The sequence below is a fragment of the Bos mutus genome, chromosome 5 (assembly GCF_027580195.1).
Source record: "Bos mutus isolate GX-2022 chromosome 5, NWIPB_WYAK_1.1, whole genome shotgun sequence".
Taxonomy (NCBI): domain Eukaryota; kingdom Metazoa; phylum Chordata; class Mammalia; order Artiodactyla; family Bovidae; genus Bos; species Bos mutus.
The window spans coordinates 105,176,079-105,294,276 of NC_091621.1; the positions used below are offsets into that span (position 1 = coordinate 105,176,079).

The 118,198-nt window shown below is 54.4% G+C and overlaps 1 protein-coding gene across 2 annotated transcripts; it reads left to right on the top strand.

Annotated features, from left to right (window-relative positions):
- Positions 1–14,861: 14,861 nt before the first annotated feature.
- Positions 14,862–95,881, top strand: SHISAL1 (shisa like 1). Of its 2 annotated transcripts, none has more exons than XM_070371466.1 (5): positions 14,862–15,011; positions 44,504–44,599; positions 48,239–48,452; positions 58,186–58,503; positions 90,114–95,881. In XM_070371466.1, coding segments are annotated over exons 2-5 (597 nt in total). In that variant the 5' UTR covers positions 14,862–15,011; positions 44,504–44,535; the 3' UTR covers positions 90,115–95,881. The 2 variants fall into 2 exon arrangements, with proteins under 2 accessions (XP_070227567.1, XP_070227566.1); XM_070371465.1 differs by lacking the exon at positions 14,862–15,011 and adding an exon at positions 15,337–15,773.
- The last annotated feature ends 22,317 nt before the right edge of the window (positions 95,882–118,198 follow it).

Consider the following 118,198-nt stretch of genomic DNA (forward strand, 5'->3'; position numbering starts at 1 on the left):
GCATGTGTAACGACAGAGCAAAGGGACACAGCACACACACAGTCAGGAGGCGCTTCGGCCATGGTAGCGGGCAGAGAAAACAGAAACCAGACCGAGAAAGGGAATCTTCAGAGGGGAACAGGTAGTGAGACCCCTGAGGGCTCACTGGAGAGCTGACGTTTCAGGAAGGATTTGAAGGAGGTGAGCAGCGTTGCTGTGTGGTCCCAGGACCAGTGCCCAGCGGGGAAGTTTCTGTGAGCCAGCTTTGCTCTGGGCGCCATGGGGCTGTGGAGGGTGTGCGTCTAATTGTGGTTATTGCTGATTGGCTCTGCTGAGTTCTCAAAGGGACAGGTGGACACGTACGTACCTGCTGCACACCTGTTGGGAGGCAGAGGGCGTAGGGGTGGGGGACCACCTGGTCGCCAGGAACGGATTTCGCTATAAGCAAGGGATGATTTCAGAGGCTCAAATCCTCCTTCCGCTCTGCCTCACTCAAGCCCGTGCCTGAGACACCGGAGGCCAGACTCCGGGCTGGAAAGGGATGCTGCCCCAGCCCAGCCCACCATCTAGAAACCTCCACAGTCAGTTCACATGTCTGCAGGTCAACACAGGCACCTCCGGGTCCTCTGAGACTCAGGCCCAGGCAGGAGAAAGTCCAGGGCCCCACACATCCCACCTCGATGGTCAGGGCAGCGAGCCCCACCAGCCTGGCTACACGGCTTCACGGTCTGGGCCAGAAACCAGGGTTGCTCCGTCTGTGGATGAGAGGGGAGGGGAGCCCCAGACAGTCGGAGCTCTGGGCATTTTTCCTGGAGCGAGGAAGCGAGTCAGCTGAACCGCTGGCTCTTTGGGCCCCTAACGCAACGCCACCCCAGCTGCCACCTGTCTCCCCTCTCTGGTCCTCTGCACACCAGCAAGGCACCTCCGCCACGGAGGCTTCCCAAATGCAATCACTGGCTCTGGGCTGCAGCTGCTCCCCACGCCAGCTCCTGCTTCTCTGATTGTCCACGCCTAGAAGCCTCTCCTCTGGGGTCCCTTGTTCTCCTAGGCAGGCTCTGGGCCCCGGGCCTGGTCCACGGGACTCAAGACAGGCACCTTTGCCAGGACAGCCATGGGGGCACCACCATGTCCAGACCCACCCTCTCTCCTGGTCTCTCCTGGAGGGAACCCCCCGGGCACCGAGGCTCCAATAGCACAGGACAGACCCTCCAACTGGTCCCCCAGGCTGGAGGTGGGGGCAGCAGCCCCTCCCCCTTGGGGACTTGAAGTAGGACAGGAGCTACTTGTCCTTCCAGTCTCCCTCTGCTCTGGTCTGACTGGGGCGCCCGAGAAGGGTCCCTGCTCATTTTCTATGCCTGGGGAACCACCTTACTGATAACCCCGTTGACACGCTGCTGAGAACTTCAGCTTTACTTGTCCATCGCAAGTGCCGGATGGACACCGGTCTGTGACACTAGCTGATGGAGGGGTGATGGGAGAGGCCGACCCCAGGCCGCTGCTGCACTTGTCAATTGTCTAGGCGAGAGGGACAGTGGAGTTTTAGTGGGGTTGTTGTGGCCAGAAGTGGACAGACTCCGCCAATGGTTCGGAGGTGGGATCCACAGAGCCTGGGAGGGGCATCCGACTGGAGGGCAGGAGGGAGCCCAGGGCCACAGAAGCGGGTGGGTTTGGGGCAGCGGGACAGAGTCCCTCCTTGGGCCTGCCTGCAGACCCGGGGCCTGAGCACCTGCTGATGCGGGTTTGGCGTTCAGGAGAGATTTAGGCCCAGACCTGGGACTTGACGGCCCACAGAGGGACGAGAGAGGGAGGAAGTGGCCCAGTTATGAATATAACCAAGAATCGCCCCCTCCCTGACATCTTCTCTCCAGGTGGAGCAGTCCCTGCTTTGCAGCAGTCAGCACAGTAGCCTTGTGGAATGAATGAATGGTGGGAGGGTTTTAAGCTGAGACCCTAATGCAGAAACAGGCTCTCATTATACTGATTGTGTAAAATACCCGAGGCTGCTGGGCGTTGATACCGTCTGGAGGAGGCCGAGGAGCACACAGGTCAGCGGCTTTGGGAAGACGCCCTGAGCTGCAGGGCAAGGACACGGTGGGGGCGGGAAGACACCTGTGCCCTCACCTCCAGCATGTCCACGGGAGGAGGAAGCCGTCTGCTCATCTGCGGCTGCTTGGGGCGGTGCAGCACCAGGGCTGGGAGGTGGGCAGCCCGGAGAGCTACCACTGGAAGCTGCGGGACAGCACCACCTTCTCCCCCGGGCTACACAGTCTGTCTCTACCGGCCCCAGATCCAGAGACATCCCCGTGTCATGGAACCCCAGCGTAGATACTGTCCAGGTACGTGTGAGTTGCTGTTGCAACATCTCTGGGAACCAGACTATACTTGACTGCCTCTCAGAATGGGGAACTCTCTTCTTGAGGGGACAGCCTATTCTCTCTCTTTCATCTCTGAGAGTTGAGGCTGTTCCTCTATCCAAACCTGCTCAAATGGTCTCCCTGCCAGTCCCAGGCACCACCCCCTCCCCTGCCCTCGCTGCCAGAAACACACACAGTGCGTCCATTTCGTCTCCTTCCCAGCTTGGTCTCCAGAGGTCACTTCCTGTGCCAGTCACCACGCCCAGCTCTGCCCACAAAGAAGCACGACACCAGCACCAGCACCTACTATGTGCTCCAGAAGTACCTACTATGTGTCATTTCGCATGCATATCTCCCTCCACAGTGCTGTGGCATGTGATGATGGGTGGGTGGGTCTTCGGCTGGACAATAGCAAGAGTCATAATATTCTACCCAGAGCTAATTTTTATTGAGGTTCCAGGCACTCTTCCAAGCATTCATTCCAAGTATATTTGTTAACTAATGTAGAGGCATGGCAACACACTCCAGTACTCTTGCCTGGAGAGTCCCATGGACAGAGGAGTCTGGCAGGCTACAGTCCATAGGATCACAAAGAGTCGGACACGACTGAAATGACTTAGCACACACACACACATGCATGCACCAACTTAATGCTTGTATCATTAAAGGAGATTGCAAGCTGGATTGGGAGATGAGGGATGTCTGAATGTGTGTTCTGGTGGGTAGACAGATGGGCAGGTGAGATGGCCCATTACCTCCATCTCATGGTGGGGAAAATGGGCTGGGAGAGGTCAGGTGAGCGGTCTGAGGTCACACAGCCTGTGAGTGGCTGGGGTTTGCCGCAGGCTGTTGGGCTCCAGAGTAAGGCTCTGAGCTGCGGAGGCTCCTGACTATTCACATGGACTCAGGGGAAGCCAAGGCAGGAGTGTGCTCTCAGCAAAGCTGGACGGTGGAGGTGGGGCCTGGGACAAGGGCCTCCAAGTCCACCCACAGGTGTAGGATCAGGGTGGGGACTCGAGGTAGCTCCACACCCTAAAGCGAGGCACGACAGTATCCTCACCTTGGAAACAGAGACCAGAGGACAGGTGCTGAAGGTCACCCACGAGTAAGTGGCCAAGCCAGGATTCAAACACCTTCCCAGGCTCCAGGTGGACCCCCGGGACTGCAGCCGTGTGCTGGCTTGTCACTTTCGAAGATGGAAACTGTCCCCTCCCTCTCGTTCCTCTCCTCCCAAACAGCTGGCCGGGCTCAGCTGTGCCCCAAGGATGCCAGCGGCAGCTGGCTTCACCATGGGGGGAGACAGGACGTGCCCGCGCCCCCCCACACCGCACACACATGGAGTGGGAGGGCAGCAGGCTGCTCGGGTTTCCAGGCTATTCTTAGCTGCTCGGGGCCCACAAGCAAGGTCACCCCGTTGTCCCCGAGAGAGAAGTGACTCAGATTCAGACACACAGACAGAGGGCCTGCCCTGCTCTGGAAGGCGAGGGCCACTTCTGGTCCCGAAAACAGGCCAGGGTGAGGGCTAGGTGGGAACCCAGGTTCTGTCTCGTTTAGTGGGCACACGATTCTGTCACTGGTCATCACTCCCCAGAAGGTGCCAAGGCCTCAAGGCCTGGGATGCCCGTAGCCACCGACTACGGTGGTATCATCTCAGCACCCAGACAGTGCCTGGCACACGGGAGAAGCTCCAGCAATATTTGTTGCATGAGCTGACTAGTCCGTGCACCAGCCCCAATCTTATTTTTGAGAAATATGTACTGTCTGGTGGGGGAAGGCAGACACGTTATTAATAATAACTGTAGCTGATTGTTTGCGAGCACAGCGCGGTCAGCTTGGCATAATGAGCACGGCCACATCTCATCAATCCTGGTGACAACCCCACTGGCGAGAATCCTGGTCTTACGCACGAGGAGGCCAGCCCTGGTGAAGCTGGGGGTCACCTCCCACAGGGACCTCTGTGCTGACTTGAAGAGGGGTGGGCAGAGATGGGAGACCCTGGAGAAAAGAGATTTCCCTGGGCCCCGAGGTGGACAGTGGGGTCTGGCCTTCCAGAAGGGGCATCGCGTGAGCAATGGGCCCAGGAGCCTGAAGGCACCTGTGGGAGGAAACCGGGCCCTTTAGTGAGTCTGCAGGTGCTGACAGTGAAAGGCTGGGTGTCCACGGGCACTGGGGGCCAGAGGAGGACTTGGGGCTGTGTTTTGGTGAGATCCTCTTGGCTGCCACGTGGAGGGGACACAGGAGGGCCCAGGACAGCTAAGGGGACTCAGGACCAAATCCAGCCAGGGCTGTCAGGAGTGTAAACAGCTGGAGCTCCGAGAGTTGGTGGGGTGAGGGGTGAGACGGCGGCCAAGGATGATGCCAGGTTCCGGAGGCGGGTATGGAGGGAATGGGGTGGAAACAGATGAAGTATCCAAGCTCTTCCCTTTAACCTTGATCTCTCGTCCACTACTCCCTCTGCCTCATCTTCCTGCCCAGCCAGCACCCCATCCGCTTGACCAAGCACCTGTCCAGCTCTCCATCACAAACACACACCAGCCAGGCACCTGCCCATCTGTGTGCCCACCAAAACACACACCCAGGCATCCATCATCTCCCAATCCAGCGTGCAGTCTCCTCTAATGATGGTTACCAACATTAAATTACTTAATGAATATACTTGGAACAGATGCTTGGAAGAGTGCCTGGACCCCCAACAAAAATTAGCTCTGGGTAGAATATTATTACTGTTGTTATTGTCCATCCAAAGACATGCCCAGCCATCATCACCTGTTAACCCATCTAGCCATACATCTATCCCTCATCCATCCATCATTCTCTCATCCATCTATCCATCAACCCCCCCTTCATTCATTTCTCCATGAAGCTCTCCATCTAGCCAAACATCTTCCTGCATATTCATCTTTCCATGGGCCTGTTCACCCGTCATCCACCCACCTACCCATCCATCCATCATCCATCTATCCACCCACCTCCCACCCATCCATCCATCCATCATCTATCTGTCCATCCACCCACCTACCCACTCATCCCTCCACCCATCCACCCACCTACCCGTTAGATACCCATCTATCAATCTCTCCATTCATCCATCCAGCTTTTGCCCCATTCCCACATTCCCCTACACAGTCACAAGTACTCATCACTGAATGCCCAGTCCTCTGTTCATTTCTCAGGAGGCGAAGACATGGAACCATGAATCCTCCACAAGGACTCTCAGTGTCATTGGGAAGGGCAAGCCCACACAGAGCAATCACCTACCAAAACATGAGTCTTTGCTCTAAAGGCCATAGTGACCCAGAAAAGGCCAATCTGTGTGGACTTATCAGGGGAGTCTTCCTGGAGGAAGGAGAGTTGCCTAGAACTGATTTCTCAGGGCCCTCCCCAATACCAGCTCACCAGCCAGCTTGCACAAATCAGGCTCCAATGTGCTCCACTCCACCCACCGCCCCTCTGGTTGCCTCTCACCTCTGCAAAAATTATCTTGTCATTTTTTTCTTATGACACATCTAAGCTGTTGAGACAGCAAGCTCTTGCATGGCTTTATCATAACAGTAATAAATAAGCATTCCATCCTGAAGGTTTTGAGTCCACCTGCCAGCCCCAGGGAGGGAGGAGCAGAACTGGGAAGCGCCCAGGAGACAGGGAAGAGAGGGTTCTAATTACACCCTGGAATGACTCACGGCACCTTTACAGAAAGGAGCTTCACACATCATTATCTGCCGTGGGAAGAGCAGCTTATTTGGGGTGTGGGGAGAATTAATTAAAGTTGGGGAGGCGCTCGGAGAGCTGAGGATGAAAGGTGCAAGGCAAGTGCCAAATGTGCTTATTAATAAAATATCTGTGCCAAGTTGCCGACGAGGCCAGCTTGAGCACCGGGCGTCCCGGCGGGCGCTGGGAGGGGCGTCAACTGCTCCCGGCTCCTGGGCTGGGCCTATGAGAACCGCTTATGCAAGTTCTCATACCGAGGCCTGCTCCAGGCCGGGCCCGGTGGTGGGCAGTGTGGGCGTCCTGGAGCAAGTCAGACCCAGGCCAGCCCTCGGGGAGCTCCCAGCGGTGACAGGAGCACAGACAGAAGCTCAGCGTGACCAGAGCTGTGACGGACAGAGGGATCCACCTGGCTCAGAGGAGGCTTCCGGGAAGAGGAGACAGATGACCTGGGTCTTCAAGATAAAAAGAAGCCAAGAGGGACAGGCCAGGAAGAGGAAACAGAGAGAGCTGGGATCTGGAGGCCTGAGAGCACCATCGATTCAGGAAAAGAGGAGGGCCAAGCAAGCCTAGGGTGCCTTGAGGCAGGAGATGGAGCTCGCTGGCCAGTGGAAGGCAGACTTCATCCGGAAGGAAGGGGGAAGCCAGCAAAGGGCGTTAAGCAGGAGGGTGCTGCTGTCGGGCCTGAGTTCCGCGTGGATCTCTTTGGCTCCCACTGGAGAGTGGTCCACTAGGTGGGGGAATTGAGTCAGGGCAACTGCTGGCCACTGCACACTGCAGTACTGTCCAGGCAGGAGACAGAGAGGCTGGGGCTGGCAGCGCCGGTGAATACCAGCAGGACCGCCTCAGGGGCTGGAAGCGGAGGGTTCTTGGGGCCCTGCCCGATGAAGCCAAAATGCCTGGTGACTGGCAAAGGCGTGGTCAAGGGCAGAGTGCCCACACAGATGGGTCCCTGTGTCCACGGCACTGACCGCATCCTGCTCTGACTGCCAGGTTCCGGGTCTCAGGGTGGGGCCTTGGCCAAGTGTGTGTGTGGAGCATCAGCCCTGTGGACTCCACCTCTGGGGAGGTATCAGGAGGCTGCAAGCTGCAGCTGTTGTCCACCCACATCCAGCCCCGCTCCCTGCTGCATCTGATGAGGACCCCGAGTCCTCTTTCCTCCCCTAGCCTGCTCAGGGATCCCCTCATCCTTTATGGGTGGAGGAGGTGACCTCAGCTTCTCTGACCAGAGATTCTGGCCTGGGTTTGAGAGCTGGGCTCTGGGATCAGGCAGACCTGGGTTTCAGGAGTCTTGGGTAAGTTATTTCCGACTTCAGTTTATGGGTCTGTGAGATGGGCATGATTTTAGTCTGCATCACATTAGGCCACATGAGGCTCATCAGATGCACAGAACATGACCAGCACGAGGCTCGAAGCCGCTGGTTGTGCTTATTTTTACAGCTGAAGACCCAGAGCCCCCAGTGTCATGAGTAACACACGCCAGGTGCTTAAGGCCTCGTGTCTATTATAATAATCAGTAAATACCAGCCTACAGGTATTAGCTACTAGTGGGGTAGAGGTGAAGAGAGCCAAGTAGAGGCCCTGCTGTGTGCCAGACACCATTTATTAGAGTCCCTGAAAGAAGGCAGGAATTGTTATCCTCATTTCAAAGATGAGGATACTGAGGCTCAGAGAGGGAAGGTGACTTCTTCTGATGCAAGGCAGACCCAAGAGTCTGACTCCAAAGCTGGGGACTTATTTTGTAATTTTCACACATTAAGATAGGATGTTAAGGCAGCAAGAAGGCTTCATATGCTAAGGGACCTTGGGCAAGTCACTGGGTCTTTCTGGGTCTCAGTTTCCTCATCTGCAATTTGGGCTCATGCTGCTGACCTTGGAAGCTTGCTCCAGCAAGCCGTTGTTCTGAGGTTCCATCTCTGCAGGCAGCACCCCAGGATATTCCCATGATGCTCTGGGGGTGGAAAGCAGCCCATATCCTCTTTGGCTGGGCTCCAAAACCAGGCATGGTGCTCTGAGAAGGTCTTAGAGCAATATGTGAGCAAGGCTGACTGCAGAGGGCCTGGCCCCTCACGTGCTCTGGATCTAGGAGGACTGAGACAAAGGCATCTATCTCCTGGACACCAAAACGGGCCACATTTTCTCTGCTCAAGAAAGTGATGCAAATAGTATAAAGCATTCTGAACTTGGTAATCTAACACAGGGCAGGCAGCAGCTGCAACTCACCTGCTGTGTGACCCTGGGCAAGGTACTTAACCTCTCTAATCCTCCCTACCCTCAGTTGAAATGAGGCAAAAATAATAGTGCCTTGCTTTGGGGGGTGCTGGTGCGATGCAGGAGAAAATGTTTGCAAAGCCCCAGGCCTAGCATACGGTGCATGAATCCAGACTCTGAAAGCTGGAGTCTCCTGTCCTTTCCCCTCTTCCAATAGAGCCAGGGTCAGCCAGGGGAGCCCTTGGACAGGGGCTGTGGGCTGCCCTAGTCTGTGGCTGAAGGCACCGCCCCCCAACCTTCATACTCCCCACCAAGGCCCTGAGTAGCTGTTCAGAGGTTCTGATTCATCACAGATGTTGACTGGTGAACAGGCCATGGCTGGCAGGTGGCCAGACAGGCGGGGGCTACCTGGCCAGGGCCATGGGGTCTGCTCTGCGGCCAAGCTGGGGCCAGCATCCCCACGGCCGGGATCCTCACCAGAACAGAGTGCAGACAGATGCTGGAACCCACCACCAAAGGCTCCTTTTTTTCCCTGGGCTCTGTGGAAACATGAGATTTTGCAATAACAAAGGTCCCTCTGTGAGGTGGGGCCAGATCATTTATAACATTGGGAGAGGCCGCTCAGAAGAATCAAAGAAGTTTGAAATTCCGAGCCTGGCTGCCGGGCCTGAGCTGTCAAACCCCGGACAACCTGCCTCCCAACAGCTGGGCTCAAGTACAAGAAGCCAGCCCTGGGCTGACCAGCCAGGGCCTCACCCTCCCTGAGCCCGAGAGGCCTGGCCGGCATCAAGAACAGAGCAGGTGGGGAAACTGAGGCCTGGGAAGCAGAGCCAGGACGTGCTCCCAGTCCAGGGCCCTCTACTCCACTCTTCCTTGCATCGAGGTCATGGCAGGGACAGGGCAGGGAAAGACCCAGGCTCAAATCCCAGCTATGCCGTTTCCTAGTTGTGTGACCCTCTTAACCTCCCTGGGCCTATCTGTCAAAAGGGATGACTAGAAGCAAGTCCTGGGGTGGTCATGAGGGTTCAAGGAGACCACCCGAGTGACAGCGGGGGCCACAGAGCACCCAGAAAGTGGAAGAAAAGGTAGATCCTCGTTCCAGAGAGGTTAGGTGACTCGCCCACGGCTTTACTGCTACAAAATCTATCATGGTCTAAGCTGCCTTGTCCCGCCCTGCGGGATTTAAAATGACTAATCTTTGCTCCTTGGAAGGAAAGCTATGACCAACCTAAACAGCCTATTAAAAAGCAGAGACATTGCTTTGCCAACAAAGGTCTGTCTAGTCAAAGCTATGGTTTTTCCAGTAGTCATGTATGGATGTGAGAGTTGGACTATAAAGAAAGCTGAGCGCCGAAGAATTTATGCTTTTGAACTGTGGTGTTGGAGAAGACTCTTGAGAGTCCCTTGGACTGCAAGGAGATCCAACCAGTCCATCTTAAAGGAGATCCGTCCTGAATATTCATTGGAAGGACTGATGCTGAAGCTGAAACTCCAATACTTTGGCCACCTGATGCAAAGAACTGACACATTTGAAAAGACCCAGATGCTGGGAAAGATTCAAGGCAGGAGGAGAAGGGGACAACAGAGGATGAAATGGTTGGATGGCATCACCAACTCAATGGATGTGAGTTAGAGTAAACTCTGGGAGTTGGTGATGGACAGGGAGGCCTGGCGTGCTGCAGTCCATGGGGTTGCAAAGACTCGGACACGACTGAGCAACTGAACTGAACTGAAGTGAATCTTTAGAACAAAGCCCCCACCCCACCCCCTAGACAGAGGCTCCTGAGAAGGGGCTGCCAGGGCAGTAGAAAGAGCTGGAGACCTCAGATTTCTGTCCCAGGATGGCCTCTCACAAGCTGTGTGACCTCAGGTCTATTACACGACCTACCTGGGCCCCCTCCCTACCTCTCCAAGATGAGGGTGCTCCCTGTCCCACTCCTGCGGTTTTTTGAGGTATAAGTGAGTGTGGAGGAAACGGAACTGAGAGACTCTGCATACGCCAGTTATCTTGATTATCATTGTTGTTGTTATTATTGTTCAGGGGCTGCCCATGGGGAGGGCTGGGCTGTGTGGAAATTGGGCCTCCAGTTCGGTGCTTGGCTCAACCTACCGATTTGCATCACATTAATTCTCATCATTTGCACACTGGGTCTGAGAGGCTGGTGAGACACAGTGAGGCCACGGGAGCCACCAGCTGCAGCAGAACTGAACCCAGGACAGATGCACGGATGGATTCTGTCTCGTTCACACAAGCTAATGCCTCCAAGGGTACGGGTGGGGTGGGGGTGAGGGCCCCGAGGGTTTGGGTGGGAGTCTTTACCTCTTTACCTGTTAATCAAGAAGGTAAAGATCTTTATCCCCTAGAAATTAAAGAATTTTGATACAAGTGGCTGCTGGGTCAGTTGGCTTCTCTGTGGTTGTGTAAAAAAAAATTAGCAGCTTAAAACTGCGCCCCTGTGTTATCTCACAGTTCCATGGGGGCAGAGTCAGGGCGGACTCAGGGAGTTCTCTGCTTAGGGTCTCAGGAGCTGGGCTCTTCGGGGAGAGTCTGGGGAGATTCCAGGCTCCTTCATGGTGCTGGCAGAGTGCAGCTCCTGGCAATTGCAGGACTGAGGCCCCCGTTTCATCCTGGGTGTTGGCTGGGGGCTGCTCTCACCTCCCTGCCGAGACCCCTCCATCTCAGCATGTCAGTCTCCCCTTTTTTTACATCCTCTTCTGCTGACAGCAGAGAAAACTCACTCTTTAAGAGTTCTACTTTTAAAGAGCTCCTGTGACTGGCTTAGGCACACCAGACAATCTCCTTATCTCCTGATCTTCTTAATCAGCCGATTAATAACATTAATTATATCTGCAAATCCCCTTTGGCCATAGCGGAGTAACACCCGGGGGAAGGCGATGAGGCCCTCTTGAAACTGGGTCTGCCAAGTGCTTTTTCAAAGAAAACAGAAGCCCTGTTTCCTCTTGGCTGGGAGGGCGGTGAACGGTTCTGCCAGCCCTCCTGCCAGCGCCAGGGGAGAAGCTGTGTCACACACCCTGTGGCCCAGGAGGGAGGCGGCGGGGAGGCCCCGGCGAGTTTATAACCCCTCGCCTGGCACAACTTGGCATCATTACAGCATGTCTGGCCTTAGGAAGGCCTCTGAACCAGATGACTGACTGTTCTCACAAGTCTCGAGAGGAACACTCAGCCATGGCAGTTATGGTGGGGTCTTGGAAAAGACCCTGATGCTGGGAAGGATTGAGGGCCGGAGGAGAACTGGGCGACAGAGGATGAGATGGTTGGACGGCATCCCCAGCTCCATGGATATGAGTTTGAGCAAGCTCTTGGAGATGGTGAAGGACAGGGAAGCCCGACGTGCTGCAGTCCATGGGGTCACAAGGAGTCAGACACGACTTAGCGACTGAACAATGGCAGTGGCTTCCACACACCGAGCGCCTACTATGTGCCTGGCCTGGAAAAATCAAAACTCACAACATCTTACAGAAGAGCAAACTGATGCTGTGAGCATGACCCAGGCCCTCGGGGGCTCCCAGCTCAGCACCCTGCTCCAGACCTGGTGTTCCTCATCACTGGGATGCCCAGCTGTCCCCGTGACCCCGCCCTGCAGCCACAAGGAGCCTGGGACTTTGCCACCACCCGTGACTCCCAGAGCCAGCTGGGAGAGTGGGAGCAGCAAGGGCATAAAGATGGCAGGGACACAGCCCTGGTGCCTCCAAGGGGCAGGACCAGGCGGCAGGAGAGTGCCCGAGGGCAGGCTCCTCCGGGGGCCTCATCTCCTCCCAGGGAAACAGGCTGTAGTTAGTGCCTTCCCGTGGTAGGCAGGCCCCGGCCTGGGGGCTTCAGCCTCCTTGGATTGAGAAGGAAACAGGCTCAAAGAGTTGAACACCTTGCCCACCACCTCCACCCACTTCCTTGAGGGACCAAGTGGCCCCCAAGCCAGGCCTGCAGTTCGGACCCCAGCTTGGCCGGATGACTTGGTCAGGGAGAGCCCCAGTTCCTTACATCTGGAATTTAGGAAGTGGGGGCTTAGAGGCCTAAGATCTTGAATCAGAGCCTGAGGAGAAGGGAGGCGGAAGGACTCTAGGGTCCTTGGGCCGGCCGGGGGCTGCTTCCTAGGGAGGTGTGGGATGACGGCAGAGCCAGCATGCGGGCTGATCGCGGCTCCTCCCCCCACCCACCCCAGGGGCTCAGCCTCCGCGCGCCTCCCTCCCCCCTTCCCAGAGGGGCTCACCGGGCCGGACCTCGGCCGCGCCCCCCCCCCACGACGCCCCACTTCTAATTAAACAGCAGCAATTTTGACGTGGCAGGTGATCTTCTCGGGAAGCCTGGCTTTAAATTTAGCTCCCTCCCCAGCCAGCCCTTTGAAAAGGCTGCTCTCTCGGTGGAGAGCGAGGAGCGCGTGAGTCATCCGCCAGGCCGCCCGCCTGGGTGAGCAGCGTTTGCGGGGGAGCAGGCCTCCCGAAGACAGAGAAATAGTAAATAGGGCCGGGATTAAAGGCAAGGCGAAGAGTGGAGCACCCGCCCAACTCGACTCACAGTAGGTGCTCAGAAATGTGGGTAGCGGGGTTGGGGTCATTGCCGGCAAAGCCCAGCCCCCTTCATTTCTCCCCCAGCCCCGCCCAGAGTAGAAATACAAAAATAATTGTTGAATGGGTCCACATAGGCCAGTATTCTTATGGGTCTCACCTGATCCCCCCAGAGGTCCCAAGAGTCTGCTCTGTCCTGCTTCTATGCACAGCGTGTGAGAGGGTGAAAATGCTGCCCCTGCCCCCAAAGATAGCCTTCGAAGAATCCCCAGAACCTGAGGACCTTACTGTAGATAGGACAGGAAGAAAGGGGCTTCAGAGATGCGATTAAGGTCAGGATCTTGAGATGGGAGCTTATCCTGGATTATCTGTGGGCCCTAAATGCAATCACAGAGGAGCAGGGGTGGGGGGCTCAGACACACACAGAGGAGCAGCCACATGGAGACGGGGCAGCCAGGTGGGAAGATGCTTGGCTTGACGGGGCCACGAGCCAGGGGTGCCGGCAGCCACTAGGGAGTGGAAGAGCGCTCCGGGGAACCTCCCAGGGGCAGCCCACACTTTCAGCCAGTGACACTGATTTGGAGATTTTCGGCCTCCAGAACTGTGAGAATATAAAGATACGCTGTTTTAAGCCACCAGGTTCATGGATGTTAGTTATCACAGCCTCGGGAAATCAGTGCCCAGGACTGGGGAGAAGTGACCTTGCCTGTGGGCACACAGTTGGTAAGTGGTGAAGCTGAGAGTCAACTCCAAGTCTGACCGGTTCCAAAACCCACACATCTTTCTGGCCACTCTGCCATTTTCTGGAAGGTCAGAAGGGCTGCTGATATAGATGACGGCACTCACTTGTTTGGGATAATCAACGGGACTATTGATGCAGCCTCTCATTTAATCCCATGATGACTCTTTGCAGGGGTAGAATGATTTCCATTTTGTAGGTGAGGAAACTGAGGCTCAGGGAGGTGAAGTGGCTTTGTTAGGGAGCCTGACCTGTAGGGAAATGAAGGTGCAGGGCCCTGGATGCACACCGAAGGCAGCCCAGCCCAGCACAGGGAACAGCTACCTCTCAACCTGAGTCCCCCCGCCACCTGTCCAGCACCGGGCCCTCAGCCAGTTTTGTAACCTCTTTGCTCCTTCGTTTCCATCATCCCATGGGATAATCATGGTCCTCCTCTTTGGGAGGGTTTACAGGAGCTGGGCAAAGTGCGTGAAATATCCTGCCTCATCTAATCTTTAAAATGTTTCGAGGAGATGATGCTGTGACCTGTTTAGAGAAGAAAGCTGTCAAAGGTGTGGAATCTGGGCTTGGAAGTCAGGGGTGGGTGGTGGTGGTGGGGAATCTAGGCTGGAGCCCTGGTCCTGTCCTTTTACAGCTGTGTGGCTCAGGGCAGTTGCCCTAACCTCTCTGAGCCTCAACTGCCTCACTTGTAAAATGGGGAAGCCAAGACCCAGCACTGTGGTGAGGAATAAGTCAAGCAAGGTGAGTGACGGGCTCAGCCTGGTTTTTGGAGAGGTGCACTCAGTGTCTGTAAAAATGGAGCCAGAGCCAGGGACACGGCGGACGTGGGGTTTGCAGGGGTGAGGTCCACCTGCCCCCCCGGGCACTCAAAGCCACTGTCCCTCCCTGATCCACCAGTCAGTGAGCCATCCTCACTCCCAGCCCGCTGCCCGGCCCTGGAAGAGGCTGCAGTGGCCCCTACACGACCAGCTTTACCCCTCAGAGGTCACTGGGCCAGGGCCGGGGGGGGGGAAACTGGGGCTTAGTGAGGTTGGCTCAGTCTGGCCCCGGTCTGCAGGTGAGGGGTGAAACGGGGGAGGGGGTGGCTGCTGGGGAGGAGAAGTGGAGAGAAGGGGGGTTTGGAACAGGGGCGGGGAGCCCACGCCGCACGGAGGCCCGAGGAAGTCGGGGTTTTCCTCATTGGAAACTGGCCAGATCTGGTCTGCTGCGAAGGAGTCTCCGGCCCGAGTCTGACCCTGCCAGGGGCCACCTCAGCCTGACCCCGGCCCTGACCACCTCTGGAGGAGGGGCGGCCTGGAAGGGATGTCTGGCTCAGCACCCGCAGCGGGAGGCGCGCGGCAGGTGGGGCCCTCCAGCGGCCGGCCGCCGGAGGAGGGGAAGCTGGAGGGGCCGCCCGGCCAGCAGCCAGGTGGCCGGAGCGGGGCTGGCGTGCCCCTCGCCCGCCCCTCTACAACAGCTGCGCCGGCCCGAGGGCTGGGGAGCGGCCAGGAAGGAGGCAGGTGAGTGTGGCGGGGCTGGGGAGACGGCGATGGGGTGCCGGAGGAGGAAGGAAGAAAGGAAAGGAACAGAAGGGAAAGAAAGCGGGAGGAGAGCGGTAAGGGGACAGCAGACAGGAAGGGGGGAGGAGGGGAGCAAACAGTGAGAAAGGGGGGAGCAGAAAAGAAAGAGGAGGTCGCGAAAGGGAAGAGACGCAGAGACACACGGCCGGGGCGAGGGCGAGCGCGGGGAGGAAGCGAGATTGCGAAAGGAAAAACGGGGGTAGAGAGAGAGAGAAGGGAGCCGCGGGCGCTGGGCGGGAGCGCGGGGCGCCGCGAGCCGGGAGAGGGGGCAGCAGAGGGCGAGCGGCGAGCGGCAAAGAGTGAAGTGGGCACAGCGGCGGCGGCGGCGGCGAGCGCAGGGCCGGCGAGCATGAGCGCGGCGGCGGCGGCGGCGGCGGGCGCGGCGCGGGGCTCCGGGCCGGCGGGCGGGCGGGCGGCTCGGGCCGCCCAGTAGCCGGCGGGCGGGCGCGCGGCGGGGCATGCGGCCGGCGGCCGGTCCGCGAGCCGGAGCCCCAGCCCGAGCCCGCGCCCGCGCCCCGCGCGCCTAAGAGCTGCCGCCTTCCCGGCGCTGGCCTCGGAGCCCCCCGGAGCCGGGACAACTGTTGCGGCGGCGGCGGGGGCACCGCGGGGGCGTGGGCGGCCCGGCGCCCCGGCAGGCGGCTCAGCCCCGCGGGCGCCGACTCCCCGCGGCGCAGCGAAGAGCGAGCGGGCGGCGGGCAGGAGGTGAGCGGCGCCCCGGGGGCGGGCCGGGCTGGGGCCGCGCGGGGGAGGGGCGCGCTGGGCCGGGGGTCCGAGCGCAGCTGCCGAGAGGGGTCGGAGCGGAGCTTGTGGAGGAGGAGGGTCCCGGCGAGTTGTGCGGGGGGTGGGCGCGGATCTTCGGCTCCCTGGCTCCCCGGCTCCCCGAGAAGGGGGTCGGGCGCCCGAGGCGGGCGGGGAGAGGTGGGCGCCCTGGGAGAGGCAAGTTCGGAGCATCGAGGGATCCGGGGTGCTGTGGAAAGGGGGCCGGGGACGCCCGGGGAAGAGTCTGGGGGTGGGAGACGCGTCGGACAGCCGGCGCCTTGGCATTGGGGTCCGCGCCAGGGCTCACCAAGGTCGGGGTCGCTGAACCTTGGAGAGGACCTGGGCCGGGTCCGAGGAGCAGTCCAGGGCGCACCGTGCAGGGACGTGGCCGCCGGGACCGGCATTCGCGTCCGAGGCGGGGACCGGCGTCCGAGGACCAGTGCGGGAACTGGGCGAACCCGGAGCCCCGTGCGCGCCGGGCAGGGTTCCGGAGGCAGGCTGGGGACCCGACCGGTTCCGAGGGTCCCGGCTGGGCGGCGCGGGCAATCACGAAGGCCTCTCCAAGTGCGTGTCCCTCGCTCGGCACCCGCCGCGTGGTCCCAGTGGAGGAGCCGCCGCCGCCTCCTGGGGCCGAATCAATATTGATTCCGCGCCCGGGGGCCGGGTGGCCTGGCGGCGGCCTCCAAAGCGCCTTAGCGCCAACGGTTGCCATGGCAACGAGACCCCGAGCGTCTTCAGGTTATATTTATTCTAATTATTATTATCATTATCAGTGTTAGTATTTGTTACTCAGCCAGAGGAAACCAGAAAGGAGGAAGAGAAGCCAGTGTGTCCTGGCGCCTCCAACTGTCATCTCTTCAGAGAGAGCCGGTGCTGGCTGGGGGGCCAGGCCCGACCTCGCGGGTCTGGTGCCCTGTGCGGCTTCCCCAGCCAGCACCCCTGGGGCAGTGGGGCTGGGAAGGCGACTTATATAATCTGCCAGCGTGCCTTGTGTCTACTGTGCCTCTCCTGACCTCTCTGATCCCTTGTCTTAGCGCCTGCTGCTCCTGCCCAGGCAAGCCCAGGCCAGGATGGGAAGAGGGAAAGGTGCCTTGCCCCAGGAATCACAGCCGGAGGCCTCCACCCCTCTCTCCCCGCCGCTGTATGACCTTGAACAAGGCGCTTGACCCCTCTGAGCCCCTGTTTCCCCTTCGTGTAAAGTAGCACGGGCACCATGCCCACCTCTGAAGGTTACTGTGAGGTCACACCGAGAAAGCCCTGTGAGTTCTGACTGTGTGACCCTGGGCAGGCGCCTGTCCTGCTCTGGGCCTATTTCTTAGTGTGGAATGAGGGCCTGGACCCCAGCGTGTCTTTAGTCACTGGCATCCCACGAATTTCACTCTGGGCTGCTTATGGAAATACGGGTGAGCCAGTAAGTTGCCTTCAGATCAGGCTAAAGGGAGCTCCTCCTTCACCCCCTGTTCCCTCACCCGCCAGGTGGGCTGAAGGTGGCAGGGAAGCTGGCCGCCCAGCCCTAGTCCTTGGGGCCAGCCAGGAGCGTAACCATGCTGGTCAGTGTTGCCCGGGATTGGGATCCATCCCCCACCACCCCCTAGACCGGTGTCCGCTCAGGGCGGAACACGTCCCTGAGCACGAATCGCCTCCCCCAGAGAGGCTGTGGTCTGTGCCTGTCCAGGCCGGGGGCCGAGTGTGGGGCAGGAGGTGGCTGGAAAGTTCACTGCGGCCAGGCAGCCCCCACCCCTCGAGGCTCAAGCTGAAAGCCCTAGGGAGGGGCTTCCCTTCTGTCACATCACACTGAATTCTCCGCTCCGTCTCAGGCTCTGGGAGGTATGGGACTGGCAGGGGAAGCTGGGAGCGGGGAGATTGGCTCTGAGCCGTGTGGGGGGTGTGTGTGTGTGTGCATGTGTGTGTCCCACCCTGCCGCTCCCAGGCCACCAGCCTGGAGCTTATCGGGGGCAGCTGGGCTGGACAGGCTGAGTGGGGGCAGGGCCAGCGCTGCTCAGACCTTTGTGAGTGAGAGAGAGAGCAAGGTCCCAAGGAAGCTGAGGATGCCACGCATCATTCCTCCTCCCCTCACTCCTCTTCTTCAGCCAAACTCAGCGAGCCCCCACGTCTGCTGCTGGAGGGCAGCAGCTCTGCCCTTGGCGGCTCCAAGGGAAACCCGCCCGGAGAAGCCAGTGGGGAGGGAGGGCGGGCTTCCCCAGAGCCGGGGGAGGCTGAGTAGGGGGGATGCAAGTGGGGAGAATCTGCCCAGAGACCCTGCGGTGGCTTCAGGGCTAGGGGCACCCGGTCTGAAAGGCAGACAGGCATGAATCAGCCAGAAGAGAGGAGGAGTGGTGTTTTCCCGGCAGAGCCCCTCCAGGGGCACAGATGTGGACACACAGCTGGGAGGGAGGCATCCTGTGGACAGGTGGGCGGGGCTCAGAGGTGGGGCGTGGGGGGCGCAGGGAGGGGGCTGCAGGACTAGGGAGCAGGGGGAGATGGTGCAGTTGGAGCAGGGCTAGGTCAGGAGGGCAGGTCACTGCCACCGCCGCCCATTCTGGGTGTGGGTTAGGTAGTGGGAGGAGGGAGGGATGGTCAGGTTCAGCCCTTGGACTAGTCCATGGTCTGTGGGTGGAGCCTGTGATTGGGGTGGGCAGAGGGAGGTTTGGAAGAACAAGAGGGGTCTGCTTCCCGGCCACATGGTGGGAGAGGACCGCTTCCTGGCCTGGCCCTTGGCTGCTGCTGGGACGGGAAGGTAGCAAGTGGCCACCAGATCTGGCAGCTCCAACTGCCTGAGTGAGTCTATGACAGACTTCACTATCACAAGTATAAGGATTTGCCTGAACAGCAATGGGATTGCCTTTGACCATGAAAGCCCAGAGGCCCACTGTGCACTAGGTCCTGTGTTGGGCAGGCGCTGAGCCCATTTAATTCTTTGCACCAACCCTGAGTCAAGCCGCTGTTGATGCAGTTGCACTGCTGAGAAAACGGGCTCAGGGAGGTTAAAAGTAACCCGGCTACTCCCGTGCCCCTAACCACTACGCTCCACCAGCCGGAGTTCAGCCTGTGCCCGATGGTGACCCTGGTGGCTCTTCAGACACTTTGCTGAGTCTCACATCCTCCTAGTCATTGCCCTGCTCACTCTCTTCTGGACTGATGCAGAGTGTGGCCCGTCTTAGGCTCAGAGGAAAACTATCACCTCCCTCCTTGGGGATGCTCTACCTCTATTAATGCAACCTCTTGTTTCAGCTTCTCTCCGGCTGAGTCACACAACAGATTCGTATCAATCTTAGGATGAACTCAGAGCCTATCTCTAGCTCTCCCAGGGTGGTTTTTCCCCAGCCCAGCCACTCTTTCTAGAAGTTGCTGAAGTCAACTCCTGAGCACTGTGGGCCCTTGGTTCCTAAACGCTCTTCTGGCAGGTGGGGTCTTGACTGTCTGGAGCCAGTGAAAGTGGGGAGGGTGACCAGAGGCCCTGCCCACCCTGGCCACAGTCTTCCGGGGGATGCCAGGTGCTACCCACTCTGTTGGTGTCAGCCTCACCCCGCACAGGGCTTGCTGGCAGGGGAGAGGCCCCACCCCCTCCGTCCTCCTTCTCCCTTTCTTTTATCCCTCCCTCCCTCCTCCCTCCAGCACACACATTCCTTGGCCCCCTTCTCCAGGGTCTGACCCCTAAGAAGGTAAAGAAGCAGCCAAGCCCCCTCACACCTGCCCCGAGACGTGACTCAGGGCGCAGGATCTGTTTGACGACTGACTATATGAACAAATACCTCTCGGAGCTGAGACCGTGGCTGTCCCAGCACCTCTGCACCTGGTGGTGCACCCCCCTGTACCCCAGTTTGGCCCACATGTGATGAGCTGCCTTTCCTTTCCGCCTTAGCTGCGAGCAGGTTGAAAATTTTCCAGAGGGTCTTCCCTGGACGTCCTGATGTGACCACTCACTGCCGAAGCTCTTGCTGTCTGAGCCTGGGTTTTCTCGTTCAACAGTGCAGCGACTTAGCGCCTGCCTAACGGGTTTCATGAGGGTTGTGGTGGGGAAAGTCACGGGCAGAGTCTGGGACGTGGGAGCCCCTACCCTCCACATCCTATAGCTGGGGGAGGGGCAGATAAAGTCAGGGACCCCAGCATCTCAGAGGCCCATGTCTTGTACTGTGATGTTGGGATGCTTTAGGGCCTGATAGGGAGCTCGAAGCTTGTCCACTTACCGTGTAAGTGGGGACCCTGGGGCCCAGGGCAGGCTGGTGGCGTGCTCAAGGTCACAGTGAATTGGGCATCCTGGAAAGTCAAGGATGTTCACGATATGATGCCGGCCCTGTCGGCATCATTCAGGGGCATCTGAGGCCGCTGCCTGGCGTGGGGGAGAGGGGTGCAGACGTGAAACCGTCAGGGAAAGTCTTCAGAATCTCGCCCTCCCTGGCCATGCAAGTGGAGAGGCAGAAGCCGTGAGATGAAATGCAGACGCCTCCTGTCACACGTTTCCAGCCACCAGCCATGAATGGAGCGTTTCCTTGGCATGCTGTGGACCTGCTGCCCCCTTTCCTCCCCGGTCTGGGGCACACACTCCCATCCCCGCCCATCTGTCCACACGCACACCTACCCCAGCAGATGAGCGCGCACTCGCCTTCAAGAAATTAAGAAATAATGCATGAGTTTCCCAAATTACACCCATTTAACACTGAATTAAGTAAGTTCTGGAAGCTTTTCACAGAGCTCTGGGAGGAAAAAAAGAATTTTTTTTTTTTTGGTTCACACTTCCCTGGAAAATGAGACAAACCGTGATCTTTTAAAACCCAGCTACATAATCTGATTATTCCTTGCTGGCAAGCATCTGAGAAATGCCCGGCGGAGGGCGGAGACGGCCGCTTTACCGAGGCTGCGAGATTTGCATCGGGAAATTGGGAAAGTTTGCCTCCTGCGCCAGATTGGAAGCTCCCCGGCGCATGATGGGTTGAAAAGAAAGTGCTGCTTTCTTAGATATCGGCACAAATTAAAAATAAAGGCAAATTCCTTCCATAATCCAGCTCAAGAATTTCCTCCACGGCTCCCTGAGCGGGTTACTGAAATGATGGTGATTTGCTTTCACTTCAGGCTCCTCTTCTTTGTCAGGAGAATCGTCCACGCACAGCTGGGTTTATAGACCAACAGAATACGCATTTAAGCTCTGGCTCATTCCACCTTTCCGGGACACCTACCCTGTACCAGACACAGTGCCAGAGCCGGGGAACAAGAGATGGTTAAAACAGGACCCTGCCCTGCTGGGTTTTGTGGTGTGTCTGTTGGAGGCAGAAGAACAGGGAAAAAAAAAAAAAAAAAACCAGACACCTATGAGGTCCCACTATACCTGAGGGGTCAGGGAAGGCTTCCTGGTGGAGGTAACTTTTGGTTTGGGTCTTAAAAGGTGCATAGAAGTGTGCCAGCACAAGGGGGCAGAGGGCATTCAGGAGGCAGAGGAGCGCCTGAAGAAAGTCTTAAAATGGGTCTCAGACATCTTTGGATCTTGGGATTTCAATGTTTGCAGATTCCTTTATTACAAAGCCCTTTTTTGCCCGTTATATTCCAGCACCCTCAGACAACCCCAGGGCTACCTTCCTAGGTTTCTTTTCCCTAAGGAGAACAGAGGCCAGAGAGGAGAGGCAAATGGCCAGGAACCCAGTCCGAGCTCTGAAACCTGAGGCTCTGGGTTAGATGGGCTCTATGGAGAAGGCAGTGGCACCCCACTCCAGTACTCTTGCCTGGAAAATCCCATGGACGGAGGAGCCTGGTGGGCTACGGTCCATGGGGTCACCAAGAGTCAGACACGAATGAGTGAATTCACTTTCACTTTTCACTTTCATGCATTGGAGAAGAAAATGGCAACCCACTCCAGTGTTCTTGCCTGGAGAATCCCAGGGATGGTGGAGCCTGGTGGGCTACTGTCTCTGGGGTCGCAGAGTCGGACACGACTGAGGCGACTTAGCAGCAGCAGCAGCATGGGGCCAGCAGAACATATTGTAACCCGCTAAATGGAAATTCTAAACATTAAGTCAAAGAATAACAGAATTACTAATACCAAAGTCTACAAGATCCTCTTTCTGCTCTTCCTTCTCGGCTACAGCCCAGGCTCGGCTTTAGGACAGGAGTCCCAGGATGTCCATGCCAGACCTATGGGCTCTGAGCCTCAGTCTCTACATCCAGAAAATGGGAAAGATGGAGCCTCTCCCTGCCCATTTGTGGAAAGCCTGGGATCATCACTGAGCCCCAGAGGCCTGGCCAAAGAGGCCTGGTCAGTGGAGTTCAGCCTTCAGCTCAGGAGGAACCCAACCCACCCTCCCATGGGCTTGCCTCTAAAGAGCCCTGTTGTTTAGATTTTTCTGGGAGCAGATGGGGAACACAGCATCATCTGGCTGTCACTGCTCAGAATCTGATCCCTGAGACCTTGAGGCCTTTGGAGGATAAGCAGGGCCTCTGAGCTGAGGCCCATCGTCAGGGCAACAAGCAGAGCTGCAGGGAAGCTCCTGGCTCCGATCCCAGGGGAGCAGCCTGGACCACCGAGGCTGCACTTGGGGCTCCACCATGAACCAGTCTCCTCTCTGCTTGTTCCTAACTCTATGCCCCTGGGCAGGTTATATAACTTGTGAGCCTCAGTTTCCTCATCTGTGAAATGGGTTGTTGCGTGAATCAGATAAGATGGATTTGCAGCTTAGCGCATCGTGTGTATTCAAAGACACGTCAGCTCTCTGTAATCTCACTTTATTACCTGTTACTCTGTGAACACTTCTCCAGTCTTTTGATGAAGCAGCTGGGAGGGACCCAAACCTGATCATCCAGGAACCCCCAGAGCAGGGGATTCCAAGACTGTGGTTGTTGATTAAGTGAAGAAGTGAATATAGTGGCCCCTTAGACTGCCCTGGTGCCTGCCCGGTGCCATGGCAACCACAGAGCAGGATGGCGAGATAGCCAGCTCTTGGGCTCACCTGCCTGGGTTCACATCCCCTACCTGTGGCCAATGCTGGACTGCTTATTTCCCTCTTTGAACCTCAGTGTCCTCATTTTTAAAATAAGCTTGATAATGTTTATGATAGTCATAATAATGCCTTACAAGGGTGGTTTTGAGGATTCAAGGTGAGGACTGTGACATTCCAGGCTCCTGGATCAATTACAGTGATAACTATTATTTATTATCCCCAAACTCTGGAAGGGGCCGTCAAGATTTGAATCCCAGTTTCAACCCCTAATAGCTATGTGACCTTAGGCAAGTTATAAAACCTCTCCAAGCTTCAGTTTCTTCCTCTAAAAACGGAGAAGCACTCACCTAGCAAGAGTTCTGGCAAGAATGAAAAGAGTTGACTCAAGGAGCATATCCGGTACAGAGCCAAGCACATAAGAACTCAGTAAATAATACTGTTAACATTGTCATCAACTACATTTAATAACAGGAACACCCGGAGAGCACAGAAGCAGTGGACTTTCTCTCTGTCCATGAAGGGTAGAGACCACTCATTCCTGATTTAGCTGTGTAGCAGCTTCTAGCTCAGGCATGCTTTGGGTGGGTCTGTGAACGAAGGGATGAACTGCTGGATGGATGTGTTCATTGCTCAGGAGTGTTAAACTCTTTGCAACCCTATGGACGGTAGCCTCTGTTGATGGGATTCTCCAGGCAAGAATACTGGAGTGGGTAGGCATTTCCTTCTCCAGGGGATCTTCCCAACCCAGAGATCAACTCCTAGTCTCCAGCATTGCAGGCAGATTCTTTCCCATCTGAGCCACCAGGAAAGATGAATGGATGGGTAAATGAACAGATGGATGAATGAATGGGTGGATGGATGGATAGATGGCTGGGTGGGTGGGTGGATGGATGAATGTGTGGGTGGATAGATGGATGGAGGGATAGATAATGTATGGGTGGATGGATGGGTAGATGGATGGACAGGTTGATAGGTGGATGGATGAATGAGTGGATGTATGTACATATGTATGGATGGATGGATGGTTGGGTGGGTGGGTGGATGAATGTGTGGGTGGATAGATGGATGAGGGATGGATAATGTATGGGTGGATGGATGGGTGGGTAGATGGATGCACAGTTGATGCATGGGTGGATGGATGAATGGGTAAACGAATGAGTGAGCGATGGCTGTCAGGAAACATGGAAAGCCTAAGATCAGGGAAGCTCGGGAAGGGGCCCAAGGACTGGGGCAGAGTCTTCTCTTTGAGTGCTATGAGTGATGAGATAGAGTGAGTTTTGTAGCCGGATATGATCTCTCTTCTCTGTGTGAACATTTATCCACCTTCCAGGAACTGGGGATGAGGGGCCGAGGCTGAAGACCCAGGTTGCTTGATGTCCCTGACAGTTTGGCTTGGGAGCTGGACAGAGCTGTATTCAGACTGTGGCTTCCCCCTCTTTAGGGCAGAGGAGTCCTGGTGCTTCCTGGAACCTCTGTCTCCTCCTCCACAGTATGGGGGAATGCTGTTTCCTTTGGGGGCGTGGTGATGCACGAAGCTCACACGTTGAGCGTGGTGTGTGGTTTGTGAAGGTGCGTGGCAAGTCGGAGGAAGTGTTTGGACTCCGTGCAGTGGACGGCAGGTTGCGGGAAGGTTCTGAGGCTGGGGGAGGCACGGTGCAGGCAGTGCGGACCGCCAGCCTGTGGGCCACCTGGTTCCTTCCAAAGAGGGCACTAGACATGGGTTCTGAAAAAGAGTGAGGGGCGAGGGCACTGCCAACCTGCTGAGGCCACAGAATGGGCGCTGGGCCCTGGAGCCCTGACCTGCCGGGAGGTCCCCCAACTTTGCCTAGCCCTGTTCTGGGTGCTTTGCAAATACTACCTGATTTAATACTTGTAATACACCTGAACAAGGATGGATCACTTGTGGCTTCCCCAGGGACAGCTAAGCTTCCCCAGGGATAGCTGCTAAGTAGCGAAGCCAGGATTCAGATCTTCCCATGCGGGATGGAGAGAAGGCAGGGCACCCTCTGTGGTCAGGAGAGGTGCTGGCCTGGAGGTGTGGGTCACCACGCTCCTGTGCGCCCCCTTACGTCTGGGTAGCCTTACCCAGCCACCTCCATCCTCTCTACCTCAGTTTCCTCCTCTGCAGAGCAGGGTCCACAGCAGACCCTCCTGCAGTGTGTCTGAAAGAGGGCCATGGAGGCAAAGCACTCCAGGAGGGAGGCCTCCACAGGCCCCACCCATTTGTCACTGTTATTTGCATTCCTTCTCTTTGGCAGAGACGCATGGGGGAGCGAGTCCTTGGGGATGGGTGGGACGTGGCAGGAGCCGGCGAGGGTCTGCCCTGGGGCTGCCTCAGCATCATCTGGGCCTGGAGCTCGAGGCCAGTGGGTCCTTAATGTCTGGAGTCTGGTTTCTGCTGCGCCTGGGACCTTCTCCAAAGGGGCCGGGTGTCCGCCAGGAGCGGGCAAGCGTTTACCTGTGTGTGTGCTGTGTGACTGACTATTCACTCCCAAGACTGTACTCAGGGCTTGTCCTGCTGGGACTCCGGGTCCCCAGAAAGACTGTTCTGCCTGGGTCCAAGTCCCGCATAAGGGACGGCTCTGATGGGGGTGAGACCAGAGGGCAGGGTAGAGACTCTGCCTGGGGGAAAAGGGCCAAACATCAAGGAGGCCTCACCGGAGGATGTGGCGCCAAAGGAAATGGAGGATGAGCTGGCCAGGCGGCTGAGCTAGGGGTCGGGGGATCTTGAGGAAGAGGAAACAGTGCATACAGAGCCCAGAGGACAAAGTCTGGGAAATGTCTGGATGGCATGGCTGTCCTGTGGTATTTTTGGAAAGTTGTTGAGGTGAGCCCATGGAAGTTGGCAGTGGCTTGATCTCCAAGGACTCGGGCTAGTTAAGGAGTTTGGACTTTACTCTGTAGGCGCGGGATGGCAGATGTGTGGCTTGAGCACCGCCACCGGCCACTGCCGCACCCAGGGCAGACATGGCTAATCAATCCATCACAGCATGGAGTCAGGATGTGCTCCGGCCCAGTCCCCTCACCCCCACAGTCCTGACCAGTTGATCCTGTAGGCACACTCGATGACACCTGTTTGCCCTACCGCCATTGTCAACGGGAATCATGACGGTCCTTCACAGCTGCCTATGGTGTGTGGCTCATCCAGCACCCAGAGTCCTTTCCTGATTAGAGGAGGCAGGTGGTAGCCTCTGGTTCCACCCCAGGCCCCCAGGCTCCACTGTCCCACAGTGTAGGGTAAGTTCCATCCTTCCTGCGAAAACAGTCTTTCTGTCCAGTGGGTCCGGGCACAAGCACCCTTTTGGGAGTGCACGCCCACCTATCCTGAGGGGGCCCCTGTCCGTCGCCTGCAGGTCAGGCTAGCAGATAAGCCTAGGCAGCCCCTGGATGTCTGACTGGGATCTGGCCAAGGAGTGGGGTCTCCGGGGGAGGGGGTCGGGGCCTGGCAGAAGTCTGGGGAAGATTAGGAGGCTTTTCTCCTGAAATTCAGACAATTGGACAATCTGTTCTGGATCGATTTAGAAGCAGTGAAGTGAAAAAAAAAAATCAGAAAATATAGTGTGAAAGCTATTTTCTCTCTCAGTGGGGAAGAGGCGACGAGCTGGAGTTTATTTGTGGACTGTCCGAGGCCGTGGCCAGGGCCTCTCACCCCCTCGCTGCCTGTTCCGCCACTGCCCTGGCCCACTCCTACCCCCACACCCCGCCGCCGCCGCCTCCTCCTCCATGCCCAGCGCAGGGCTGGGAAGCCAGGGGTCTCAGAGGGGCCGTCCTCCCTGGCGGCAGCCTCGGGGAGGCAGCGGTCTGCAGGGGACTCACATGGATGCGCGGGACAGGCAGACAAAGCGTCTCCATGCCAAGGGCGGGCTTCGTCCGTCTCCTCACTCCTGTATCCTCAGGGCCTAGATCTGGGATTGGCATCTGGCAGGTTTCCAGCCTGAGTGATGGATGGAAGGGAGGGAGGGAGACAGGAAAGAACAGAGGCTTTGAATGAAGTGACCCGCTCATGGTCTTGTGTTTGTAAGTGGTGGAGGTGGGGTTGGAACCAGAGCTGTGACCCCAAGACCCGGATGTTCCCCTGCCATCCCTGGGGCCAGGAGCAGGTCTGAGACATCACAGGTTTCCCCCAGCACGGGTGCTTTCCTTTCCTGCAGACACAACTCCTGAACGGGGTCTTTCACCACTGGGGCCAAGTGCCCACGGGTCGGTGTGGGGCCAGACCGGAGCGGGCAGAGGGTGCTGTGCAGAGAGGCAGGGAGGCAGGTCCCCCCTCCCCACTCTCCAGTCTATGCCCAGAGGTGGTGGTGCACTAAGTTCTGGGGGATTTCAACCAGGGGCTGGATCACTGGCAAGTCCTGAGTGTGGAGGGTTGGGAAGGACTCCAGCCCAGTAGGAAATGGAATCAGCTGATTCCAGTCCCCAAAGAATGGGCTCTTCTCTTTTCCCCCAGGCATTGGGAGAGGGGGAAATTCTCAGTGGTTCTGTTTGCTGCTGCTGCTGCTAAGTCGCTTCAGTCATGTCCAGCTCTGTGCAACCCCATAGACGGCAGCCCACCAAGCTCCGCCATCCCTGGGATTCTCCAGGCAAGAACACTGGAGTGGGTTGCCATTTCCTTCTCCAATGCATGAAAGCGAGAAGTGAAAGTGAAGTTGCTCAGTCATGTCCGACTCTTCGTGACCCCATGGACTGCAGCCTACCAGGCTCCTCCATCCATGGGCTTTTCCACGCAAGAGTACTGGAGTGGGGTGCCATTGCCTTCTCCGGTTCTGTTTGAGAATGTGGCAACCCCCTCCTCCACCCCCTATTTCCTCCCCAGATACCAAGGCCAAGAGCCAAAGGCCCGTCAAGGAAGAACCTTGACTTGGAAACAAGACCAGCTTGGACCCAAGTCCCAGGAGCTCAGCTGCTGTGTGATCTTGTGTAGGTTCACACTTCTGAGTGTTAGTTTTCTCATCTGCTGACTGTGAGCAGTAGTACCCTTTAAAAAAAAAAACATTAAAAGGAGACGATTTTTGTCAAATGTCCGTCATGTGGGCCAGACAACACATACTAAGTTCTCGAGAATCGTCTCTTCCTCTCGTTTCCACGTGTGGAAGGCAAGTCATGAGACTCAGTTTAACTCTTGTTTGGGTTCTGTCTGCACCCACGTCCTGAGGTCCCAGCTCGGTTGGGTTTCACATATTCTGTCTCGTGTAATCCCACCTGCCCATGGGAGGCTGGGGGTTAGCACCCCACTTTATGGGGAGAGGCCCAGAGAGGCAAAGGGACGTGTCCAGGGTCACAGGGCAACCGTGTCCCCCTCCAACCCCACCTCTCCGCCTCTTGCTGGCTGCCCTCTGCCAGGCGTGGGCCCAGCACCCGCCTCCCCAGGAAGACCCGTCCTCACGCCCCAGTTCTGATCTGGTTTCCTGTCGACGGCTCTCTCATCAATGCTTTTTGATGTTACCTCTCGATTCCCCAGAAATTTCGGAGCAGCGTTTTCCCCACCGCAGTGCACTAATTAGACCTCCATAACACTGTTTACCGGGATGTCAACGTATGCTATAAAATTTTGCAATCTTTTTTTTTTTTCTGCACCGTAAGCAATGCTCAGTTTCAAAAAGGAGGAAGCCTGCCACGATGGTCCCGGAGTCGTGTTCAGCCCCTGGAGGACCCCTGGAGGAAGGCTCATCCTGGCCCCAGGCTCTGCCCAGTGAAGCAGGGACCTCCCCTGGGGGGGCAGGTTGCTGTCAGCCTGAGGGTGGGGTCTTCCATCCAGCCGGGGTCTGTGCTCTGCCCCTTGCTGTCCGGGTCCTTCTTTAGCATCTTCGGTGTCAAGGCCCCGGGGTCAGAGCCCACCTGCGGGATGTCAAGGGGCTCCGGCCACTCTGAACGCCTGCAGACACTTTTATTATGGATTCTTTTGTTTCCAGTGTGCAAACTCAGAATGGGTCACCAGTTGAGGGAGGACAGGTTTAAACAGAGGACGTGCTGGCTGACCCTGGCTTTGCTGGGGAGGCGCCCCCAGGCTGGGAAGGTGTGAGAGCAGACAGGAAGAGATAAATGACAGTGGAGTGGCTCAGAGGGTCTGGTCTGATTCCAGAAGCCAGCTGCTACCCAGACACCTGCCGGCACCCGGACACGATGACCTTGGGCCTGAGCTGGCCTCCCCTCCCGTCTCCTAAGACACGTGACGCTGCCACCCTCCGAGACTCAGGGAATTCACCTGAAGGGGCGTGCCTGAGCGGGGTCTTCCCTCCCTCCTGGCCCCCTACCCCAGTCTGGTGACTGATCGCTTGTTCTTCTGGGGATGGGATGACTGAGGAGCTAAGTTTGGGGTACAGCACATGTGGGGTGCCGGAGGTCCCAGGAATGGAGATGAGCAGGAGGCCACCCAGTCCAGGTCCGGGCCCAGGAGAGCTGGTAGGGGTGAGCAAGTGTTAGCAAGCCATAGGGAGGGTGGCCTCAAGCCACCTCCTGCCACCTTTGGAAGCGTCCTCTTTTATCTCTGCCCAGCCATTGCCACCAGGGAACCCTCCTGGTGTGCAGCCTCCCAGAAGATACCCTGCCTGGCTCACTGAGGGCCAGTGTGGCTGGCCAGGCTGGTGACCTGGTGACCTCCCAGGCCAGTGAGGGCAGCTGAGCTTTTGAGAGAGGGGTCTGGGCCTGGCCTGGCTCTGGGCGGCTGGCTGCATGTTCACCTCCGGCTCTGCTTAGCAGCTTCGGTGCCAATTTACAAAGAGTGTGGGCGGGAGGCTCGTTAACCCCCAGAAGTGAAGCTGCTTCAGGGGAGATGCGTGGATGGGGGGCCCTTTCAGGCCAGGCTGGGTGGGGGAACCAGCTCCGCACCACCCCTGTGGTCGCTGCTGCGGCCCTATTTGCATAATTTTGAAGTTGATTGGCCTGAAGGCAACTTCGCTTAATCACAGCTGACAAGTCTCTGGTTGCAACGGCAGCTGCTTCCAATTAGCCGTGTTGGTGCCGTGGTTTGTTAGACTCTCCCAGCAGCCCCTCTCCCAGCCCCCCACCTCCCAGCCCTCCTTATCAGGCCAAGAAGGAACCCGCGGGGCCTGTAGCTGCCTGGGGAACGTGCCTCCTTCTCCCTGTGTGTGGACAGCCCGGGATGCAGCCGTGGGGCCCTGCCAGCTCCCGGGAGATGCTACCACGCTGGGCTGTGGACTGTGCTTTGGGCACTGAGGCTACAATGTGGGGGTGCAAAAGCTGGGCTGCCCAGTTTTGTTAATAAAGTTTTATTGGCACACAGCCTCTGCCATGCAGCTCATATTGTCTAGGGGTGCTTTCTTGCTCTGAATGCAGCGTTGAGTCATTGTGACCCACAGAGCCCTTCATATGTACTATCTGGCCCTTCACAGAAAAATTTCCCCTCCTCTGACCTAGCCCAGAGGTTCTCACACCTGAGCGGGCGTCAGAATCCCTCGGAAAACTGGCAAAGTACAAATTCCTTGTCTCCACCCTGGTTCTAGTCCAACAGGTCCCAGGGGGCCTGCAGCCAGCATTTCTAACCAGCTCCCAAATGAAGTACAAGCCCACACTCCAGGCCACACTGGTCCAGCCAGCTCCAGGGTCCCTCACGGCAGTTTCCATCACCTCACCCCATTCTGAACACCATCCTCATTAGACAGAAGAGGAAACCAAGGGTCTGAGGGGTCCCCGGCTTCTGCACAGTCCTGAGCTGACAAATTCTGGCTCTTCCCCACCACCTGCTATGCCGTTGACCCAGACACCTCTCCCCAGATACAGCATATCCCAGGGTACCCGAGGCCCCCAGCTGGCTCACCGGGCTTGGTCGGTTCCCTATATCTACACTGGGGTCTGCCATTAGTAACACTAACTCCTCGGCAAGTGAGAATGTCAGTCTTCCTTGGGTTGGGGGAGCGTGCTCGCAGGAAATCAGGGTGTCAAGGGCACCTCGTGGGGACTCAGCTGCCTCCCCTTCCCCTGACGCCTGTACCAGGTTCCACCAGGTTCCCAGCGTCCGATTGGCGTCATCTCCCCGCTGGGACAGAGACCCTGCTGCCACCCCCCGAATCGCCTGCTGTCGCTCTGTGGATGATCGAGGGCGCCTCAACCCAGCACCCTCTTCACCCGTCACCTTCCCGTGACCTGGGGGGGTGGGGAGGCGCAGGACACCCACTTACAGAGGCTGGGCGATCTGTCTGAGGAGGTTGGGCTACATCAGATGGTCCCACCTGGTTTGGGGGCACATTGCTGAGCATAGGAGGATCGGTCATGACCAGTGTCCCCAGTTTATGGATGAGGAGGCCAAGTTACCCGAATTCATGACCAGGAAATTCCTGAAGGGGCAGAGTGTCTGGGACTAGCCCGGGAGGAGGTGGGAATCACACAGAGACAGATCCTTACGGGAATTGGAACATCCCGGCAGCAGGGGATAAACATCCTTGACCCCGCCAGCCAGCATGATGGCCGGAACAGGAGCCCCACGTCCCCTGGGGCCACCCCGTCACCCCCACTCCCCTCTGTGCCCCTGTCACAGCTGCAGGCTTTCTTCAAAAGCACATTTCTCGTAGTCCTTTCGGACCGTGCAGGATGTGACCTAGGGACAGAAGTTCCTCCCTCGGCCCAGAGTTGCTAGAACACCCCGTGACGTTCGTTTGAGCGGCTGCAGGGTGTTTGGTGTTTGGACATCCTGCAATCCTTCTCCGGTCCCTCCAGCTGGACTGTCTCCAGGGTTTCCATCCCATACACAGGGTGGCCGAGAAGGTTCTCGCACCTCGCGCCTGCGGCCAGCAGGGCCTTCGCTGAGCCTGCTCATCACGGCCTCCATGCGCAGGAGGCTGCCCCGAGCTTGCTGTGGGGTCCTGCTCCCTCCAGGGACCCCTGCCAGCCCTCCAGGCAGATGTGCTGTGATTACAGCCTCTTTTAAAGAGGAGCGAAGGAGTTCCTGCCGTGTAGGGTCGTCACCCGCGGTAAATGCCATGATGCCGCTGTACTTTCATATGATGACGTATGTGCCCAGGATCTGGCTGAGGCAGCCCAGCTCAGAGAGGTCAAGGCACTGGCCCAGGGTCACACAGCCGAGCAGCGGCAGAGCCCAAGGTCAGATCCCTTCCTTCTGGTTCTCCACAGCTGTGCTGCACCTCAGACCAGAGGCAGGGGAAGCCGTGTTCCTGGGGTGACTGCCGCCCCCAACCCAGTCCTGTGTTTATTGCACTGAAGGGACCCTCTCTCCTGCGTGTCTTAGTCTCTCTGCCTCCTCTCTTACCCGTCCCCACTGCCGAATGCTCTGGTGTGAGTTGAGTCTCAGCTTCACTCCAGCTAGCGGGGTGACCCAGGGTGAGTTACTTAAACTCTCTGTGCCTCGGTTTCCTCATCTATAAACTGAGGGTAAACTCAATACCTCTTGATCGTGAGGATTAAATTAACACCCACCCTCCATGCAGCCAGGCTGGCTCGGGCACTTCTCCTGGGCTCCCACAGCCCCTGGCTTCACCCTCACAGCGCTGGTCACCCTGGACTGCCCCTGTCCACCTGGATGGTGACCAGATGAGGGGCGCCCGGGCCCATCTGGACCCAGCGCTCTGTCTGCTGTAAGCAGAGCACTTGTGACTTCAGGGTACAAGAAAGGTTTATGTCTGGCCCTGCTCAGGGCAGGCAGGGTCCTGTGATGGGAGGGAGGGAGAGGGAACCGGCCTCCATTCTGGCCTGGCTTTAAAGGCCACTGTGGCACCAGTCACAACAGAAATGCCAGCTACAGATGGGGCAGTGGGACAAGAAACAAAGGGCCCTGGGTGTGGAGATGGTGTCTGGAGCAGGGAGACTCGGCTGTAGAGGCCCACGGGCCCTTTGACTATGTCCAGAGGGTCACGTGATGTGTTTCCAACAGCAGCCGATGCAGGCAGCTCTCCCTGTAAGAGAGGGCTCCTGCTGCCAGCGGGGGAAGTGCTGGGGGGTGGGGTTTGTATGGAAGGGGGCAGCCGGGAAGCCAGCCCAGCTGTGGAGTCAGGTGGACATACCCTCCTCCTTGGGCTCTGTGTGCTGGGGTTCCTTTCCCAGAGCACAGCAGGCTGAACGTATTCACCAGTGTGTCTCGCCGGGGCAGTGCCCGGCACGGAGGACAGCCTCCAGAAGTGACATCACTGGCCAGCATCTGGCTAAGACCTTGGGAGTCTCATCGTGTGATATGTTAGCCCAGATGTGCCTCTGCAGCCCCAGTTCAGCTGCTCCTGAGCCATGAGACATCATGAGACCAGCCTCGGTTTGTTCACCTGTAAAATGGGACTCTTTGTGGGGTGTTGTAAAGACAGAAAGGTGGGGAGATCTGAGCCTTGCCCTGGGGACAGTCTCCAGGCAGCACTCCCAGCCCCGGGCCTGAGCTGGGCCCCCGCCACTGAGGCAGGGCCGAGGCTCTCTCCAGCTGCCCGGCCTCCTCCCGCCCCAGAAGGACCCGCTGAGCTCCCATCCACACTGGCCGGCAGCCATGCTCCTTAGCCTGTACGACGCCTGACCGAGTCGCTCTCGTTTATTGGGGTGTAGGCTTGATCGTGGTTGGGAGTCCGGAAGGCCGGGGCTGTGATGTCCTGGGTGTTCCCAGATCCGCACTGTGTAGGTACGACTTCCTTTGGAGCAAACCCCCCTGAGCCTTGCCAGGAGCCAGGGTCCCTGCCCTGGACAAGCGCCTTGCCTGGGGGAAGAGCCGGGCCAGGCCATGGAGTGACTTTCAGTCCCAGAAGGACATGAGGGGCCCCAGTGAAGGCTGTGTTGGGCAGGTTGTGGGGTGGGGAGCAGGCTCTGGGCAGAGCTAGCAACCCCATATGGGGTACACAGAAGCTGGTCCCGGACCACCAGCTCGGGTCCTCTGCCTGCAGGCTGTGTGACCTCAGGCAAGTTGCAGACCATCTCTGTGCTTTGGTGTGTCCTGTCAAGAGCCTAGCCCAGCTGGCGGGTGAATAGAGGGTCAAATGCCCAGACAGGCTTGAGCTTTGTGGACCAGCGAGGAAGCTGGGATGGGAGGGAATTTAGAGTGGGGGGAAGAAGCATGAGACTCTGACCTAGGGCAGCTCCAGCCCCCTTCCCTAGCCCCCATCCCCTCTTTAAGCTCCTCCCCAAAGCCGGATGCCTTTGGGGCCCTGCCCGGGTGACCCGGTACCCTTTCTCACCTGTCCTTCACACCCAGCTCCCCTGATGGTCTCTTCCTGTGCTTGCGCCCAACTGGCCAGCCTGGCGTGTCCAGGCAGAGGACGGTGTAGGCAGACCCCAAGGCCATGGTTGGCTGCCGCCCCTTCTATGTGAGCGTGGGCCGGCCCTGCCTGCCTTCCCTCACCCATTGGGTTCAGTCTTCATCTCTGCTTCCCGCCCCTTCCTCACCTGAAAGGGCCAAACCCCTGGTTTATGACCCTTGGGGGCAGGCCCCGCAGAGTCCCGTCACACGTACTGTGTGCCAGGGGTGCTCACAGGGCCCTGCCTCCTGCTCCCACTGCAGCCGCCCCCTCCCTAAGCCCGGTCCCACCCCTTGGCCTTTGCAGTCGCCCGGCTCCCTGCTGGCGTGCTCCCTTGCCAGGCCCACCTCATCCGGTCTGGAGGAGCCCGCTGATCTCACCGATCTCATGTTCCTTGGGGACACCCTCGATCCAGACCAGGTCAGGGCCTGCCTCTGTGCGCAGGGGCCCCGAGTCACTGCACATGGAATCTGGCTGGCTCCATGGGGGACGGGATGGGTCTGTTCAGCCCACCACTGTGTCTGCGGTCCCTAGCCCAATGCTGCTGGATGGAGGCCTCCCCCACCTCCGTGGCCGCTCCCAACAGTCCTTCAAGGGGGGCATGTTATCCCCATTTACAGACAAGAAACTGAGGCTGTGCTTACTTCTGTTCTCCTCAGTGAAGAAGGGTCCCTGGAGCCAGAGCCCCCTCCCACAGAAGGAGCTGGAAAGGGGCCCCCAGAGTGGGGAGAGAAATCAGGGTGCCCTCTGACAGTCTGCGGGTCTGTCTTTCTTCTCCCTGGCCTGACACTTTTAAGTGATTCATTCTTCATGTGATATTTTTGTGTTTCTCCACTGGGGAAAAAAATACCGCTGGGATTTCCAGGGGTTGGTTGTTTTATCTCCATGGTGTAGCCAAATAACTCGAGAGAACATAGAGGCAGAGGGCTTCCTGAGCTCTCAGCTAAGCCCTCTCCTTAACCGGGAGGAGGGGACCAACGTGCCTTTGGCCGTGGCCCCAAGCAGGGAGCAGAGCATCCAGGCCTCCAGCCCAGCCTCAGCTGCATGCCCTCGGGTGGATGGCTCCCCTCCCTGGGCCTCAGTTTCCCCACCTGTGAAATGGGGGAGCAGCAGTGCCCGCCTCAAACATTCAAGGAAGGGGCCTGCCTGGAGGGCCTGGTGAGAGCAGGAAGGGTGGGCGGAAACTAGCCAGGCTTAGAACTTGGACCAGAACCGGGTTGGTAGGGGTGGGGAGGAGGCCCTTCCGGGGATCAGCTAGAATGTTCTCTCGAGGGAGGGACTGGGCGAGCAGGTGGTTTCCAAGTTGCTGGTGCCCTGCACGCAGTTCCATGGTCACGCCCGCACCGACACCCCACAGGGCACCTTGCAGAGCTCACCGCTCCCCTCCTGAGTTGACCCTACACTGGCCATGTACAGCAAGCACTGTCAAGCCTGCCTGATACGGGGACGGTGGGTGGGGTCAGGGGATGTAGATCCAGGACTCTGCGCTGTCCCACCTGGGCTCTCTGAGACTCTGGAGTTGGTTTCTTGGCTTGGGTGTGCGGCATCCACCCAGGGCTGACCCCTGAGGTCACTGCTGGTGTCGGCAGTGAAAGTTGCCCTCCTGTCTCAGCGAGAGTCACGCTCAGGCCCCAGACTGCATCTCACGTGTGCCCACGGGAATGCGCTCTTTGCAGTAAAGCCAACCTGGCATTCAGGTCCATGAGTGTTGGCAGAGTTCCTGCTCTTGGGGCAGCAAACATGTATTCAGCACCTACTGTGTGCAGAGCATCCTCTGTGGGGGGTAGAGAGGCACAGAACGCCCCCACCCCACCCCAAGGAGCTGGTGCCGCACAGGGAAGCAATTAACAATCAGACAAAGCGGAAGGAAGTCACACACGCGTGATCAGTCACTCAGTCGAGTCCGGCTCTTTGCGACCGCATGGACCGTTAGCCCGCCAGGCTTCTCTGTCTGTGGGATTTTCCAGGCAAGAAGTACCTTGGGGTGGGTTGCCATTTCCTCCTCCAGGGGATCTTCCCGACTCAGGGATTGGACCCGTGTCTCCTGCGTTGGCAGATGGATTCTTTACCACTCCACCACCTGGGAAGCTGGAAGGAAGTCTGCTAGCTAAGGGCGCTACTCTTGAAAGGAAGAATTCAAACATACTTTGCTTTGCTCAAGGGCACACAGCAACCTCTCAGGGACCGAACCCATCAGCTTTAGAAACAACAGTAGGCGCCAGCAGGTGAGAGCCGTCTCCGGAGCATTTGCTAACTTGCGAGATGTGCTGGCTGCCCTGCTAGCAGCTCTGGTGCTTCCCGTCTTTCTCACCCCAGCAAGCGGCAGGGTCATGGTTCCCATCTTACAGATGAGGAAGCCCAGAAGACTCAGCTACTTAGCAGCAGGACCCAGATTCTAGGCCAGGGGAGACCAGCTCCAAAACCTGTGCCATCTTCCCCGGAACCCACGGTGAGCCCCTGCTTGGGGTCAGACAAACCTGAGTTCGAAACCCAGGCCTGCCACCCTCCAATTCTAAGCAAGCCACTTAGGCTCTCTGAGCTCAATTTATTTGAAAAATAGAAATGATAATATCTGCATTCATTCAACCACTCCAACAAGTGTTTAAAAGGGCTTACTTGTGTGCCATTAATGGAGCATTTGCTAATTGACTAGATGTGCTGGGTGCCCTGCTACCAATTCTGGTCCTTTCCATCTGCCTGCAGTGCAGGAGACCTGGGTTTGAACCCTGGGTTGGGAAGATTCTCTGGAAAAGGGAATGGCAACCCATTCCATTTGGGGTCGCAAAGAGTCGGACACGACTAAACAACTGAACTGAACTGAACCCACTCCAGTATTCTTGCCTGGAGAGTCTCATGGACAGAGGAGCCTGGCGGGCTACGGCCCACGGGGTCACAAAGAGTCAGACACGACTGGGCGACTGACACTGCCATGTGCCGGGCTTTATGCTGCTGCTGCTGCTTCTAAGTTGCTTCAGTAGTGTCTGACTCTGTGTGACCCCATAGATGGCAGCCCACCTGGCTCCTCCGTCCCTGGGATTCTCCAGGCAAGAACACTGGAGTGGGGTGCCATTTCCTTCTCCAATGCATGAAAGTGAAAAGTGAAAGTGAAGTCGCTCAGTCGTATCCGACTCCTAGCGACCCCATGGACTGCAGCCCACCAGGCTCCTCTGTCCATGGGATTTTCCAGGCAAGAGTACTGGAGTGGGGTGCCACTGCCTTCTCAGGGGCTCTATGTTACATCATGGCAAAACCAAGCAGTGTCAGCCGGACCGGCTTCACAGTGTGCAGTCCGTGCTCAGAGGGTCCACACTTGGTTTAATGCTCTGCCTTGGCTGTCTACAAATGCTGGGTGATTCTTGAACGAAGATATTTCTCTGTATTTTTCATTTTGCACTGGGCCCTGCAAACTATGCCACCGGTTCTGGGTCTCAGCCATTCTCCAGTTTACAGTCTGCAGTCTAGGGGAGCAGACAGACATAGCTCAGACAGAGCCACTGTACCCAGCATGCAACTATGAACCACCGTCTGTATGCGGAGAGGTAGACAGGCTGTGAGCGCACACAGCAGGGTTTCTGACCTTATACCTGGGTCGGGGGGACACCTCTTGGTGAACACTGGCTCTGGGGGATTCATCTGAATCTGCCAGGAGAGGGGTGGGCACAGGATTGGGTGGGGGCCGTGGTAAAGGGGCTGCAGGGAGGTCAGTGTGGCTGGAAGGTGGGCCTCCTGGCCAGGGAGGGGTCAGGACCCTGGCAGGAATCTGGCCTTCACCCCAGTGCTGTGGGAGGTGCTTGGAAGGTTTTTTGTGTTTTGTGTGGGGAGTTTTATTCAGCTGCACTGGGTCCTAGTTGCAGCATATGGGATCTAGTTCCCTGACCAGGGATCGAACCCCGGTCCCTGCATCGGGAGTGAATGAAAGTTGCTCAGTCGTGTCCGACTCTTTGCGACCCCATGGACTATATAGATCATGGAATTCTCTGGGCCAGAATACTGGAGTGGGTAGCCTTTCCCTTCTCCAAGGGATCTTCCCAACCCAGGGATTGAACCAAGGTCTCCCGCATTGCAGGTGGATTCTTTACCAGCTGAGCCACCAGGGAAGGCAAAGTCTTAACCACTGGACCACCAAGAAAGCACCCCCTTGGAAGGTTTTAATCAGGGATGGTACAATGGGATTTGCATTTTGAAAGGCAGCTCTCTGACTTTGAGGGGAGGGTGGGTTTCAGGCACAGGGATGCCGGGAGGCCCCATGTGCTTGACTGATTCACGGAGAGAGTGCAGGCCATCAGGGCGGGTGCAGCATGGCCCTCAGGGCCTGTGTGAGGTTGAGAAGATGGGGAAGGGCACCCAACACAGGCCGTGGCCATGACTGCTGGCCTGAGTCCGGCCCACTTCCTGGCTTCCCGCCTGCCCTCCACAGGCCCTCAGGGTCAGGAGGACACGCTCTGATCTTGCTTCACACTGGCGTCTATTCCTGGACTTCACGTTTGGACTGAGATTTCATAACCTCGAAGTGGGCGTTGTCCTTAACACAAAGGTTCACAAACCCAGGATTATGGAAGGGCCTGGACGCTTGAGGACTTGCTGGGGGGTAAACTCGCCGCCGGGGCTGCGTGTGCCGGTCCCCAGTGTGTGTGGGTCGTGGCGGGGAGGGGTGCACGCCTGTGCCTGTGTGTGCAGTTGCAGACGTGTGTGGACACGTGGGCTGCCTGGAGTGTGACACACCCGCCTGCCCATGAGGACCGGGTGCAGGAGCAGAGCGCGGGCTTTGAATCCTGGTTCTTCCCTGCCTGCCTCTCCACCTGCACCCCAGGGACGGCAGGGGAATAGCCCTCAGGGTGTCAAGAAGTAGGTGAGCTTGTCAGAGTCCTCGCCTCCCGGCCCAGGGCGGGCGCCCGGCCGCTGTCTCCAGGGTTAGTTCCGATACCCGTCTGGTGGGCACCTGTTCTGCCCGCAGGACTGTTCATGAGGCCCCAGAGGGCTCTGCCCTTGTTTCATTATTAATTCACAGAGCTCATATTGCTGTTAATAAGAAGAACACCCAGGCGTAGTTACTAGCTCATCATGGGATCACTTGCTTCCTGACTCTCCCCCACAGTCCCCGTGCCATCCCGTGGCAGCCAGACCTGGTCCTTCTTGTATGTGGCTGAACCCCAATGCCACCCAGCCCTGGGTTTGGCCCCTAGCAGAGGCCTGTTCACTGATGGGCATGCAAAAGAGGACCCGTTCCCTGGACAGTAGGGGTCGAGAGGGTAAGCCGCCTCACCAGCTTCCTGGGCCAGGTGGCACTTGAGCCGGGCCTTGTGGTAGGTCCGATGTGGACATTGGAGTCTGGGGAAGGGATGCCCAGGGAAGGGCCAGCCTGAGCAGAGGCCCTGACTCCTGTGCTCTGCCACCTGTGCCTGGCGCCCAGAAGCTGGCATGGGACCTGTCCTCGCCCCGCAGAGCTGCAGCCCTGCAGGGATGGGTCAAGGTGGGACGTGTTTGGGTGACAGGTGCGTAACTAGTCACAGGCCCTTCTTCGTCCTCGATGCTGTGAAATAATATAGGGCTCAGGTGGCGGGGTCTGAAGAGGCCAGGCGCCCCCTCGGCAAGGGGTCTGGGTTCTCCACACCCCCCTGCCTGCCACTTGTTTTTCTCCAACCCATTTGCTCTCAAGTCGGGACACAAACCGAGCAGGCAGCATGCTCTCAACCGTGCCAGCCTTTGGAGCCCACCCAGGGGAGTGAGAGAATTAGAGGGAGGGAAGCTTCACTGAGAGATGGGCACCCCCGCTGAACCTTGAAAGCTGGTTCCAGGCTTACAGGGCGTGGACTTGAACCTGAGGAGGCGGGCGGGTGGTCGGATGGGCACTTTGGGAAGCTGGTCCTAGGCCCGTAGGACCCGGCCTGGTGGGCGAGGCTGGGGCAGAGCCAGCTGGGAGCCGGCAAGGAGCGGCGCTCCCCACGGACACTTTTGAGTTCCAAGCCCCGTTTCCAAGCCCTCAGATGCGTCACTTCGTTCAATCATCCCAAGGACTCTGTGAATTAGCTACTATTTTTATCCTCCTTTTAGGGCCAAGGAGACTTGTCCCAGGACACACAGGGAGTGGTTACAAAAGGTGGAGCCAGGCAGTGTGGCCCAAGTTCAAGGCCTGCCCTTCGAGGCCCACTGGCCTTGACCTGGTCCAGGCAAGAACTGATGCTCTTGGCCACACCTAGGGGAGCTCGTGGTAGGGTGAGCAGGGGTCTGGGAGAAGCTGGGAGAAGAGGAGAGTCTAGGTGTTGTGCCAGTGGTCACCAGGCGTGCAGGGTCCTGGGGGGCGGGGGTCTGGGGCAGCGGCCCCCTGCCCAGCGCCCAAGGCCCAGCGCCCCTCCCCACCGCTGCCCCTGTCCCCAGCCCTGCCTGGCCTGGCTGACTCGAGAACCAATCTGTTGTTGCTGGTGGGGTTTAATTCATCTTCTCCGGCTCTGTTTCTCTTCACATGCCCTCCTTCCCTTACACTCAGGCCTTGCCAAATTCGGTGTTTAAAAATACTCCTCGGATCTGGGAACAGCAGTCCCCGGCTGACCCCAGGGGTGGACGCGGAGATGCGTGCTTGACGCGTGCTTCTGGAGGCCATCCGCTCTGGGAGTCCCGCTCACCCAGAACGTTCTCCCTGCGATGCGAGCTTTTTTACCATTGGCTACCAGCTCCCACAGTGGGCAGTTTACTGGTTCTCAGAGGAATAGAACCAGGGACGATCAATTAGAGGTTCTCTCATAGCCCAGTCGGTAAAGAATCCGCCTATAGTGCAGGAGACCTAGGTTCGATCCCTGAGTCCGGAAGATCCCCTGGAGAAGGAAATGGCAACCCACAGCAGTATTCTTGCTTGGGAAATCCTATGACAGAGGAGCCTGGCGGGCTACAGTCCATGGTGTCTCAAGAGTCGGACACGACTGAGCGACTAAACCACCATGATAAATTGAATTTGTCTGTAGTAGATGTGCCTTCTGGGGGTTGGGGGGCTCCGGAGGCCCTGGAAACTCCTAAGTGCCTGGAGGAACCGCCTGCTTGGAGACTGGGCTTGCTCCCTGGTGGAGCCGGTGGGCAGCTGTGTGACCGCAGGCAAGTCACTTCACCTCTCTGAGCCTCAGTGTCCTTTACCAGATGGGAGTTTGATGGCTGCTTGATTGGGCTGTCGGGGATCATCTGAGAAAACATGGTGAAAAGCCAGCACACAGCACCCATGGAGAAGCCGGCTGGTCTGAGCTAGCCCCGGGGCGCAGCCCCAGAGGCAGGGCCAGCCCTGCGGGGCGGGGCTGGGGGGGCTGCTCACTCTGCCAGCCCCAACTCCTGCCTCTGCTGGGGGGCCTGCCCCCAAATGTCACCAGTGTGACACACCCAGGTCCCCCTCTGCAGGCTCTGGCGAATGTGGGTGCTACAGACAGCGTGAACTCTGGGCTGGCCTTCTCATGGGAACCCCGCAGGGCTGGTATCCAAAGCCGCTTTGTTCTGGCCCGGCCGGGAACAGAGTCGCTGGCTGGCTTCGAGCTTTGCTGTCTTGGGTCGTGACAAATGGAATTTTTATGTAAGTTCCCAGTAACTCTCTGCAGGGTTTTCTTTCCACCACAAATTCAGCCTTCAGTGCTGACACCTCAGCTGCCCGGGGGGGCCTGGGGAGGTGGGCAGCCCCCACCCCAACCCTTGTCCCACCAGCAGGGCTGTGGCATCCGTCACCCATTGACTCATCCTAGGCGGCCACACAGGGGGACATAGTGGAGATTGGAGGCATGAATGGGGGAAGGGGCTGAGCAGATCACAGGAGGGCTCCGCTGGACGGGGGGATGGACACGGCAGGCAAAGCACATCCCCGTGGTGGGTACACCTGTGCTGGGTGGGACCTTCACACCCACAGCAGGCCCTGAGGCCACTGTTGCTTCAGTGCCCCCAAGAAGCCAAGAATCAGAGTCAGCCAGGCTGGGGCTCTCACCCAGGCTATGCCAAGCCCTGACCCGGACTTTCATGGTCTGATAGAACAGGGCGTGAGGACCAGTCCTATAAGATAGAGCTGGTGGGCACCCTCACCCAGCACACCCTGAGTCCCTAGAACCCAGCCAAGGCCTTGGCCCAGAGCGGGGCGGGCTGGGGGTGGGGGGAGGCGGTCAATGAGTGGATGCTGAGAGAATACATAAATGAATCATTGAATTAACACATTAATGAGAGATGAGTTGGAATATGATAAGCCTCAATGGAGGGACAAGCTGCTTCCAGCTGATGGAATCAAGGCAGGCTTCCTGGAGGAGGTGGCATTAGACCAGCTTCTAAGGCAGTACAGGATTTGGTCTCACAGGAAAGAGAGGAGGGCACCCCAGGTGTGAGTGACAGCCCCCCTCCATACGTGCAGGGCTTTGTAGGGAGTAGGGGCAGCATGAGGGAGGGCTGGGCCCATGGTGGAGGAGGACCCCCACCCTAGCATTTGTTCAGTGAACCCACCAGCTCTCAGATTGCAGCCCCGGCTCAAAAAATGGGTGGCCCCACCCTACAGGGGCCAGAGGATCCCAGAGTCTGGAGGCCGTCTTGGCCCTCAGGAAACCCTCAGCTTACCCACCTGCAGATGGGGGCTCAGGACCTGTCACTCCCCACCCCTCACAGGGTCTTTTCCCGGGGTGATCCTTAGGTCTCCCCAGTATGAAATCCTTTCCTAAGCACTTTCAAATGCTTTAATCTCCTTCATCCTCCCAGGAGTGCCCTGAGGGAGGCGGGGAGGAGGCCCAGACTCAGAGCAATTAAGAAGCTGGAAGCCTGTGGGGGCAGGGCTGCTCGTGGTGGGGGGGAGCAGAGAGGCCTGGGTGGAGGGGTGGGCGGGGGCCCTCCCCAGGGGCTGGCACCGACGTCACCGTGAGTGAGCACTGTGTTCAGGCATTTGGGCTGCGTCTCCCGGCCCTGCCACCCTCTTTTCCTATTCTGGCTCACCACACTTCAGAGCCGCCCTGACACGCTGGTGCCTCCCTGCCGCCCCTGCTCCAAGTGAGCTGCCCGGGGAGGGGCCGCAGAGCAGGGGCAGGGATCTGAGGGTACCCCGTGTTTGGTGGTGAATCTGACCCCCTCTCCTGGTCCGACACTTCCAGCCTCTGAGTTGCCCCCCACCCCACCCCCCGGTAGCTTCCTGCCTCCACTCAGGATTCAGAGCTGCCCCAGACCCATGCTGGGGTCCCCGAGCTCTCCCTGGTCGGGAGAGCTGGGAGGGCAGAGGGTGGCGCACAGGACCTCGCTTGACCCAGAACGTGGCACATAGTAGGTGCTCAGCAAATCCATCCCCAGCCACATGCAGCTACAACCCCGGTGGGGCTCTAGCAGTCCACGCCAAGTACACAGGGCACGCTTGGGCCTCCTCCCAGCCTGAGCTCTCAAACCCCTGGGGAGTGGGGGTGATGATAGTCAGGGAACCTGTCTCTCAGGTTTTTCCTGAGGCCTCAACAACCTGATGTAAAGCAGCCAAGGCCCTGCCCTAGGGGGCTTGCGGGTGCCTGCCCCTCCCCCAACCTTCCCTGGCTCCCTGCTGCTCTCACCTCAGGGCCTTTGCACCTGCTGCCCCCTCGGTCTGCAACACTTCCTCCACCCCCACCATCCACCTCCAGAACTCTGTCCTCATCCCAAACGGGAGCTCTGTCCCCAAGGAGCACTCTCTCCACCTCCCCCAGCCCCCCACCCCGCCATCCTACTTCCTGTCTCTGTGAACGTGACTCCTTTAGGGACCTCGGATGACCGACCACCCAGCATGTGTCTTTTTGTGCGTCTGGTTTGTTTCACTGAGCATAGCCGCCTCGGGGCTCATCCGTGTTGCTGCCTGTGGCAGCGTTTCCTCCCTTTTGAAGGCTGAGTGATGCTCCACGGTTAGCACCTGCCGTGTGGTGTTTACCCATCACCCGTCGGTGTGCGCTCAGGCTGTCCCTTCCCTTCACTGCTGTGAACTGTGCTGCTGTGGACGTGGGTGGACACGTATCCGAGTCTCTGCTTTCGGTGTTTGGGGTGTGACCCCAGGGGGCTCATAGCCTGTGGACTCCTCATCCATTTGTCTGTGCCCTGTCAGCTCTGCTGAGTGTGTTTGGCTCGTTGCTGGGTCCCTAATGCCTGGAAGGTGCTGGCTGGATGCATGCTTGCGGTGGGGGTTGGGGGGTGGGGCAGGGAGGGGGTCAGGGCAGGGGCGGTGGAGGGAAGTCCCCGTTAGAACACAGCAGGGAGACCTGGGTCCTGCCGGCCCCTAGCAGCTGCACGAGCTCACTTCTAGTCCCCTTGCTCACCCCCATTCTCATTCCCGTGCCCACCACCCTCAGCCTGCTGGTTATTTCCACCACCTGATCCATCCACACCCCTTTGATGAAGTCTGGTTTTGCCGTGAAAAGAAAGGGAGGTGACAGTTGACTGGTTGGGGAACTCATTCATCCCAGAAAGGAAATTGGATGGCGGCATTGCCCCCATCCGCATCCTGGCCCCTGCTCCGGCACACTCGCGTCCCCGCCCGTGCCTGCTGGCCCCGCCGCGGGCAGCAGAGCCGGTGGTCCGCTCGACAGGCAGGACGGCCCGCAGCTGGCCTCTCTCGGCTCTCATTCTACAGGCAGCGCTCGACGGATCGATGCAAGCCAAACGATGACCAGTTGTGGCCAGCAGCCCTTGAACGTGCTCGCCGTCCTCTCGTTGCTGATTTCTGCAGGTAGTACCCCCCAGGATGCTCGGTGGGAGGTGGGCAGTGGGGGCGGGCGGTAGGCAGGGACAGGAGGTTCCTTTCCGGGGTCACTGCTAGCCCAGCCAGAGTTATGGGTGCTAACGGGAGTCACCCTCGTGAGGAGCTAACATTCGGCGAGGCCCCGTGTGTGTCTGTCTCGGGGAGCTCCGCTGGAAGATTCTCGAGGATGCTGTGGGGGTATCGCAGGCTGCCATCAAGCCCCAGGAGAAGCCCTTAGGTGCAGTGACTTCTCTCCTGGGCCTGGCAAGTCGAAGTCAGGCAATGTTGTAGTCACCTCATTGTGCAGAGGAGGAAACTGAGGCTTGGAGAGGGAACTGGGCAGCCTGAGATGGCACAGCTGGTGTAGGGGCTGGATTCCAACCCAGGCAGCATCATGCCAGGTCCCCGGCCCCCAGCACCCGCCAGTCTCTAAGGTCCGCCCCTCCCCGATCCCAGCAGGAGGGCTCTCATGCACCCCTTCACCAAGATGAACATAAACCGCGTCCTTCATTTGCCTCCGGGTGAAGCTGGCCGCCTGGAGAAGGGGCACCCGCCTCTGCCATCAGGGCTGGCCCTGCTCTCAGCAAGGCGCCTGCTGGCTCTGTGTCTCTCCCTCTGTCTGCGTGCCTGTTTCTTGGTGTCTCCCTCTGCCCTGTCCCTCTCCCCCTCTTGCCCTTGTCTCTGTCTTTCTCAGGCAGGGATGCACATAACCCCTCCTCACCTCTTGCTCTGACAGGGTTGTGGGTGCCAGCCTGCAGCTTCAGGTCCCTTGCCCCTTTGCTGGCCGTTGTGGCTCAGAAAGAGGCCATGAAGGGCCCCTGGGGCAGAGCCCAAGACAGGCCAAGGCCAGGGGTCTGGGAGTGGCCACCATGCACAGAACTCCTTCCCTGCGGTGGCTTTCCTGAGAGTTAGCTCTTCTTATCCCTGGAGAAGAGGGACTCCTCACCCATTTACAGATGAAGAAGCTGAGGCTCAGGCCAGGAAAGAGACCAGTCCCAGGCCACGCAGTCAGAGAACGTAGTCACCTGGCTGTTAAGTGATGGCCCTGCAGACCCTGAACTTGGCAAATAGGGGGAATCATGGTCCCCTCTCGGGGACCCCAGTTCCTGAGAGAGTGGCTGTTCCTTGGTGTTCCGTCTCTGCTTGGGCCCTTTTTCCTGGTGACTCAAGATGCGCTGGCCTCCTAACCACCATCCCTCTGCCGTCAGGCCCCAGGGCCCTGCTGCGCCCGTACCTGAGGCCAGAAGCATGGCCCTTTGTCATCCCCTCTGTTGCTTACCCCCTCCCTGCCCTAAGCGGGACCTGTGTGCTGTTCACAGGTGCTCCTTGGGGCCCCCAGCCCCCGGGAGACTGCTGGTCTCCCATCACCAGGGGCAAGGAGGCGCAGAAAGGCCCTGATGGCTCAGGTGGTCCTGTACATTCCAGGGGTCAGACCAGTGTCCCAGCTCGGGGCCCAGGGCGCCTCGGGCTCCCTCACATTCTTCCTCAGGAGGCAGCAGTGGCCTTCTGGTCTCTGTCGGATGGTCAAAGCAGGTGGCGCCGGCCCTCCAGGGTGGCCAGGGTGAGCCTCCGGGGACTTGTCCGCCTCCCCTCCCCACCTCCATGGCGGCACTTCCGGCTCCTCCAAAGCCGGGCTCAAAGGCCCCTTCCCAGCTCTGCCCCTTCCCTCCCAGGGTCCTGCAGCCACAGCCTCTCAGCCCAGCCTCAGGGCCCCAGCTGATCTTCCTGACTCCCCACCGGGAGTTGCTGACACACTCAGCCCCTGTGCGCTGAGTGTGAGCCGACCCCCACCCCCAGCCGAAGATGGAGCTTTTTCATTGACCGGAACACGGCCCAGAACAGTGGCTAGAATTCACTTCCTGCCTCTGCCCCTCACCTCCAGCCTCTGGTACATTGTTCCTCCAGGCCAGTGGGTCCCAAACCAAGTCTTTGCAACCCCTGCAGGTCTTGCTAAGACTCAGCTTATGCTCCCCCCGACCCCGCTCCCACTCGAGTTTCTGTCTCAGAATGCGGGGCTCGAAGCACTGTGTCTGTGACGAGTCCCTGGGGGTTGAGGATGTGGCAGGTCAGGGACCGCACCTCGAGACCGATGCGCTCAGCCTCGGTTTTCTCCTCTGTACTCGGGAATGCACGAGATCAAGTGAGATGGTGAATTCACCGAAGGCTTCCTTAGTGAGCTCTGTGTCCTTAAGATGGTCTTCTTTTTTTTCCAAGGCTGAGAAGGGGTTCTGGAGAGCTCCCCTGACTCCTGAAAGGCTGGGACCCTTCTCTTGCAGTGGTCCTGCCCATCCCCACAGAGGAGGGTGCTGTACTTTGAGGAAGGGGCCCGGGATTTCACGAGGCCACCCAAGCCAGCCTCGGTATCCCAGTACATGAGACCCACCCGCCCACCGGCCAGCACCACCCAGCTGGGATCCCCTCAGCAGCCCCGGGCGCTGGGAGCTGTGTGGGCTGGAGTCTAATAACCTCTCAGCAGAGACAGAGCTTTCAACTAACTGAGGCGCTTCTGCAGAACCAGAGCCTTTGTGGTTGGAGAAATGTATTCAGCCTACGAAGCCCCTTTTGAGCGATACAAATTAGATACAGCAGTCCCTTTTATGAAGATACTAATTAAGCTGGAGTCAGCGGGCTCCAGGTTTTTTTCCATTGTTATATTTGTTCAGGCTTTCACTCCTGTTTATCACCATCGGCATGACTAGTAAATACTGTTCTGGGCTTAGACGGCGTCACCAGTGGCTGAACACCGATCTCTGGCCTTGAGTCAGGGGAATGAGGGTCCGAGGCCAGGGAAGCTTTGTCACCGACTGAGTTTTTTGATGGTCTTTTGTGTGTCAGAAGATGCAGAGGGAGAAATTGTGTTTAAATTCAATGGTCTAGGGGGCTGAGTTATTTATGATAAGAGCTGGGGCCACTGAGGCAGCCCCGTGAGGGCTTCTGGTTCTAGGGGGTCAGTTTAGTTGAAACTAAGATGCAAGCGGACACTGCTTTCTCCACAAGCAGGACCTGGTTCTCGCATCCCTGTCGCTCACCACCTGGGCCAGCCTGGACTTGTTGGCGAGTCCACCACCAAGTCCGCCCAGTGACGGAGGAGTGGAGAGGGTCCTGGACCTTGGATCCAGGCAGGCCTGGATTGGATTCCCCCTCCACCACCTCTGACTGGCTCAGACAGGTCACTGTAGGCCTCTGAGCCTTGGTTTCTCCCTTTGTAAAGTGGGATCCCAGACCTGCCTCTTAAGATGGCCAAGTGGATTAAATCCGATAGAACCGGTGAAGCACAGAGTAGGTGCTCAATTCGTGTTGTTTCCTGATTGGGTGCCTGCTGTATGCAAAACCCTGGGAAAGGATGTCCTTGAGGCTAAGATCAGCTGGGCCTGCAAGGAGCTCCCGGGGGCTCAGTATATAAGCAGGATGGTAGCCTAGGGGGGCCTAGGAGGGGTCAGGAGCAGGCTTCCTGGAAGAGGGGAGGCTCACCCTGGGCCACAGAAGCCTCCTGGTGAGGGAAGAGGCAGCAAGACCCTAAACTAGACCAACCAGGCTCTGCCCACGATCCTCACGGACTGACGGGTGTCTTGGGCCAGCTGGGCCTGGTGAGGGACCCCCACCAAGCCTGGTGACTCTGTTTTCCAGTCTTGTCCGCGCATTTCCGGGTCTGTGAGCCGTACACAGACCACAAAGGCCGCTACCACTTCGGCTTCCACTGCCCCCGGCTCTCGGACAACAAAACCTTCATCCTCTGCTGTCACCATAACAACACAGTTTTCAAATACTGCTGCAACGAGACAGAGTTCCAGGCGGTGATGCAGGCGAACCTCACGGCCGGCTCTGAGGGCTACATGCACAAGTGAGTACCACGCTGGGGCCCCGGTCAAGCCAGGGTGCTGCCAGGACACCCCAACCTCCCAGCCAGCTGTGGGGTAATCAGTGTGAGGATGGGTGGGCCTGGAAGGTGACAGGTTTTCTGGGCTGCTCTGTCCTTTTCTGGGATGCCTTCTCATCTGAGAAATGGGCACACGACAACACAATACCTGCCTCTCAGGACTGATGGGAAAGCGGAGTGAAGTCAAGGACATGGAAGACTTTCGGTGCTCGGACCTGGAGCCCACGGGACCCAAGTTCCTTTTTCATTCATTGTTTGTTCAACAAATATTGGTTGACATTCCTGACTCAGAAATTGTTCCCACGCAGCCCCTTTCCCTAAGGTGACTGGAACACATGAGACCAGGGCCCTGATAGGCGGGATCTGAATGTACAGAGAGAGGAGGAGTGTGCTGGTAGAAAAGCAGTAAGAATATGCTAAGTAAGGGCACATGTATCAAAACAGTATCCACTTATTCATCTTATGATGAATGAGCAGATTGCACATTTTTAAAAGCCATTGTGTCCTCTGCCTTCACCTATTTAATTTTTGGCCTTTTTCCTATTGAATCATAGGAACTCTTTATATATGAAGGAAATGGGATGCGTTTCATATATTTTCTCAGAGTGTCTTTGAGTTTGTGCTGCTTTTTTCTTCATGCTTAGTTTTAAATTACTATACAGTCAAATTGTACCCATATTTTTGTCGTTTATGCCCGGTGGGGTTTATATCGTCCTGAGATAGGCTTTTCCTACTCTGAGATCATAAAAAGATTCCCTCATGTTTTATTTCTTGTATGTTCATTTTCTTACCTTTAGATATTTGATGTGTCAGGAATTTATTTGGATGTAAGATTTCTTTCTTTAATTTGCCTGCAAGTAGTTTGTGTGGATGTTTATTAGGAATCTAGCTTTACTTTTTTCCTAAATGGGTAGACAGTTATTCCAATAGGAATGATTGAATTGTCCGTCTTCTCCTCACTGATGCAAAATGCCAGCTTCCTGTATACGATAATATACTAAACATGAGTGTCTGGGTAGGTTGGGCGGCTTTCCTCGGCCTGTTTATGTTTGCTGGCACCTCATTGTGTTCACTACTGTTGCTTTTGATATGTTTTAATATCTTCTTAGTCTATTCCCTTAGATTGTTTGTCATATAAACTTTATAATTAGCTTTTCTAGTCTCTCTGCCAAACAAAAATCTAGGTAGTATTTTTTATGGAGATTGTGTTGGATTTGTAGATTAATTCAAGGAGAATGGACTTTTCCTGACGTTGAATATTCCCTTCCAAGAATACAGGGTGTCTTTCTGTTTGTTCAGCTTTTCTTTCATAGTGTTTGAGAGTTTTCTTCACAGAGAGATTATACATACCTTTTCATTTATTCGTATTTATTTCTTTTCATGCTGCTGTTTTATAATGAGGTGTTTTTTTCTACTGGTTGCTCAGCTGGTAAAGCATCTGCCTGCAATGCAGGTGAACTGAGTTCAATCCCCCTGGAGAAGGGAAAGGCTACCCACTCCAGTATTCTGACCTGGAGAATTCCAGGGACTGTATATAGTCCATGGGGTTGCAAAGAGTCAGACACAACTGAGCAACTTTCACTTTCTTCCACTAAATCTTCTAACCAACTGTTGTTTAAATGCTAAAACCTAATGGTTTCTAAATATAAACTTTTTTACTCAGCCACCTTACTGAAATTCCTTATATTTGTAATACTTTTTCAGTGGACTCTCTTACATGTCCAATTATGCTGTTTGCAAATAATGATGATTTCATCTCCTTCTCTCTAACTTTTGTGCCTCACTTCTTTTTCTTGTCCAATCATGTTGGCTAGTACCTCTAAGACCATCTTTGAAATTGTCAGGCACTCTGATCTCCCTCCTGACTTTAATGGGGATGCTTCAGATATTTTCCCAGTAAGCCTGAGGATGACTCCTGAGGTAGATATATTTTTTTCGTGGTAAGGAAAAAAATCTACTTGGAAGGAGTGGGTTTGTTGAGTGACTAGTGGGGGGATCAGTGTCACCGCTGGGAGCGATGGTGGTGGGAAAGGTCTGAGCCTCAGTCTCTGTGTGATGTTGGGCTTGGATGCTTTGCCACCACACCATGCTCTCTTGGGGGGAGCTGCCTCTTCCCTCTGATCAGGCAGGAGATGCAAATTGCTTGACTATCATCTAAATCTCTTCTCCTCCCACCAAGGCCAGCTCCCCAGCCTGCCTTCCTCAGATGCATGGGTGCTTCCCTTGAATATCTTGCCATCTGCTCAGACCTTAGAATAATTCTGTGTGAAGTAGTTCAGCAAGCCTCTTCTGTCACGAGGGCTGGAATCAAGCCTGGAACTTGACCCAAGCCTTTTTATAAGACCAAAGACTAATTTCTTAAGCCAGGAGGGTGGTGCCAGGACTGAGGTTAGGACCCCAAAGTGTTGTAGTTGCTGGCTGAAAGCCAGACAGAAGACAGAGGCTTGGCAAGGTGGCCAGACTTCTCCAAGGCCCTGGCGACTGGCGTCTGGGATCCTCGTTTTGAACACACAGGTTTCTGTGGTCTGCACGTTCACACAGGATGCACGTGGAATTCTCCACCGTCTCAGCACAATGGGTCCCGGCTGCAGATAATAAAGTGTCAAACCACAAAACAAAGCTCTTCCCTGGGGAGGCATGGCCACACTGAGGAAGTTTAGCTTGGTTTTTATTCTGGAACCTCAGCAAGCATTTTTGGAGCAGGCAGCATGGGGCCGGCTCTGTGTCAACCTTCTGAAGTCACCTGGGAGCCCACCCTTAGTCCCCTTGATGTACAAGAAGGCGAGGTGTGGAGAGGCTGGATAACTTGCCTGACTGAGGCAGCCAGTGCGGGTGGAGCCTAGAGCCGAACTGGATCTAGAGTTGCTTTAATAAATCCGAGACTTCTGTCAATGGCAAGCCCCAGAGCAGGGACCCCCGCCATGACCCCATGGACACATGGGCCTCATCCTCGTTTTGGGGGTCTCTCTGTGCATTGTGAGACACTGGCCACCACTCACTAGAGGCAGGGAGCACCCCCTCCCCACTGATGGGCTGTGACCCCCAACCGAGTCTCCTGACTGCTAAGCACAGGATGCGGGACTTTTCCTGGTTGAGGGCACTGCTCTGAAGGAATGCCTCCTCGTCACTCTCCACTGAGCTTCCTGTCACCTCCCTTCCCACAGACGTGGAGAGAAGCCCAGAAGAGCTGGGCTGCACTCCTCAGCTGGGCTGTTCAGCTCTCTTGGGCCTCACGAGGGAGGCGTGGTGCTTGGTCTCCCGCATCCAAAAGTGTAGAAGAAAGTGGGAGTCACGCAGTACAGAGGAAGGAGCGTTTCTGGGTAGCCTGAGTATGAAATGCCAGAGGAAGAGTGTGGAGAGGCAGCAGGGGCTGGCATGCTGGGCTGGGGGCCCCTGGGCTGGGAGCAGAGGGGGTGGCGCTTGGGCTTCCTCTTGAGGGTGGCACAGGGCCCTGAGGGCTTCAAGTCAGGCTTGTACTCATGGATGGTGCAGGGACAAGGACCTGGGACATTGCAGAAACTATGATGCTGACCTGGACAAGATGGGGGCCCCGAAGAGGGGATGGGCCGGGGACACCCAGGACAGAGCCAATCAGAGCTCAGATAAGAGGCCCTGGAGGGCCTCCTGCTTAGCTGTCGGAGTTGAGGGACCTTGGGGAGAAGGCCTGAGCCCAGGGAGCTGGACCAGGGCCTTGTGTCCAGCCAGAGCTTGTGTCAGAGAGGGGACAACTGGAAGATGGGCTGGTGGGAGTGGGAGGATAGGTCAGTGGTGAACGGGGTGGGACAGGCCTGGCTGGCTGAGAGGTCCTGAGTGCTCCAGGTGTGTGAGGGGAGCCAGGTAAAGTCCGCCTTTAGGACTGTCCTGCCCTCTGGGGCTCTGATCCCTCTGGGCAGGACACCTGTGTTGTCTCGTTAGTCCTCACAGCTACTCTGAGAGCAAGGAAAAAGGGGCTGGGCCCAGGCTGGTCAGGTCACCTACTGCAGCCACAGTTGAGGCCAAGGGATGCCAGGGCCCTTGTTCCACCAGCGGGCTCTGCCACCCCTGGGTGCCTCTAGAAAGCCAGGGCTTGTCTGATGCTGGGGAACATGCCAGACCTCAGCCCAGAGGCCAGATGAAGGTTAATACCCATCTAGATGGACCAGCGCAACTGTGACCCCCACTAGGGCTTTATGAAGATGCAAGGGCCGCCTGACACTCGCCCGCCCCTCCCAGTGAATCAGCCGGGAGGCAGGGCTGGTGGCAGGCAAAAGGAGAGTGCTTCTGATGACTTATTTACTTGTGTTTTTCTGGAGGAACAGAACGGTCTGTTTTGGTTCTGGCTGCTTGGCAGAAAGGCAGGCAGAGCGAGAGAAGCAACCTCGCCAAGCCCACCACCTCAGGGAGATGCCACTTCTAGCCACTCGGGCAGCAGTCCTGGTGTTCAGGAGTGTGTGTGCACCCTCCCATGCCAGGTTCTGGGCAGGACGCTAGCAGCAGTGACCACCCAGGGCCCTGGACAAGCAACAGCAGCAACCTGTTCAGGGCGTGGGCTGGGACGGGGCCTGTGTGGTCGGTGATCAGTCACCTGTTCAGGGCGTGGGCTGGGACGGGGCCTGTGCGGTCGGCGATCAGTGCTCTCTGAGGGCAGAGGTCGCCCCTCTGGCAGTGGGTCACGGACCGGAGTCCTTGTGCGGCACATGGGTGTTCCTTCACAAGGCAAATGGGCTGCTAGAGGTGGGAGCCTGGGACAGGAATTCTCAGAAGACAGCAGAGTCCTCAAGGCCTCACCATGGGAAGTGATGGGTTGTCAGTTTTCCCTTGGCTGCAGTGAAACCTCTTTCCTCCAAAAGCTTTCCTTTCCCCAAACCCAGAGGTGCTCCGGCCACGCAGACACAATGGTCTGAGGAGCATACCTCCTCCATCCTTGCCCGGGACTGCCCATGGGTGGTGATGGGACCACCACCTGGCCTCAGCTGGCTGACATACCTGCTCCTGTCCGGGAAGGTATTCAGCGAGATTTCTCCATCAGAGAAGGCTTGGTTTATTGCTTGAGAAGCACCAAAAGAATGTGAATCAGTAAATATCCCAAAAGATACTGAAAAATTGATATCTATGGTTTTGGCTGGCTTCTTATCTTGCTTCATAAAACAGCCTCTGTTTTATCTTTTGACCTTTACAACACCCACACACACACACCCCACACACACACTCAGCAAAGGCCCCTGCATCTGGATGAAATTAATTTCCAGATCGCATTTCTAAATTAAATTTTATAAAAACCAGAATGCTCACAGCCAGCCAACCATGGAGAGGCGGGGAGCTGCCTGGGGATGGGGTCCGTGGCCCAGGCTTCTGTGCTGGCTACCAGCTCCAGGGTGGCCTCCCTTGCAGGTAAGAGGGGGTCAGCAAAGGTGGCACCTCCTTCCAGTGCCCCTCTACTTCCTCTGAACTGGAGGGGGGCTGTGAGATCACACTGTCACCCCAACCCCCCAGGCCAGTTAGACTGAGCTGGCTGCGGAGGCCTGTAGCCCAGCAGCGCCTGCGCTTGCCATGGCGATGACACCCTGAGATTCAGGAAGCTCTTGCTGGGGAGGTTGGACCCAGTCCTCAGTTCCCGGTAGAGGGTGAGCCAGGACACATGGGCCAAGAAGATGCGGGGAATTCCTGCCTGGACATCTGTCTCAGACTCGACCTTGGGATTTCCCCCCAGTTGCGCACACTCTGAGGTCACATGGCCCTGTGTCTAAATCCCAGCGCGGCCCCTCCCCAGCTGTGCAGCCTTTGGCAATGACTTTGCCTCTCTGGGCCTCATTTCCTCATCTGTAAATTAGGGAGACCAACTCCTAACTCACAGTATTGTTGCAAAGATTCAGAAACACAGGACGTGGTGATTGCTAGTATTACTATTAACTACTAGAGAATATGGGAATGGCAACCCACTCCAGTATTCTTGCCTGGAGAATCCCATGGACGGAGAAACCTGGTGGGCTACAGTCCATGGGGTCGCAAAGAGTTGGACACGACTGAGCGACTTAACTAACTAGAGAATATGGGTTTCCTGGGTGGCGCTAGTAGTAAAGAACCCGCCTTACCCAGTGTAGGAGATGCCGGAGACAAGGATTCGAGACCTGGATTGGGAAGATCCCCTGGAGGAGAGCATGGCAACCTGGAGAATCCCATGGAGAGGGGAGCCTGGCAGGCTACAGTCAATAGAGTCTTAAAGAGATGGACACGAGTAAAGCGACTTAGCATACATGCACGCACTAGAGAATATGCCTGCTGCTGCTAAGTCGCTTCAGTCATGTCCGACTCTGTGCAATCCCATAGACGGCAGCCCACCAGGCTCCCCCGTCCCTGGGATTCTCCAGGCAAGGACACGAGTGGGTTGCCATCGCCTTCTCCAGAGAATGTGTATAGAGAAAGTAAAATCTAGTGAAGAGGTTATGAATATAAAGTCTGCCATTGTCACCAGCTTGCTATGAGTGCTCAGTATGTGTTAGCTTAAGGAATGTCTGAAGCCGCCCCAGGCTGAGGGCTGGGCACACAAAGATAAGTTAGACCCTGACTCAGCCTCAAGGAGATCTGATCTCGATATGCAAATAGTCCTACAAGACAGCAAAGACAGCAGAGTGTGTTCTGGGAAACCCAGTGGTTTTGGGGGCCCAAGGAGAGGGATTGGACTTAACACAGGACATCAAGGAAGGCTTCCCGAAGGAAGCTGCAGGAAGACAGGGAGGTGGGGCCAGCTGCATGCACAGGAGGTAGGGGGCAAGTTCCAGGCAGAGAAGCAGCGTGGATACAAGCCTGAAGGGGGCTGTCTGCCCAGAGAACGTGGGTGGCACCTGCCTTACTTAGGCAGTGTGGTACTGTGGTTAGGGATGTGTGTTCTGGAGCTGGACTGCTGGGCTTAAATCCTGGCTTTGCCGCTTCACAGCTGTGAGATCTCAGACACTCTTTTAATTCCTCTGAGCCTCGGTTTGCATCTCTGGGCTGAGGATGACGGCAGCAAGGGTTCCTCCCTAGTACGCCGTGAGGGTCGGACAGGCTAGGATGTGTCAAGTGATTAGAGCGATGCCCGCCAGCCGCTGCTTTGGTTGCTGTTGTTGTTTCTTAGCCCTGGTGGTTTAGGCCTAGCTGTGGTCCCGCTCCCAGCCCCTGCAGGCATCGTGGACTCCCTCTCTGCAGGGTAGCATCTGCCCGCAGCTGGCCCTGCCTCTCCCTCCCTTCTCCCCTCCCCCAGCCCCCACGGCTGCTGCCATGGGAACCACCCAGGAAAAGCCTGGCGCTTCGAGCAACGCTGTGGGGGCTCCAGGGGAAGGTGGAGAGGGGTGCTGGGGAAAACAGGGGTGCCGGGGGCTGGAGTCAGGTCCTCCTCCCGTGTCCATGCAGACTCCTGTCTCAGGATGCCGGACCGCACTGCTGGCCTCTGCTCCCTGGCAGGAATTCACATCCGCATGTCTCCAGGCGGAGCTGGCTTCCCCTTGAAATTAGGCAGCAGGGGGATGTGGTGGGGAAGACTGCCGGTCAGTCGTTCACACCTTAGCAAGAACAAGCCCCTGGGACAGCTGCAGGCCTCAGGGAGGTGGTGGCTGGAGGTGGGGCTGCAGGAGGGATCCAAGGGGCTGTGATGCAGAATTGTGGGGTTACTCATTCCTCAAGCAGCCCGGAAGCCCCAGGCACTTGTCAGTGCCTGCTGGACGTGAGGTGCTCAGGACACCCAGAGCCTCCCCTCGAGGAGCCCCCCGCCCCACATGTGGGGAGGGAAGGCCTTCCAGTCAGAGGGCTTGCATGCATGTGTGTGTGTGAGTGAAAGTCAGCACCCTCCACCTGGGGCCCAGCCCGGGGAGGGGGCTGGAGGACTCGGAGGGGAGCAGCCCCCATCTCACTGCAAAGGCCGAGGCTGAGCACAGGTGAATCAAGTGGGAAAGATCCAGAGTCTGGAAGCCAAGACCAGGAGGAGCTCCACTCCATCTCCTCCAGAAACAGAGACACACCCATGTCCTCCCAGGCTGCACAGCAAAGCCAGGCCGAGAAGAGGCCGGAGCCGGGCCTCCAGGCTCCAGGCTTCAGACAGCATCTAGGGGGCCCTGCCGTGGGGACCCAGGACATCCAGGGAGCCTGTCTGCTGGGAGCTGGGGCGGGTCTCTCCCCGTGGAATGTGGGGCAGCGGGGCTGGATGCCGGCTCTGCCTCCTGGGAGCGCCTCCTCTCTGCCACTGCCTGTGCATGCCCACCTGCACAGATGCCCGCAGCAGGCAGCAGATGGAGGAGGCATTGAGTGATTAATAAGTAGGTCCCTTTAAACAGTCGCTCTCCCGAGCGAGCACTGTTTGGAGCTCAGCTACCCCAGCTGCCATGGCGAGGCCAGGAAGCAGCCTCCCTGACCATCTGGGCACTCAGGGGAGACTCAGACCCTGGCCTGGGCGGGAGGATACACACGACCCAGCTAGCATGGCCCCGGGTGGCGGGAGAGGGTTTGAAGGGCCCTCAGGCCAGAGAGAAGCCTTTCCCAGCCGGGGTAGGTGGGGCAGTGTATCCGGGAGGCTTCCTGGGGGAGGCAGTCTCCAAGAGGCGGTGGTAGGAGTCAGGCAGGAGAGGAAGTAAGGGACTGGGGGCATTGGAAGGGTTGGCCAGGCTGAAGGTATAGCCCCTGGGAAGGCCCGGTGTGCCTGCAAGTTCCTCGAAGGTGGAGACGCCTTGGCAGGAAGCCTGCGCCCCTTCACAAAGAAGCATCTATGGCTCAGAACCCCCATCGTCTCTGCTTCTGGAGGACAGACTAGACCTCAGCGTGGAAGTGCTGGGTGAAGAATAAGAGAACCGAGGTCAGGGGCCCTGAGACCCCTGGCTGTGCAGTCTGTGGTGCCTGGTGGGGAGGACTGTGTCGGGGAACGGCCGTGGGGCAGGCTGGAAAGGCATGTGGCTGGTGGAGCAGATGGACCGGTGTGTGCTGCATGGGGTCGGGGGAGGGTAGCTGAGCCCACGCCCTGAGTCCTGGGCTTCTGAGGGGCGGGAGCAGGGGGTGTGATGGAGCAGGCTGGGGCGGAGCTGGCCCCAGGTGGGGAGGCCGGCTGCATTCCACGCAGAACTTCCAGGTACCCGGTGGCCCCAGGTGGACTCTGCGAGGCAGGAACTTGGGTCTGTGCGTCCTAAGACAATGAACTTCCTGCATTTGCTCTGGGCTCAGAAGGATGGGGAAGAGCTGGAGGGGGGAGGGAGGGGTTGGTGAGAGAGGAGGTGCTGAGAGCCTCCTAGGTGGTGGGAACAGCTTCAGCAAGGGCTAGGAGGGTGGGCAAGCGCGGGCCACCTGCGGGAGACAGGTGGCCGGTCTGAGCGTAGCCCCCACATGGGGGGAGGGAAGGAGGGTGAAAGTAAGGGCTCCCACACCATGTGAGCCCCAGATGTCCAGCTGAGAATTCCTTCCCCACCGGAGTTCCTACCCAAGGATGTGGAATCTTGGAGGGGGTGCTTGGGTGGGACAGGGTGCAGGGCAGTGGGATCCGGGAGGTGGCCAGCAGGGCAGGTGGGGGAGAGGTAGTCATGGGGGGTGGGCATGAGAAGAGGGAGCCAAGATTCCCTGTCCCCCCAGAGGGGCCCAACACCCTCTCTGAGACCCCAAAGCAGCTTCCGTACCACGTCTTCTAATGGACCCCGCTGCTTAACTGCAGCCCCCGCGGGGCAGGGGTCCCGGCGTCTCTCAGCCTCTCTCTGTTTGCCCGCAGCAACTACACAGCCTTGTTGGGAGTGTGGATCTACGGCTTCTTCGTGTTGATGCTGCTGGTCCTGGATCTTTTGTATTACTCGGCAATGAACTACGACATCTGCAAGGTTTACCTGGCGCGGTGGGGCATCCACGGACGGTGGATGAAACAGGACCCCCGGCGATGGGGGAACCCTGCCCGGGCCCCCCGGCCAGGGCAGCCGGCCCCGCAGCCCCAGCCTCCCCCGGGCCCCCTGCCGCAAGCCCCCCAGGCCGTGCACACGCTGCAGAGAGACAGCCACACCCCGCCGCTGATGACTTTCCAGAGCTCGTCCGCCTGGTGAGTGGCCGCCATCGCTTGTCTTTGATGAGCTTGGAAAATGCTGAATCGTTATTGCTGCTGGGTCTGGCTCATCGATTACTGGACTATTTCCTTATTTGCCAAGAAAAGTTTAAAGTGGCTCCTAATAATAACATATGCCTGTATGGAAAGGTTGAAATGGAGCTTAGGAACAAAGCTTGCAAGTTGGTTTTACTCAGATTCTAGTGTGAGAGCTGCTGGCACTGAGCGTGAAATGGAGTTGTGAGTTTCCTGGCTGCCAAGGCAAAAAGGGAAATTGGATGGCTTTCCAAGTTTTCAGTCTGGTCAGAGGATGCAAATTGATCTGCCAGGGGCTGAGGGAGAAGCTTTTTTTCCAGCATCAAGTTTGAAAATAAGCATATTACTGGGTTCCATCGTGCATGTATGTTGAGTCACAGAAAGGCATCTGAGGGTGATGCAGTCAGGCTGCTCAGTGATGGCTCAGGGGAAGGGAAGAAAGTCGGCAAGGGGGATGTGGGATATTGGTTAGCCTGATAGGGTGGCTACCCCAGCAGAGCCCCCATTATCCTGCCCCAGGAGCACATTCATGGTCACTGCAATTCTCATATCTATTTGTCTCCAGTCTGGTGGGGGATGGGGGATACCCTAACCTGGGGGTCCCTGGGCAGTGCAGGGCTGGAGGGAAAGGGGAGGGGGTCTGTGTGTTTTGGAGCAGGACCCCATTGTGCGGATGACCAGCACCAAGCACAGGCACCAGCCCCTGGAGGAGCCAAGCTGAGCAGAGGTGCTCAAGTTCGGAGTCAGGTGTGGGGTTCAGGTGCTCTGCAGGGGCGGGGCTGCAGCCATGGACACACAGGACATGGGGTACGTCATCCCAGGACATAATAGCACCAAGTCAGCCTGCAAGATCCGGTGCAGAAACCTCCAACACGGTGACCCCTGCCGAGTCCATGCGCTTGACAGGCAGCCCGGCCCCAGCTCTGCCAGTTACCAGCTCCGTAACTTTGGGCAAGCCCCGTCACCCTCCTCACCTGCCCGTCCTTGTGAAGGAGCGGAGTGTAAGGACCTGCACTGCCCATCCCCACCTCCCGCCGCCCCAGGGGTGTGCTGCTGCTGCTGCTAAGTAGCTTCAGGCGTGTCTGACCCTGTGCGACCCCATAGACGGCAGCCCACCAGGCTCCCCCATCCCTGGGAGTCTCCAGGCAAGAACCCTGGAGTGGGTTGCCATTTCCTTCTCCAATGCATGAAAGTGAAAAGTGAAAGTGAAGTCGCTCAGTCGTGTCCGACTCTTAGCGACCCCATAGACTGGAGCCCACCAGGCTCCTCCGTCCATGGGATTTTCCAGGCAAGAGTACTGGAGTGGGGTGCCATTGCCTTCTCCGAGGGGTGTCCCGAGGATCAAACAAAATGGCTGGCGCATAGTAGGTGCTCAGTGAACCGTTGCTGCTTCTTTGTTGGAGACGCAGCCCAGCTAGTTCATGATCATTTAAGTAGCTAACAGATTGTGACCTTTTCAATAATGGATGACTTAAATAATTAATAAGATACACTTAAATCAGCTTGTGCTTATTGATCGAGTAATTGCCCCATCTGTCACACAGCAGACAAAGAGGCAGGCGTGCTCAGCTCAGTTGGACAAATGTGGACTGGGTGAGTCCTCTGGGCAGGGTACTCGAGCCGGGCTCCCGGTAATGTGGAGGTGATGGGTGAGAAGGGGCTGCTCTTCACTTTGAGGAGCGGGGAGGGGACGCACAAGCCCACCCAAAGCTACAGACCATGAAACCGCTGTTGGCTCAGCCCCAAAGGTGGGGTTTCCTGAAATGTGGGTCTCTCACTGAAGACACACCTGGGGTGTTTGTCAAAATAAATTCCTGGGTCTCAGCCAGAGCCTCCTGATCAGAGATCTCTGGAGGTGATGCCTGTAGGCATGACAGTTTGAGAACCACTGCAAAATGTCGTTCCCAGGAGCTGAGTGTTCTGAGAGCTGAGAATCTACCGTGTAGATGAAGGTAGTTCTGCCTCATCCCTCCATCCCTCCCCGTGTACTTGACAAGACCACGATGTGAGCCCATCTTTCTGGGGAGGTGCCGTTCTGCCTGCAGGCAGCCCGCTCCAGTATTCTTACCTGGAGAGTCCCGGGGACAGAGGACCCTGGCGGGCTACAGTCCACAGGGTCGCAGAGTTGGGCACAACTGAAGCACCTTAGCACGCACGCACGCTCCTCAGAACCCGGATGGCTTCCCTGCACCATAAGGGACCGCGTTGGTCCACTTCTGAGTTGCTGCGTCTGGTCCTAACAGTTCTCAGTCTCTCCCTTGCTGTTAACCCTTGCCTGTCTCCAAGGTCTCCCCCTTTCCACACCACGTGCCTCCTGTGTGCCAGGCGCTGTGCTGTGCTATCCAGATAAGGTTCGAGGCAAGTGGCTGTGGACAGGAAAGAGCATGCAAGCTTTGGGGGGTGGTCCGTGATGTTCGAGTTCGTGGCAACTATATGAAAGGCTGAGGTCACGGCCCACAGGGTCTGCTGTCTGCAGGGGGAGACGTTTCATTTTGGAACTCAGGGCCGCTGCATGCCCTCCTGGGTCGCATAGGCAGACTCAGAACGGAGTTTCCATCACTACGTGAGCCTTCCTTCAAGAGCAAGCTTCAGGAACATGCAAGGACCTAACGGGGGTGGGGGTCCCCGGAGTGCTGCCGGCCTCCCGTTCTGCCCTCCACTCCCTGCGTGACTTTGGGCCGGGGCCTCTGGCTTGGGCTTCTGGTTTGCCAGCTGAGGGGAGAAGGGATGGAGCAGACCTTCGTGTTGCTGGGCCTCCTTGATTCAAGGAGTGAGCACCCTTGGCTCCAGCAATGTCTACTGAGTGCTTGCTGTGTTCTGGGCACTGTCTGTATCCTTTCGTCCTTTCCAGGATCCCTTGGGCTAAATGCCCATGGCACGGGCACCAGCCCCAAGGTCCCCAGTCAGCAGGGTCAGCACGTGATGGGGGTGGCGGGCAGGTGAGCAGTCTGGCTCCAGCCCCTGCCCTCCTGCCACTGGACGGCGGCTCCCCACCCTCTGGGCTGCCAGGAATCCCTGCCCCCTCCCGGTGTGGACCTGTCTGCCTTTCGGTTTGGCTAAAGTTCCCCAAACAGTCCCTGCCCCTCCCTGACTCTGTGCAGGAGCTGGGGACGCAGACACAAGCAGGGCAAACGAAGTCAAAGTTGAGAGCAACCATCCCGGGATGGAGGTTGCCATCCCATACAGGAGGGCACAGGCAGGCTGTGGGGCTGAGCTGGCCGAGGTCAAACAAGCCTCTCTTTGTGGGCAGCGGTGGCGGGGGGCAGGCAGGGGGAGGGCTGTGGCGTGCTCACGGGTGCTGTCAAACCAGGGGTCGGGGGTGGCTGGAGAGTCAGGGCTGGGTTGCTGCCATCAGTGTTTCTCCTGGAACAAGAGCTCGAGTCTGTGCCGCTTTACTCCGAATTGTCACCTGCATCTTCCAAACACCCACGTTCCAGCCGTTGTGAGTGCTTCCCCGGGGCATCGCTGAGACGCGTCTCCTCGAGCACGGAGCCCATCAGCTGCTCCCTAAGCCTGTCTCGTTCTCTCTCTTTCGACTTTCACCTCAAGAACTCTTCGTGGCCTCTCTCTCTCCCCCCTTCCCCCATCCCAGTCCTGTGCTACATGGATGACCCCAGCTGCTCCAGCTCCTGGAGGCGCCTCCATTCCTGGCCCACAGCCCAGCTTCTCCCCACACGGGGAGGAGGACCAGGGGTTTTTCTCTTAGAACAGGGGCCGGGGAGGAAGGGGGTCTTGCTTGGTTCCCGGAGTCTCCATCACGAGATGCCTCCCTCTTCTGGGGGCCTCACACACCCGTTCTGGCCCTTATTTGGGGACAGAGGACTCTGGAGTCAAGTTCCAGGTCTGGACAACTCCAAGGGAGATTGAGGCAGGAGGCTTGTCACAGGCACCCCAGAGGGGAGGCCCTAGGGGGGCTGCTGCTTCCCGGTCCAGCGGCTGGGAGGAGGGCTGGGCCTGGACACCCAGCAGTGGACTGAGTTGACCCTTAGCACTCCAGCGGAGTCCTGTGTGGGGCAGGGCTCAGTGAACACTCAGAAACCCATGGAGGAGGCCATGGGCACTGCCCCCTCCAGACAGTCAGCAGGGCTGGACTCCGTGTCAGGTGGTCAGGGCACAGAGACACAGATGGAAACAAGGTCAGAGACAGGAGAGAGAAGGAAGTGGCCACTGCTGAGTGCTGACCGCGTCCCAGACACCCATCACGGGCTCCATCAGTGGGGTTGGCACATGTCGATCGTAAAGCCATCATCCTTCGTCAGTGGATTATGTTAGTGTCATCATCGCTGTTGGCGTTGCTGGAAGCAGCTCATGTCTCGGGGCAGGAGTCGGATGGCACCACATGTGGGCTCTGCGGCCTCAGGCAGGCCCTGCCACTGGCCAGTGCCTCGGTGTCCCCGTGTAAATACCAGGCAGGGGTCGTAACCACCCTGAGAAGTAAACGGGCCGATCCTGGTACAGGACTCGGCCTGGTGCCTGACCCCCAGGTGTCGGCGGTTCTTGAGGTCATTTCACATTTGGGTAAATAAACACGGTTTAGGTCCTGCCTTGCCAGGATTGACGGGGAGGCAGAAGCAGTCTCCACCCCGAAAGGGCCAGCCACACGCCACTTGTCCTGTAGGGGTGCTGAGCCCCGGTTTCGGATACGGAAGCTGGGAGGTGGGGGCTAGAAGGAGTTCGTTGACCTGCCCAGGCCAGCCAGGAAAGGGGAGACTGAGCAGGGCCCCAGCCCAGAGCCAGTGGCCTCTCTGCTGGGGGCTCGCAGAGCCTCGAGAGGGGTGGCCTCTTCCATGGGAGGGGGCAGGAGCCTCTTCATCAGAAAGTCCTCCAGCAGCGTGTGGGCTGAAGTGGCCCCAGGCTGCTCCTTAAAAAGCAGTTTCAGAGGCCGAGCCCGCATCTCTGAGCATCACGTGCCTGAGTCCCGGCGGACGCACGCTGCCTCCATCTCCTTCACTGGAAATGCCGTATCCTCACCACCTGTTTCACCTCTCAGAATGGCCTTGGGGCGACCAGGGCCACCCCTCATCACTGTTGTCCAGAGCAGGGACCCTACAGCCCCTGAGTTATGGAGCTTTTGGTCTGGATCGGGATTGGGGACAATCAGGTGATCAAGGGCAGCTGCCTTCGGTTCATTTCAGGAGGAAGCCAGCTTTCCCTTCGTTTACATGATAACAGCCTCAGACTGCAGCATTTCCTACTGAGATCCACTGCAGGCTCAGTCTGTCCTGGCTCATTTCCTTCTGAAAAGTGGTGACACGGCGCCCCCGATATTTGCTCATCACGTCCCCCTGGAGAAGGAAACGGCAAACCACTCCATCGTCCTTGCCTGGAGAATCCCACGGACAGAGGGGCCTGGTGGGCTGCAGTCCACGGGGTCGCAAAGAGTCAGGCACGACTGGGTGGCTCACGCTTCTCCCTTGTGCACTTGGCATGCTGGTTTTCTTCCGCGTGTAGGGATGTTTCACCTTGATGCCCCTCACACGCCAGCTGGCTCACCGGCCGCGGGAGGACAGTTCTGGGCTCTGCGTCTCCCCCCACCCGGTCAGCTTTTTGCCCCAGCTCAGGGTCGAGCTCCTGGTGAGTCTCGTCTCTGTCACTGTGCCACGGTTCCCGGGGTTAGACCCTGCACCCACTGCAGGCATGTCTGGTGTTCAGGGGGCACAGTAGGTGCTCAGCAAGTGCTGTTTGGTTGACATGGCAGCTGCAGAGCTGGAGCTACGCACCCCTGCCGTGTCATCCAGCCCTCAGGCTGTGTGGCTCTTTGCCAGTGCCAGCCCCCCCAGGGGTGTGGGGGCCCTAAAGGAGAAAGAGGAGGGGACCTGGGGTGTTGCGGGAACCGCCCTGGCTTCTTGCTGCAGCTGTGGGGAGAGGGGACCCAAGACATGGTGTTATGCCCCCTGCTGCTGTATCGTCGTATTCACGTGAGTCGTTGTCCCTGGGGATCACGGTCAGACGCTCCTGGCTTTGAATCCCAGCTTGACTCCTCTGGACCTGTCTGAGCCTCGTTTTCCTCATCTGTAAAATGGGGACAATCACAGCCTAACTTCACAGTGAGGTCTTGGGACTTGTTGACGTTCTGGTTGCCTTCTAGGATTCCCGCCCCCCGCCCCTTGGTCCCTGCCTGGTCCCCTCTGGTTCATCCCACCTCCCCATCAGCCCCAGATAAGGGGCTTCAGCTCCTATTCTGGTCCCCAAGACTCTTCCCAGCCTACCTCAGTCTCTCTGAAGCCTCAGGCTCTGCCCTCTTCCCTCTAAGACACAAGTGAGCAAGTCGAGCACTGGAAACCTTGGTGACAATTGCTGTTTAGACCCACCCCTATCGTTATTTCCCTGCTAACAGCCCCCCTGAGAACTGAGCTGTGCAGCTTTTTCCTCCCCTTTCACAGATGAGAAAACACAGGCCCAGAGAGGCTAAGTGACCTGCCTGCAGCCATGCTAGTAAGTCCACGGACCTCAGCCAGGGTCTCTCTAGTCCAAAGTCTCCCGGAACAAAGTCCAATCCCGAGCCCACCGCCGCAGCCCCTGTCGCTCTCAGAGCCTCTTCTGTCTCCCGCTCCCTCACCTAGAACCCACCCAGCTCATTGCAGAACTCATCCGTGCCTCCCCTGTGGGGTCCCTGGAGTTCACCCGACTCCGGAGCCTCCCCCAACACCAGGCAGAGCACAGCCATCGCTTTCTTCCCGGCTCTGCGACCACAGTCTGTGGTGTGTGGTTTCGGCAGGGAAACCAGCCAACGGCAAGAAATTCCAGAAAATTAGGAAACAAAGGGAGAGGACGAGATATCCTCTTTCCTTGGCGCCACATCAGACACCGAGGAGGCCTCCGTGACTGGGATTCCGAAGGCAGTGGATTCAGAGTCGGCCTGGGGTTTCAGTGCTCGGGGCTTCCGGCTGGGCCAGGACACCGCGGCCCTGTCCCCTCGCATCCCATCCTTCCTGGCTGGGCCCTGCCTTCCCCCACCCGGGCTGGTTGACACGGGAAGCCACCCTCTGCCAGCTCTCCCAGTTTGCATCTTGTTCGCATGGCTTTGGTGGAAGCCCGGGAGAGTGTTTGCTCATCAGCGTGACTCGACGACTTGGGGGAATACATGAGGGATGGGGGTGGTGGTGACGGAAAGTCCAGCCCGGAGGCCTCACTTGCTGTGTATCCTCAGATGCATTGCTGGCCCTCTCTGAGTCTCCGTACCTGCTCTGGACAACGGTGATGAGAGGTGAAGGCGGGTACATGGACGGGCCCAGCCCAGGGCTCAGCGCACAGTAGGACCGCAGGGAGCACGGACGCTATTCCTAGGGAGCACCCCGTCTCCCCTCAGCAGCTGGCCTGTCCCTCCTTACCCCGGGGAGGGCAGAGAGCCTGACTTCTCCTTGGGGAAAATCAACGTGGGGGCCAAGAGGGAACACTTGGGTTCGGCGCTGGGGACTGAACATGAGGTGGGGAGCGCAGGGGCAGATGGCACTGCTCCAGCACCCCGTGTCCGGCCCCAGCCCCGCTAGGACAGAAGAGTGAGTGAGGGTTTTGTCTGCCTGACTCCGTGCCTCACTCTTAGCTCTCAAATACTTATTTGATGAATCCTCGTCTTAAGGGCCGGAGAAGGCAATGGCACCCCACTCCAGTACTCTTGCCTGGAAAATCCCATGGATGGAGGAGCCTGGTGGGCTGCAGTCCATGGGGTCGCTAAGAGTCCGACATGATTGAGCGACTTCACTTTCACTTTTTACTTTCATGCATTGGAGAAGGAAATGGCAACCCACTCCAGTGTTCTTGCGTGGAGAATCCCAGGGACGGGGGAGCCTAGTGGGCTGCCATCTATGGGGTCACACAGAGTCGGATACGACTGAAGCAACTTAGCAGCAGCAGCAGCATCTTAAGGGCAAGAAAACCAAGGCACAGAGAGGTTAGGTAATAGGTCCAAGGTCACCTTGCTGGTCACCCGAAGCCTCAGCGTTTGAACCCAGGCCATCTGCTCCAGCCCAGGCTGTCAGGGCTGGGTCTCCAGCCTGGTCCCTTTGTCGAGGGAGCTGGATGGGAGGAGCAGCTGGAGTCAGGAGACAGAGCTTGAGGGCCTCCACATCCCCCTGAAGCCTTGGGCAGGAACTGGCTCCTTGAGGCAGAGTCCAGCCAGGGCAGGACCAAGGGCAGGGGAAGGGACTGGGAGAAAGAGGGGGTGTGTGGCATCCGATTCTGGTCCAGCGAGGGGCAGGGATGGGAGCTGACCTCCTGCACTCCTGTCCTGGGTCAGGCACCTGAACACACAGTGAAACTGACTCAAGTGCAGACCGTGGCGATGAGGGATCAGATCTGACTGGAGGGAGCCCAGAGGAGACACCTGCCCATCCCGGGCATCAGGGAGAGCTTCCTGGAGGAGGTGATGGCTAGAATGGTCTCTAAGGATGAGTAGGAGTTGGGCAAACATTAAAAAATACAGCAGGGAGGGTATTCTAGTAGGAAAAACAGAATGTCCACAGGCCGCAGTGTGGGGTGACGCCCACAGAGCCTGCAAAGGAAGCAGCTGTCCGGGCACACAGTGCATCTCAGAGTTCTTCTCTCTGTTAGAATAATCAGAGCATCAGGTTCTTTTTCTGGTGCAACCCCCTTCACTGACAATATTCCACAAGAGGCCAGAAATGCCCCCGAGAGAGTCTTCTGGGGTTCAGAGCCTTCTCCTTCTGCTCTTTCCCTGTGCAGAGAGCCACAAATCCTGACGGAGACCCCCAACCCAGCCCTTGAAAGAAATAGCTGGGTGCTTGAAGACCCCCGAGCCCCCGGGGTCCAGAAGCGAGGAGCAGGTCACCTCCAAAGAGACCTGGGGCTCTGCTGGGGGTTTTTCCACTCGTACCAACGAGTAAACTGTGATATTGGGGCAAAAGGGAAGCGGGTGGATGAAGTGGTTTGGAGGGAAAGCCACGGGCAGCCCAGAGTTCAAATCCCACGGCTGCCCTCCTGAATCCCGTGACCAGGACGGTTCTCGCCCCCTCCCTACCTGCCCCCCGCCTCAAGCCTCAGGGTCCTTGGGAGAGGGTGATGAGAGGCCTGGGGAGGTGGGGCTGCGGGGAGCCAGAGCCCAGGGCCCTTCTTTCTGGTCTTGGCTATCACTTCCCTGTTTAAGCCATTTCCTCTGCCTCAGCCCTCCACCAAGTAGCCATGACAGTTTCCTTTCTTTTCGTGCCAAATTTCCCATCGTAAAATCGCCCCTGCTCAATGGAGAGCAGGCGAGGAGTAGGCCAAAGGGGCTCCCCACCTAACGCGGCCCCGTCTCCCCTCGGGCCCTCGCTGGTCACCAGCGCCTGCTTCACGTTTATGGTTGCTGCCTTCGCACATAAGACTGTGTGTCTCGGGTTTTTAGTTCAGCTTTATGTCACGGAGGGCTGCCTGCATTACTGAGAAGTTTTCATAAGCGTTGCTTTAATAGCTGTGTTCATCGTGCCTTGAGAGGCGATGGTCCATGTCTCCATGACCCGCCTTCGTCTTGGGCCACCTGGGGGCTTCTAACCTCCCACCCAGTGATGCTTCTCTTCCTCTCTCAGAGCATCACTCTGCTTGTGCCCTGGATCCCTCGGCCTCCAGGAAAACCCCTCCTCATCCCTGCCCAGACACGGGTCCCCTGGTGATAGAGTGCTCACCCCTCCGAAGCCAGCTGCCTGCTGGTTCTTTATAGGCAGGAAGCAGCGTGATGAGGGGCAGACCTGGAGGCTTAACAGATCTGGATTCAAATCTTGCTCCCCCATTTCCTGATGGCTGGAAGACCTCCAACAGGTGACTTAGCCAAAGTGCCCTCACCTAGAAAGCAGGTGCTGAAATCAGCCTCACTAGGGTGCTGGCTAAACGAGACATACGAAGAGCCTGATGTATAGAAATGGCTGTACACATGTTTTCCAGCTCTCCCCGCATCTCATCGGGGTGTGGCGGGCTTTCCAGGATATTGAAGATGGCAGTCAGCTGTCCCCAAGGTTCACAGCCTTCTTGGCCGAGTACCAGAGAGCAATCAACACGAGAAGGAGTTTCAGTGAATGAGTAGGAGTTTTCTGGAAGTAGAGAAAGGGCAGAGAGAGCAGCTTGGCAGTGCGTCAGATGAGGGAGAAGGCTGAGGAAAAGCGGGGAGCCCCAGGGAGCCCCAGGTCCTGGGCACCACCTCTTGTGGCTCCCAGGCCCTCCTTGGCTGCGCCTGAGTGCACTGCTCCATCCTCGTCTCCCCAGCCTTGGACGCTGGAGGGCTCTTTGACCCTCTTCTCCCCACCTTCACCACCCCGGGAACCCCACCCGGTCCATGTTTCCGGTCTTGTTGAGCTGCCCCGGACCCCTGCCTGGCTCCATCTCCACCCCCATCTCCTGTCTCCCCTGACTCCAGACTCACTCGGATGTTCAGTAGACACGGTGGACAAGCGCATCCAGGGACCCCTGCCCCCTCCCGCTGTCTGCTTGGGACAGAATCTCGGAGCCAGCTGGAGTGCACCCTCCTCTCCCACTTCACATGCCCTGTCGTCAACCATATGCCCACATGAGCCCAGAACCCTCCCTCCACACCCTTCTCCCCAGACCAGCCATCCCAGTCTGTCTTCTCCCCTCCTAAACCTCTCTGCTTCTCTCCTCTGCCTCCCACCCGCCCCGAAGCCCAGCAGCAGCAGGGAGATCTTCAAACATGACTCAACAGCCACCGACACCTCTCTCACAAGGGGCTGAATCCAGCAGCCTCTCACTGGGCACACAGCTTGACCTGAGACCCCCTCCCCAGTCCCTCTGCCCTCCTCTCTCCCAGTTGCCCCAGCCACACTGGCCTTCCTGGTTCCTGAGCTGGCCAAGCCCACCCCCACCCCAGAGCCTTTTCACCTGCCGCTCCCTCTGCCTGAAACGCTCTCCTCCCAGACACCTGTGGGGCTCGCTCCCTTCCTTCCACCAGACACCTGCTCGGATGTCACCTGCTCCAAAAGGCCTTCCTGGACCAAGGTTTATAAATAGCAACAGTGCCCCCTCCTCCACCCCCCACCCTCCTCTCCTCCCCCTTTTACTCTTTTGGTTTCTATGTGGAGCTCACCACCTCTGTTGAGTTTGATTTCTTGTCTGCTGTCTCCTTTGCTGTCAGGAATCCTGAGGGAGATGGGATTGGTCTGTCCTGTGCCCGGCCGTGCCCCCAGCACCCAGAAGTAGGTGCTCAATAACCAAGTGACTGCATTTTTATCTGCCTGGAGCTGGGCATACAGTAGGCACTTGGTAAATGTCAGACCAATGAGTGAATGGCGTCATCATTGTTGACAACAGAAGTTCCTGTCTATTGAGGAACCAGTGAGCTAAGCAACTTCAGCGGACCGTGCCAGTTCATGTCCCTAGCTTGGCCACCCCAGGCTCCATGCACAGACGAGGAAACTGAGGCTCAGAGAGAGTTAGCAGTTTCCCCAGAGCTGCACAGTGCCTGAGCCGGCATTCATGCCCAGGTCTAGCTGACTCAAAGTCCACTGCTCGTGCATGAGCAGTGGGCTTCCCTGGACTGGGAAGCGGGGTCTCACCAGTACCTCTCCCACTGTGGGAGTGACGCCCCGAGATGGCACTCATGAAGTGCCCAGCCCCGTACTGAACCCGATGATGCATTCCCTGTGCAAGTCAGGCCTTACCCATCCCTGGGGCAGGACCTCGAGCGTTCCCCCAAAGGGTATGAGATCTGGGGCTCCAGGCACTGGCCCACCAAGCCCTCTCTGGCCTGGACGCAGTATCGATTGGAAACCATACAGGTTCTGCACCAGCTCCGTCAAGGCTGCCACACGTACGTGGTTGGGTTACATGGTTGATTTGGCTTGGTTTGGTTTTGGGGTCTTCCTCCTTGCCCTTGCACCATTTGTGAGGGTCTCTTTCAGCCCTCAGAATCTTTCTGGAGACCCAAAGAGGGGCTAGAGCAGCCAGGAGCCCCACGCCTCCACCTGGCTGCTCGCCACCTGCCTCCTTCCTCTAGGCATCCTGCCCCATCCAAGGAGGTCCCGGCTACACAGCAGCCAAGCAGTGCAGGCTGGTTATAGAAAACGTTGCCTCGAGAATCTCACGGCCTCAGCCAGCAAGCTTGCAGAGAGCCCAGCTGCATGGTCTTGGAGTCAGAGCTGGGTTCAGTCTGTGCCTCCACTTGCTAGTGGGGGAACTCAGGCAAATTAGCTCACTTCTCTGAGCCTCAGCTCTCCCATCTGTAGGATGGGCCCAGTAGACTGACCCTGCTGGCTGACTGTGAGGAATACAACAGGGCCTGGCCTGTGATGGGAGCCTCCATAAATGCTCATTGTAATTATTGGTGTGTTATCAGTACAAGAATGAAAGTGGAGAAGAAAAGCCACAGAATCACTGCCCCCCGACCCTGCCACACACACACATACACGGGTGTTTTGCATTTTCTGCTTTCTCGTGCGTGTGCTTTTACACGCTTCCAAGAGTGATGTACAGGAGGCCCCCTTATCCAAAGTTCCCTTTACCCAGTTTCAGTTGCCTGCAGTCAACCTTGTTTGAAAATATTAACTGGAAAATTCCAGAAATGAACAATTCACAAGTTTTAAATTGCTCACCATTCTGAGAGACATGATCAAATCTCACGCCGTCCCGCCCAGGATGTGAAACGTCCCTTCATGGTGGGGTGCTCCACCATCCGTCTCTCGGGCCTCTCGGTCATTGCAGGGCTCGCGTTCAAGCGACCCTCACGTGCTGGATAATGGGCTCTCGGGGCAAGAACGGTGATGCTGGCGGGTTGGCTGTGCCAAAGGGAAGCCATAAGTGGTTCCTCTTAGTGAAAGGATGGAAGTTCTCAATAAGGAAAGAAAACACAGTTAAGATCTTGCTAAGCTCTATGATAAGAATGAATCTTCTACCCGGGAAATTGTGAAAAAGGAAAAAAGAACCTGTGCACTGCAAAAGTAACAGCCGCAGGGCCTCCTCAGTGCTTACTGTAGACGAAAAGGCGTTAAATCTGTATGATGAGGTACTTAGAGAGAGACCACACTCACATAACTTTTATTACAGTGTATTGTTATAATTGTTCTATTTTAATATTAGTTGTTGTTGTTAACCGTAAATTGTGCCTAGTTTATAAATTAAACTTTATCATAGGCACATATGGATACAAGAAAACATGGTCTACGTAGGGTTTGGTTCTCTCTGTGGTTTTAAGTACCCACGGAGGTCTTGGGATGTATCCCCTCCATGGTTATGGGGGGACGACTGTACTCACAGTTCTGCATTCTGATTTTATTCACCTAACATTAAATTAGCTGTTACCCTGTGGTTTTGACTTAATTTTTCTAAATATCATCGTAGCAGCTTCTCAGTGGTCCAGATTCCATATGCTGGCACTAAATCAGCCATTTCACCCCAGCAAGGCATTTACACAACTTAACTATATATATATATATATATATATATATATGTGTGTGTGTGTGTGTGTGTGTGTGTGTATATATATATATTTTTTTTTACTATGATGAAAACATTGCAAAGGGGAGGAACCAAGTTAGGAATGGCAACAAACACTTTTACATGTTTATGGTTTTCCCTTTTTTGAAGTATGTCCTCTGCATGGATTCCAGGCCAGTGGATTGTTGAGTGCAGGCGTGTGACAGGTTTATGGCTCTTTGTGTTAGCATCAGCCTCATTCCTAAACGGACTGTCCCCACCCGCAGCTTCTGAGGATGTAGCCCCTTCTCCAGCCTGAGGTTTGCTTTTTTTTAAATTATTTTATTAATGGGGTCAAACACCTTGCCTTTCATCTGTTAAGTAATTGTATTTCCTCTCCTGTGGCGTCTGTATGTGCTAAGTCACTTCAGTCGTGTCCAACTCTGAGACCCTGTGGACTGTAGCCTGCCAGCCTCTGCTGTCCATAGGATTTTCCAGGCCAGAATACTGGAGTGGGTTGCCATGCCCTTCTCCAGGGGAACTTCTTACATGTCTCTTACATCTCATGCATTGCAGGCGGGTTCTTTACCACTAGCGTCACCTGGGAAGCCTCCTCTCCTGTGGGGGTGCCCACATATTTCACCATGACCCCCAAATAGGAAATAATTGAAGCCATTTCCATCAGCACGTGTTTCCTAAACTTCAGCTCCTGGGTGTTCCTCTTGCCTGTGTACCTCTCTCCCTTGTACTATTTACTTACTACATTTTTTATTGATCTTAAATCAAGCCATTTTTTAAAAAAGAAAACCCAGACTTGCTCTAAGCACTCATATCTTTGATTTCAGGGTTACTTTTTTCCCAGGAAACTCTCCTATGCGATGGGTGGGAGTGTAAATTGGAGCAGCCACTCTGGAATACAGTGTATAGGTTCCTTAAAAAAGTAAAAATAGAACTATCACACAATCCAGCAATTCTGCTCCTGGGCATGTAGCCGGAAAAGACTAAAACTCTAATCTAGGAGGATACACGCACCCCAGTGTTCATAGCAGCAGTATTTGCAATAGTCAGACATGGAGACAACCTGTGCTGCCACCAAATGATGGATAAAGAAAATGTGGCGCATCTGTACATGTGGTGGTACCTAGCCATAAAAGAGGATGAAATAGTGCCATCTGCAGCAACATGGACGGACCTAGAGATGGGTCTTATGGTACTAAGTGAAGTATCAGACAAAGACAAATGTCACATGATATTCCTTCTCTGGGAGCTCAGTTGGTAAAGAATCCGCCTGCAATGCAGGAGACCCCAGCTTGATTCCTGGGTCGGAAAGATCCTCTGGAGAAGGGATAGGCTACCCACTCCAGTATTCTTGGGCTTCCTTTATGGCTCAGCTGGTAAAGAATCCGCCTGCAATGCGGGAGACCTGGGTTCAATCCCTGGGTTGGGAAGATCCCCTGGAGAAGGGAAAGGCTCCCCACTCCAGTATTCTGGCCTGGAGAATTCCATGGACTCTAAAGTCTTTGGGGTTGAGAAGAGTCGCACATGACTGAGTGACTTGCACTTTCATCACTTATATATGGAATCTAAAATGTGATACAATGAACTTATTTACAAAACAGAAGCAGACTCACAGACTCAGAAAACAAACTTACAGTTACCAAAAGGCAAGGGTTCGGGGAGGGGTAAATTAGAAGTTGAGATTAGCAGATACACACTAGTATATATAAAACAAACAATAAGGTCCTACCACAGAGCGCAGGGAACTATATTCAATATCCTGTAATAAACCATAATGGAAAAGAATATGAAAGACATTATATATGTTTATATACATATAACTGAAACACTTTGCTGTACACCAGAAGCTAACACAACTTAACTAACAGTAAATCAATACAACATTACTAACAGTAAATCAACTATACTTCAATTTTTTTAAAAAGTTACATTTTTCCTAGTACATATAAAACAAACCCATAAACATACCCAAGAGTTGGGGGGGGCCACCTCAACAGAAAGTGAAAGTGAAAGTCGCTCAGTCGTGTCCAACTCTTTGCGACCCCATGGACTATACAGTCCATGGAATTCTCCAGGCCAGAATACTGGAGTGGGGAGCCTTTCCCTTCTCCAGGGGATCTTCCCAACCCAGCGATTGAACCCAGGTCTCCCACATTGCAGGTGGATTCTTTACCAGCTGAGCCACCAGGGAAGCTCAGTAGAACTGGCAGTTAAATCTTGAGACATTTTCGGAGCCTGTTGTAAAACACAGCCACTATAAAAATTCAACGATAGACACTTCCAATTCAGTAGATCCTATTAAACGCAAAGGTGACAGATATTCAAAACTCTTCACTTCCTGATTGTTTTGCTGTGTCTGCTCCTCGCTGTGCTCTTGAGGTCTGCTTATCTGTGTGGTGGAAACGGGCAGGATGGTGACTTCGCCGCTCACCCCTTCGGGGCTCCGCACTCAGCAACATCATGTTGGCAGTGTTTATGTTTGCGCCATAGAAATGGGCAGTAAATGCTACAAACCAGGCTGCTTTTCCCCTGCAGGACTGGTCGCTAAATGTTTACCAGCTCACCGCTGTGCGGTACGGCTCATGCTGGCACCTCCCAGGGTCTGCCTGCCCCAGTGGTCTGCTTACTGTGGAGAAGCAGACGTTTTCTTAGGTGAAGGCAGGGTCCTGGCGCTCCCGGGGACATCCCAGCAGCAGTAGCCAGGATGAGAAACAAGGTGATTCTGGGGGAGGTTCATCCACCCTCCCAGATTCTGGTCCTTCAGGTGCACGGAATAAGGGGGTGGGTGGGCCTGACCAGGAGACAGAGCCTGGTCGGGCCTCTGGCCACACATCTGGCTCTCAGCCCCCGAGAAGACCTCTCGGCATCCCTTTGCAAACCCTCTGGTTCCATCTGCCCTTCCTTCTCTGAAAGAGCCGGCAGCAGGCACCGTGAACTCCCAGATTTATTCAACCAGCGCTTTATCCAAGGTCGGCACTAGGTCGTGGCCGGTGCTGAGTGCTGGGGATAGAAAGATGAAACGGGTTTAGTCCTGCCTGCAGGGAACACTGGCCGGTGTTGGGCCGGAAATCGATCCTGCCCCTCCGCTAGCTTTGCCTGGAAGATCAAGGTATTCAGCCTCGGGGTGAATATACCTTGGGGAGGGTTTGGGGAAAAAAATCCCTGAAAGTGCACTTCCAGAGTGAACTAGACCCACTCTTTCTGGGCCCAGGATGCAGCTCAGCGAGGTGCATGAGTGAGGGCTTTGGGTCCAGCCAACAAGATCCGTGGGGCCTGTGACCTTGGGTAAATCACTCACTCCTCCAAGCCTGCTTGCTTGTCGGTGAAAACAGTGGCACCAAGAGGACAGAGGGGGTGCCTGTTAGGAGCCTGACACAGAGCCGGTGCTTAGCCCTGTGGTGCCCCCATGCCCAGGGCCCCGCTGCCAGGCGGGTGTGGGTGCCGTGTACATGCATAGCGTATAGTGTGTGGGGGTATGTGTGCATGCAGAGTGCAGGGGTGTGGTTTGGGCGTGGTGTGCATATGTGTGTAGATGTGTGTGTAGTGTGCACACTCATCTCTGCCCCCTCTGCCCCCTCCTGCCGCCTCGGTCCTGACCCAAGAGCCATGGGCAAGGGGCATGGAGGAGGGGCCAGGGCAGCTAGGGGTGAAGGAAGAAAGAAACAAGGCAGGTCGGCACCCAGCCTGCGGGAGCACAGTGGTGTGAATGGCGCCAGGGCCCGGGGCCAGGAGCCACGGACAGCCTAGGATAAGGTGCAAAGGCTCCCAGGAGGCACCTTCACCTCCCAGGGATTTACAAAAGAGTGAACCAAACCCTGAGCCCCGGGCCACACTATGGACACGGAATGAATCAGACCCCTGTCTCAGACCCCATGAGACCCTCACCCAAGCCTGGCCTCTGTGGCTTCCCTTCCCAGCTCCCCATGGGCTCCTACTTAACCCTCAAAACCTTACTCAGGTCGCTCTCCTCCAGCCCCTGGAGGACCTCTGTCCCTGCTCCCATCACAGGCAGGACCACGTGGTCTGTTGTCTCCTCTGTGCCCACTAGACTGGGCAAGAGCAAGGACAGTCTGAGTCCTGCTGGGGATCCCAGGGCCCGGAGCAGAGCCCTGGGCTGGGAGTCAGGGTGGCTGACGAGCCCTGAGTGGCTTGTTCCCCCAGCACACTGCTGACTGCTGTTTAACCTTGGGCAGCCCCTTCCCTCCCCGAGCCTTACTGTCCTCACCGTGTCAGTCGAGGGAAGGGACAGAATGCTTCCGTGGTGCCTTTCAATTTAAAACCTCCCCGACCTTCTACCTGGCTAACAGAGACGCGGACAGGGACAAGAACAGATGTGGAAAGCGCTTTGAAAAATTCATAGCAGGAAGCCCAGGGAGAGAGGCTTTCCTTTTGTGGGGTGGGAGGAGAGGGGAGCTGCGGACAGAGCTGCGGATGAAAAGGACCGCTTCCGGAGCTCTTTGTGGCATTTAATGTGGAATGCAGAGCGCCCTGGAAAGCAACGGCATCAAATATTTACTAAAGCAGCATTAAAAATTCACCTTTAGGATGCAGAGGTTTAAAGACCCTGAGCTTCCTGCAAAATGCTACAAGGCAGGAGGGCGAAATGATGGGCAAGAGGGTGTGTGTAGGGTGTGAGCAATGATGTCCCCGGAACCAGGCACTGCTCCCCACGGACCCCTCCTCTACTCCCCCTGCCAAAGCGGCCTCCAGCCCTGTGTCTGCAGAGGCATGCGGGCAGCCCTCCTCGGCCATAAGCCTTTCTGAGGCACCCGTGACCTGCGGGATAAGAACAGGCCCTCGGCTCAGCCTCCATGGCTCTCCGTGATCCGGCTTCTGCTTCTCTGGGCAGCTGAGTCCCGTAGGATGAAAGGAGTGAGCTGCTGAGGTTGGAGGAGATTGAGGTGGGATCAGGGGATGTTCCAGGCACTGGGAGTGGCCTGTGCAAAGGCACTGAGGCAGACAGATGCAGTGTATTCATGCATCAGAAGCAAAATCAGGGTGCTGGAGTCTGCAGAGAGAAGGGGAGCACAGGAGGGGAGGGGTGGGAGACACACGGGGGTCTGAGGTGCAGGGTCATGGTGAGGAGGAGGCTCCTGATGCAGGGGTGGAGGGAGCCCTCCAGGAGAGGGTCAGGGCCTTTTCAGAAGCTCCCCCTGGCAGTGAGTCCAGCAGAGACCAGCACTGGCTCACAAGCTGGGCTGTGGCCAGAGCAGAGGAGGTGGGGGCAGACAGCCCACAGGACTGGCTGTGGATTGGGGAGGCGGTGGTGGGGAAATGAGGGGCTCCAAAGACCGTGTCCCAGACTCTGGCCTGAGCCACTGGGGCGATGCTGGTGGGATTTCCTGAGATGGGGACCCAGGGGCAGGCCTGAGTTCGGGGATAAGCCATCTGGAGTCTGAGGTGCCTGTGAGCATGGACGGGGTGATGCTGCAGACAAGTCAGGGAGGAGCTTGGGGTGGGGGGCAGGGTGGGGAATGTGGGCTGAATCCCAGCTTGGATTTGGCCAAGGGGCCTGTCACGGAATCGCGCTGTGGAGGGGCGGGAGGTGACCTGGGGCGAGGATGGAGTGTGGGGCGAGGGACCAGGGACGCCAGCCAGGAAGTGTGGGGGGAGCAGTCCCGAGGCAGAAGGGACGCAGGAGGCCTGGAGGGGCGTGATCCTGCAGGAGCAGGGTCGGGCCGAAGGGCTGCGGGGACCCAGCCTCAAATGCCAGGACCTAAGACCCCGCCCTCTGCCCACTGCTCCTAAGATGCCCCGTGCCTGATGCAGAGATACAGTCAGCGGGCTCCTCCGAACACGCCATGACCACCCCCATCCGCCAGGCCTCTTATGATTCCAGGATGACAGCAGGCTTCTCTCCCTTTGGGGAAGGAAGTGAGGTTTCACGTTAGATACTTAAAAATGAAGCATTGCCTTAGAAGACCCCAAATCATTCTAATTTGTCCACAAACAAGACCCAAGTTTGATGGTCTCTCGTTTTTCTGGGAGACTCGGTAACCCAGAGCTGCCCATCTTCACTGTCTAGAGGACCAACAAGATGTCTTGCTAAAGGCAAAATAAAAATGCCCTAGAGGGTCTCTAAACCCCCTTTTGAAATACTTTTTCTCCCCACTTAAGACAGCCATGCACTGAGCGCTCACTCTGTGCGAGGCGCTTTAACACTCTGCCTCCTGTGACCTTGGCAAAGTCCTCACTTGGCAGAAAAGTAAACGGAAGCTCCCGGAGGCGGGTGACTGCTGGCTGGTGGTAGGAGTGAACACGGACACTCGCCAAGGGTCTGCAGGGACCCCCAGGGCCTGCGGCCTGCCTTGCTCCTGACAGCTCTCGCTGGAAGCAGGGAAGGATGAAAGGAAGCCCTAACCCAGAGAAGCCTGATCGCTCTGGGGGTCGTGGAGCCTGGCTGTGTCTGCAGGACTGGAGGGAGGCCAAGCTGGCAGCAGGGGAGCAGGCCAGAAGCGGGTTGTGGGGTCAGCAGAGGAGGAACCTCTTTCCAGGCAGCCTTCCTTCACAGCAGAGCTGCTCTGCTTACTAGGTAGTGAGCTCCCCATCATTGGGGTGTGCAAGCTGAGACCAGAAATTCATTTCCGGAGGCTGTTCACTCTTTCCCAATTAAAGTACATGAAGTGCCCATCTTAACAGTACAGTTTGGTGAACTTCAGTCTGAGATGGTGAACGTTCTAACATGCAGAAGGCTTCCTCCCGACCCCTGAGTACCACTTCTCTGACACTCAGCCCCTAAGTCATTTTGCCCCATTGTAGGCTCTCCCTGGGCTGGAACTGGATGGTGTGGACCCTAGGGTCAGCACCTCTCACACAACACTTTTTTCGATGAAATGAATTCCGCCATGACGTTGCTCATATCAAGAATCTGTTCTTCTTCACTGCCGTATAGTACTCCACTATCTGGGCATATCATACTGCTTATCCCTTCACCTGTTGAGGGCATTTGGGTTGTTTCCACCTTGGGGTGATTATCCATAAGGCCACTCTGAACACCCATGGCCACACGCTCCGGTGAACAGGTAGACACAGTTCTCTTGGGTGCTTAGGAGTGTCTGATGGCTGCTGTAAACAGTGACCATACACTCGGTGGCTTAGAACAGCACAAATGTACCCTCCTGTAGTTCTGACGGGCAGAGGTTCCCAAGGAGCCTTATGAATTCCTGATGTCCAGGTGTTCGTAGAGCTTGTCCCTTGGAGGCTCCAGGCAGAATCTGTTCCCAGGGGCAGCCTCTGTCCACAGCTCATAGACCCTTCCTCCGGTGGCATCACTGTGACCTCTGCTTCCATCCGCACATCTCCTCTGACTCTGACCCTCCTGCACCCGCCTTCTTCAAGGACCCTCGGGATGACCCTGGGCCTCTTGGGTAACCAGTCTCCCCATCACACAGCCACATCCCCGGCTTCTGGGGATTAGGACAGGGACCTCTTTGGGGGCCTGAGCTGTGCCCACCCAGGGGGACATGCAGCGTCATGGGACAAGGGGTATGTTCAGCCTCAGCACGTGTGGTCGGTCAGTTTCCCTAAGCGGCTGAACCTCTTTGCCCTCCCCGGGTCGTGGGTGAGAGTTCCTTCTCCCCCAGCTCCTCACGTCTTTGTCATCTTAGCCCTTTATTTCAGGGGCATGGAGGGTGGCCCCCTGTAGTTTTCTATCATCATTCCACGAGCACACCTCCTCCATGCAGCCCCCCATGACCACATATTTGCTGTTGAGAGCGCTGCGCTGGGGTGGGGTTGGGGGACTGCCCTCTTAGCCCTGCAGTGGTCCTGTACTGTTCTTTTCTTTGAGATGTGGTAACAGTGTGAGTATGGTAACCTCTAAAGTTCCTGTGAGAATGCTCTAGAAATTGAGCTGAAAACTCCAGTCCCCGGTGCCTGGCTCCTGGTCTCCGGGAGCTCTTATCAGTGCTGAGGGGCTTTATCTGCAGCTCACCTGGCAATTAGTCCTGTTGCTGGTCTAACTCCTCTGCTTTTACCTGAAGCCATTATTATTACCGAGTCTTAACCTTCTGTATAATCATACGGGATTTGATTTAGGTCATACCTGAATGGTCTAGTGGTTTTCCCTACTTTCTTCAATTTAAGTCTGAATTTGGCAATAAGGAGTTCACGGTCTGAGCCACAGTCAGCTCCTGGTCTTGTTTTTGCTGACTGTATAGAGCTTCTCCATCTTTGGCTGCAAAGGATATAATCAATCTGATTTTGGTGTTGACCATCTGGTGATGTCCATGTGGAGTCTTCTCTTGTGTTGTTGGAAGAGGGTGTTTGTTATGACCAATGCATTTTCTTGGCAAAACTCTATTAGTCTTTGCCCTGCTTCATTCCATATTCCAAGGCCAAATTTGCCTGTTACTCCAGGTGTTTCTTGACTTCCTGCTTTTGCATTCCAGTCCCCTATAAGGAAAAGGCCATCTTTTTTGGGTGTTAGTTCTAAAAGGTCTTGTAGGTCTTCATAGAACCATTCAACTTCAGCTTCTTCAGCATTACTGGTTGGGGCATAGACTTGGATTACTGTGATATTGAATGGTTTGCCTTGGAAACGAACAGAGATCATTCTGTCCTTTTTCAAATTGCATCCAAGTACTGCATTTTGGACTCTTTTGTTGACCATGATGGCCACTCCATGTCTTCTGAGCGATTCCTGCCCGCAGTAGTAGATATAATGGTCATCTGAGTTAAATTCCCCCATTCCAGTCCATTTCAGTTTGCTGATTCCTAGAATGTCGACATTCACTCTTGCCATCTCTTGTTTGACCACTTCCAATTTGCCTTGATTCATGGACCTGACATTCCAGGTTCCTATGCAATATTGCTCTTTATAGCATCGGATCTTGCTTCTATCACCAGTCACATCCACAGCTGGGTATTGTTTTTGCTTTGGCTCCATCCCTTCATTCTTTCTGGAGTTATTTCTCCACTGATCTCCAGTAGCATATTGGGCACCTACTGACCTGGGGAGTTTCTTTTTAAGTATCCTATCATTTTGCCTTTTCATACTGTTCATGGGGTTCTCAAGGCAAGAATACTGAAGTGGTTTGCCATTCCCTTCTCCAGTGGACCACATTCTGTCAATCCACTGGAGAAGAAGGAGAAGACTCATTCTGACGCTTACTCCTTGGAAGGAAAGTTATGACTAACCTAGATAGCATATTCAAAAGCAGAGACATTACTTTGCCAACAAAGGTACGTCTAGTTAAGGCTATGGTTTTTCCTGTGGTCATGTATGGATGTGAGAGTTGGACTGTGAAGAAGGCTGAGCGCCGAAGAATTGATGCTTTTGAACTGTGGTGTTGGAGAAGACTCTTAAGAGTCCCTTGGACTGCAAGGAGATCCAACCAGTCCATTCTGAAGGAGATCAGCCCCGGGATTTCTTTGGAGGGAATGATGCTAAAGCTGAAACTCCAGTACTTTGGCCACATCATGCGAAGAGTTGACTCATTGGAAAAGACTCATGCTGGGAGGGATTGGGGGCAAGAGGAGAAGGCGACGACAGAGAATGAGATGGCTGGATGGCATCACTGACTCAATGGACGTGAGTTTGAGTGAGCTCCGGGAGTTGGTGATGGACAGGGAAGCCTGGCGTGCTGCGATTCATGGGGTCGCAAAGAGTCAGACCCGACTGAGGGACTGATCTGATCTGATCTGATCTCAGCCTTTTGGAAGTGGTCATTGTTATTCAAATTGCCAGGTGCTCGTCTTGTCTCCCCAGTAACTTTGCAACTCTGGGCAAATCACAATACCTCCCTTTGCCTCGGTTTCCTCATCTGTAAATGGAGGAAGTAAAAGACCCATTTTCTAGGGTTTTTGGAAAGCAAAGTGAGATGAGGCTGGAAAGTGCTGGGATAGTGCCCGGTCCAGGAGAAATCCCCCATCACAGCAGCCCTGACACTGGCCTTGCCTGGAATTAAGAAGGATCTTGTCTGCACTTGGGGTCACGCATGAGCTGATCCTAGACTCACGCCGCCTGGAAGATCCCATGTCACCCGCTGCGACCCTCTGCCTTGCTTCTGCTAAGGCAGCTCCCTTTCCTGGAGTGCCCTCGCCCACTTCCCGCAATGAGTTTTCCCCTGAGTCCCCGCCCTCATCCAGGCCACGCCCCCAGGCTCTCAGGGCTGACTTGATTGGATCTGTTGCTTTTGTTCTGGGGGTCCCAGTGCAGCTCCCCGCTGGTTCTGAGTCCTGGAGGGCTGGGCCCATGCCCGGCAGGTCTGTACCCCAGCATGCAGCCCAGGCCTGGCAGAAGATGCCACCAGCAGGGGCTGCCAGATGCCACTGTCCTGCTTTGGTCTCCCTTGCATGGAAGCCCTTGTTTCTGAACCAGTTCCCGAATGATGGACAAGTCTTTGATCCTAATCTTCGACTCGTACCCACAGTGCTGCAGTAAATGAGCTTAGAAGAATTTTGCCCTTGTAGGTGTGTTTGTTGGATGATGGTTAAGTGGAATTACTGGGTCAGAGGGCATGTGCATCTGTGACTTTGGTATGTGCCAAGCTGCCTTCCAGAGGTGAACTGATGTCCTTCCCACCAGCACAGAAGGCAGAGGCTCCCCGCCCCCGCAAACCAGCACACACATGGTGCTCTCTCAACCTTTCCGACCTTTGCGGGACTTGCTTGAGTGGAGGAATGTGGACGTTTCCTCTGGTCTGTGCTCTGGAACGCTTTCCCATTATGGCTTTCATTGGCATGCCTCTCATTATAAACTTTGGTTTTGCGATTGGACAGTTTCTTTCTTCTTGGCAATTGGTTTGTTTAGATTCTCTCTTCTGAGATTCTTTGGGTAATTTCTATTTTCTTGGAAATTCACCCATCTCATCAGAGTTTCCTGACTTTGTTGGACAGAGTTGAGCGGGTAGGCCCCTCTTTCTTCTGTTATTTGTCCGTCCCCTCCATCTTTATGGAGTACCTGCTCTGTACCAAGTGTCGTTGTCGGTCCTGGGGGCAGGGTAGTGGGTCAGAAGCACTGAAAAGTCCTACTTATATGGAGCCTAAAGATGATGTAAAATGCATCTGTAAAATGCACGGAGTGTCAGATGGTGATAAGTGCTAGGAAGAAAAACCCCATGAGCAGGGAGAGAGTTGATCGTGGACTCCAGCTTTTGAAGGGGTGGTCAGAGAGGCTCTCAGTAATGGGCGACTTGAAGGACATGAGGGAATATTGTTGTTCAGTCACTAAGTTGCGTCCGACTCTTTGTGACCCCATGGACTGCAGCACGCCAGGCCTCCCCGTCCATCATCAAGTCCCAGAGTTTACTCAGACTCACGTCCACGGAGTCAGTGATGCCATCCAGCCCTCTCCTCCTCTGCTGCCCCCTTCTCCTTTTGCTCGCCATCTTTCCCAGCATCAGGGTCTTTTCCAGTGAGTCAGTTCTTAGCATCAGGTAGCCAGAGTACTGGAGCTTCAGCTTCAGCGACAGTCCTTCCAATGAATATTCAGGATTGATTTCCCTTACGATTGACTGATTTGATCTCCTTGCAGTTCAAGGGACTCTCAAGAGTCTTTTCCACACCACAGTTTGAAAGCATCAACAGCCATGTGTTTATCTGGGAGAAGAGATGGCAGTGTGCTGGTGCAGGTGCTAAATTGGTCTAAGTTCTTGGAGAAATGCAATGAACAGGATAGATATAGATAGAGTGAAGATGCAGATGTAGGTTTCTATATATAAATCTAGATATAGATAGATATCTCTATATAAATAGATATCTCTATAATATAGATAGAATGTATAAGATCTACACAGAGATATATATAAAGAGATTTACTCTAAGGCATTGGCTTCTGCAGATTTGGAGATGCAGAAGTTCCAAGATCTGTAGGTGGCAAGCTGGAGACCCAGCAGAGCTGATGGCCTGGTGTGGTCCGAGTCTGCAAGGCCTGAGAACCACAAAAGCCAGTGGTGCAAATGCCAGTCCCAAGTCTGATGGCAGGAAAAGACTGATGACCAGCTCAAAAATGGGCAGGCAGAAAGGGAACCCTCCCTTCCCCTGGCTGTTCCTTGACCTTCAGTGGATTGGAAGAGGCTTATCTGCCTTGGGGAGGGTGATCCACTTGACTCAGTCTACGGATTCAGAGGGGAAGTTCATCCAGAAACACCTTCACAGACACACACAGAACCGTGTTTGATCAAATATCTGGGCACCACCCCCATGGCCCAGTCAGTTCAGTTCAGTTCAGTCACTCAGTTGTGTCCGACTCTTGGCGACCCCATGAACCACAGCACGCCAGGCATCCCTGTCCATCACCAACTCCCGGAGCTTACCCAAACTCATGTCCATTGAGTTGGTGATGCCATCCAACCATCTCATCCTCTGCCGTCCCCTTCTTCTCCTGCCCTCAATCTTTCCCAGCATCCAGGGTCTTTTCCAATGAGTCAGCTCTTCACATCAGGTGGCCAAAGTATTGGAGTTTCAGCTTCAACATCAGTCCTTCCAATGAACACCCAAGACTGATCTCCTTTAGGATGGACTGGTTGGATCTCCTTGCAGTCCAAGGGACTCTCAAGAGTCTTCTCCAACAGCACAGTTCAAAAGCATCAGTTCTTTGGCGCTCAGCTTTCTATATAGTCCAACTCTCACATCCATATGTGACCACTGGAAAAACCATAGCCTTGACAAGATGGAACTTTGTTGACAAAGTAATGTCTCTGCTTTTTAATATGCTGTCTAGGTTGGTCATAACTTTCCTTCCAAGGAGTAAGCATCTTTTAATTTCATGGCTGCAATCACCATCTGCAGTGATTTTGGAGCCCCCCCAAAAATAAAGTCAGCCACTGTTCCCACTGTTTCCCCATCTATTTGCCATGAAGTGATGGGATGGCCTAGTCAAAGCTATGGTTTTTCCAGTAGTCATATATGGATGTGAGAGTTGGACCATAAAGAAGGCTGAGCACTGAAGAACTGATACTTTCGAACTGTGGCTGGAGAAGACTCTTCAGAGTCCGGTGGACAGCAAGGAGTTCAAGCCAGTCAATCCTAAAGAAAATGAACCCTGAAAATTCACTGGAAGGACTGATTCTGAAACTGAAGCTCCAATACTTTGGCCACCTGATGAAAAGAGCCAACTCATTGGAAAAGACCCTGATGCTGGTAAAGATTGAGGGCAGGAGGAGAAGGGGACGACAGAGGATGAGACGGTTGGATGGCATCACCAACTCGATGGACATGAATTTGAGCAAGCTCTGGGAGATGGGGAAGGATAGGGAAGCCTGACTTGTTGCCGTCCATGGGGTCCCAAGGAGTCAGACCCAAGTGAGCAACTGAACAACAGCAACGACCCCCACGGCACAGTCAGGCTGACACATAGAATGAGCCATCGAGACTGCAGCAGAGTGAACAGAAGAGGGAAGATGAGGGGTGCAACCAGAGAGGACATCATGGACAGTCTTTGGCTTCTACTCTGAGTGAGATGGGAGCCAGTGAGAGTTTTGAGCGGAGGAGTGACATGACCCGACATACCGTGGATTTTCACTGGACCCCTCTGGCTGCTGTACGGAGAAAAGACAGAAGGGCTGGGCTAGTGAGGAGGCCACAGCAGGAGCGATGCAGGAGGCAGGAAGGGCGGGGTTGATGGCCACACCTGCAGGCTTTACTGGTGGGCTGGTGGTGGACGTGAGAGAGTGAGAGGGACCAACGATGCTCTGGGACTCGTTGTTGGTTTGCATTTGTTTTGTTTCTGCCCATGTTTTCTTGTGTAATTACGGCAAAGCACATAACAAAATTTACCGTTTTAACCACTGTGCTTTTCACAGGCATTGAGTGCATTCATTGTACAACCTTCACAACCATCCGTCTCTAAAACTTTTCCGTCATCTACCCATCCTACTACAGGAAACCTTTCCGAATCATTCTACCCCTAGTGACTTTTGTTTGTAATCCAGTCTCAGTCTTTTTTTCTTAGCAAGTGTGTATGGCTCATTAACATTTACTAATATGGCAGCTACATTTAGTCTTAGTTCTGGCATCATAGTTTATGGTATGCTTTCTGCTTTTATAGCTTTTGTGGGGGTTGTCAGTTTTCACCATATGCTCTCTGTTTTCTTTGTTTTATTTTTTGTGTATATGTCTTCTGACAATTTGGAAGGCTGTGTTTTTCATCCCATAGTTATCTTCATAATTATACTGTCATATGACACCTTTAATCCTCTGTTTCTTTAGACAATGTTTATTTTCTCCCTACTATGAGTGATGCCCAAATCAGAATATTTCTACTTTCCCCTCTCCTTCTCCCTCTTCCATCAAGTGATTTTAGATGATTATATTAGTTTTTCCATTTGCCTTTGTACCTCTAATATTATTTCCATCTCGAAACGATTTTCTGGACTTCTAGCTATAAACACAGAAGACAGTTTACATATATTACCTCCCTCCTCTGACCTCCACCTCCCTCCTATAGTTTATATCAGTTTTCTGTTATCTCTTTTGTTCTTTTTTTATAACAGTCACAGTACATTAGTTTCAGACATGGTCCTACAGTTAAACACACTGTCCTTGCCAGTACTCTTGCCAGAGTTACTCCACTTGCCAGAGTTACTCTTCAGTCGCTCAGTCATGTCCAGCTCTTTTCAACCTCATGCACAGCATCACGCAAGACTTCCCTGTCCTTCGTTATCTCTTGGAGCTTGCTCAAACTCATGTCAATCAAGTTGGTGATACCATCCAACCATCTCATCCTCTGTCGCTCCCTTCTCCTCCTACCCTCAGTCTTTCCCAGCATCAGGGGCTCTTCACATCTGGTGGCCAAAGTATTGGAGCTTCAGTTTCAGCATCAGTCCTTCCAATGAATATTCGGTGCTGATTCCCTTTAGGATTGACTGATTTGATCTCCTTGCAGTCCAAGGGACTCTCAAGAGTCTTCTCCAACACCACAGTTCAAAAGCATTGATTCTTCAGTGCTCAGCCTTCTTTATGGTCCACTCTCACATCAGGCTTCTCTGATGGCTCAGACGGTAAAGAATCTACCTGCAATGTGGGAGACCCGGGTTTGATCCCTGGGTCGGGAAGATCCCTTGGAGAAGGAAATGGCAACCCACTCCAGTATTCTTACCTGGAAAATCCCATGGACAGAGGAGCCTGGTAGGTTACAGTCCATGGGGTCAAAAAGAGTCGGACACGACTGAGCAACTTCACTTTGTTTCTCACGTCCTTACGTGACCCCTGGAAAAACCAAAGCTTTGACTATATGGACCTTTGTCAGCAAAGTGATGTCTCTGCTTTTTAACATGCTGTCTAGGTTGGTCATAGCTTTTCCTGCAAGAAGCAAGCGTCTTTTAATTCTGTGGCTGCTGTCACCATCCACAATGATTTTGAAGCCCAAGAAAATAAAGTCTGTCACTGTTTCCATTGTTTCCCCATCTATTTGCCATGAAGTGATGGGACAGGATGCCATGATCTTAATTTTTTGAATGTTGAGTTTTAAGCAGCTTTTTCACTCCCTTCTTTCACCTTTATCAAGAGCCTCTTTAGTTTCTCTTTATTTTCTGTCATTAGGGTGGTGTCATCTGCATATTTGAGGTTAATGATATTTCTCCTAGCAATCTTGATTCCAGTTTGAGCTCCATCCAGCATGGCATTTCGCATGATGTACTCTGCATCGAAGTTACATAAACAGAGTAACAATACACAGCCTTAACGTACTCCCTTTCCAATTTTGAACCAGTCTGTTGTTCCATGTTCAGTTCTAACTGTTGCTTCTTGACCTGCATACAGGTTTCTCAGGAGGCAAGTAAGGTGGTCTGGTATTCCCATATTTTTAAGAATTTTCCACAGATTGTTGTGATCCACATAGTCAAAGGCTTTGGCGTAGACAATGAAGTAGAAGTAGATGGTTTTCTGGAATTCCCTTGCTTTTTCTATGACCCAATGGATGTTGGTAATTTGGTCTTTGGTTCCTCTGCCTTTTCTAAACACAACTTGTACATCTTGGTTCACATACTATCAAAGCCTAGCTTGAAGGATTTTGAGCATTATCTTGCTAGCATGTGAAATCCTATGAGTATCCTCTATTAATTTATGCAAGAAGGGCTCATGCGAGCTACAATTTAAAAAATGTGTTTTAAACGTTTTTCTGCTGACTTTATATTTAAAATCTGATTCATCTGGGCCTTAAATTCTTTATTCACTCATTCATTCAACAAAGTGTGCCAGTTACTGTTCCGGACCCTGGCAAAACAAAAATGAACACAATACACCAATGCCATGACCTTCATGTAGTTTATTATCTAGTTGGGAGAGACAAATGATAAGCTAGGCCAGTAAGTAAAATATTTGGTGTGCTGGATTGAGATAAGTCTAGGGAGAAAGATAAAGCAGGTGATTGGGGGACCTGGCTCAGTTTTGTGACATAGAAAAGACAACTCCACAGACCTTCTTGCCCAGAGCCCAGTAATGCATACTGGGGTGTTGGCTCTGCCCTTCAGAGCATCACTCACTCTGGAAACATGGGCTTTACTGGCTCAGTCAGAGCCCTTCCATCAACTCCACACCCTTGACCCTGGAACACACACTAGAGCTTGATTGAAAATGATTTATCTGTTGTTCAGTTGCTAAGTCATATCCGACACTTTGTGACCCCATGAACTGCAGCTTGCCGGGCTTCCCTGTCCTTCAGTATCTCCCGGATTTTGCTCAAACTCATGTCTATTGAGTTGATGATGCTGTCTAACCATCTCATCCTCTGTCGTCCTCTTCTCCACCTGCTCTCAGCCTTCCCCAGCATTGGGGTCTTTTCCAGTGAGACAGCTCTTCACATTAAGTGGCCAAAGTAATCAAGCTTCAGCTTCAGTGTCAGTCCTTCCAATGGATATTCAGGGTTGATTTCCTTTAGGAATGACTGTTTTGACCTCCTTGCAGTCCAATCAGATACACGTAGCAGAAGCCCGGCTACCGTGGTGTGGAGGCAGACGTTCTGGGGCTGTCACCAGAGCCAGGTTTCCTCCTGCTCCCTTCCCGCTCCTCCCACAGCGGTGAAGGTCTGCCATTCTCGTGCTCTTTCTCTGGATCCACGTTCCCTTCCCAGGAGACTTCAGCTTACACGGCATTGGCCAGAGTGGGTCACGTGGCCACCCTTGTCTGCAAGTGAATATGGGAAGCTGAATATTTGTGACTGGGTCATTGCTCCTATAAATGGATATAGGACCGGGGGTTTACTGTGTCTGCTGCAGATGGAGTTTGTGTTTCTTTTCCTCGTTATCCTTATTTGGAGGTGACCTCCAGGAGAGAAAGGACAATGGCAACTCAACTCTGCCAATCATGGGCTGATGTTTACTCTCCTGATCTTCTCCCAATGATCTGTTGACCCATCCAGGTGCCAGCATTGTTCTGGTTTCCTCTCCATGATTTTTATGATAATGGTCATATTCAGTGGTGTGACTCCAAGATTCATAATATTTTCTTTTATTTTTATTATGGATGTCATTGGCATCTGTTCTTAATATCTTCTATTTGTTATAACAAGGGTGACCATATGGTTTAATATCCAAAGTAGAGTACTTTTGAGGATAAAAGGGGAACAGTATTGAAAATTATAAGTATTAACTGAGACTGTCTTAAGCCAAGACATTATAATAACCCTGGTAGTCACTGAGGCAGAAAAACGCTGTTGGTTTTTGTAAGTTGATCTGATGTCTTACAGATTGAAAGTTGTATCTTTATATCTGCACCCTGTGTTCTAATAATTAGCTTGTTGATTCTCTTGGGTTTTCTATGTACATGATCTGCCAATAATGGTAATTAGGGTTTTTCTGTTTCATTCCTGACTCTTTATGCTTTTTTCTTATCTTATTGCTTGGGCCAGAGGCTTCCCTGGTGACTCAGATGGTAAAGAGTCTGCCTGCAGTGCAGGAGACCCGGGTTCAATTACTGGATGGGGAAGATGCCCTGGAGAAGGAAATTGCAACCTACTCCAGCATCCTTGCCAGGAAAATCCCATGGATGGAGGAGCCTGGCAGGCTACCGTCCATGGGGTCACAAAGAGTTGGACACAACTGAGTGACTTCACTCAGTCAGAGGCAGTAGTGCTATATGGAACCATAGTGATGGCAGACCTGCTTTTCTTGCTTCCAGCCTTAAAGTCAAACAATTCTGTGTCTAGGAGACAAAGATGGCATGTGTACAAAGGAAAACCTGGCTTCTCCTGTCACTGAGGCCAGACAGAAATGTCCCCATGGAGGAGACACCATGTGATACTTTGTTCCCTTCTGCTTTCCTAGAAAACCCTTTCGCCGTGCCTCAGGATGGGGGAGGTGAGACCCAAAGCACCCGGCTCAGCCTCCGAGAAGAACAACTTCAAGACGCCAGGGAGAGCCAAGACGGCTGTGGCGGTGCTGGAGGAGAAAATGCTACCTGTGCCCAAACCCCCTTCCTTGGACTTCTAAGACTAGAAGCAAACAGTGGTGGCGGGCCAGGGTGCAGGAAGGGGCTTCTGAGCCACCCGTCTGCGAGCAATAGTCCCACTTTGGGCTGGTGGCTTCTGAGAGGTGGCACCACTGTGGACTCAGGATGACCGACACGGCTGCTCAGGCCAAGTGAAGCAGAAGGATTCAGGCCTGTGCATCCTGTCCATGGCTCCCTTGCCCCTGCTCCCTCCAGTCGTGGCCCGTGGGCCTATCCACGTCAGAATTTTGAATGTGCGTGTGCGTGAGTGTGTGTGCGTGTGTATGATTAGGGGTGTCTTTTTGTTTGATTGGTTTTATTGGGGTCCCCCAAGTTCTCTGATGGGCCTGGGTCCGCTTGTGGTGGGGGTCCCGGCCAGCTCTTGCTGGCAGCTGTGAGCCAGATGGAGTTGGCAAGCATGGGGTACAGCCCCACTGTGCCTCCAGGGGTGCTTGGGATGTGGAAATGCCAGTGGGGATGCGTTCTTATGGAATTTTTTTCCCGTAATGACAGTGATAATGAGAGACACATCTCAGGCCATCTACGGGGCAGGCAGTAGACTGTCTTCACACACACCCACTCTCATCACTTGGGAAGTGAGTAGGATGAACTCCCTGCAGAAATGGCCTGGGTCTCACAGCCAGGAGGAGACCAGTTCTCAGCTTGACCTCAGAGGTCTAAGAACCCAAAGGCAAAGCTCCCCAGCCCAGGGTACCCACAGTACAGTCCCTGGAGCATCTCCCCAGTGGCTCCTCAGTGGATGGGCCATTGTCCCAAGCTTTCCACCACTGCTGCCCCGGGACCCTCTTACAGCATATTCTGTTTAAGCACCTACTGTATATCAGGCTTGCTGGGCAGTGATCTGGAAAGGAGCTGAGTCAGACAGGCCTCCTCCTTACCCCCAGAGGGAAGAAAGAGACACACAAATCCTTGCTGGACAGAGTGATGAGCACTATGGAAACCCAGAAGGGAAGGTTCTAGAAGCCCTTCCCACTTAAGGCGAGACTTCCATGCAAACCTGGGTGTTCATAATATCTGTCCACTGAGCTCACCACCACTGCCATCCACCCCACTGCCCCAGGGCGCACACGTGGAAGGGCATGATCTGGGAAATGATCACATAAATCCCTGAAGGCCAAACTGGCAGTGTAGACACCCTCATTCCGCTGGTGTTAGTGATGCCAGAATCTCCCCCAGCACCCAGGTGGGTGGGTCCCTGCTCCTCTGCTCAAGTACCTTTACTCAGCTAGACCCAATGTCTCCAACAGACCCTCCATCCATCACACGTGGCAGAGAGCAGGCAGACCCGTGGTACTGGTCAGCTGGGGGAGAGGACAGGGGAGAAATAAGCAGTGAATAGGAAGGTAGTAACAGCAGTGAGCGCTAAGCCAAGAATTCAATCAAAACGGGGTTCGTGAGGGTTAAGTTTGGCTAGTCGGGGAAGGCCTTTCTGAGCAAGTTAAGCCCAGACTTGAATGGTCAGCAAGAGCCAGGCATGGACATTGAAGAGGGAAGAGATTTCCAGGCAGAGGGAATAGCTAGTGCAAAGACCCCGAGGCAGCAACCGGCTTGATGATCTCAAGGAACCAAGAGAAAGTCAGGCTGGCACGGATGCAGAAGAAAGATGGGAAGAGAGGCAAGTGAGAGCCCAGACACTGTGGTTCACTGAGACACCTGAAGCGGGACAGATGTAACACCCACCCTCTGATAAAGCAGAAGGACATTTCAAGGGCATCAGCATTCTGCATCCAGCCTGGCTCATCAACCCCATAGAGAAGGGACTCTTCCCATTTCATGGACTAGGATACTGAGACTCAGATGGATCAAGTGACTTGCCCAAGGTCACAAGGGCAAGCTGAGGAAGACCCCGACCTATGGCTTGAGTCTCATCTCCTCCAGACAGTGCTGCCAGAACCCAGGGCCACAGTTTGGCGGAGGCCAAGCTGGAGAACCTCTGCCTGGCTCTTGCTTAGGGATCAGCGCTGCTTCCTTCACCCTGGATGCTGAGTCATCCCCGGACCTGCCCCGGGGACTTGTCCAAGTGGAGCAGCTGTTGCCATGGAGGGTTGCTCAGCAGCCATTCGGCACAGCTGGATCAGCCCACACCTGCATCCCATGCACAGAACCCTGGGAGTCAGAGAAATCGCAGCTGGGGGGAGGGGGTTGGGCATGGGTCCAGACTGACATCAGCTCTGTAGGGAGATCAGGGTGGCCTCAGGAAGTCCTGTGCCTCCTCTACTGTCTGTTGCCCCATCTCTAAAAGGAAGGGGTTGGACCAGGTGTTTAAGGGGCTTGCATCTCCAGCTTCCTGAGGTTCCGGGTGGAGCTCATGCAGCTTTTCACATGGAGACACTTCCTCTGCCAAGAGGGAGCTGGTGGCCCTGCCTCCCTGCCACAAACACCAGGTCCAGGGTCACTGTCACAGAGGCCAGCAAGGGCTGCAGCCCCCTGGTTTGTGCTACTCAGCTTGAGAACTTGCAGGACGCTGCTCCTGGCCCCACAGAGGTCTCTCCAGGAGGGACTGATGACCCCTTGGGTGCTCACGGTCGCAGCCAGTAAGGGATCAGAACGCTCTGCTGTAAGCAGGGGGCCCCTCACCATGTAGCTCGGCAGCCATCACAGACAGCAAAGCAGCGGGGCAGCCTGGGATGCAGGGGCAGAGCGTGGGGACCCACAGCCCTGCCCCGTCCCCACTGGGCGGTCTTGGGGAAGTCGCCTCACCTCTCTGAGGTTCGCCTGTCCAGTGTGTGGGGTGGGGGCCGTGGCTGGAGTGATTGAGGGGTGGGGGCCGTGTGGGTGGTGTGAATGCCCATCTGAAAGGCAGGCATGCCGTTCAGTCCCTCCTGGTGTCCACAGGTCTTCAAAGCCCCCGGGGGATGGGCCACCCTGGCAAAAACCTGTCCCATCCTACCATGGCAGATAGACGTGCCAGTGAGTAGAGCGCCCCTGAGAAGAAGATGCTCAGGGTAGCAACAGGTTCAAGTAGAGATTTACAGACTTAGTGTTTTTTAGTGACTCCCAAACCTGTTTTTTCAAGCTGCCTACTTTTACTTTTTACTGTGAGCTTCTGGCTATTACCACGTACTTTGCAAAAATAACAACAACAATAATAATAATACTATGGAAAGAAAAACAAAAAAGAAGAGAAAGAAGATGGCAATATATCCGCTGAGGAATCTGTCCTTAACCCCTTGTATTCGTAAGGACTTTTTCCCACTGGGAACCGTGTGTTATCACAAGCAGTTTTATGCTTTCCTTCTCGTCTGTGTTTAGTGTAATTGTACGTTTTGGAATCTCTACGCAGAACCAGTACTTGGTAGCACCCATGGGTCTCTCTGCCCTCGCCTGAACCTCGGAGATCCCCCTGCAGCTCAAGGAGCAGCCTGCTATACAGGAGGGCCCGGGACCGCCAGATGCCCGCCCGACATCTGATGCTGACCGGGACCCATAGGAAACAGTCCTTAACTGAAAACACATACACACACGCGTGTGCACGCACACACGTGAACACACATGAATCTGCAGGTAGAGCCCATCTCTCTGACGCTTTATAGCGAAATAGCAGGTAGGTGGCTAGTGTTCCTGGGGTGGTGGCATTTCCTGTCTTCATCCAACACCTTCAGGCGAGTTCAGCCCCCAGGCTGGAAAGGACTTGGGGGAATCAGGGAAAACATGACCAGGCGTGGGATTGGCAGTCTTCTTAAGAGAAGCTTTCTGGCTCCCTTGAGGCCATTCCACCGAGATTATGGGTGTGGCTGGACCTGGCACCATCTCCCATGTACCCAGCAGATGCCCAGACCCCTGCCCACACCAGGCTGGGGTCCCACCACTTGGCTATCTCTGCAGACCACAATCCCTGCTCAAGCCCTGTCTCCTGGCTCCTCTGACACCCCATTTAGTGTGTCTACTAGAGGTCATGCCATGAAAGAAGACAAGCTTCCCAGAGTCTCAGGCTTTTAAAAATTGTTTATTGGTTTATTTTCATTTCTTCAGTTTGGCTGATTGGCCCCCACCAGTAGGAGGAGTCTTGGCCTAGGTGGTCCTGAGAGGTGAATTTGCAGATTCGGCAGTGACCCCAGTTGACCTGACAGCCTCAAGCAGAGATGCTGGCGGTGTTGCTTGTCAGTGTTGAGGGGCAGCCGTGTCATTACACAGACGTCTGGGTTGGCCGCCCTCTCTGCAGCAACTTTGGGGGATTCTTATCTTACCACTCATCAGTGAGCCTCAGATAGCCTCTGCCTGTTCTCAATGGCCTTCTGAAAGGTCAGCGGGGCAGCCGCCCACCCAGTGACTGGATGACATTCTGGTCACTGCCATCTGCAGCCCCAGAACTCACCACCAGGCTGGGGTGATATCCTGTCCCCTCTGGAAAACCCACACTTCACACCGTGTGACCGTGTGACCGACTCCAAGCTCCCCAGCAACTCCTGAGGGCATAAATGCAGTGGCAGATGGTACTTAAGTGATCGTATGCAGCTCTGGGGCCCGTGGCCTGAACACTCAAAAGTTGAGTTGAGCAGTCAGGTGAGACAGAAGAGTCTAGAAAATCCATTTTGCTCGTACATGCGTTCATTCATCTGTTCAACAAAAATTTACCCAGCGCCCCTCTGGGAACAGTTCCTGCTGCAGATGGAGAAGGCGGGGAACCCGCTGTGTCCGAGGGAGAGGCCGGGACCTCCTGTGAAATGACTTGCTGTGCCTGATGGTTAGGAATGCTCAAATCCACAGGGAGAATAAGTGACCTTGGAGGTGACATTGTTCCCCCTGCCCCCAAGCCTCCAGTCCAAGACGCTGCCAGATAGTCGGTGCTAGATAGATGCTTGGTGAGTCAGCGGCTTTGACTGTCAGTTACACTGCACCTAAAACTCCTATCTTCCCATCAAAGCCCTGACCATGTGCCCTTGACGGACTGAAAGTCAGGGCTGCTGCAGTGCCTGCCTCCAGGGGACACCATTTCTATAGACGGCGCTGTGAACAGCTGCCCCTGGGTTGGTGCAGTGAGCTGCCCTGTGAATTGCCCTGAAGTGCTCTCTGAAATGTGCAGGATCCCATCGAAGCCAGTGAACCCCCAAGAGGGTCACCATGCGCGTGACCAAAAGTTGCAGATGCCGTGGCCTCTGCGGGCATCCGGCGTGGCTGCAACTGGACCCAAACTGGTGACCCTGAGAGAGTCTCTTCTTGGAGCCTCACCTCGGGTTCTCACCTTGGTTCCTTCCTGCCTCTTCCCCATCTTCTGGGTTAAAGCTAGTGGGCTATGTCACGGTCAGCTAGCCAGTCAGAGTCTAGGTGATGGGCAGTAACTAAGAGAGGACTGCGAGGGTGAGGGGCCCAGTGCCCCTGACCAGGCGGGACCCCCTTGCCCCCAGCTGGACAAGGGCACAGACAGACGTGTCTCTCTCCTGTAAGCCCCCATTTCACATGCGCAGGCATGGGGTCTCTCTGAGAGCTGATAACCGGGAAAACCAAAAACCAATAATATTCCTAATAATAATAATATAATGTAATAACAATAATGTGTTTTACACGGACCGCTGTTGCACTGCTTTTGTCTTTATATACAGTAGTTTTTATAAAGATGTCCTTAGGTTTTAATAAAGGAGTGTCACATCAACTCTTCCCTGTCCTGAAATTTGTTTTCATGTTCCACCATGTCCCCAGGGGGCAGCTGTGCTCACATCTGTTGTTGCTCCATCAAGGAGGGTGGACCCCCAGGGCCTGGAGGGTCTCAGCCGAGGAGCTGCCTGGGGTGGCGTTAGGGGCAGCTGGTCACACAGGGTCCCCCCAGAAAGCTTCAGAGGGTCCACAGCCAAGGGCAGATCGAGAAGGCAGATGATGACCACCTTCCAGAGGGCAAGAACCGGGTGGAAAGCAGACAGGGCCACCCAGGGGGGCACTGGTGGGTGGCGGGCGGGTCAGTGACAGTTGCTGGGGACTCAGCGCCGTCCCTGCCCGTGCCCGTGGATGATGCAGGCAGAGGGCGGCTCTGCTGGTCAGCGGGTTTCCGGGCCCCGCTCGGAAGACAGCCCCCCAACAGCGGGGCCGCCCTCAGGCTGGCGGGTCCGCCCTCAGGCTGGCGGGTCCGCGGTGGAGGACCAGCCCCCGCGCTCCACCAGGGACAGACACGCTTACTGGGCAAATAGGGTTCTGTGCCTCCAACCCAAGGGGGCCACGCTGGAGCCTCTTTCCCCCAGTCTTCAACCCCATCGTTCCCACCTGGCCCAGAGCAGCGCCGCCCTCTGGTGGGTCCAGCTCAGCTCGGGGGTTTTGCGCTCAGGTGCTAGTCAAACCCTCCCCCTCAGCCCACCCGACTTGAGCTCCACCCCAAGGTCCAGACTCTGAGCACACACCCTCCTCCTCCCCAAACCTCCCCCCAGCACCCGCACCAAGCTTCCTGGCTGGAGCAGAGAAAAGGACCAGGCAAAGCTTGGGGGGATGGACAGGGTTGACGTCACTGTTTTGCTGCTGCAGGCACATCCTTGGGGTACGTTTAGGATCTTTGGAGAGGCTGTGGGGAGGGTCTTTCATGCCCCTGTTTCCAGGCAAGGAGGGCCAGGCCAGGATGCAGCCTCATGCTCACACACATGCACACTCACACACACACACACCACACACACACACACACCCCTCCCTGCCTTGGTGCTGGGAGGGGGACAGAATAACCTTTTGAATAAAGATTCCGCTGGAAAGCTGCCTTCTGTCTCCCAGTGGTCTCTTCCCCCCATCACGGTTAGCTCCGGCTCCAACTGCCGACAGGGGTGCCAACATGAGAAAGGACAGTGGTGGCTCCAGAGGCTTCAGGATCTCAGGTGCCCAGTCGAATGTCTCAGACTTGATCCGATGGGCAGCGCGAGCCGTGGTCAGGCCGGGGGCACAGGAGAGACAAGATCAATCTGTCCTGGGGGACAGCAGGGTCTGGGCCTGGAAAGGATACTCTCTGGCAGGACTTCGTAGGCTGGAGGCCATCAGAGACGACAGTGGAGAAGCTGAGCTGTGCTGGCTCCCGCCCCACTTCTTTGTACCCCCTTCCTCTCCTGCTTGGTCCCTGAGCCATTGGGCACAGCCGACCGGTGCTTCCTTAGCGAGGAAGCACAGCCTGTGGTCCATACTGGACAGACACTACTTCCTCCCCAAGAGAAATGTCTGCAGGAAGTAGGGCCACCTGCCTCCACACTGGGAGCGGGCCAAGGGGTCCTCCCAGGATGACTGTCCTCACGCCACCCCGGCTCCGAGCCACCACAAAACGAAGCAGCCAGGCTTCGGCCATGCTGAGTCCTATCTCAAGATTCCATCCCCCGTTATCTATGACAACACCCCCTTCAATCTCGTATCATGGGTTTCCCCCTCTGGTGGGTCAGTACCACAGCGTTCGAATAGGCCTTCGTTTCAGCCGTCTGAAAGGCACACCCCACCACGCACCTCCAATGATCAGACTGCGCCCCAAGCCCCTGCCCGGCCCGTGAGAGCAGCTGGAAACCTTAGGCCATATGCATTTTTTAAAACTACCTGAGAGCGCTAGAGAGCTGACAAGGTGACAGAGAATTTTGACTTCAAGGCCTGGAAGAAAACAAACGCAGAAAGAGGAGGTAGCTTGGGCTGATTTTCCCCTGGGGACTTACTGATTCTGAAAGAAGGGCTGGGAGGATGAGCCAGGCTGGGGGAAAGTGTGGGAGTCCAGGACCTCTGGAGCGGACCCCAAAGCCTGCACCAGGAGAATAAGGGTGAGCCCCTGCAGCTCAGTTCTGCTTCCCTTGGGGGCCCAGAGACACCCAAATCCTGAAATCGCTTTAAGGGGATCCCAGATTGCTAACACGCCCACGTAACTGATAGCAGCAAACACTGATCTTCCCCCAGAGGGATCTCCTCATCCCAGGCTTCAACATATTTCTGCAAACCATTTATCAAGTCTCTACACCCTCAGAGGTAGCCAGGCACAGGATGCAGCAATATGCATAAGAAACAGCAGAAACAGATCACAGGAGAGGCCCGCAGAGGCTCCAAAACAACTGCCCTTAATAAGCTCAAGATGACAGCTCTCTGCAGTATCCTGGCCTGGAGAACCCCATGCACAGAGGAGCCTGGTGGGCTACAGTCCATGAGGTTGCAAAGAGTTGAATATGACTCAGCGGCTAAACAACAACAAAAAATACTCAAACCCCATAAAATTATGTCTAAAAATTGAAAACCAAATGCATAAAATATGTAAGTATTTTATATCATATAACTATATTATAACAATATTATATAGGAAGTTTTTAAAAGAGCCAATTAGAAATTGTAGAAGTAAAAGTATAATTACCAAAATTAAGATCTCAGTAAATGGGTTTAATTTACTGAAGCTCCAATACTTTGGCCACCTGATAAGAAGAGCCAACTCATTGGAAAAGACCCTGATGCTGGGAAAGATTGAAGGCAGGAGGAGAAGGAGGTGACAGAGGACGAGATGGTTGGATGGCATCACTGACTCGATGAATATGAGTTTGAGCAAGCTCTGGGAGATGGTGAAGGACAGGGAAGCCTGGCATGCTACAGTCCATGGGGTCACAAAGAGTTGGACACGACTGAGCAACTGGACAATGACAAAATGGGTTTAAAGACAAACAAGGCAAGAATGTCTGCTCTCACCACTGTTTGTCAGGATAGAGCCCAAAGTTCCAGTCAGTGCAACAAAGGCAAGAAACAGAAATAAAAGGCATGCAGATGAAAAAGGAAGGGTTAAAACTGTCTCTATTCGTAGAGATGTGATTGTCTATCAAAAAAAAAAAAAAAAAAAGCCAAGGAAGCTACAAAAGGGACTTCTAGAACCAATAAGTGAGTTTATAAGATCACAGATGAACACACAAAAACCAACTGTATGTCTAGGTACTAGCAATGACCATATGAGTCACTTCAGTTCAGTTCAGTTGTTCAGTCATGTCCAGCTCTTTGTGACCCCATGAATCGCAGCATGCCAGGCCTCCCTGTCCATCACCAACTACCAGAGTTCATTCAAACTCACGTCCATCAAGTCAGTGATGCCATCCAGCCATCTCATCCTCTGCCGTCCCCTTCTCCTGCCCCCAATCCCTCCCAGCATCAGAGTCTTTTCCAATGAGTCAACTCTTCGCATGAGGTGGCCAAAATACTGGAGTTTCAGCTTTAGCATCATTCCTTCCAGAGAAATCCCAGGGCTGATCTCCTTCAGAATGGACTGGTTGGATCTTCCTGCAGTCCAAGGGACTCTCAAGAGTCTTCTCCAACACCATAGTTCAAAAGCATCAATTCTTCAGTGCTCAGCTTTCTTCACAGTCCAACTCTCACATCCATACATGACCACAGGAAAAACCACAGCCTTGACTAGACGAACCTTTGTTGGCAAAGTAATGTCTCTGCTTTTGAATATGCTATCTAGGCTGGTTATAAAAAATTACAATTTCTTTTAAAAATTGAAGCATGGGGACTTTGCTGGCTGACCATTGGTTAAGATTTCGCCTTTCAGGGCAGAGGGTGTGGGTTCAATCCCTGGTCAGGGAGCTAGGATCCCACAGGCCTCCTGATCAAGAAACCAAAACAAAACAGAAGCAATATTGTAACAAATTCAACAAAGGCTTTAGGGACTTTCCTGCTGGTCCAGTGGTTAAGAATCCACCTTGCAATGCAGGGACATGGGTTTGATCCCTGGTTGGAGAACTAAAATCCGACGTGACATCAGGGCAGCTAAGCCGTAGTTCTGCGACTACTGAGCCAGCATGCTCCAGAGTCCACAGGCCACAACCAGAGAGACTTTGTGTCGCAACTACCGCAGCCCGCACACCACAGCTAGAGAACCCGCGCACCACAATGGCAACGGGGGCCTGACACGGCCAATTAAACAAATAAAAATCCACAACTATAAAAAATCTTCAAGAATTAAAGTGTAAATCTAAGAAAACATGTACAGGACTTTTATACTAAGACTACAAAATGCTGCTGATCAAAGATCTAAATAAATGAGAAAATGTACCTTGTTGAAGCATTGGAAGACCCAAGGTGGTAGAGATGCCAGTTCTCCCAAAACTGCTATATAAAGTAAAGAGTTACCATATATCACATAATTGAGCAAGTGTCAACTGACCTCAAAGGACATTTTTTGACCACAGTGCCATTAAGATAAAACTCTAAGAAGAAAAGTAATAACTAGAGAATTCCTACTTGTTTGGAAAACAAATAGCCTAAGGTCAAAGAAGAGATCATAATTGAAATTAGAAATATTTGAGCATGAAAGAAATGATACATATTAAAACTTGTGAGGGAAAGCCACTTAGTTGTGCCCGACTCTTTGTGACCCCTGGCCTATCCAGTCCATGGGATTCTCCAGGCCAGAATACTGGAGTGGCTGGCCTTTCCCTTCTCCAGGGATCTTCCCAACCCAGGGATTGAACCCAGGTCTCCTGCCTTGCAGGCGGATTCTTACCAGCTGAGCCACCAGGAAGCCCAAGAATACTGGAGTGGGTAGCCTATCCCTTCTCCAGTGGATCTTCCCAACCCAGGAAACGAACTGGGGTCTCCTGCACTGCAGGCAGATTCTTTACCAGCTGAGCTACCAGGGAAGCCCTTTAAAACTTGTAGGGTACAGTTAAATTAGTCCTTAAAGGAAAATTTAAGCTAAAGAGCATATATTGGTAAAAAATAAAAAAATTCAAAGGAGTTCTAAATAAATGAAGAGATACAATGTGTTCATGGATTGGATGACATTCTCCCCAAATTTATTTACAAGTTTTGCTGTTCAGTCACTAAGTCATGTCTGACTTTCTGCCACCCCATGGACTGAAGCAGGCCAGGCTCCCCTGTCCTTCACTATCTCCTGGAGTTTGCTCAGATTCATGTCCATTGAGTTGGTGATGCTATCTAACCATCTCTCCTCTGTCACCCCCTTCTCCTCTTGCTCTCAATCCTTCCCAGCATTGGAGTCTTTTCCAATGAGTTGGCTCTTCACATCAGGTGACCAAAGTATTGGAGCTTCAGCTTCACCATCAGTCCTTCCAATGAATAGTCCAAGGGACTCTCAAGAGTCTTCTCTAACACCACAGTTGAAAAGCATCAATTCTTCAGCACTCAGCTTTCTTTATGGTCCAACTCTCACATCCATACATGACGACTGGAAAGACCATAGTTTTGACAATACAGACCTTTGTTGGCAAAGTGATGTCTTTGCTTTTTAATATAGAAGTTTAACTAACTTCTTGAAAACTAATGATTTAGCCACACTTCTCACAAATCAAAAATAGTATAGCCAAATAAGCCAAAGGAAGAGGGAAAGAACAATGAAGATAAATATGGAACTAATGAAAAAGGAAATAAACAGGACAGAGAATCGGCAAGGTCAAGTGCTAGTTCCTTGAAAAAATTAATAAAACTGATAACTTCTTAGCAAACCTCATCAACAAAAAAGAAGACAGAGATTCCCAACGTCAGGAATTATTACTAAAAGCAAGATACCACAATACATCAGGAGAACATAAAAAAGATAAGAGACTGTTACAAAAAGTTGCATCCAAACATCTGAAGATTGAAAAGAAATGAATGCTTTTATTTTGAAAATTATAATTTCCCAAAACTGTTACTAGAGAAATAGAACCCTGTGGAGCCCTATAATTATTAAATAAATTAAATCTTTCCCACTAAGAAACACCCAGGCCCTGCAAATTTAATCAAACATTTAAAGAAGAAATAATGCTAGGTCTTCTCTAGAGAATAGAAGCTTACAAGATCTTCTCTAGAGAATAGAAAATATATATAAAATGAATATAAAAGAGTATAAAATGACCTCAACTCATTTTATGAAGCTGGATTTACCCTGATACCAAAACCTGACCAAGTGAACCTCAGTCATCAACAGAGATGCAAAATCTAAATCAAAAGATGGCAAAGGAAATGTAGCACTACTTAATCAGGGGTAACCCAGGAGTCTCAGGTGGGCTTAACCTTCAAAAGCAATAAAAATAATCCACATTATATTTATTATGCATTAGGATATCAGAAGAGAAAATATATGATCACTCAACAGACACAGAAAAAAGTATAACATTCAACACCTGTTTGAAAATGCTGAACAAGCTGGGAGTACGAGGGAGCTTTCCTTAAACAGACAACAGACACTCATGGAAAACTTACAGAAAACATCTTATAGGTCTTAATGCTTTAAGTATTGAAAGCTTTCTTTTCAGATCAGGAACCAGCCCACCATACCTGCTATCATCATCTCAATCCACTGTTGACTATGAAACCCTGGTAGCATTGTAAGGCAAAGGAATAAAAGGTGGAAAGATGGGAAAGGAGGAGATTAAAGTGTTGGCTTGCAAGATGATATGATTGCACAGGTACAATCAGAATAACCTAATTTAAATTAGATCCAGGGGCTAAAGATAAAAACTTCCCAGGTGGCTCAGTGGTAAAGAACCTGCCTGCCAATGCAAGAGAAGCAGGTTCAATCCCTGGGTCAGGAAGATCCCTGGAGAAGGGAATGGCAACCGACTGCAGTATTCTTGCCTGGAAAATCCCACAGACAGAGGAGCCTGGTCACAAGGTCACAAACATCAGACATGACTCAGCACACATGCACAAACATAAAAGATGCATATCTCATTCAAGAAAAATCTAATACGGGTTGATTAGACCTACTTTGCCATACACCACTCAGGGATCTAGGCACCTTCTTGTCTACCAGCATCTCATCTCATGGTCTCCAGGGTTGCCATGGCAAGGACAGATGGAAAGTAAGTGAAGTTCATCAGTCCTTCTGTGCTTCGGTTCTGAAGTAACAGGTGTCGTTTCCACTCACATTCCATTGGTTGGAACCAGTCACATGGCCCCACCTAACTACCTGGGAACTGACGAGTAAGATCCTCCGTGGTCCCGAAATAGTCAGGTCACACCACACCTTCTCCACCTGCCAGGGTCCCTGAATCTGGGTTGAAATCTTGGATCTTTGAGAGAGTGGTCTGCACAGTGCTCCCCAGGGCCTCTGTACCATTCCCTCTTGATGTGGAAATCTTGTGAACTACAATGCCACCTTCCACATCAGTAAACCAAGGATGCTGCTACCATCAACGATCACATTACAGCTGCCCTGATAGTGAGCCCCGGGGGACTCAGCGTGAGAAAGCACAGGATGCCGGCTCCGGTAGCCGACGTGCATATCAAAGGAATGATTTCAAAGAAGATGTGGTACGAATATACAAAGGAATATTACCTGGCCATAAAAAAGAAGGAAATGATGCCATTTGCAAAAACATAAATGGACCTAGGGATGATCAAACTAAGTGAAGTAAGTCAGACAAAGACAAATATGATATTGCTTATACACAAAGTCTAAAAAAAAAATTGATACAAATGAACTTATTTACAAACAGAAACAGACTCACAGACTTCAAAAACAAGTTTACAGTTACCAAAGGGGGAACAGGGCAAGGCGGGGGTGGGGGGGATAAACTAGGAGTTTGGGTTTCGCATAAACACATTACTGTATATAAAGTAGATGATCGACAAGGACTTACTGTATTACACAAGGAACTCAGTATCCTGTACTAACCTATATGGGAGAAGAATCTGAAAAAGAACGGATACATGTGCAACTGAATCACTACACTGTGTACCTGAAAGTAGCATATCATTGTAGATCAACTATACTTCAGTGTAAGATAAAAATTACATTCAAAATGTTTTTCAAAAAAAGGAATGATTTCAGTGAGCCCAGACTCTGGCATCTTCCCATACATAGAAAAGCACTAAATTCCTTAACTTGAGATATCTAGCTTTCTTTTATTAACAGTAACCCTTTGATATTCCAACTACCTGGTCTTTTGTTGCAAAAATCCCTGCATATCCTGGCTCCCCACGTGCCTCTTCGGAACACTGTTTCAGCGTCATCTGAGATGCGGTGCCCCAGGCTCAAAGTCCTTCCAATGTCTGCTGAATAGAACATAATTCTCAACTATTAGGTTATGCTTTTTTTTTCAGTTGACAACCTACAAACTGAAAGAGGCATTACCTGCCTCCTGTACAGACCCAGGGTCCACTGATGGGCAGTCAGGACAATGTGCAGTGGAAACGGGAGGATGGAGGGAGGGTCACGGCTCTGTAACAATTCAGAAACCCTGCTGGGTGGACGTTGCCAGGATTCCTTGATCAGGCTCCTCTGGGAAGAAGCCCCTTGTTGGTTATTCTCCTTAGCCCTTTTCTGTGTTCCCCAGCACCTCCCTGGACACATCTGCAGTGGACATAGGAGGCCAGGCCATCCTTGGGGGCTGTGATGCTGTCTGCCCACGGACGACTGGGAACCCAAGGCATTTTTGGGGGGGATTTTTGGGAGTTTTTTAAAATTTCTATTGGCATATAGTTGCTTTACAATGATGTTTTAGTATCTGCTAGTACTTTGGCCACCTCATGCGAAGAGTTGACTCATTGGAAAAGACTCTGATGCTGGGAGGGATTGGGGGCAGGAGGAGAAGGGGACGACAGAGGATGAGACGGCTGGATGGCATCACCAACTCGATGGACGTGAGTTTGGGTGAACTCCGGGAGTCGGTGATGGACAGGGAGGCCTGGCGTGCTGCGATTCACGGGGTTGCAAAGAGTCGGACACGACTGAGTGACTGAACTGACTGAATTGATTGATACAGCAAAATGAATCAGCCATATATCCCCTCTTTTTTGGACTTCCTTCCCATCTAGGTCACCACAGAGCATTGAGTAGAGTTCTGTGTTCTCTACAGTAGGTCCCTATTAGTCATCTGTTTCATAAATAGCAGTGTATGTATGACAATCACAACCTCCCCATTCATCCCGCCCACCCCTTTCCCCCTTTGGTGTCCATATGTCGATTCTCTATGTCTGCGTCTCTATTTCTGCTTTGCAAATAGGGTCATCTTACTGTTTTCTTAAATTCCACATATATGCATTAATATACAATATGCGTTTTTCTCTTTCTGACTTACATCACTCTGTATAACAGTCTCTAGGTCTATACACGTCTCTGCAAATGGCACAATTTTGCTCCCAAGGCTTGTTTTAAGTCAAGAACAATCAAAGCCTTGTTTTAATCCAAGTCTTGGGTTCCTTTCACAACACGATTTCCTTAAAAACCTAATAAGCTTTGAACTTGTTTCCAGTTAGTTCCGTGCTGCACACCTCCACCCAAACATCCTGTTTGCGATATCGGTCTCAGTTCTGCTCATCTTCCTTTTCGCCCCGAAGTCTCACCCGCTCACAAGGTAACAGCAGCTACCTTGAGTCTCCTGGGACCTCTTTTTCAACCTGCTTTTTGCCCTGAGGTAGTTTGAGCCTTTGTTGTTCACCGACTTTCTCCATCCTGTATCAAGTTATTTTTGGCTTTCCAAGTTTGCTAAGCCCCTTATTTCTGGAATTTCTCTGTTCTCTTTATTTCTGATCACAAACTAATCACTTCCTTCCTGAATTCACAAAAAACATCTATTTGAGGGTAGTCAACAGCCAAGACACACTTATAATATCCTGCTTTCTTACCTCTTGTTTTAGTGTTCAATTGGCTTCCCTGGTGACTCAGACGGTAAAAAACCTGCCTGCAATGCAGGAGACCAGAGTTCGATCCCTGGGTCGGAAGATCCCCTGGAGAAGGGAATGGCAACCACTCTAGTATTCTTGCCTGGAGAATTCCATGGACAGAGGAGCCTGGCGGGCTACAGGGTCACAAAGTGTCGGACACGACTAAGCAACGATCATTTTTCACTTTTCTCAATTGTCTATAAATTAGTGCAAACTGATTGAAGGAAATGTGTTGGCATTTATAACCTGGATTGCCAGCCTCCAGCATCAATTTCCTTGGCACTGACCACCAGCCACTAAGCCAGTGCTGCGTATTTTAGCTTTCACATGCAGCAACATTGATTATTGGTCCAATAGGATAGGCTGTGCTGAGTTCAAAACAAAGGGCTATTTATCCCTCAGGCAAAGATGATGCAAACAGGCAACACTGCAGAGAAAGCCTCTTCCATAAAGTGACTCGGGGACCCAGCGGCTTTCGTCTTGAGTCTCCATGAGTTCAACGCAGTGGCCCGGTGGTAAGTGCCCTGAAAGGAACGCAGCAAGACGAAGAGGCACTCTTAGAGACCTCATCCCAGAACTTGTAATGTTGTCTTCCTAAAATCTCCCAAGTGGAAACCGACGATAAAGACGCTGGGGTCAAATCAATATGCTGTCGGCTTGAGAATAGATGGGTTAGAATACAGAAATATATGTGAGTATGTTTGTGACCCCACGGACTGTAGCCCTCCAGGCTCCTCTGTCCATGGGATTTCCTAGGCATGAATACTGAAGTGGGTAGCCATCCCCTTCTCCAGGGGATCTTCCCCACCCAGGGACTGAACCCGCATCTCCTGCATTGCAGGCAGATTCTTTACTGACTGAGCCACCAGGGCAGCCCCATGTTTGATAACAAAAGTAATATTTCAATACAATGGGGAATCATTAATTAATATATATCTATTATGATTGTTTCACTAAATCACAAATATTTCCAAATGATACTAGCATGACTAGCTACCCATCAGAAAAAAATAAAATTGGACTCCTATTTTAGCCATATGTAAAAAATAAACTTTATATTAAAGATGAAAAAAATGCAGCCAGAAATGCTAAAGAGTTGTATGAACATTACCAAGACCAGATACCCAGTAGCTGTAGAAGGAATAATAAACAGTAACACAAAAATTATGTTTTCCACGACAAAAGATAATACAAAGTCAATATGTGGACAAGCGATTTAAACACAGAACACATATAAGGCTTACATCTGATTTATGGAGAGTGTGCAGAAATTGGTGGAAAGGAATAAACAACCCAATAGGAAAAAAAAAAGGCGGGACACCAAGAAGCAATTCACAAAATGAATCCAAATGGCAACCAACCTCTGAAAAAACCTGCATGTTCACCAGCATGAGAGAGGGGAGCAAAGTGAGATAGCGGAGCCGCTTTACACCAGACTGGCAAATGTGAATCCGTGGTCAGCAGCAGAATGGGAAAAGGTACTCGTGCTCTGGTGCTAGAAATGAGATCAATTACATCAGCTGTTGAAAGAAACCTTAAAATATCCATGAACATTACATACACCCTTTAACCTAGCATGAGTGGAATGGAACTTGCTGGAATGGAAACCAAATGATGCTTATTGGCAGGGAACAGAATCAGTAATGTGCTGCCGAATGAAAAACAACCCGTGCGTGCGTGCTAAGTTGCTTCAATTGTGTTCACCTCTTGTGACCCCATGGACTTATCTTTTGTCATGGAAAACATAATTTTTGTGTTACTGTTTATTATTCCTTCTACAGCTACTGGGTATCTGGACTTGGTAATGTTCATACAACTCTTTAGCCCACCAGGCTCCTCTATCCATGGGATTATCCAGGCAAGAACACTGCAGTGGGTTGCCATGCCCTTCTCCAGTGGATTTTCCAAACCCAGGGATTAAACCCATGTGGCTTGTGTCTCTTGAATCCACAGGAAGGTTCTTTACCACTAGCACCACTTAGGAAGCCCGAGAAACAACCCAGCCTCCAGGAGAAAAGATGCAGACATCTGAGTACATACCTGTATTTATTATAAAATGTATTAATGGAAAGGATGTGTGGCATAACATTTACGAATAATAATAAAATATATAACACCTTTTGTTATAAACTTGATGTGGTCAGCTGATCTTCACAGAATGTTTTTGTTGATCTTTGCCAAACTCTTGTACATGGAGACAACCTATAGCTGGAACCCAGGAATAAATGTCAGTTCAATATAAACGTGCATTTTTCTCAAATAGGAAGATGATAGGGACTTCCTCGGAGAAGGCAATGGCACCGCACTTCAGCACTCTTGCCTGGAAAATCCCATGGGCGGAGGAGCCTGGTGGGCTGCAGTCCATGGGGTCGCTAAGAGTCGGACACGACTGAGCGAGTTCACTTTCACTTTTCATTTTCATGCATTGGAGAAGGAAATGGCAACCCACTCCAGTGTTCTTGCGTGGAGAATCCCAGGGATAGGGGAGCCTGGTGGGCTGCCGTCTATGGGGTCGCACAGAGTCGGACACGACTGAAGTGACTTAGCAGCAGCAGCAGCAGCAGGGACTTCCTGGTGGTCCAGAGGCTAAGACTGGGTGTTCCCAATGCAGGAAGCATGGGCTCGATCCCTGGTCAGGGAACTAGATCCCACATGCTGCAACTGAAGAACTGCTACAAAGACTGGGCATGGCCAAATAAATAAATATTTTTAATAAAAGAGAGCAAGATGTCAGGGAAGCAAAGAAGACATGTGTTGAAACGTCACTCGTTCACCATCTTTATTGACTTGAATCAGATCAGATCAAATCAGTCACTCAGTCGTGTCCGACTCTTTGCCACCCCATGAATCGCAGCACGCCAGGCCTCCCTGTCCATCACCAACTCCCGGAGTTCACTGAGACCCACGTCCATCGAGTCTGTGATGCCATCCAGCCATCTCATCCTCTGTCGTCCCCTTCTCCTCCTGCCCCCAATCCTTCCCAGCATCAGAGTCTTTTCCAATGAGTCAACTCTTTACATGAGGTGGCCAAAGTACTGGAGTTTCAGCTTTAGCATCATTCCTTCCAAAGAAATCCCAGGGCTGATCTCCTTCAGAATGGACTGGTTGGATCTCCTTGCAGTCCAAGGGACTCTCAAGAGTCTTCTCCAACACCACACTTCAAAAGCATCAATTCTTCAGCGCTCAGCCTTCTTCACAGTCCAACTCTCACATCCATACATGACCACAGGAAAAACCATAGCCTTGACTAGATGAACAGTTTCCAAATCCTGGGAGAACAGTTCCTCACATTTTTCCTGCTAGTCACAGTGTAATAGCTGCAGACACGAATCTGCATTATTAATATTACATATTTCTTAAGTCTAGACAACCAAGAAAACGATCAGTCAAGCCCTGACTCGTAATGTGTGCCATTTCCTGTGGTGTGCGTGCTCTCGCCATGGCCAGCTTTAAACCAGCCACAGGACACATCTGATGGCAGACTTACGAAGAGGGGCCCAGAAGCATGCCATTGGGTTGTATTTTATAGCAGATGTAAATAACCTGGAGCATCAGGAATAGTGAAATCATTAGAAATGATTCGTTTGGAGTATTACCTTTGTTTCTAGTATAATGTATGTATTTAATTACACATTTATAGAATGTAATTTTTTTATTGGCTACATTTTAATACAGTCAATTCTCAGCATTCAGAAAACTAAGATCATCTCATCTGGTCCCATCACTTAATGGCAAATAGATGGTGAAACAATAGAAACGATGAGAGACTAATTTTGGGGGCTCCAAAATCACAGCAGATAGTGACTACAGCCATGAAATTAAAAGACGCTTGCTCCTTGGAAGAAAAGCTGTGACCAACCATATTGAAAAGCAGAGACATTACTTTGCCAACAAAGGTCTGTCTAGTCAAGGCTATGGTTTTTCCTGTGGTCGTGTATGGATGTGAGAGTTGGACTGTGAAGAAAGCTGAGCACCGAAGAATTGATGCTTTTGAACTGTGGTGTTGGAGAAGACTCTTGAGAGTCTCTTGGACTGCAAGGAAATCCAACCAGTCCATCCTAAAGGAAATCAGTCCTGAATATTCATTGGAAGGACTGATGCTAAAGCTGAAACTCCAATACTTTGGCCACCTGATTTGAAGAGCTGACTCATTGGAAAAGACCCTGATGCTGGGAAAGATTGAAGGCAGGAGGAGAAGGGGACAACAGAGGATGAGATGGTTGGATGGCATCACTGACTCCATGGACATGAGTTTAAGCAAGCTCTGGGAGTTGGTGATGGACAGGGAGGCCTGGCCTGCTGCAGTCCACAGGCAGACACGACTGAACGACTGAACTGAATTGAACATTTTAATAACTGGCTCACAAAACTCCTGAAGCATTAACGACAGGCTTTCACCAGCCGGGATGAGCTGGCTCCAGCTCACACCTTTGGGATGGCTGACTGGTGTGCAATGGCCACAGGATGGGAGAATTTTATGCAACTACTTAAAAGAATGAACTGGAGTTCCACAAGGGTCGTGGAGGGGGTTTTACAAAGAACTCTCCGAGAAGAAAAGCAAAATATAGGCAAGTGAATATAATATTGATGACGTTTGGGTAACAGAAGGCCCTCCGCCCGTCAGAGAAACCTCTCCTGAGGTGTCTGTACAGACTAATAAATGGTTGCTCGAGTGTTTACGGAGAACCAGGCAGCAGGATCTGGGGACATCGGGTGGGAGGTGTGGGAAGGAGAGATGGGAGCCAAGCAAAACAGGCAAACAGAACACAAAGGCTGCCGGTAAAGCAAGCCGCGCATTCGTTAACACATTCCCGCATTTGTGGGTGAGGTCTGCCTGTACGCGCTCACGTCATGAAAATGCATTTTTAAATCTAGTTCTCCGATGGACACTTGTTTAGATTGTTTATTGTCGTTTAACAAACCACCCCAAAAGGTAGTAACTTGAAACGCCGATAATCGTTTACTACGGCAATTCTGCGGGTGGAGCGTGTGGGTCTCCTGCTTTGGGTGGTGTTGGCTTGGCGTATTAGGAGGGCTGGAGGTTCAACATGGCCTGGCTGGCATGCTGGCATGGCTGGTGCGGCTGGCAGGTGACGCTGGCTCTGGGGTGGCAGCTCAGCTGGTTATACCAGGCATGGACTTCCGATCTCCTCTACATGGACCCCCCACACGGCTGCTTGGGCTTCCTCACAGCATGGTGACAGGGTGCTAAGGAGTGAGGCAGTGAGCAGAGGAGGTGACAGTAAGGAAGGGGTGGATGGATGTGCGCACTCGCTCACTCAGCTGTGTCTGACTCTTCGCGACCCCATAGGACCGTAGCCCATCAGGCTCCTCTGTCTGTGGGATTTTTTTAGGCAAGAATCCTGGCGTGGGTTGGCCCTTCCTCCTCCAGCGGATCTTCCTGACCCAGGGATTTCCAGCCTCTCCTGCATTTTGCAGGGGGATTCTTAATCTGCTGAGCCAATGGTGAAGCCCAAGGAAAGGTGTAGGAGGTCAAATTATACCAGACCTGGTAGATCCCTGTGAGGGATCTGGTTTGTATTGGGTTTGGGTTTGTATTGAGTTGGCCCCAAATGCCCATTTGGGTTCTTTCCATACTATCACACGGAAAGCCCGAACGAACTTTGTGGCCCGCCCAGTGTTCTGGGTGTACATGGGAGCCTTTGCAAATTTTGAGTGTTGCTCTGGCTTAATGTTTCTAAAGGACTCTTCTGATTGCTGTGCTGAGAACAGACTGCAGGGGGGCCAAGGATGCAAGTGGCTTGTGCCAGGATGGAAGCCATGGGGGTGGTGAGAAGTGGTCAGGTTCTGGATGCGTTTGGAGGTACAGCCAATATAATTTCCTGACAGATTGGATGTGGGGTGTGAGAGAAAGGGGGGCACCACGGATGAACATGAGGCTCTTGGCCTGAGCAACTGAGACAGGGCCACCTCCAGCCAACAAGGAGGCAATCAGCGGCAGTCGTGTTGGGTTTGTGAAGAGGTGGCTTTGATACCCAACTGGAACCGTCACAGAGGCAGTTGGAAGGGCTGTTAGAGATTAGAGGAGTCTGGAGGTGTAATGTGGAAGACATTGTCATCTCGATTGTTTTCAAGCCCCCAGACAGGATCCCTGAGGCAGCAAGCGGTTAATGAAAGAAGACGAGGTCCAAAGACTGAACCCTGAACATATTCAAGGTCAAGGAGACGGGGAGAAGTGGCTGCAGAGTGAGGAGGCCCTGGCAAGGGGGCATACGGGTCCCGGGAGCCAGGCAATGAGAAGGCATCTGGGGGGAGAAAGGGACCGACCAGCAATCAGAGGCAGCTGATGGCTCAGGAAGCCAGGGTCTGACAGCTGACGCCGGGTTTCGGCTTCCAGGATGGTGGTGGGATGCAGTGGGGTGGGCACTGCTGACTTCATCATTTAGAGCGGTTTCAGAGAATCCATGGCAGGAAAAGCCTGGTTAGAGAGGGGGGCGGTTTGCAGAAAGATGGGGAGGAGTTTTGCTCTTTCAAGAAGCTCTGCTATCGAGAGGAGGAAGGAGGCAGCAGAGGAGGCTTGAAAAAGTGGGAGAGAAAGGCTTTTTGGAAGATGGGAGAAATAGCTGGGTGTGCGATGCCGAGGCTAAGAGCTGATGGAGAAGCTCTGGCTGAGCACGGTTCCTGGGCCCGGCGGCCCTGGCGAACCAGGGCCAAGCGCACGATGGGACTGAAACAGACGCGGGCTGTCCCGTGCAGACTCTCAGCTTTGATGGGTCTTTCCAGCTGGATGGCACCCCGCCCTCACTGTGCCTGCCCTAGCTCTTCCCCACCCCGACCACCCACTCTGAGAGCTTCTGAACCACACTCAGATGGGTTCTTGTCGGGAATGGCATGTGTCCTTTTAAAAGACCATCCTGCTGGCTGTCCAATGCCCCTGGCTTCCCGTTAATCGCTTCAGAAAATAACCCAGCGGCTGGCAAATATTGGAGCCAAACCCCAGTGCGGGAGGCAAGATGTGACATGAAGAGGGATCTGCAGCAGGAGCCCAAGAGGCAGGGCCAGACGGGTGCTCGTTAGAAACGTCTATTTGTGGCTCCCAGTCTAATTTCTGGATATGATAATGAATAAATATTGGTCTTCCCTTCTGCATCCTTTTCCATCTGGATGGCTCAACCAAATAGATACTGCCACCTCTGGTTTGCTAGTATTGTGGAGAGACTGGGCCAGAGGCGGGAAGGATATCCACCAGCATCTTGCAGCAAGATGGTAGCAGGACAGGAGGGAAGCCCTGGAAGGTCAGAGCCCCCAAGACAGAAGCTATGACTGCCTTAAGTGTGAGCTTTACCTCCTGCTTTTGTCTAACACACCCTGACAGGTGCTCGTCCAACTACCACTTGAATACCACCAGTGGCGGGGAGCTCACTACCACCAAGCGGTTTGTTCCACCATTCGATGGTACAGAATGTTAGATTTTTCCCTTGTAATTAAGACTTATATTTTGAATTCCTATAACATGCTGAGTTCTAGACACATGTTGCATAAATAAGACCCACAGAGTGCCTGCCCTCAGTGGAGAGATAAACAGGAACCCTCATAGACAGCAAAAGGAAGGGAGGGAGGAGGCGCCAGCTAGTGCTGAGCAACGCAGAGAATATGGGCTGATGCGAGCTAGTGACAAATGCAGAGGCTCCAGACCAGTGAGAGGGAGAGGTCCCAGCCCCGGAGTCCCACCCTGGGCCACCCAGGGGGGTCACGTTTGAGTCTCCTGGCTCAGTCATGTGGTGGCTGTATGGCCCTGAGCAAGTTATCACCCTTTCTAGGCTGCTGCCAAATGAGTGCGTTCCAGCTCCCACTTCAGGCTATCGTGAAGATTCAAAACCACACTTGCAAGTCATGCAGCTAGGAGCTGGCACACAGTAGGTGCTCAGGGAGCAGCCACTAAGTACAAAGCTTTCCATGCATCTGCAGTCTCAACAGCAAGTGACCAAGATGACATGTGCCGATCAGAGGGTATTTCTGCCCGAAGCTGATGCTTCTTATATGTAATTTCATTCTTATCAACAGAGGCAGCCTGCAGAATGCATAGTTAAGTGTGTTTAAAGGATTTTATGCTTGTTGAAGATTTTTCCTAAAAACACATCCACAAATCAAGGGGAATATCCTTTGTCAGACCATACACCCTGGCGTGGGGCTGGCGGGACCAGTCACTGCCACCATGTCAGGCAGGACCCAGCCCCACGCCCTGCCCCTGCACGCCTGCCACAACTGGGGCTGTCTGTCTGCATCTGAAGGATGAATAGCTCAGAGGCCTCCGAGCCAGCGTCTGGCCACCTTCCTCTCAGCATCCCTGCATGTGCCTAGCTGGCCCAGAAGAAGCCGTGCCCTGGAGGAAAGATGTGTTTAAAATACTTTGTATCTTCACCCAGGAGAGGACCTGGGTTGTCCACCTGCCAGGAAGCAGTCTGCCACAGCCCAGCTGCCCACAGGTCCTGCCTGAGGCTCCTTCCCCTGCCAGGCTCACTGACTATGTTTATCTTGAGCCAGAACCTCCCTACGGCCCCACGTGCTGTATTTGAGTCAACACCTCCTCGGAGGTCCCAGCTCTGATCTTGAATAAACACCTGCTTCACACGCATCTCAGGCTCCGCGTGGCTGAGTTCATAAGCAGCGAGTGACTGTGTCAGCCACCGAGTCCTGCGTGCAACCCGCAGTCCAGGTCACCAAAGGCCACCAGCTTCCTCCTGGGATGCTGAGAGCCCTGCTCTCCTGCCAGAGGAGTAAAGCCCGAGGCGCAGGGAGCGGCCCTGGGATTCAGTCCATCAGCAACGCCAGCCAAGCCCGGACCAGATGGGTGAGCGAGACACCTCTGCGTGATTCCAGCCTCCAAGGCCTCCCAAGCCTTTCCTGAGATCTCAACACTGGGAGCAGAACTGAGCCAAATTCCTCACCCGCAAAGGCCAGGAGTGGAAGAAATGGGGAGGTTACCCAGGCAGCCTCAGAAGCTGGAAGGGAGGAATTTGTTGGTAATCAGATCCCCTGTTACAAGAGGAAACACTGACTCAGCGAGCGCCGGTCCCTCCCCCAAGGTCATGGGCAAAGAGGGCAGGGTTTGCGTGTCCAGTTCATGCTTCGTTAGAGGGCAGTTTTGGGTGGGATCCCCCAGGCAATGGGAAGGCAGGAAAGGGGCCTGAGCAGAAGAGGGGGTCACTGGACACCACTGAGGGGAAGTTGCCAGTGTTTTAAGCCTAGGGGGTGGGGGTGGGGGGTGGGTCCCAAGGATCAGCTGGTCCAGGGTAGCCCCATCTTAGCAGCACTGGGTCCTGCTATCACGGGGCCCAGAACTTGAGGACAAAGCCTGAGGACAGTTAACAAAAGGAACACAAAAATGTTTCCCTCTTGCAACCTGTGTACAGAGACATAGGACCGGGTGAGCATGTGGGCACACCTATCCACACTCAGAAACACTCTTGTTTCCCTCAGTTAACTAGAACAGCTGTGGTGACTGAGGATCAAGGTGTCCGGCGTGCCCCCACTGTGACCTGTTCTGCAGGGTCCCTGTTACTTGCTGGCTCACTGACCCCTTCCTGCCCCCACCTGTGCTGGAGGGAGACCCATCTGTGTAGGCGGGGCTCACAGAGCGGGGACTTGGGCTGCAACAGAGGGGGTCAAAGCCCAGAGGTCATGTTCAGCGTGAGTTCAAGGCTGCAACAAGAAGTTACAGCTGTGACCCAGAGATGGCAGGACAAGAAGAGGGAGGAATCGGGGGAGCCTGGAATGTGCAATGAGGAAGTGAATCTGGCCAGAAATGAGGCTGTCTCCTTCTTCCCATCCTGCCCGGCAGTGGCCATCCACGGTCCAGGGGATCCCTTTCTGTGACCCTACATCTCACTGGCCCCCGTCCCAGGCCGGCCAGTCACTGCCTGGCACCACGTGGGCATTTTTGTTTTTTTAAAGAGAAGATGGATGTTTCCTCAAACCCACCTCTGCATGGAAACGGAGGATGGACAAGGAGGACAATGAGTTCCCACTTCTCTGTGGCCTGTGCTGTGCTCAGTCTCTCAGTCGTGTTTGACTTTGCGACCCCATGGACCGTAGCCCACCAGGCTCCTCTGTCCAAGGGATTCTCCAGGCAAGAATACTGGAGTGGGTGGCCATGTCCTCCTCCAGGGCATCCTCCCAACCCAGGGATCGATCCCAGGTCTCCCACATTGTAGGCTGATTATTTACTGTCTGAGCCACCAGGGAAGCCCCTTTTCTTTGTGGTCTAGAGCCACTGTTCTGAAACCTGGCTGCATGTTATAATCACCTGGGCAGGCTCTAGACTTCCCAGTGTCTACACTGCACCTGGAACAGGGATTCAGAATGTCTACACGGGGTCCTGGGTCAGGCGAGTCCAAGGGGATCACCTGGAGCTTGTCAGCAGTGCAGTCTGCACTGACACCCAAGTGAGTTATGTGCATGTAAGGTTCAAACAGAAAGAACAGTGTCCGTTCAGTTCAGTCGCTTAGTCGTGTCCAACTCTTTGCGACCCCATGGACTGCAACACTCCAGGCCTCCCTGTCTATCACCAGCTCCCGGAGCTTGCTCAAACTCATGACCATTGAGTCAGTGATGCCATCCAACCATCTGATCCTCTGTCATCCCCTTCTCCTCCTGCCTTCAATCTTTCCCAGCATCAGGGTCTTTTCCAAGGAGTCAGTTCTTCATATCAGGAGGCCAAAATATTGGAGCTTCAGCTTCAGCATCAGTCCTTCCAATGAATATTCAGGACTGATTTCCTTTAGGATGGACTGGTTGGATCTCCTTGCAGTCCAAGGGACTCTCAAGAGTCTTCTCCAACACCACAGTTCAAAAGCATCAGTTCTTCAGTGCTCAGCTTTCTTTACAGTCCAACTTTCATATCCGTACATGACTACTGGAAAACCATAGCTTTGACTAGACGGACCTTTGTTGGCACAGTAATGTCCCTGCTTTTTAATATGCCATCTGGAGCCATGTGCTGGTGTGTAATAGGCAACCCAGAGGCTCTGGTTCCTATTGCAGTCACTTACCTTGATGCACCACCTGTGCCCAGGGTCCCTGAGTGGTGGATGGATATCGGCTGGTGCGCCCTGCTTGACCACCTCTTCTCAGATTGTTACATCCAGGGCAGGCAAGGCAGGGCACTGGGCATCTTGCCCAGGGTGCTGCACTCAGCCCACTAAGCGTACCTATCCTCTTCCCTCCTTGGAGCTTCCCTAGTGGCTCAGCAGTAAAAAAATTCGCCTGCCAATTTAGGAGAAGCAGGAGATGTGGGTTCAATCCCTGGATCAGGAAGATCCCCTGAAGAAGGAAATGGCAATCCACTCCAGTATTCTTGCCTGGGAAATCCCATGGACAGAGGAGCCTGGTGGGCTACAGACCATGGGGTCACAAAGAGTCCGACACGACTGAGTGACTAAACAGTAATAAATTCCCACCTCGCCCCTGGGATGCTGGAACCCTGTGCAGGTGGGTGCCCCCCCCTGCTCATGCATCCCTTAGGCAGCCGTCGCACAGCCTTGCCTTTCAAAAGCTCTGCCTGATACTGATACTGCACCTGCCTCCTGGGCCCTGGCCACGACACCTGGGGGTCTCTGCCCCACTTCAGGTGAGCGTGTGGGGCCTTGTCTCCACCTGAGGCTGCTGGTTCCTCTGCACATGTTTCTTACCTCCTCCAGCCTGAAACCTCAGGCTAAGCCCTACCCCCAGAACTTCTGCCTTGGCCCCCTTGTACACCCGGGCAGGTCCTGTCCCCCAGAACAGCCAGCGCTGGCCATTCAAGAAGATCCCATCCCCCCTGCACATCCCACACTGATTTTGCCCTTAAGAAGCCTTTGGTTGGCGGCATAGGCTAAGATGATGGGGAAGTTTATCTATGGGCGGATCAGGTTGCAGGTGGGGAGATGAGACTGGGGTGGGGGAAGGGTCATGGAAAGAAGGAGGAAATGGAAGAGAATGGGTAGGGGAGCAGAGACCAACCTCCACGTGGGGACATGGGGAGGGCAGAGATGGAGAGGGAATTTTAAAGATACTTCGCTGCTTATTAAAAATCTACACTGTGCAAGCAGAGAGCGGCCTGCATTTTCCACAGTGTGGAAGACTAATCACTGATCAATAGTCCAACAGCAAAGCAATGAAAATAATATATGGGTCTACGTATATGCACACGCTTTTATAGGCGTGCATGTACACATATATTACAATGCATCACACCAGACAAGCAAGAACAAGGAGCAGCCTCCCAGGCCAGAGAACTGGGAGTGAGATGGGAAGTCCCCAGAGGTGAGCAGTTGCCGAGGCTGGCTCTGCCCCAGGGACATTTGCCAAGGTCAGACACCTGATCATCCTTTTCCGTAAGCACGCTTGGCTCTGGGGCGGAGGAACGCCTGGGCCGCCCAGCATG

Bases quoted from the DNA above. Each gene is read 5' to 3' on its own strand.
- SHISAL1 (XM_070371466.1), top strand. From the start codon at position 44,536: ATGACCAGTTGTGGCCAGCAGCCCTTGAACGTGCTCGCCGTCCTCTCG. The intron at 44,600-48,238 runs GTAGTACCCCCC...TCTGTTTTCCAG, and splicing joins CTCGTTGCTGATTTCTGCAG to TCTTGTCCGCGCATTTCCGG. The intron at 48,453-58,185 runs GTGAGTACCACG...GTTTGCCCGCAG, and splicing joins TCTGAGGGCTACATGCACAA to CAACTACACAGCCTTGTTGG.